The 144,179-nt window shown below is 34.5% G+C and overlaps 2 protein-coding genes across 2 annotated transcripts; one reads left to right on the top strand and one right to left on the bottom strand.

The window, feature by feature from the left end:
- Positions 1-38,492: 38,492 nt before the first annotated feature.
- On the top strand, positions 38,493-51,661 carry Mst84Dd (Male-specific RNA 84Dd). The gene is made up of 6 exons (XM_085956205.1): positions 38,493-38,694; positions 41,997-42,165; positions 43,471-43,582; positions 44,679-44,896; positions 51,132-51,318; positions 51,638-51,661. Exons 1-6 carry the CDS (start codon positions 38,493-38,495, stop codon positions 51,659-51,661), a joined length of 912 nt encoding a protein of 303 aa, XP_085812331.1.
- Positions 50,655-143,177, bottom strand: mEFG1 (mitochondrial translation elongation factor G 1). The gene is made up of 15 exons (XM_085955442.1): positions 143,028-143,177; positions 142,509-142,667; positions 139,203-139,522; positions 130,755-130,993; positions 129,609-129,985; positions 126,934-127,172; positions 125,832-125,993; positions 124,110-124,228; positions 122,213-122,345; positions 121,269-121,348; positions 119,389-119,590; positions 111,710-112,097; positions 110,010-110,131; positions 98,186-98,416; positions 50,655-51,316 (listed from the first exon to the last, which is right to left on the bottom strand). The coding sequence occupies exons 1-12, from the start codon at positions 143,094-143,096 to the stop codon at positions 111,956-111,958; spliced, it is 2,241 nt and encodes a 746-aa protein (XP_085811568.1). The 5' UTR covers positions 143,097-143,177; the 3' UTR covers positions 50,655-51,316; positions 98,186-98,416; positions 110,010-110,131; positions 111,710-111,955.
- Positions 143,178-144,179: the final 1,002 nt, after the last annotated feature.

The raw sequence follows: 144,179 nt of genomic DNA, 5'->3' as shown, positions 1-144,179 counted from the left end.
TTATCTTTCCACTTGACTACACAGACTTTGTCATCCTACCGAACCTTCTCATCCCAATGCCATCCCAATGCCAAATTATCAGCTATGTTTCGCATTAATCATTTCAAAATCATACGTATATTTAAAATGTGTACTGAAGAGAGCTAGCCGCCTACCTAGCCGGCTGGCTTTATATTTTAGTAAATGAATTTTTTTAAATCGGGTAATTTAATACTTAATTATAAATAATGAATAATTATTATTAACGTGACAAATTTTAACTTAAAAATGAGCTAATAGTCTTATACAGTAGAGAAGATTTCTACGTTACTGTTGGAGCATTATTGCTACTTCAACTTTTCACTAATAATAATTTACTGGAAGTATTTGGCAAAAGTGTTACCCTATTAAAAATAATTTGTACAATCCCGATGATTTCAGTAGGAAGTGAGCGTTGTTTCTCAACTTTAGAAAAGATTAAGTCATTTTTGAGAAATACAATGACTCAAGACAGGCTAAATGCTCTTGCGATGTTAAGTATAGAAAAACAATTGATATCGTCAACACCAGACTTTAATGTTCGTGTTATCGACGTGTTTTCAAAATCGATGGAAGATGGGGACTTCTTGCATAAATAGGTGAGTTTTTTTTGCACTCCCTCATATTCTTGTCACCGGCCGCCACTGGTACCCATCATAATTTGGATGACGGTGAATACGAATTTCGAATTCGTATTCACCGACCACAAGTCCCTTTTTTGTGCTGAATATAAATTTGTCTGCTCAGCTATTTTTTCGAAGAGAGCGAGGTTGAAGTATTCGAAAAAGGAGCTGAGTACATTGTCAGCAACATGCCCTCTCGCCAACAAATCTTCCTCCAATTCCGGACCAGCATTCGGCATACTGAAACAATAGGAAAAAAATATTATTACATAATCCATATTTCCTCATTAATTCAAGTATTTAGCAGTAAAAATACAAATAATGATGGGCAATAATATGTTTTGATTGAAGTTTACTATTCAAACCATCAACTCCTCATTCGAGACAATCGCTACATCATGTGTACAAGATGTAATGAATTCTTGTTTTTATGCCAAAGCATGTAATGAAAATGAATCTAATGTATGACTGGATGGTATATAAAACCAATAAATATATTATTAAGAAAATTGTAAACCTACCATTTTGTGAGCCAGGGAAGAACCCTGGATTGTGATGTCGAAGGTTGTAAATGTCGAATGTAAATGTCGTCGCCGACTTCGCAGTCACTGTCGTCCAATATTTCGTCGAGTTCATCAGTATTAAAAGATTTATCTATATGTAAACAAAAAAACATAACCTCATTATATTCATATACTCGTGTTAAACTTATCACTGTAGATAACGTTTTCAATTTACGATTATGTTGTATTAAAAACACGGACACGTGTTTGAAAGCACATAAAATATTTGATTATAATCAATATGGTTACATTGTACAGCATTGTGAATAATTATAATGATGATTATGAGATACATTTTCGAGACAAGTTTCAGTAATTTTGAATGAAATTAAAATTTTATTTTATTAAATTCGGTTCTACAATCATATTATGCGAATGAAAGAAATTCACTATCTATTAGATAATTTACAAAACGTACAAGATAGGCTCGATGACATTTGTCATAAACATAACCTCAAACTGACGTAAAGTATTTATAATTTTACGAAAACGATGAGTATACGCCTAAAATAATATATATTGATGATAAATGCATGATGGTGATTGAAAATACAGTATATGTAACTCTTTTAAATAATTTTTGAATGTTTGTTTGACAATCAAAACTGCATGACATAGTTTGTCATTTTGATGTACGATAATAATATTATTTATTATACACTGAAAAGTTTACTTACTTGACAAAAATGTTACTGATGAGAAGTATCTTATCTATGCTGATGAGTCGATTCCTTCCTGTTTTCAAACAATATAATAATGGCAAAAAAATAAAGAAGAATTGTTATAAACCCGATATTCGATGTCTGTTATCTATGTATTCGATCGAGAGCACGAATGCTACCATATGTTAAAATGCGAGATTTGTTTATTTTGTTGATTATTTTTATCATAAATAATGATAAAAAACAGTTGTAATTTAAGCAAATACTAATTGCAAATAATTCGCAGTTTCAAATTTTGAATATAGGCAGGTTCCTACGTATATTAAGTAAATATTGTAATTTTAATTATAAAGTTATTTTTATTCATATGGCAATATCGCGTCGAAGTTTTACCACAAACTGATCCTAGCCAAAATGAAGCAGAAAAATGTTATTTTGTCTTGTCTATGTGTGAGTTTCATTTTCAATGTCATGTTGTTGCATGTGTGTGTATTTTGTATATGTGTATTGTTTCGAAATAGTTCCACGGTGGCAGCACCGGACAGCTAAACATCGGTTGAATTTGGGCAATTATTATGGTTTCGATTTCTATCGATTCGTTAATATACAAAAATACAAGATTAAATTCAAATTACTGCCGTAAAAATTAATAAATAATATTTTTAATAGAAACGCTAAACGTTTTTCGCGATAAATTGCGTCTAAGCCGAGGTTTTTCGATTTTAATTGCGTGCTTTCTAACCTCTAAATCGATGTTTTTTAAATTTGAAAAACAAGATATAAGGATATAATAAATTCCAATTTTCGTTTAGCGTTTCCCTGGGTAATAGATTTACGTACATTTTTATCGTAATTTTGATAATAAATCTTATGTCATTCATTCTTACCACCCGATAGAAATGTACCGAATTTGACACGTATTTTTGATATATAGAACTCCATGATACTTCTTAATTTTTTATTTTATTTTTCTCATTACTTTTGAATATATATTTACCGATTAATAAACTTTTCTAGCTATTTTTCGATAACAACTTTACCTAGAGACATCACCTTGCTAATTGTTTACGCCATGCGTAAGTTCCAGAATATCGTGCGCCGACCGGGTAAAATGACATCATATTGTTCTGACTAGAGAGCAATTACAGATTTGAATTATGGTTTGTTATTAATTATTATAGACGCTGCGACTTACTGTTCACGCTCAAATTATGTTTAGTATCATATTTAGCAATCTCGTATGTAAAATGCCTGTTTAACTAAATACAATAGAATTCAATATTTTTTAAGTTTAAAATGGGTAAGAAATATAATACAATGTCGGTAAGATATTTTGATGTATGTGTACTGCAAATTAAATCAGTGAAGATAAAAATAATTTTGGTACCTAGCGCATTTCTGGAAAATTAATATTTCATTATCCTGTGTGTTGACTAAATGCGTAATGTCGAAAAAATTATTAATTCATGAATTCTAGTGATAAGCTAATAAATCTTAAAAATAACAATGCTTGATCCGCTTCTCGTGTAGTAGATACGAAATCAGAGGTTTTAAAAGTGTTGAATTAATAATATTTTTTTCCTAACAAATTTTATAAACATTTTTGTAGTCGGTAGAATAAATTATAAGAATAAAAATAGTAGACCTCTAAATAAGAACCTCATATTATTGATATGCTGAATTTGTGAAGTGACACCTTTTCTTGAACCTATCATATTTAGGTTCAAATTCAGTGCAAATATTTTTCAAAAAAAAATCTAATACTAAAAAACACGAAAGTGTAAACAAATATAATTTTATTCATTTTCATAAGCTAACATTACAAATTATAAGTTTAAAACATTCACAAGATGGCATGAAAGATTTCTGTTATTATTGCGTTTTTATTAAATTATAAAAAAATGACTCATAAAAGAAAGCAATTCAATGAATATTTGTCGAGGAACGTTTTTTTTTTTTAAATTTAGTACACAACAATTATGATTTAAGAAACAATTATTATAATAGCATGTATTTGACGGCAGTACGTTTTGGTCGCCGCGGAGGATTTCGGAACATTAGTGTATAGAAAATTAATAATTGGTTCCTTAATTAGTGTATTGGTTTAACGGTATGCAATGTATTAGAATAACTATTATAAATTGTTTTTTTTTTATAATTTTATTTTCTTTTCTATTGATAGCTATTAATTGATAATTGATATTATTGTTTGTTAACTTGATAATTATTATATTGAGGGTTTCTTATATCCATCGACCGTGTTAGTCTGATCAACGAGTTCAGGCAATACACAATTCATATAAATCTTGTCACTTGTGATGTGAAGAGTAATATTGTTTTTATTATTCAATGAAATAGGTTCTTACCTCAATATATGTTTTACTTGAGTTAAATAATTACTAATAAATGCCTAAGGTGATTCCATTCAATTCAACTCGGCATTAAATATATTAAATTCTAAAAGTTTTGTACTATTTCATTTGAGTCGTTTTATGCGATCCTGGTTTCGCCTTTCGACATCGTCAGGATGCGCACTCCTCAAATATACACTGACAACGAAAGCAGCTAATTCTCACTTAACAATAAATTAATACAATAAAGTAAGGTAAAAACTTTATCACCTACCTATTAAGTCAAAGTGCACAATGAAAAATTTAACAAACAATTAATTATGAATAGTTGAATTGTGACAGTATGAAAAAAAAAGATTTTACCACAAACCATCTGAAAAATACATACATCATAAAACATATACGTGATTTTGTGCCCCAAAACACTTATTTTATTATTATTTTGACGATTAGGAAAATTATGACACATGTTTCAGTGGCCATTACTATGACAGCATTCGAAAACGTATTTTACTTTAAATTTTCTACAAATTTACTATTTGTGACATAAACCACTTAAGATCGATAATAAATAGACCTTGAAAAATAATATTATTTTGTTTCTATTGATAATGCCAATAAACATACTCCTGGATACGTCCCTTTGAAAATAACAAAACATGGCGACCCAGGTACATAAAAACTGTATTAAGCCCAACCAAGTAGGTATTTATCAAAATAATTAAAGTCCACCTATATTTTATCTAAACTGCTCAAGTCCAAAATATTTTTTTTTATAAATGTTGCACCGAACGAATACCTTTAGGACTTCTTTGTAGCCATCGTGGTTATAAGATTCAATTATCTTACAATATCTCACATGCTGCAACCATTTGTATTACAAGATAATAAATAATATAATATAACTACATTTTTCTCAGTTTGACATTCACTGGTATTTTATGATGTTTGATTTGTCAACACAAATTATAACACCTGGTCTACGTTATGTGGTCTTGCCAATTTGATTGTTACTGCAATGCGAGTAAAGGTCATTTTTCTATGAGTTAAAATACTGTTCGCGACGGATAAAATTGGAAAAAAAAGACGTCCTCACCCTGAAATTCACAAGCCTACTAAGGTTAGAAATGAGAAATTAGAAAAACTATATGGATTAATCGATCAAATGGTCTCTTTTTGTTAATTTTGCAAAATAATTATATATCTAAATTGTCTGAAAATAGGATAAATACATGAAAACGTACGACGTGTTTTGGTAATATAGCGTCACTAATTGTACCGAATTTATAGGGTTTTATTTATTTTTTCATTGTTAATTATTATTTATAGTATTACGGAAATGTTATATTATAATAAAAAAATATTTTTATTGTGCAGTATATATTATTTTGTGAGAAAAAATCATTCAAAATTGGCTGATGTATACTCAAACTAAAATGGCTTTAAAATCTTTATTTTTCTGAAATTAAAAAAAGTACGTGAGTTAATCAATGAAATGTATTGTTTTACCCATTTCTTTCATACAATATATACCTGCAAAACTATTATTAAGTTCAAAAATTCACTGTGGCGTGACAGTCGTTTTGGCCAATTTCGAAAACAGGACCGACTATTTGTCATTTATTTTAAAAATTAAAGCGAATCAGAAAATTTTAATGACACAAAAAGTGTTATTTGAATATTATTTATTAGATTTTAAATAAATAAAGTGTTTATTATGTGTCAATTCGTGTTAAACGTCCTTGCCATTTCCACGATTCTGAGAAGACAGGAAAAAACGGGTCCAATGGCCTTAATACTATTTCACAAAGTGCAGTTTCATAATAATCATTATTCATACAGTGTACAAATTGCTAAAGATAATGTACTTACATAGAATAAGATGGCTTACGTTAAAAGTAAGAGGTATTTATCTACTATAAGAGATGCAATCGTTTCTTAAAACTAATCCAATAAAGATTTAAGTAACTCGCAACATGTTTTATTAAAAATATAAAATATACAGGTAATTTCCCTAATGTCAATAACGTTTTGTCAAATCAAAAATAACGCCGAATTGATTTAATTTTTCAATAAGGTAGGTTTCCAGTGCACCCTCAAATATTACAATCCAAAAAATCACCGGCCGCCACTGCATGTAACCCCTTCAGATATTTCGGATGTTACTGAGTGTATATTTATCACAGTTCATGAAACACTGGTGTAAACTATTGATACGAGATTATTTTCTAAATCCACAGTAGACTCTTCAAGAATAATTATTGAATCATTCATAATTTCAGTCACTAAGTTTCTAATGGACAAATGCAGACACTTCGACATTAAGTCAGCCTTAACTTAGTATTAAGAATAATAATAAACACACCGCTTGTTTTCCTCACTTTCACTAACTCACTGACATCTTTGGTATAAGGTTAAACAGTGCTCAGAGGCCACTTAAGCACCTAATTTTGACTATGTATTTGGCCGTAAAAGTTTCTAAAAAAATTCATCTGAGGGTGGAAGTAGTCCGCAGACAGTGCAATGTGTAGATAGCAGTTAAAACCTAAAAATTACAACATTTTAATAATTCAATATTTTTAATAATCAGCAAAACACTGCCGTGAGAACGGACATATGATCACCTCCCGCCGGCTGAAGAAATGCTTAAGTGCCGGGTGTCAGTTGTCCATCACAGGAATGAACGAGTAAACAGTGCATTCCTGTCATTGTGTCGTTAACGTTAAAATAACTTTTATCACAAACCCTATCGTCGTAATCTAATTTATAAACTTTGTATTATTCAAGCTGTAAATTGAATCTGTAATTTGTGTTAAGGGATAATAAATTTGGGGAATTACTTTTATACGCATCAAAACCTTCTGATTTTATTCATCACCTACCCCTCATCACACCATCCCTTGCAACACATCCAATAGAAAAAAATGGTAAAATAAAAACATTGCTTGCGTTATACCCAATTTATGCCTTAAATCAGGAAGTCTTTTGGGGTTATGAAGGCCAGAGTCTTCATCCGATTCTGCCATATAAGGACCTGAAAAATAAACAAAAATACATTATCTTTACAATAAATAAAAAATGTGATTGATAGGTGGGAAAATTTTTCTCAATCTGTAATCAAACTGAAAAAAATGTAGGTATAAGAACTATTCCCGGCCCAAATCGACAAGTAGAGTATTGGAAACAGTTAAAATGTAGGTGTCCGTCCTATCGGTTTCCCTAGGCCATGTTGAATGAAGAGGAATTGTCTTGGGTCGCACGTCAATCCTTTGTGCCCAAAGATTTTTTCACGGCACCTTAAAAATATACCAAGTAACGAGATGGGTGAGTCAGATGTTATTCACGCAGCGTTTCAAATGTTGGTATCAAACACCAACGCTACGCAGTTACCTACACAGGCAAGGTGCTAGTCTTAACTACACTGAAGTTCAAGATAATATTGAGATGCTATTAATGATACTAAGATCAGGCGATGTGGGGAGAAGTGAATCGCTATATCACACACATAATGGAACAATACCCTACATACCTATGAACAACAGATTAAAGCTGCAACTGATAGATGTCCTTGAGAATGTGGAGGACATCAAACATGCCGTAACATTGGGGAAGACAGAAATCGTTAAAAAATTTGGAGAGAGGCCTGAACAATGGATCTTCTTTCAGAGGAGAAGAGACAATATCGCAGCGGGTCGCAGTCAAAGTCTGTGTAAACTTATAAGTAGGTATCCTAAAAAAACATGCAAATATACTTTAACCGGATGAATCCCACAAGCATTTTTACGCGCTCTACAAATACATGCATGCAAGGCCGGCCATAGAGAATGAGCGTACTTTACACTCACTACAATTGCCCCGGTTGGTTGTTTTAAATAAATTAACATATTGTACACAATATACTGCCATTTCTTGTAATCATGGTGACATTCTTAACCGATATACAAGTCTTTATGATATACTTTAATATAAGTATTTCTAAATAATGACATTTCTAAGGTTTAATTATTTCAAAAACCCCCCGGTATTTAAAGGGTAAAATTTTTTTCAGTTACTAATTATGTAAAAATTTAACTGGCAAAGTGGTGAAGACAATAATTAATTATTGTACATATTTGTTTTGTAAAGGTGAATAACAATGTAATGAACAAAAAAAACTTATTGTTGGTTTATCTTGAGCGAGGTTCAGAGTAGGTGCCTAAAAATGGTAGGTAGGTATAGTACGCCCAAAATAGAATAATTTTGAATATCAGTATAGAAAGAATTTATACAAAAAAATACCAAAAGTAATATAATTTCGGTATCTCCGTACTTTAATTTGATGCGAAGTCCTATAATTTCGTAATACAAGAAAATTTGGTGAGTCGAGAAAATAGTTGGTACCTAATTAAAAAAATCCCATTCTTTTTTTTCTGAGAAACAAAAAACCTTTTATTTGGTATCTTTCCAACTGAAGACGAGTATTATTAGTTTTGAGGAAATACCGTAATTTCTTGGATCGCCAAATTTTTCTCTATTTACGAAATTAAAAGGGTATACCTAGTGCACTCAAAATAATATAATTTTGAATAGGTACTTACTGAAAAAAAAAATCTGAAAGATTTAATTTTTACATTCAAAATACTATAATTTTGGTATTTTGACATTGGAAAGCGCCGGCTAGACGCTCATGATTTACGAAAAGCCTACCAGCGCAAGCCGGTTTGTATCGGGAAGCCCGTGTGTATGGACGGGAAAACCGTAGCTCGCGCAAATCGAAAAGCGCTGTAAAAAAAAGTGTTCCGTACAGTGTTGCTAACCGTACTATAATTATAGTATTTGTACTATAATTTTGGTCCGCGTACTATGTACGATATAAAATAAGTATAGTACGCCCAAAATACTATAATTTCGAATATCGTACTATAATTTAATATAAAAGTACTATAGTTTCGCATTTTCCATTTCGCAATCGATTCGTTTTCGAAAATTTTGAAATCTGCGGCCCGCGGCGAAATTATCTTCTCCTAAAAAAATGAGGTGACCATGAAAAATAGGGAACCTACGGCCCGTGGCGAAATATTTATTCTAAAAAAAACGAGCCGACTATGAAAAATCGGGAACGTGCGGCCCGCGGCGAAATATTTTTCCAAAAAAAAACGAGCCGACCATGAAAAATCGGGAACCTGCGGCCCGCGGTGAAATATTTACACACTCTACGTTATTTTTTTCTGAGAAAAAAACTATACATTTTCAACAGATGACAACCTGTACTATATTTTATCCCCAAATACTATAATTTTGGAGGCTCTGTACTATAATTCCACTTTCAAAATATGGCAACACTGGTTCCGTATTTCTTGCGCAAACTGTACCGCGCAGGCAAGTTTAGTCGCTGCCGTCTAGCCGGCGCATATAATAATTGTATAATTTGATGTGAAGTACCTATTATAAATTCGTAATAGAGAAAAAATTGGCGAGACGACAAAAAAAGTTGTTTCAAGAGGTAAAAGAAAGAGTCAGTTGAAATTCGTTGATTTTTTTTAGCCGGAAGAAAAAAATCTTAAATAATATACCTAATTGATAATATTTTTTCAAAGACAAAAAAACTATAGGTACATTTTCAACAACGCGTAATATGGTTTTTTTTTTACCGAAATACTATAATTTCTCGGACCGCGCACTATAGATAATCCGATGTGAAAATGGCAACACTGAACGGTAGTCCCCTAACAATTTTATTAGATGACATGACATAACCTAAAATTGTATTACAATTTGAAAACAGAATTTACAAATTGTAAGGCAAACTTTTCAACAATAGCTATAAACATTAGTCTATAAATATATATTACTCCATATCGTTTTTGTGATTAAGTCTTTCGAGACCAAAACACAACCTACTTTTTTTTGGTTAAAGTAGGTTGTGTTTTGGTCTCGAAAGACTTAATCACAAAAACGATAACCACTGTAAAAAACCACTGTCTCAAAATACCTTAACCACTGTAACAATATGTAGTACTTTATCGTTACTTACTTCTCAAAAATAATGGATTCTAGGACAAATCGCCATTCGTCGCAGGCACAAATTAGGAGTCACACAAATTAGGTACCTACTTCTACCTATTTTCATCCCAATGAGTTATTTTCCGTATGGTAGGTATTGCTGATCAAAAATGAATGGGGGACAACTTTAATTATCAGCCTTAAACTAATACCCTGTAGTAAAACATCAGCCTTACACAATAAGTAAATACATAATATAGGTACAATCCATTAGGAAAAGAATATGTAAATGAACATTAAATTTGACGTTCATCACATTAAAATTTACTCACTATATATTGGAGAAGTGGGTTTAAACATGGTATATGTAGTATCCACAGTATTATAATGGACAGGCGGGAAAAATAGCGTTCACAACCACGACACTATAAACTTACTATTAATGTACTTTCACTTGTTTTCTTTCGATTACGGCACCTTGGTCAGGCAGCGTTCGGCAGAAGTTCACCGTCCGCCGGTTTCAGCCATAGACTAATATAGACTAACAGTGTGGACAGCTGGTTAATATAATTTAATGTTGCCATCTTTTTGTCACCAAAATAAAGTACGCGGTCCTAGAAATTATTATTTCGGCAAAAATTATGAATACCTATGCGTTGTTTTCGATTAAAAATGCGTAAGGCTTTTGTTTATCTTATTTTACCTCTTCCGGTCATAAAAAAATCAGGCTAATTTAAGAAATTAATATTTTTCTTGGCTTGATATTATCTATTACGAAATTAGTTATAATAAATATTATGTTTAGAGAGAACTTTAAAAAAATATAAAACACAAGCATAAAAATCATAATAATGACCATGGTATTGGCTATTGGAAAGATAATTTCATGCTAATAAGCCTCTGGTCCATTGGCATGCAAGTCTGACGATCAGTCTTTGGACTTTTTTTTCGCGTGGAGATCCCAGATCTGCGGACTTTTAAATCCGCAGATCATGCTCGTTGGATTTCCAAACATGTTTGATATTTTACTCTCCGAGTTGCCAGACTTCGTCCGTCGATCATTACGTAAAATCGATTTGACATTAATACGCAATCATTCGGACGGGGAAAAAATCTGCAATTGTTTTAAAAAAAAATATTGATTAATTTGTTAATTTACACATTAGAAAATCAGAGATTTGTCAATTACTTATTTTTTTATTTGTATTTATGAATTTCATAAATGAAACGTAAAACTTGTGTTGTTTTCAGTTATATTATTTTATGCAAGTCTATTTATATAACACAAAATTGCAGGATTATCGGATGATATTAGGTAGGTTACCACCATAGATTAATAAAGCCTGAGCATACATAACTTTTTGATAACCAACGAGTAGTCCCAAAGAGATCACTTTTCAGCTGTCAAAATCAGATCAAGATTGCTTGACATATTGATTCGCCCTTTCTCGTTTCAAATTGAATTATGAAAAATTCTCAAGTCAAATAATATATTACTTAACTATCAGTGTTAGGTATTATTTATAAATAATATACATTCATGTTATTCATCAGCTGTCAAAGTCAGACTAGTCCTTCATACAAAAACCGGTGATAATATCGATTTCCAAAAAATATGTACCATTGATCTATGCATTACATTTGCAGAAAGTGTATTAATGTTAGTGAATTATTTATTATTTAACTCATCTATCGAAATCAAACCATTCCCAAGGTGTAAAGGCAGCTAAACATATCGATTTGTATAAGCATTTAAAATACTCATATTTTTATTAGCAGTGTATCCATATATTATTATGAATAGTGTAGGAATATGTTTTCTGAAAATAGGATGGCTTGTAATACTTACCATTAGGTATACTTTATTCTTACCACGCTTCTTGTGTAAATAAGCCCTGAAAAGGAAGGAAGAATACTCCAACAAGTGAACACATCAGACGCATCAGTATGAGCACTCTATTGACAAGTCGTGTAATATATCGGCTTTCTTCGAGCTTTTTTATTCGTTCGTTGATTAGTAGCAGAGCATAGACAAATCGGACGATTATTGTCCTTGGACTTTTGGCTCGCCAATGGAGCGCCGGCATTATGATTGTGACCGGACAAAACAGAACAAGACAAAACAGAACATGACAAAACAGAACAAGGCAAAACAAAACATGACAAAACAGAACAAGGCAAAACAGAATACGACAAAACAGAACACGACAAAACCGAGCACGACAAAACAGAACATGACAAAATAGAACAGCCAGGGGAAAAATGAAACATTATTTTTTGTGGAATCTATTTATTAATTAAATTTTAAACGAAATACGTCATATACTTATATATAAATATTTGATATTTAAAAAATAAAACAAGTTTTAAGCTGATCATCAAGGTATAATAAATATACTTTCATTTTTTTACAATACCGTTATTTTGAAAATAATGTATTTTTTTATATATAGAGTATATAAAATTGTATAATGTAATCACTGCATGTTGGCCATTTGGCGTAAATACTTCAATTTATCTGTTTGATTTTGATAATCATGCACGACTATTGCCACTCGATTACTATGTGTTTCATACTTTTTCTTTATAACTTCAAGGCGACCTGTATGAGCACTAGCTAATAATAATCGGGGTGCCGGACGAAATCAAAAATCACGAAAAAAATGGTTTTTTGTCTCTCCTGCAAAAAATTGCGCAATCTTAACTCTTATTTAGAATTGCGCAAATTTTACAAGGGAAACAAAAAAAGATTTTTTTGTAGAAAAAATGGGTTTTTGTCTCTCCTGTGAAAAATTACGCAACCTTAACACTTATTTTGAATTGCGCATATTTTACAAGAGAGTCAAAAAAATCATACATTTAGTAAAAATTGCGCAATTCAAGATAAGAGTTACGATTGCGCAATTTTTTCAAGAGAGACAAAAAAGCATTTTTTTATCTTTCTTTAATTATTTTTCGGGATCTCGGCCTTCGGGATATCGACCCAAAGGCCAAACCCATCCTAAGTTTGCCGGCAACACCGAGTTAAGTTTATTTGAGGCTTTCTAGCGATTAGTAATGCAGAAATTAGGTATATAATTTATTTATTATGGCGTATTGAAAATCTCTGCTATTAAAAATCTATCAACATAATAGAGATAGTACAATTTCAATATTAAATTAATTTTTTTCCTAAAATGTCATAGTTATATTTATCGTTGTTCTGTTTTGTCACTGTTCTGATTTGTCATGTTCTGTTTTGTCGTGTTCTGTTACCTATAGAACTAGGGTATCGATATGACAATATGAAAATAATTGTAATAGGAGTAAAGGTCAAACAAAAGAACACTAAATTAAAATCGAATCTAAAATATGTAAACGTTATTAATGATATTAAAATATAGTAAAAAAAAATCAAAATCGGTTGGAACAAACAAACAACAAACTTTGTATTTTATATAATACTAATAGGTATAAAAACCTTCGCAGGTGTGCGCACAACAACTGATAAAAGTTTCATCGCAATCGGATGAATGGTATAGGAACGCATACAAATAGAAGAAGATGATGATTTTCTAATTCAGAAATCTTTGTGGGCATGCGCACGACAACTCACCAAAGTTTCGTTGCAATCGGACGAATGGTATAGGAACGCATACGAATAGAAGAAGAAGAATATGGTTGTACTAGTTCAGAAACCTTCGCGGGCGTGCGCACAACAACTGGTCAAAATTTCATCGCAATCGGATGAATGGTATAAGAACGCATACGAATAGAATATAGAATAGAAGAAAAAGAAGGAGAAAATGGTTGTATCAATTCAGAAAAAAATGCGGACGTGAGCACAACACTTGATCAAAATTTCATAGCAATCGGATGAATGGTATAGGGACCATACGAATAAAAGAAGATAGCATGAAGAAGAAGAATAAGAAGATAGTTGTACTAATTCAGAAACCTTTGCGGGTGTTACCACATCAACTGACGAAGGTTTCATCGCAATCAGATGAATAGTATAGGAACCATACGAATAAAAGAAGATATAATGAAGAAGAAGATGGTTTTTCTAATTTAAAACCTTTGCGGGTGTGCGTACAATAATTGACGAAAGTTTCGTCGCAATCGGATGAATGGTATAGGAACCATACGAATAAAAGAAAATAGAATGAAGAAGAAGAAGAAGATGATGCTTTTTCTAATTCAGAAACCTTCGCGGGTGTGCATACAACCACTTACCAAAATTTCATCGCAATCGGATGAATGGTATAGGAACGCATACGGGACAGACAGACATACATTCGTTTTTACATATAAGATATATTTTTTGTATTCTAATTCAATTAAAGTACTTCTGGAATATGTAAGAAAGGAATAAATATAATACAATTTTATATCTAAAAAAAAAAAAAACGTAGTATGGATTTGCATCCTTCTGCCTCTAAAGATATTTTGTTAATGTGGATTTGTATCTTATTCGCCTAGCCAAAATAAAACAATTTATACGTTAAAAAAAATTATAGGTATAAATAAAACAAAGCAAAATACATTTTTTTTAAATTTTATTATGTCATCATCATCATCACCAGCCTGAATCTATTCACTGCTGGATGATGGCCTCGCTAATCTCCAAGCTGATTCCACTTCTCTCGTTCTTGTGCGTGGCGTTGCCAAGTACTTCCGCAGAACTTTATCATTTCATCGATCCAGCGGCCTCTAGGTCTAACTTGCGGACGTTTTGTACCTCTTGGATACCACTAGACATGGCCCCCGGCTGGGGGGCAGATAGGGCTCTAGCCTGGAGGTCCGGGCTCAGGAGGGGCCTGGTGTGGCGAGTCGACCAGATCGAGTCGATCACAAATTCTCTCTGATAGTAAAAAAAGTCGCCCGTTGCGCTATTTTTCTTCAATAATGTTATTTAAAATAATGTGGTTGTACGATACAATTTTTAATTGTGTATCGATACTCGACAACTCCGTAATTCAAAAGGATGTAAGTATAAAAAAAAATACTACAATATAAACATTAATTTTACCGCGTACACCATTTAGAAAACGCTACTGTCGAGCGTCACACTGCCTTTATCGTTAGCGATAGGTGGGGGGCCCACCAACGATCCTTGCCTGGGGGCCCGCTTCAGGATACGGGGGCCATGTCACTGGATGATTAAATTTGTCCAACGATTGTCCTTTCTTCGAGCTATGTGTCCAGCCCATTTCCATTTGAGGTTTTTAGCAAACTCTATCACATCATAAATCCTTGTCTGTTCCCTTATCCACCCATTCCTCCTTTTGTCCTTTTACGTTATACCCAGCATGCACCTTTTCATATCACGTTGTGCTACTCTAAGTTTCTGGATCTCTCTTTTACTTAGGGTCAATGTTTCACACGCATGTGGTTACGGGAAGTACACACTGGTTGAACACTTTGGACTTTAGGCATTTTCGAAGAAATTATTCAGGCGGCCAAAAGCACTCCTGCCTAGCTTTACTCTACGAACAATTTCATAAAATATACATCCATCTATAGACACTTGTTGTGCCAGATAGATGTAGTTTTTCACCTGTTCGAGCTGAATACCATTGATGAGGATCTCTTTTTGGCCCGCAAAGCAGTTGAACATGACTTTCTTCTTTGATACATTTATTTTCGTGTGACAACACGTCAAAAATACACTCTGATCTGTTTTCCCAAACGCGCCTAAAGCAGTATAACTTCAAAAATGAGTAAATTTCACAATACCTGCATAGTGAAGGTCATGGCCCCCACATCTTAAAGCGGGCCCTCAGGCTAGGTTCTTAAGCGCCCCCCTACCTATCGCTATAGTTAAAAGCAGTGTGACGCTCTACAGTGGTGTTTTCTAAACGGTGTTTAAGTTAAATTTAAGGGTACCTATTCATTGTATTATTAGCGATTTTTGTACTTATTGTAACGCATCACCCTGAATAATTGTAGAGTTAAGTCGAGTATCGATCGATACACAATAATCAAAAATTATATCACACCGTCACGTAATTATTTAAAAAATTTAATGGTCAAGAAGTTATTTTTACTATTGGAGCAAATTTGTGATGTATGTTTATCTCAGTTATGGTCTACCCGTCATGCCGGCTCCCCTTAGATCCCGGGCCCCCAGACTAGAACCTTGTCAGGCCCCCCCTTAATGTGGGGGCCATGGTGAAGGTAATGTGGAATAATACTTCAGATGTTACATACATTCAGTAAAAAAATGATAACGACTCAATCAAAAGGATTCAATTCGGCATTGGAACAAACCTCATGAGTCTAATTCTGACAAACGACACACCGTATCCATACACCTCCTTCAACATCTTTTGAAAATGGTTCACTGCAGAACATGCACAAGGCATCCACTGATTTTTTGTGCTTGAAAAATTCCATGTGTAATGAAGAGTCGTCGGAGTCTGCGATAATGCCATCAAAACTATCGCAACTAGAATCAGATTCCGTTTCACTTTTAACCTTTGGTGGCGTTTATTTTGTGATTTTTTGATAATTGATTTCCCTTTATCCTGTCCCTGTGCTTTCCTTACTTACAGAGGATTACATGTAAATTGTACCCAAAACATTTCACCGTGGCACAGTTCACCGCGAGCTTTCTATCAGAAAGAGATGACCGTATACCATATGGTCGATATGGTATACGGTCATCTCTTTCATTCATAGCCGATTTTGGTAAAATTCGTGTATTCGAGAATGAAAACCTAACATAATCCAGTATATCGGCTATTTTCAAAATTTGTTTGCTGATGGCTACCTGTAAAGTGTAAACCGGCAAGAACCGTGTTTTATTTAGACATGAATTTCATCTCAGTAAGTACTATACGACCCAAAGAGGTTGGACGGTCTTTAATATACGACCATATATTTCCGATACAACATTTCACAATTAACAAGTGTGATGACACGATCTCATAAATGATGAAATTGTTTTATTTTATTGGCAAAACTATTTCTGATTATGTGCTGACATCTCAGATCAAATTTATAATTATTACAATTTAATGTTTCCACTTAGTAAAGAGTAGAGCGTCGTTTATCCTGTTTTCTATATAATAATCATCGTTTTGATGAGAAAAGGGTATGATTTAAAAAAAGAAGCCACTTAACAAAACAAATGCTTTGTAAATATTTATTCTGGAAGTAAAATGGAGTTTTTAGATATATCTATAGTCTATGAGTTTTTATTATTTTTTCGGTCATCCACCCTATCTTCATCCCCAATTATTCCAGATAATCTAGTTTCTACTTCTTAACTACCTAATTAATTTGTATTTTAAAGTGTAATGATGTAAAAAATCTTACAAAAAGGTCTCCTAAATCAGGAATTTAAAAAAATCTTGTTTCAACTCCTATTGGGATAACATTCTGTTGTTATAAAATAATATAATGGTTAATGTATTCGAAAATAAAATTTTGCAGATTTGGTGCAGAATTATTATGATATAAGGACCACTTTTGATAATTTTTTTGATACCACTTTAAACGGAAAAAGGAGTAAAATTTCTTAGGGAGTTATAATTTTTAAAATTGACTTGTTTTGGTACCTACCTACATCATGTGCCCCACAAGGGAAGGGGGGGGGGCTGACAGGGCTCTAGCCTGGGGGCCCGGCGAGGCGAGTCGACCAGATAAGTGAGATAAACACACATCACAATTTTGCTTTAATAGTAAATAAAGGTCGCCTGCAGCGCTGTAGCCTTCAATAATATTATTATTTTACAACGTTTTTATTAGCTCATATTCTTATTTGTCCGGAGGTTGTTTATCCAGTACAAATCTTGCAATCGATTTTTAACTAACTTCCCGACTAGCTAGACATTTGAAACTTTTAGAATATATCAGAACACGATGCCAATGCATTCTTTTAGCCATCTTTCGTAGAATTGAATTCATTTTCAGTTAATTCTGTATTGTATGAAAAGTTATTTCGAAAGAAATCCGTAATCCAATCCGCTATTATTGAATGCTAAGTGAGTGGTCCTAGCAACTAAATTATTCATATATACGTGCGTTACTATGGAAATCAAAATGACATTTCAGTATTCTATATATTTGTTTGTTTGTTTTTTTTTTATTTACTTCATATTATCAAGTATAAGCTTGAGCATATTGAGCATAATAATAATCATAAAATTTAAAAACGTTGTGCATAAAAAGTTCTTTTTATCTTGTAATTATTTAATTATGTTATTGTACGATACAATTTTTAATTGTGTATCAATACTTGACATCTCCATAATTCGAATGGATGTATTAAAATATACAATAAAACACTAAATATACAGATTAATTTTACTGCGTACACCATTTGGAAAACCTTTATCCTTAGCGATAGGTAGGGGGGGCGCCAAAGATCCTAGCGTGAGGCCCATGACTTACATACAGAAAAATTATTTCATAAATTTCATGATTTTTACGTTATAACATTGACGATTTATTATAATATATTTCTACCAAGCGAAGAGATTACATGTTACACCTGCTTTATATTTTTGTGAATTTAAGACGACTATACAGTTAAGTAACTACCTCTGTGATTAATATTATTGTTAATTGATGAATTGAATTCACGATAAATGTTGAATTTTTCAAACATTTTTCCCTTATTTCCTTTGATAATTTGAAATCTATCTGTATCAGCTATCAAGTAAAGTTTTTTTTTTGTGGTTTTACCGAGGCTTTGACTGCGACTCGCTGTCATATCGCATCTTCTCTTCTAGAAGGGGATCCGTCGATCAGGTCCTCACTCCTATTCTGTTAAATAACTTTACAATTTTGCCTAGCTCTTCCGTCTTACCCATCGCCAGGACACCCTTCAATTCATCGACATTCTCATAGATATCCGCAATTCGCAGCTGTACTCTGTGAAGTTCATATTTAGGGCATTGTAGTGCTATATGTACATTGTCCTCTAAAACATGACATTCATCGCAGAGCTGCGATTCGCTTCTTCCCATGAGGACATCAAATCTTATGCCCATTGTGTGCCCTGTTCTTAGTCTCAGTATTAACTTAAGCTCATTCCTCGTCAGAGGAGACTCTACAAACCAGGGCACCTCTCGTGATGGTAGAATAGACTTACTCCATTTCCCCTTTTCTAATGATGCCCTATCAAGTAAAGTTATAAAATGTTATTATAATATTGCGAGAGAACATACTATTACTAATTACACTTTTTGGCAAATATCAGTGTCCGAGGAATCCATCATGTTCTAACAAAAGACATCTTATACAATATACTATTTCACAATATTTGTGAAGTGACATTCTTTGTTGAACATCCATAATTTTAAAACACCTTCGAAACACACCTGTTAGAATAATATGACGCCGGACAGCATGGCCCCCACATCCTGAACCGGGCCCCCATGCTAGGATCTTTGGCGGCCCCCCTACCTATCTCTAAGGATAAAGGCAGTGTGATGCCTCTACAGTAGCATTTTTCAAATGGTCTACGCGGTAAAATTAATGTGTATATTTAGTGTTTTTAGTTGTATATTTTAATACATCCATTTGAATTAAGGAGTTGTCGAGTGTCGATACACAATTTAAAAAATTATCGTACAACCATATAATTTTAAGTAATAATATTATTGAAGGAAAATAGCGCCGCAGGCTACTTTTTTACTATTAAAGCAAAATTTTGTGTTGTGTGTTTATCTCACTTATCTGGCCAACTGGCCTCGCCGGCCCCCCAGGCTAGAGCCCTGTTAGCCCCCCCCCTTGTGGGGGCCATGCCGGACAGACTCCAAGCCGTGTCCCGTCGTATTCCGGCCAAGCTGCAAAATTGCCAATGTTAGCGACATTATTTTGTAAAACGCTTCAGTTCAGCGCAGCTATTCTATACACAAGACAGCTCTCGACGACAGTTCATCATATGTATGTATTGAGGCGGCTAATTCGTATAATAAGTTAACCACGCCAACGTCAAAGATCCGGGAAAGACCAACGCCAAAGATCCTGGGCCCGCTTCAGGATGTGGGGGCCATGGAAATCACTAAATACTTTTATTCAAATATCTATATGATGTTTTTACAATTTTATTTTTTTACAGCTTTAGTTGTTTATTTGTATATGTTCGTTTGTTTAATTTTTTATGCGTTACGTTGCTTTAAATGATATTTGAATATAATTTTCTTTAGTAGGTAAGAAGTTTTGCAAGAAGTTAGTTCCGCCACCTTTGTTTAAAAAAAAGCCTTGGATATTACCTACTCGTATGTGAACTATTTTGATAAGCAAATAAGAACAATACAAAAATAAGATAACATAAAATTAGCAGAGAGACTTTTCATAATTATTTTAGATGAATGTTGTATGTCGTTTGACGCTTGGAAATGTGTGATTATTTCATCTGTACAGTAAGCTATTTTTAACTTTCAATTTGTAACTCTTTAAAACGTAACCATTAGTTTGATAAAACCATCACGAAAATCATTACTTATTTATGATTATTAATAAAATGCCCTAAAAATATTAATATATTATTTTGACAGCCCTGTTTTCCTTTCGACGATACAGACAGCGCGGTCATTTTACGTTGCCGATAATAAATTATTGCATGAATAATAATAATCTGAGAATAATAATAATGTTTCTTAAAATAAAATCGATGGCTATAGGTTTTTGCGAAAAGTTGATGTAAAATGACGTGCTTTCAAAGCTGAGACCTCTTTTCAACTAAATTATAAATGAATATATTCTATTGAGCTCACGCCATAATATTGGATTTTAAAACTATTATTACAAAATGTAGGGCTCAGGTAAAGAAGATACTGATTTGGCATATTTACCTGCTCATCATTTTTAAGTATATTGCAGTAAGTTGTTGTTTTTCAAGTTAGCAACAATATTCTACTTGATTTGCAAACTAGGAATAAATATACTGGCTACATCGGTTAACCATTCGTATTTTCATACAAATTCAGGTATGCCACATGTTTAAAAATAGAACTAAATAAAAACAAAAAACAAAAGAAATACACACAGCTTTCAAACTAGGTAGGTATTCGAAAATTTATTGCATTACTTTTGAATATTATTTTATTAGATGTACATTATTCTACTTTGTGCGGAAATTTAACGTTGAAGAAGAGGATACCACGTCGAGTTTTGACGGTATAGGTAATTTTTTTTATAATATCATTAGTAAATAATATTATGATGCTGATATCCTCAACTGTGGGCCAGTAAAACGCACCATGTGTGTATCTTAAAAACATTGTAATATATTATATATTTTATTATCATGTCTACATTTTGGCCACAGTGATAATTATGTTTTGTTGTTTTTTGTAGGTAGGTACCTACTTACTATTAAACTCCACTAAACTATATTGCCCTATTTTTGGTATCTCTATTGTATTTTGTTGCCTTTTTCATTGTGACTTTTTTCTTGCTCCATCTGTTCCTCACACTTTACTTTGAATCGTCTATCTGTTGTCCACTTCTTGCTCCAAAATTCTATTTCTCTCCATTTCCTTATCATTAATGTAATTTTCGTCCAGTTCTTGTACTATTTTTGCCTGCTTCTCTTGTGCCATAATGTGACTCCATTTCGTGCACCTCAATGTCAAATCTTTCCATTTCCTGCTGCTTATTAGTGGCATATTTGTTCATATTTTTTTACGCCTTCTGAGTTTCACTATCTACCTCATCATTAGGATCATAGTCTGACGAGTCAGCAAATTGTAGTGATCAATATGAATCTGAGTCTGAACTACTGTCATGACAACGTCTCTTGGATTTAATATTTTTTGTAGTATGATTTGGTCTTTGTAATAGAATATTTAATAAGATTTTTCAGGTTTTTTCTTGTAGCGAAGCTAAATTGTCGTGCTTCTTGATAATTGCTTGTAATAAGAAATCTTTATATCACTGCTGGTTCATTCTCATTGACATGAGAAAGTTGAACAGTCCTGTTGATTACTATTGTGGTTTTATCTGACTTAGTAATGTTTATGTCTGAGCTTTTTACTGATTTTCCAGTAGCAACATTCATTTTTTGTTTCTATTTTTTCTCTTTAGGATTTGGTAGTGTATTTCTTTCAGGTAATCGAGTAATGCTTGATCTATATCATAGCTTATTTCTTCACTGTAGTCGGGAATTTTTTTATATACTTGCTGTTGATTATAATAGGCATATTATTTTATACCCGTTGCTCTAAGCCCACTAATGAAGTTGCTACTGTTATTTAAATTTGTACCTTCGATTAATCGTTTCAATAATAAAGGAAAATGACTTTTGTTCAAATAAGTCTGCTTGAAATTTTCAATTTTGCATTTCTGATTTTTCTTATGTGGCTTGTTAATCGACTATTCTCTCTGGGTGGGTATTTCACTCCACGGCGAAATATGCATTTTGCAACTCCCGGATCATCGCTGACGTTTGTTTCGTCGTAGTTTAAAAAGGTACGTATACCTAGTACCTACGCCCAAAATACTATAATTTTGAATATCGAAAGATACGCAAAAAGTACTAATAAATAACTACTATAAATTCATGCAAAGTACCATAATTTTGCAATAGAAGCAAATTTGGCGAAACGAGGGAAAAGGGGGGTAAAAAAACCTTCGACTTCGGTTTAAAATGAAATTTATTGAATTCGCCGACAAGCATTTTTGGTTAGAAGACGTACCTACGAAAATAAAAAGGCCTCGGAATTTTTTAAATTCTCCGTTATTTTTATTTGTGAAAAACAAAAATCCTGTACAATTTCAACAGATGATGACAAGGCGTACTATAATTTTTGCAGAAATACTATAATTCGGTGACAAAAAGAGTGCAGCACTAATATCCACACGCAGTACGAGTAGTACTGTCTAACAAGAAGATTTAGGCACAAGCCGGAAGGCGCTGTCGTCGACTAAATGGGAGGAGCTTGTTAGTTCACAGTTTTAACACCTTATGTATCTTGCCCATTTCCAAATTGGAAAATTAACTAATCCCAAACCTCAGGATTAAAAATAAATTCAATTCATGGCACTTTGTGGCTTCATTCAAAACTCATGTATTCTGTATCATTGTTTCAGACGAATACCTGATTGAAAATTAAAAAAATTGTTATACCTACGGATATGGAAACACTTCAAGTTTCATGTGAAATAAAATGTTTCTACCGACTGCAGTGTGGACATGTGTGCACTCGAAACTTTCACAAAGATGATCCCGACCACGAAAAAGTAAGAAATTCTTTTTATTCTTTTACCAAGACGTGCCAGCCAATTTTTCAATTAATAAGAACTGATCTAACGCATAATGATCAACAGGGGGCAGCACTAAACAAAACTGAAAAATAATTTTATGAATATTAATTTTCAGTTCATCTGTAAAATGCCGTGCATTCGGAACAAACAGGGTTGCATCGCCGACCATCCCTGCACCAAGAAATGTCACCAAAAATGTGACCCTTGTAAAGGCATGGTAAGATTTTTTTATCTTTCATTGATAGCATCCTAGCGTTGCAACACAAAAAATACGAAATTTGTAGCACAAAACCCATATTCTCTATAGTCTATAGCAGTACTCCGCAACCTTTTCTCACCCACGGCACACCAAAGTTCTTCCCCAGAATTCCGCGGCACACCTCACGTAAAACAATTTATACACACAACACATGGACCCCACATCCTGAACGGGGACCCAGGTTGGGATCTTTGGCACCCCCCTACCTATTGCTAAGGTTAAAGACAGTGCGATACTCGTAAAAAAGCGTTTTTCAAATGGTGTTCGAGGTAAAATTAATTGTATTGATTGTATGTTTAACGATTTTTCTTCTGGGGGTCTTGCACCAAAATTACATTCATTTGTGTTTTTTATTTGTTAAATAATTAAATATACATAACACCAGTGGCGAAGGCTCCATGGTAGACGATTATTTGAAGCTTCTAAGAAAAATAGATAGAAAGTATTTAAATTTAAATACGTAATAAAAAAAATGTGCGGGAGCCAATTGAATATATCGTCAGAATAATAATTAATACTAAAAAAAAAAAAATAGACCCAGTAACTTGGTTTCGAAGTCAAATTTGTGTCCTGTATTTATCGAGTGCTCGGCAATTGCTGACATCGTGTAGTGTTTAAGTCGGTATGCCATCTCATGTTACATTTATTTTGATTCCGTAGTAACTATTCCATCATAATGTATCCCTATTATAATTATTCTTATATCTCTTGGATAACACACTTATTTTTTAGGATTGTTACTTTTATTTTACACATTTCGGGATATTTCAATTTGCGTCGAGCATATTATATTCTTAAAGAAATTGATATTTTCACAGATATATCACATTGAAAATCGCGTTTTTTATACATTTTTGTGGTTTTCTCGACATTTAAAGTCGCGTTGTCCAACTATATTATTACGGCGCTTATAAAGTTCTACATGCTTTGTCTCTTCTCAGCGTTCGATGTGTTTATTTAAATTTAATAAAGCCACATTAGCGTACAACAATTATTATTTATAATGCGGAAAAGTTTAACACTCCATATAAAATTGCATCGATTAATCAGAATCCTCACCCTATAATGACACTATACTAGGTGCATCATTTAACAGACTACATTGGTTTCGTTTGGTTTTCAACAGTCATATTTTTACTTTTACTTAAAAAAAACTTTTTAGTCACTATTATCCAATCTTATGGACTCTTGCTATAACGTCAAACTGAGCAAAATCTATCTCAATAAAAATCCATGATGCCATCCGAACCACCTACTTCATAAAGATCCCCAAGTTTAATGGGTTTTATGATTAAGTATTTATTAGATTTATTTCATAATTCTACTAAAATCTACTAGGTACCTAGGTACGATAGACGGGGCAACTGGCACTGTTAGTATTTATAAATATCAATTTAAGCATTGTTTGTTAATTACAATATAATTATACGTACCTACCTATATATTTTACAAATAGTGATTAAAGCATGTTTATTATTAATTTAAATAACATTAATGACATTTTTTTGTTTCACTATTTGCATTTACAAAAAGGAAATATTCTTTTAACAGTCCAAAATGAGATTGACTGTTTTTGGCGATTATCTTAAAATGGTTGTATGTGAAAGTTACCTACTTTGAAATTAATAGCCTCATTTTATAAGTAGTAAGGAACTATTAAGATGCATATTTACCACAGGTGTATGTGCACAGTGCCCGAATATGCTGAAAAGCGAAACCGAAGTCAATAAAAATTATTCAAATAGTAAAAAACATAGATCAATTAGAATTGTTTATGTTAGTGCTGTAATTTTTGTTGATGACTACGGCATAATCGTAAAAATACTTTCAGACATAAATGCCCATCTCGGAATACTGACTAAATCACCAAGATCACTAATCACTCACGATGTGACTAATAATCACGTAGCGAGGCGCGAAGTGTGCAGTGTGGCCATTGCGATAGTATAGTGTGCGTCCGTTCGCTAGGATATGTCACCTAGCACGTAGCCACCAAGCAAGGCACCTGCCTATGTGGCCTTAGCCTAAAATAATATCTCGGAAATATTCTAAAAGTCACAAGCTCTTTGCCCAAAGACATGCTGACAAAAGAGGGGGGGGGGGGGGATTTTTAGTTCCCGAAATTCCCTGTAATAATGATGTATCAGCCAAAATATAGAAGTTGCATGTTGCAGAAAATATGTATGTTGATTTTTCTTTTTTGTAAAATTTTAGGTAATGAAACCTCGGTCATGTGGCCATATGGTTTCAACGACATGCATCGGGAATGTTGAATTGTCGGCTTGCGAGCACCTCGTGACCAACCCCTTCCCATCAATATGCAAGCACAATTTCCTCATACCATGCAACAAAGCCAGAATGGGTAAGGGAGCGATTAATTTACATTTTTGTCTGACGACGGAATGTTTGAAGAACATTTACTTTTCGAATGAAAGTATTTATAAAAAAAAAAACTACTCTATGAACCTTGTTGAAATGATAAGCTGCAAGTCATTCATTTGTAACTGGCCCACATTTGTGATTTTGAGATGTATTCACCGGGGCAGCACTCAGATGGAATCACCTTGACATAAAATAAGTTTTTTTAGGTATGTTAGGAAAGTGGACGACTTGTCACAGTGGTCTCGCAATACAGGTCCAGACTAAATAATTTATATCAGCACGTTTCGTTTTGTGCGACCCACAGGGCTCGAAATGGATGGAGCGCCGTTTCGGTTCAAAAAATTCCCAAAATTATCGCTCCGTCTCGTGGAAAAATATTTAACCGTCTGAGCTTGATAGACCATATAACACATTTAGTTTTATAAAATACATATAAAATTAGATAACTATATTGATATTTTCGCAAAATTATCAAGCGCTCCGGTTCGTAAAATTTTCCATTTCGAGCGCGGGCCGGACGCGAAAATATCACATTTAATGAATACACGGAAAACTGCAAAACAAAACAATATTTTTGATCCAACCTACAATATTAATTAATGAACTTTATTTACAGCCAAGAGGATGAAAAGTGCCACTGAATAATTAATACCTTGAGGCTCTCGCGGCAACGCGACGTGTGCAACACTGATCTATAGTGATCGATATCATCCATACTGTATGGTATAGATAGACTATAGATAACTAAATTATCCCCGTTAGACCGATGAATAAAAAATAAGTATATAATTTTATTGAAAGGTTTGGAATTAATGAGTAACCTACAGTAAATCTTGATTTTGTTTTCTAAAACAACTCTTAATATTAAAAGTAAATAGATGGGAAATGGTATTGAAATTTTTATTTCACACAAAAAAAAATCGAAACAAAAAACTTGACAAACAAAACGAAATGTACCTATAGTATGTAAACAGTAGCACTGAAAAAATACGTCATCAACAAGCGACCGTAACATCCCATCCTTATTGCTAAAATAAAATATCACCCTCCAATAATTGGAATAATTATTATTGTATAGTATAACATTGCAGCCTTGGGCACTGCAGATGTTTCTATAATAGAGATATTCACGTGAGTCCATTAACATTCATATTAAATTATTCATTTTAATAATTGTAATTTGTAATTCAATTTTGAATAATTAAGACGTGGGAAATAGGTATAAACATACACCGGGTATAAAGTATACCTACTAACTTGAAACCATACTTCTCAAACACAGGATTCGAACCTGGGACCCACGACGTTATAGGCCGACGCACCCGCCCGGCCATCGTGGCGACATAAATAGAGGAAAACGTGAATTCCATATCGCGATTCCGAAACGAAACAAAATATTTTAAATAAAAGCTACTTTCATTTCATTGAAATGATCGTGTGGATGTGTTTCCACGTTGATGCAATGTGAACAAAAATCAGTGCAGTTTAAGGGCGGACGTGCTCAGCGTGGGTCAAAATGGAGCTTTTTTTCTATTTTCAAAGCATGATCCTGGACATACCTTAAACGTTGTAGATAATCTATTTATATAATTTTGAAGCCTTATTATCCGTTATATTTATTTTAAACATTTGATGACTGCATAAAGTATTTTTATTACATAAAATAGTATTCTTTTAAACCTATCGCTCTAATGTTTTAGAATATAGTCATATTTCAGTACATAAATGTGCATTGGTGTTTTTTACATTTATTAATTTTTAAACGCATTTATAAAACCATCAGTATAATTTATGTTGACATTATTATAGTGAAATATTTACGATAAAAAATTATATTGATAATCTCTGTGATCCCAAATTTGACAAGAATTAGGCATTTTATTATTCAAAAAATGGGCAAGATTAACACATTTGAAGATAATTCTAAAGATACTTATTATAAGCTATGTCTGTGACCATTCAAGTGTGATAAGCATCCTACGAATAATGATTGCTTTATAATAATTATTGACCCTATTGAATTAGGTAGTATTTTTTTGAAATACGCCATTCCTGTTGGCATTACCCAGTGGTTAAGCTACAACATACGGCCGTAGCCATAAATTGACAAACTAAAACTGAAGTAGGGAGTAAGATCATGATAACGCGCGTGTTTGAACATGTACCGATTGAAGATTTTTTTGTTCGGTTAGGTACATGTTCAAACACACGCGTTAACATGTTCTATCTTAATATTAACACCACTGCACATTTATGTACTGATATATGACTATATTCTAAAACATTAGAGCGAGAGGTTTAAAAGAATACTATTTTATGTAATAAAAATATTTTATGCAGTCATCAAATGTTTAAAATAAATATAAAGGATAACAAGCCTTCAAAATTATATAAATAGATTATCTACAACGTTTAAGGTATGTCCAGGATCATGCTTTGAAAATAGAACAAACGCTCCATTTTGACCTACGCTGAGCATGTCCCCCCTTAAATACATATTCTTTTCCTAATCTTAAAACACATTATCTAAATACATAGTTTGTTAAGGCGATGTCTTTACCTACCAGAGGCACCTAGCGGAAAAATACAAAGCTTGCAATTTGAGACATTTTTTTGATAATCACAATATACAATTTCAACAAACTGTGTTAATTAATAAATATGTATCTGAAAACATTAAAAAGAAAAATATTTGTTATTTTTAGTCCTAGATAAACACTTACAATTGTAAAATATGTGAATTTGTTGAATTGGACCCCATCTTACACATACTTTATAGTCATTTTTATTATTAAAATTTAGTTTATTGAGTTCTCTAAGCTTTTAATCAGTCAAGCATCTCATTCATAGTTTTAATATATTATATGTACATTTTAAAAAACATCGATTTTAACAAAAATGTAAATGTGTATAACTTGAAATCCTTTTTATTTATATCAAATTTTATTTAGGTATGGACCTAATTGTTATAAAATATGTAATATAATGACATACCAATCTATACCTATCTATTAAATGTCTTATCATGTCATGTTTTTAAAAATATAGGTATATAAATAATATTAAAACCATGAATTAGTCAAAAATCTCTAAGGCGATGCTTAGAAAACATAATAAACTAAATTTTAATAATAACTATGACCATAAAATATATGTAATAATAATATGGGGTCCAATTCAACAAATTCACATTTTATTAAGTAAGTACATTTTTTACAATTGTAAGTTTATCTTTGACTTAAAATAAAAAAAATTTTTTTAATGTTTTCAGATACTTACATATTTACTTTTATTATTAACTCAGTTGAAATTGTAAATTATCAAAAACATGTCTCAAATTGCAAGCTTCGTATTTTTCCGCTAGGTGGCTCTGGTAGGTAAAGACATCGCCTTAATTCAGGGGTCAAATCGCAAACCAAACTGATGTACTTATAAAAATTAAACATTTTATGTGCAGTGAATACTAGGTATTATAATAATCTTAAAGAATGTATTAATTCAACTGGCGTTTTGTAGTTATTGTGAACTATATTTTTTCAGTTTATACAAATTAACAAAAGGTTTGTTTCAAAACCATTCAACATTATAATGAATTACCACCAAATTTACGATGAATTTCTTAAAAACAAATAATATGAATGTTGAAGATTCATTTCCACCTATTTTTATGTTACTTATAGAAAATGAGATAGCATCATTTTTACTGATGAAGTATTGTAAAGAAGAGTGCGGTCATGTGCTGAAGGGGTGTCGACACAAATGCAAAGGGACTTGCGGGCAATGCTTCGGTGGTCGCTTACAACACTTGCCATGTCGTGAATATTGTCGCCGAATTCTCTGGTTCGATTACGGGTACATAATAAGATTTTATCATCTTTATCTACTTTATCTTATGTTTCTTTTATTACATACCTCGTACTGATTCTGGTTTTGTTTCATTTTACAAAATCTTCCATATTGCAAACAAAAAGTTAAATATTATTAAACTAAAGCAGCGCCGAGTTTGCAAACAGTAAATATTTTATTTTGTGATTGACAGTTTTTTGTGATTATCTCAAAGTGATGAAATATTGAGGTAGCCTAACTTTGAAACTAACGGCCTCAATTGACATACTCAAAGATCATCCTCTTATACATATTCTGAACCTCTTTTATTCAACTTTTGCTATTTTTTTTAAATCTAATTTTATTTTCGTCTAAAACATTAGTACTCAGTCATGCCGTTTATTGTGAACCCAGCGCTCGAAATGGAAAAATTTACGAACCGGAGCGCTCGACAGTTTTCTGAAGATTTTTACATACTAATGTTATCTAAGTTGTTTTTGTCATAAAAATAAGTGTGTTAGATTTTCTATTATATTGCCTATCCAGTTCAGACGGTCAAATTATATATTCCACGAGGCGACGCGATAATTTTACCGATTTCACGAACAGGAATGGCGCTCCGGTGCGTTCCGGTCCATTTCGAGCCCTGTGCTGCCACTGACTATATTATTATATAGTATATGTTACTATAAATAAACATTTTCTGTACATATCCAAATAATTACCTAGCTCGTCGTAGCTAGTCGAGCATGGAGGCAGGAACACAAACCTTTTATGGTGCAGCTCGCATAGTTTTACAACTTCCATACTGATTGATATGGCTTTAACCCAACGTTTTGAACCAATCCAGAAAATGTTGTTGAATCAAACCATCCACTGTATGTTCGGTTGTATCGAGCTTCTTCAGGGCCTCCTTCATACCATTGACTCCACATGCATTCCGGTTTATAGACGGCTTACGGCGGTAAAACATCACCGTTGGCTGCTCCAGCAAACATAATTGAAATACAGCCCGTTGAATAGTTGGGTAGGTATTTCACTCCACGGCGAAATATGCATTTTGCAACTCCCGGATTATCGCTGACGTTTGTTTCGTCATAGTTTAATAATATAAAACTTGGTGGCAAATTTTCAATGGATACTTTTAAATTTTAAAAAGAAAATCTTCAACTCTATAACACTCTTTTCAGATAAAAAAAAATAATTGGATTTTAATTCATGGTACTTTGTGGCTTCATTCACAAAACTCATGTATTCTGTATAATGGTTTCAGACGAAAAACAAATGATACACCTATGGATACGGATACACTTGAAGTTTCATGTGAAACAATATGTTTGTACCGACTGCCGTGTGGGCATCTGTGCACAAGAAATTGTCACAAGGAAGATGATCCCGACCATAAAAACGTAAGAAATTCTTTTTATTCTTATACCAAGTGCCAGCCAATTTTTAAATGAATAAGAACTGAACTGACGCATAACGATCAACGGGGGGGGCACCGCTAAATAAAACTGAAAAATAATTATATGAATATTAATTTCAGTTCATTTGTCAAATGCCGTGCACTCTGAACAACAAGGATTGCATCGCCGACCATCCTTGCACCAAGAAATGTCATCAAGAATGTGACCCTTGTAATAGCGTGGTAAGATTTTTTTTTTTCATTAATAGCATCCTAGCGTTGCAACACTAAAAAAATACGAAATACCCAGCACGAAACCAATATTTTCTATATCTTTTCAATATTCTCTGCTACAAAATGAATATGTGTTATAGACTCTATAAAAGATATCTATTTTGTAGCAGACGTAGTGATAATATATCTTTTTTTTCTACAATTCGGTGCCGCTCTTGGCCACTTCACAAAATGCTTTGGTAATTTGATTTTTTTTATTTCCTGTCTTTGATTTAACAGTATTTTACTGTAATAATATTTTTTCGATATCAAGTGAACTGTAAAATAACTTGATTTTACCTACATGACGTACCTATATCATAATTCCAGATTTACTGTTTGTGATTATTAACACTTGATTTTGAATTTTAATTCTAACTGGTTTAACTAGTGTCATTTATAACAAACCGAAATTTGCATTTTGGATCGTAATAGATTTTTGGATATCCACCGTGTGTACTTCTTCCTTCTTTCCTCGACATTTCGGGCTCGTTGCAGAGGCCATTATCAAGAGATGATAATTATGTGGATGAAGTGTATGTGTATGAATTCAAACGTCGCTCTAAGGCGTAAAACCCACTTAACGGAGCGAGTGGGGCTCTCGCGCAAAATTTCACAAGTGGCGTGTAAATCATCGAAAATACAACGTAATCAAATACGCCAGCGCACACTGGATTTGACGACGCATTTTGCCCGCCTGCCCCATAAGTCACCGTTGTGTGCTTTTCAGCCGGACGAATTAACGAAAATACAACGTAGTCCATTCATTGAACACGGCGAGCAAAATCACGCTCTGGAAGCGTCGTCGATAAGACGGGCGAGAAGCCATTATTTAATAACAGAGAACTCATTGTTTAGTTATTGCGTAATTACAAGCCCCGAGAAATAATATAATATTTTTATTGCTTTGTTATGAGAGACGCTGATAATAATAATTAGTTTGTGCTTCTTGGGCCCCTTATTACATAGGTGAAGGGTAATGCGCGGGTGGGAGGGGGCCTACTCAGTAGTGAGCGCACCGAACGCTTTTTTGGTGGGCTTTATGCCTAAGAATGCCAAAAGGCATCCGATTAGCCAAGAACAAACGACGCTCGGAGTAATACGTCAATCGTTACGACCAGAGATACCGTATCGAATATTGGATTTTGCCGACAGTGCCGGAAGCCATGTCGTGTTTAACCGTAACCCATCATCCCTATTGATATTTTCAGGGTTTCTATGGATTTCGATGGCCTCCTTTACCAATCGTGCGGAATATCCTATACTCCAACCCAGTACCTCGGTTTCGAAGTCAAATTTGTGTCCTGTATCCATCGAGTGCTCGGCAATTGCTGACATTGTGTAGTGTTTAAGTCGGTATGCCATCTCATGTTCACTCACACGCTTCTTTACCGTTCGAGAAGTTTTGGAATTTTCAGGCACAACCATAGACTAATATACTTACTATAATATTACACAACTGACACAGATTTAATTTCAAAGTCAGTAACCTCCATTTTTACTTTTTTCACATTTATTTTGATTCCGTAGTAACTATTCCATCATAATGTATCCCTATTATAATTATTCTTATATCTCTTGGATAACACACTTATTTTTTAGGATTGTTACTTTTATTTTACACATTTCGGGATAAGTATTTCAATTTGTGTCGAGCATATTCTTAAAGAAATTGATATTTTCAGAGATATATCACAATGAAAATCGCGTTTTTTGTACATTTCGGTGATTTTCTCGACATTTAAATTCACGTTGTCCAACTACATTATTACGGCGCTCATAAGGTTCTATATGCTTTGTCTCTTCTCAGCGTTCGATGTGTTTATTTAAATTTAATAAGGCCACATTAGCGTCCAACAATTATTATTTATAATGCGGAAAAGTTTAACACTCCATATAAAATTGCATTGATTAATCAGAATCTTCACCCTATAATGACACTATACTAGGTGCATCATTTTAACAGACAACATTGGTTTAGTTTTGTTTTCAGCTGTCATATTTTTACTTTTACTTAAAAAAAGCTTTTTAGTCACTTGTCCAATCTTATGGGCTCTTGCTATAACATCAAACTGAGCAAAATCTATCTATAAAAATCAATGATGCCATCCGAACGACCTACTTCATAAAGATCCCCAAGTCAATGTATTTTATATTAAGTATTTATTAGATTTATTTCATAATTATACTAAAATATACTAAGTAGGTACTATCGACTAGGCAGCTGGCACTGTTAGTATCTATAAATATCAATAATTTAAGCTTTGTTTATTAATTATAATATAATTATACGTACTGTTGCGTCCTCGGATTTCATGTCATATATCTGGAGTACCTTTTGAGGGTGTACGATGGCCTGAACACGCCTTTGGCCTCGTAGTCAAATAAAGGCAAGATAAAGGCACCTAGTTACGCTCTTGGTCATCCAACAGGATGTTTTGTTTTTCAGATTAAGTCCCCCGATCCATGTCTTTGAGACTGAGGACATGGTTCGTGGAAGATCAGGTGCAAGTAAAGTACGCGAGATGATGAGTGATTTGTCTTCGCCATTTGCCATTTAACTCGTATTACTACGTGAGTTGTTAAAATATCCTGTATAAAACTATGTAGTAAAATGCCTAGTTGAAAACGTATGAAAATTGTAATACCATGTGTAAAGAATGAATGAGAAAGATAACAGGTTATACCAGAGTAATGAAAGAGTTGTTAGAAAATAATTATAACTTATAAATGCTAAAATAACATGTTATGAAAATGACGATAGTATGAGAACACTTACGATTCCTCCCGTACCGACTAATCTGTAAAATTCAAAATGTATTATAAATCTGTAAAAATAATCATAAATGCATGTACTGCCTCGCTATAATTCAACCGCGAGATAATGAATGCATAAAATGAAAAAAAATAACGTCAGTAAATTCGAATATAAAAATCATAATGTACTGGGCATACATTCTAGCTCAGCTGTGCCGAGACAATGGAAAATGACTTGACTTGACTTTGGATATTCCTAGGTTATGGGGTTCCCGCACTTTCGTAGCTGATCCCCTTCATCTCTGGGATTTCATCTCTAGTATAGGTTTAGCTGAGTTTACGTGTGCGATTTTGGTTCGGATCTTGAGGAGATCTTTGTGAGGTTTTTTTGTCCTCATGAATGCAATTGGTGTTGTTGTAAGTAGTTTTTTACGTAAAAGTAAAGTAGAAAGATTTTATGATTTAAAATAAATTAAGTGCTTTTAAGTAAAGCAGAGAAGATTTTATGATTTTAAGTAAATTAAGGGCTTTTAAGTAAAGCAAAAAGAAAAAATCTTAGTATTTCCCCCCGACATCCCCACTCGAGCCACCGCCCGGGCCACCTGGACCCTCCCTCGTGACGCTCTTCCACCCGCCAATCATCCGCCGCCGCAGACCCTCCGGTACCCAGACTTCTAATCCGGTGACTTCAGGGGAGGAGGAGTTTTGAGTTGGCTTCAGGGCGTTGTTCCAGACATCGGAAATCCTCCAGACATCGGGAATTTTCGGCCGGGCCCATTCCATGCCAGCCCGCCTGTCAGCCGGTTTCAAAGGCGATCACCACACCAGCTCCAAGCGAAGCTCCAAGTGAATTCGAAGAAGAGAGGAAACCCAGTAGAAACCTCTGAATGATATTGAATCATTCGTGACTTTACGTCGTTTGTGCGCTCATCAAAATTTGAGCCGCGGTGGGGTGAAAAACTCCGATAGTGTGTGTGAGACACTCCCGGCCAAAAACCCAAAATGACCCTTATCGCGCGCCGAGTATATCTCAGACAAAAAATACAGCTTGGCTGTGATTGGTCGATCCGTCTCACCATCACACTTTTATAAACGATATATCCTCCGATTACGAACATGTACAGCAGCACAAGGTGTGCTTCACACTATCCTGAGGTGCTAACTATAATCTAGTAATGATTTGGAGCCATTTCGACCATGGAAAAGCTAAGGCCTTAGACTATAGATACATCTAGACGCCACCCGTTGCATTGCTAAATGAAGCCGCGTGCCTTGCGTTTGGTTTGTGCGCGAGCGAACGCATTCGTCTACACGAGACCATAGACCATTTCGCTAGTGCTCGCCCAAAGAACTCGCACTAGACGCTCAGAATTAAAATATAATTTTCTATTTTTTTACGTTATATAGTATTTTTAAGCGGTCAAAATGCAACCATTAGGTAAAGATGTCCATAATTTAAGTTATTTTAAAGAAACACTAGGTCACTGATATTAAAATATATAATAAAATACAAATAAATTATCACGAACATGTATGAACTTACCTATGAAACGTAATACCATCTTCTTGCTTATCAGTACTGCTACCACATTTTAAGACAACACACAGAACCATCTTTTCTACTTAATTAACTAAAAATATTTACCATTGACTTTATGTTTAACACAAAAAATATCAATTTTAGCAACTCGAGCTCGCAAGTTATCGACGCTATGTGAAGCGTTTCGCCCCGATTTGATGGCGATAGTTTTGGAAACTAGCTCACAGATATGTAAACCTTTTATCTTACTCTAGCGCATGTCGCAGAGATTGTAAGGGTGCCGAATACTTTCTCACTCGCACTCATGCATCGTTTTTGTTCAAGCCTTGGCTAAGGCACTTCCCCCACCATGACGCCGTCGGCCTTGTAGGCGTGTTTGCGTCGCAGACTGGCATCCGTTGGGGACTTAGTCGAAATTGTGAAGCAATCTGGCCGAGGTTGACCACTGCAAGATTGTTCTACCGGAATGACAATACCGGTAGTCTGTGTATGTGGTCGGACTTCTATGTGTGCTTAGGTTTAAGTTCTAATCTTAGATTATAGAAAAAGTTCTAATATATCATAACTGCGTGAAACGAACATCCGGCGAATCCGGTTGAAGGGAAAAAGTAAGCTGTCAAACTAGCATAATTAATATCTCAGAAACAAACAGCGATTTGGAACTCGCGTTTTGATCTTCGTATCAAGAACAAGGTCTTCCGACTGTCAACATTTTTAGATTTTGTAAAAAGAAAAATCCGGAAAATTATTGTCATTTTCCGAGAAAACTCCCGGGAAAAAAAGCCGCCTTTGACAGGCCTAATGGTTTCTTACGCGCAGTCAATCGTTTTGCACTACGATTTGTTAATACAAAATGATTCTAAATATGTAAACACGGCTATTTAAATGTACGCTCTGAAACGTCGATACATCGGTTAGTATTCACTTTTTGGATACTAATCATGAAGCCATTCAATAAGGAATTCCGTCAGCTACAGTTTGACACCCAGATAAGGCCATTCGGAGAAGGTTCAGGAAAATCTATACTTTTAAAATGAAGATTAATTGATTTGAAATTGACTTTTCTCCGAATATTTCAAGTCGGACATTTGCGTTAGCACCGCTACAAGCTAATTACCATTGTAAAATGATCAGAACTATTAATTAATTAAAATTACGCTCTAAAATTGGCGGTAATTGAAATTTTAACGGCCGAATTCAAATTTTCAAAACTCCCACCATTAAGCCCCAACCTCGACCTCCCTCAGAGGATATAAAAGCTTGATTTTTTCCCTCAGAAGGGCAGTTAACAGCTGGGATTCCGATCTAGAACCTACGCTACTCTCTATGTAGATTTCGGTACGCAAAGCGAAGACGCGGGAAAGTAAACGTAGTAGCACATGTATTATTACGTCATCATCTATCTACCATACGTGAAACGTAGCCGACCCGTCGCGAGCGTAAAAAAACGAGACGTCAGCTGTTCTGAAGTTACTCAAACTGGCCGGCCATCTTGCTTTTATAATATTAGAGACGTCAGAATTAATAACTCGAACGTTTGCAATTAACTATTAAAATAATATTAATTTAAATACGAATACGGTATCGAAAATAAATCAGTGGCATTCAACCGGGCTTATAAAATATATTGGACAAAAAAGAAATTAAAAACTAAGTTTAACAATAATTATAAAATGATACAAGTACTGTAAATGTGAACATGGGAATTGCGAATAAACCAGTGTTTGTCAAACTGGGCTTTTGTCCTATACTACGAATAACCATAAAATGTTATTTGTAAATAGAGTTACGAATTATAATACAGAATAAAATAAAGTGGGTCAATACAACTTTTCCGAGTTTTATTCACTGTATGAAACTTTTCCAAAAACTAATACGAACATTAAACAAATAATATGACCAAATAATTATGATAAAACAATTAATGATACCCACATTAAAAAAAACACACCAACTGAGCTAGACCTGAAGTGTGGTGATTTATCAGTACCTACCTATATATTTTACAAATATAGATTAAAGCATGTTCAAATAACATAAACGACATTTTATTGTTTCACTATTTGCATTTACAAAAAGGAAATATTCTTTTAACAGTACAAAATGAGATTGACTGTTTTTGGCGATTATCTTAAAATTGTGGTTACCTGCTTTGAAATTAATAGCCTCATTTTATAAGCAGTAAGGAACTATTAAGATGCATATTTACCACAGGTGTATGTGCACAGTGCCCGAATATGCTGAACAGCGAAACCGAAGTCAATAAAAATTATTCAAATAGAATAGTAAAAAACTTAGATCAATTAGAATTATTTACGTATATTATGGATGCACATAATATTATTGTTAGCGAAATATGGGCCTAGTGCTGTAATTTTTGTTATATGACTATGCATAATCGGAAAAATACTTTCAGACATAAACGTCCCTCTCAGAATACTGACTTAATCACTAAAAGAATATCTTGGAAATTTTCTAAAAGTTACAAGCTCTTTGCCCAAAGACATGCCGACAAAAGAGGGGGGGGGGGCTTTGTAGTTCCCGAAATTCGCTGTAATGACGTATCAGCCAAAATATGGAAGTTGCACAGTATGTTGATCTTTCTGTTTTGTAAAATTGTAGGTAATGAAACCTCGGTCATGTGGCCATATGGTTTCAACGACATGCATCGGGAATGTTGAATTGTCGTTCTGTGAATCGATCTGCGGACGTCAACTGGAGTGCGGCCACCTGTGCGAAAGACCCTGCAGTTCCCCTTGTGATGATAAAGCTTGCGAAATCCTCGTGACCAACCCCTTCACATCACTATGCAGGCACAGTTTCCTCATACCATGCAACAAAGCCAGAATGGGTAAGGGAACGATGAATTGACATTTTTTCTGACGACAGAATGCTTGAAGAACATTTACTTTTCGAATGAAAGTATTGATAAAAATCGATGTGTGTACTTATGCACGCGCGTTAGAAGTTATACTTCTTTGGCGTAACAAAACAAAAACAAAACTTGTGATAACCTAGATTCTTCGAACACCTCTGGTGTGGTGATTTAGAATCAGGTTCACAAAATAAATAAAACTGTTTCTTTGGTTCATCGAACTATCCAAATTATTGGTAGGAAGTTGAAATGGAGTGCCGCTGGTTTAAACTTATCTTGTTGCTTCATTCCGTAATTATTAATATTATTTAATATTACTATTTTAATTATCTTGTTAAATTACACACTCAGAAAAATGGCCGCTTATTGAAGCGCCGCTGGTTTAAAATTATTTTATTGCTTCATTCAGTCATTATTAATATTACTATTTTAATTATCTTGTTAAATTACACAGTATTCACTGCACTAATCAAATCAATTAATGACTTTTCCCCTTGAAGTTGTAGATATTATTTAATTTTTCTGTAAATTCACAGAGAAAGGCAAGATCAAGCAAACACGTTTTGCCATCTAGTTGATGATACTCTGTAATTGTTTAATAGTGTTTAATTTCAGGTAACATATCTCTGAATCTTTTCAAAAACTTAGCCCGACTAAGCCGTCTTACATCTGTATGCAACAAAATTTCGCTATTTTCCGATCCACATTCTTCTAATAATGATCGAAATTGCCATCTTTGTAAAGCTTTACCACGAATTGAATTCACAATTAAAAACAACATCCATCGCTTGATTCAGGTTTAATACTTTTGAACATAACGCCTGCTGGTGTTTAATGCAATGATAACTGATAAAAGTGGGTATTGTTTCATTTTTACATAAAGTAATAAACCCAACATGATTCCTAACCATAGCAGGAGCTTCATCAGTCGTTACCGATACTAGTTTATGAATAGGAAATCGAGTACGATTAATATACGACTTAAATGCGTTAAATATATCTCCTCCTCTGGTTCGTTCCTTCAGTGGTAAAACTGTTCAAAATTCTTCTGAAGTAGACATATCTTCAAAAACAAATCGAATAAAAACGCATAGTTGTGCAATATCCGTGTAATCTACAGACTCGTCAGATTGCATATTATAATAATGTTTGCAATTATTATTGCAAAAAGTGCGATGGCATGCCTTACCACTATATGGAAGGATCGGGGAATTTCGATTGCCACAAAAATGATGCTTGTGCAAACATTAGTGTTCTCGATATTCCTATACGGAGTCGAGTCGTGGACCCTGAAGGCAAGAGAACGGAAGGCAATTGATGCCTTTGAGATGTGGTGTTGGCGCCGAATGCTTCGCATATCTTGGACGGAGCACAGGACGAACCAGTCAATCATCCAGGGACTGAAGATAAAGGAACGGCTCTCGACGATATGTCTGAGAAGAATTCTGCAGTTTTTTGGACATATTGTCAGGCGCGGACCGGACAACCTGGAGAGACTGGTAGTTTTGGGTAGCCTCCAGGGAAGGCAAAGCAGAGGAAGAGCGTCTGCGCGATGGAGCGACCAAGTGAAAGAGCTGACTGGGGGCACCATCCATTCTGCCCTGAGAGAAGCGGAAGATCGAGAAGGATGGAACGTCTTAGTCGCTCAAAGGATGGCGAAATTTAAATGTGGTCACGATCCTCAGCCATGAGTGCACGACCAAGAAGAGAGAATAATGTTTTCCTGTCGAATATCTTCCAAGTATCTTAAGTATCTAGTATCTTAAGCTCATTACTTGTGTTCTTCGCATGACTGTATTTTTTGATAATGATAAAATACGAGTATGTCATTGATTAAAGACATTATTTCAGTTTAGTTTAATAGTACTATATATTATTATGTCCGCGATCTACCAAAAATACCTTCCCGATCGACGCACTGGCCATCCCTGGTATAGACAGATAAATAACTAAATTATCCCTGTTAATCCGATGAATAAAACATTATATAATTTTATTGAAAGAATTGGAAATGAGTAACTACAGTAAATCTTGATTTTGTTTTATGAAATAACTCTCAATATTAAACGTAAATAGAGGGAAAATGGTATTGAAATTTTTTATTTCACACAAAAAAACATCGAAACAAAAAACTTGACAAACAAAACGAAATGTATGTAAACAATAACAATGAAAAAAACGTCATCAACAAGCGACATCACATCGTTATTGCGAAAATAAAAGATCACCCTCCAATTATTGTATAGTATAACATTGCAGACTTGGGCACTGCAGAGTGTCTATAATAGAGATTATATTCATATGCGTCCATTCAAATTCATATTAAATTATTCATTTTAATAATTGTAATTTATTGTAATTGAATTTTCAATAATTCAGACGTAAATTGTGCTTAAAAAGCTTTCATTTTATTGAAATGATCGTGCATATATTGTGTTTCCACGTTGATGTAATGTGAACAAAATCAGTGCAGTTTAAGTAATCACTCTAGTAGAAATATCTCAATACATAGTTTGTTAATTCAGGGGTCAAAACGCATATCAAACAGATTTATAAATAATTACAAGATAAAAATAACTTTTTATATACAACGTTTTTAAATTTTCTGTTGAATCATATAAACTTGACTTGACTAGCAAACGATCAAAGAAAAATGTACTTGATAGAAATACTGAATAAATATAGTGAAATGTCATTTTGACACTTCATATTGATTTTCATAGTAACGCACGTATATATTAATAATTTAGTTGCTAGGACTATCAGCTTAGCAATCAATAATAGTTTTACTTTTTACGGATTTCTTCTGAAATAACTTTTTATACAAAACAGAATTAACTGAAAATGAATTCAATTCTACTTAAAGATGGCTAAACGTATTTAAAAAATGCATTGGCACCGTGTTCTGATATATTCTAAAAGTTTCAAATGTCTAGCTAGTCGGGAAGTTAGTTAAAAATCGATTGCAAGATTTGTACCGGACAAACAACCACCGGACAAATAAAAATGCGACCTAAGAAAAACGATGTAAAATTAAACATTTTATGTGCAGTGAATACTAGGTATTATAATAATCTTAAAAAATGTATTAATTCAACTGGCGTTTTGAAATCATTGTCGACTACATTTTTTCAGTTTATACAAATTATACAAACGGTTTGTTTGAAAACCATTAAAAATTATATTGAATTAAGTATTATCAAATTCACGATGAATTTCTTAAAAAACAAATAATTATGAATGTTGATAGATCATTTCCACTTATTTTTATGTTACAGGAAATGAGAAAGCATCATTTTTTATGATGAAGTATTGTAAAGAAGAGTGCGGTCATGTGCTGAAGGGGTGTGGACACAAATGCAAAGGGACTTGCGGGCAATGCTTCGGTGGTCGCTTACACATGCCATGTCAAGAAAATTGTGGCCATATTCTCGTTTGCGGTCATGGGTACATAATATGTTTTATCATCTTTATCTACTTTATCTTAGGTTTCTTTTATTACATACCTCGTAAATTGGCTGCTTCTGGTTCGGGTGGATTGAGGTTACCGACTTTGAAACTAACGGCCTCAATTAACATACTCAAAGATCATCCTCTTACACATTTTCTGAACCTCCTTTCATCAACTTTTGCTATTTATTTTTTAGTCTAAGTTTATTTTCTTATAAAACATTGGTACTCACTACTCAGTCATGCCGTTTATTGTGAACCACTGACTATATTATATAGTATATGTTACTATAAAAAAACATTTTGTGTACATATCCAAATAATTATCTAGCTCTGTCTGTGAAACATTGTAAAATGCTTTTATCAGTTAATTAGAACTTTAAACCTAAAAAAGAATCTTTAAAAAATGGGGATTCAAACAGATTTGGTGTAAATTATCTACCATATGATTGATAGTATCAAAATATGTGCCCCCGGTAGAGATGTAATTATGTGTTTGCCTCCAAAGCTGTTGGTAACGGGCTTGAATCACATGTATGGAAAATTCACATAGTATTTTCGGATGTGTGTTTGAATGAATGTAACATGACAAACCGTATTAATATTGTATATAGAACGGTTGCCAAACGATTGAACTATAATTATTCGGAATATTATGTAGATCAAAGAACCAAAGTGTGCCATCATTATATCAACTTTACTGCCAAAGATAAAACAAATCCGCCATCTTGTTTCAACGAGCCAAGGATATTTTCTGTGCCTATTAGGTCTACCACACTAGAAACATTGCAAAAATGCCATCGAGTACTTGTGACACGAAAGTTCTGTAAGGCTCCTGGTATGGTCCAAGCATGGCCCCCACAAAGGGGGGGCTGACATGGCTCTAGTCTGAGGGCCTGGGCCCAGGAACGGCCCGACGTGGCGAGACGACCAAATAAGTGATATAAACACACATCACAAACTCTCTCTAATAGTAGCAATTTTTCTTTAATAATGTTATTACCTAAAATTATGTGGTTGTACGATACAATTTTTAATTGTACCTAATATCGATACTCGACAACTCCATAATTCAAATATAATAATATGTAATATTATATAATAGTAATATATTAAAATATACAAAAAAAAAACACTAAATACACACATTAATTTTACCGCGTACACCATTTGGAAAACGCTACTGTAGAGCGTCGCACTGCCTTTATCTTTAGCAATAAGTAGGGTGCCCCGCCAAAAATCTTCAGGATGTGCGGACCATGGGTCCAAGTTTTATGATTTTTATCATGATTTGGTTTTCAGCTGTGAAGAGCCTTGCCGCGAATCTTGTCCGCCATGTAAGCGCTCGTGCTCTGTAAAGTGCCAGCATTCCGAGTGCCCTCTGCCCTGCGGAGTCCCCTGCCGACCGTGTAATGTACGTAAATGAACCTAAATTTTATTCTTCTCAGGTTATGTCAGCATCTCGTATCTCCGCCGTATACTCTCCGTTGATGGTATTTAGGTCGGCTTGAAGAAAGTGCAGGCATAGTGACGAGAGGCTGAATGGTCCACCTTTTAATTTCATTTTAATTTAATGTCACACTTCCGTATAGCAACACTGTCAGTATGGAAACAATGAACAGGTGGCTTTTGTTTTAACCGGAGATATTGAAAAAAAAATCTTCTTCAGAGTTGGAACTTAAATGTATGAAATTGAAGCAAAAAAAGGACTTCTGGTCCACTGATTAAGTTAGCTATAAGTGACTCCGCACCGCAGGTTCATTTGCAGATAACTTCACACTAAAACTATATCAATATTAACTAATCTATATCATTAGCAGTCAATGATAGGGCATCATTATTTAGTTGAAAAATCCTATAAAATGTAGGTAAAACTGTTTATAACTGCACTCGAGTAATTACAATGAACATAAAAATGGCAACCAATTTATGGGTAAGAAAATCAGAATGACAACTGAGCGATGTTAATATTTTTGTAAGGCTTACCAACTTAACCATGCTTCGTGCGTTTGCTAGATAATATCTAATAATAACAGAAACAACGTAGGTATAAGGCTCCTGATAATCCAAATTCTTTGGTTTTAACCGAGTACTGTTATGAGTCCCAGACATTCCGCATCGAGTTAAAGGTTGCTTCAGCTGTTCCCATTCCCTTAGCGAGATCTTTGTGAAGTGCCATCTCCTAAGACGTGCATCCCCAGGTGGAAGGTTGTCCACGCTCTCGATGATTTACCTGTCACCAATCAAAGGGAAATCTGGATCAGAACAGGTGTCATTACACAAATACTGGTTTTTTATTTGCAAAGTTTAATTCAATATTTTCATCATATATGTCAAAGCCAGAATCATTTACAAAAGTGCCTTTTAAAATTTTACAAACTTTTCTTTTGGGTGCACACAGAATTTTCATGCGTGTCATTGATTTGATTTGTTACTTCGTGACATAGTGTTTTGTGTACAACCTGCCGCCATATATGTATTCACTAGATAATTTTATTTGTTTTATTCAGATGAAATGCGAGCGTCACTGTGAACACGGAAAATGTACTAGACTTTGCTGGGAGACTTGCGATTGGCCACCCTGTTCGGAGCCCTGTCGCCGCGTCTTGAAATGTAATCATCCATGTCGTGGCCTCTGCGGAGAATTGTGTCCTCCCATCTGCATATATTGTGACCCCAAGTCGGTGCCCGAATTGCTTTTCGGTAATGAGGACGACGTAGACGCAAGGTCAGTACATATCGGGATTTGTCATCCGTAGATTCTAGTATCCCATTCGCTGTTTTGATCTCGAGGTTTCTAGATTAATTTGTGAGTGATATTTTTTAAAAATAATTTATTTTTCAATTACTAGAGCTTATGGCGGTTAGTTTACTTTGTATAATTTTCTCAAAATTACATAATACAAACTATTTGCACACCTACACCATGAAAAGACAGAACTATTTACAAATGAATGTGAATTTTTTTCTGTGCGTTTATCTTTATTCCTGTTCCGGCATTAAGAAAAAGTGCTAAAAACCTATAGTCTCAGGATTGAAAATTTTGTCTGGAAATAAAAATGAAATTTATTTATTTTACATATTATTACTTTACAAATTCATAATTCACAACATGGGTAAACAGTACCTATCGCATTTTTTATATTACTTTATACAGCATAATCAGAAGAGTAATTAAAAAAAAATAAAAAAGTACATGGAAGTACATTGAATGAGCTAATATTTGAAATATTATATATAGACCATATTTAAAAAAATGTAAAACAACCTCCATCTAAACTCATCTCATGCAAGTGAAATATGTCAATATCTGAATTATCTTCAATATTGAATTATGTAATTGTCGATTATCGACACACAATAATCAAAAATTGCATCGCAAGACCGTATATTTTTAAATGTTCATATCTTTGAAGTAGAATAGCGACTATTATCCGACTTTAAACCCACATTACTAGCCACTGTCGATTGATTTGCATAATCTAAAATATTAAACACACAGTGACATCTGTTTGAATAATTATGAAATACCAAGCGAAAAATTATTGGTATTACAGCAATAATTGTAGTAAGAGCTTCGCTCTATATTCTATTTATGTCATTAAAAATCTGCGGCTTGTCAGATACTGCCATAGTGATATTTTGAGGCATTGAAAATGTTGAGTGACAAAGAGACGAAAGTAAAAAATCGACAGATAAAAGATGGTTTAATACACGTCTCCTCGAAACACTTTGTTGTTACTAAAGTCAGTAAAATGTAAATTTTTGTTATGGTGTCTCCTGTAAAGTAGAAAAAAATGAGATACGTTTCTTTGGTTCTTATCTTCCTTCCTTATCTTCCTATCGCAAAGAACTACTTAATTTCCCATTTGACATGAAAATAAAGATTTCATTTTCTTTTGGGCACTCAATACACTCATCGTCAAACTTTACTATTTTCCTACTGTGCAAAGAGTCTGCTGCACGACTGTAGGAAAAACTACGCCTTAGCTTAAAGCACGGGGAATGGGGATTCATATCTTCTATATCACTCATGGCGACAGGTAGTGAGATATGCAATGCGAATCAAGTGGTACGAGGCCATGTGGACTTCTTCATGGTTAATTTGATGATAACGACTTTCACATGGAATGGTTAACGCTTTCATTTCAAAATTTTAGTAAAATCATATAATTAGGTATATAACAACTGAGAGTACATGCGTTTTATATTTTCACGACTCAATTCCTATGGGCCTGTGGTGCGATCGTCCAAAATCAATCTCACGATCGCTCATTGGACATGCCTGATATAGACCCACTATCAGTGGCGAAGGGTGACTTTGGAAAGAGGTAGGCTGTGGAGAAAGCACACTTGTTAGATATATTTACGGGAAATAAGAAGGTAATCCGACATTACTACTTATGAATAGGTACCTACACAAAAATCGATGAAATTTCAAAAGCTCACTGATGGTATAAAATTAAGCAATTAAATAATTTGAATTATGTATTTTCCTAAACATTTATAAACGCAAGATACCAATTTATAATTTAACCCGTAAAACTAGACACTTTAAAATACTTCTATATTTAAAATATAGATTTATGCACAATATCAGATTTCAACTGACATAACTGACTAAATAAATTGTCTTAATCTATGAATGAACTAACTGATTAACAAAAATCACGAGATAAATTATTTTATATTTTTAACAACAATCAATATTTATATGTGATTGAATCCCATAGAAATTATTTTTTTAAATTATCTTATTAATTGTTTTGAATAAATGTGCGCTTACGTAATGTAAGCGCTTCTTAAATAACTTACCGATTTGTATGGGCCGCCGCAGACGTTTCGAAATTATGAGAAACAAACATCATATAAAAAAACTTTCGATTCACGCGAACATAATCCATACAATATGTGAAGCGAAACGAGATGTCGCCTATTTTCTTAAACTTTCGAGACATGCCATAAATGGTGCTTATTGAAATGAGCGAAAAGATCATAAAATTATTATGACAATTATACGATAGATGTCGTTGGGCATATTTAATATATTATTTAATATGGCAATATAAAATTAAAAAAATATTTTTGTTAAGAAGGTAGGCTTTAAATAATCGCCTAGTATGGAGTCTTCGCCACTGCCAACTATCAAGCATGCTTCGAACTAAGGAATTATATAGACCACTTCAAACCGTAACACCGAAAAGACACGGAAAGTCGCAAGATGGAGTCCAATGTGTAATGTGACAGGAGAACTAATTGAAACCATTTATATGCGCTTTACTGTATTTAAAACACATCTTCCAAAATATGTCATAATCAATGTTATCTAGGTGGTATTTATGTGAATTCTCTTTTTGTACGGTGTATATATTCGAGCAAGGCTCTTCTAACATAATATCACTTAACTCCTAAATCAATAAAAGAGTGATAAAGATATGTCGTATTCAGGCAGTTAGCTTTAACCATGCATTCCATTAACTTTTTTTATTCACTTGGGGATTCTAATGGGATGTATTTGGAATCAAGTAAGACGTGTTAAATGTGCTAACAATCATTATAGATAACTGCCTTATTTATGGAATTGTTTCGAGCGATGTTCGTATTATTTTGGAATAATAGAGATAACGGAAACATGTTAACTTTATTTAGAAAAGCCCTTGTAGGCACCACCGTGCAACAAAAAAGGTACAATCAACAAGTAAAAATTTTTGATAATATTATTATGTAATAATAAGTTTTTTTATATCCATATTATTAATATTCTCTTTAATACATAGGTAGCCGTTTATATTTCGGGAATTAGAAACACTGGTATTGCTAGGTGCAATTTGACTTATGTATTTTGAAGTTTGACATTTTTAACGGCAAAACTACTCAGAACGTTTTAACAAACGGATGCTTTTTATTTTTTAAATTCATTTGAAATATTTATCTCGGCCAAAAATGGAATAAACTCGTGAAAATTTTCGTGCGATTATTTTTCACAACTTTCGACGTGGATTATCGCAGGAACAGTGCATTACTGAACTTAGTGCTTTATGTGGTGATAAAGCACTACCAAAAACTAAGGTATATCTCTGGTTTAGCGAATTTTCTCGTGGCCGTCGTTCGCTCGCAGACGAGCCGCGTGAAGGTCGTCCAAAATCAGTTGTTTCTCCAGAAAACATCGATGCTGTACGTGAACTGATAATTCAAGATCGTCATGTGACATACCGTGAGATTGAAGCATCTCTGGGCATTAGTAACACCAGCGTGTATACGATCTTGCGTGAACATTTAGACGTGGAGAAGCTATGTTTGCGTTGGATCCCGCATAATTTGACAATCGCACCAGAAAGGCGCGTGTCGATTGGTGCAATGAAATGCTCAAAAAATACGATCGAGTTGCTTCAAAAAACGTTTATAAGATTGTTACAGTTGAAGAATCTTTGATATATACGTATGAGCCCGAAAGTAAACAGCAGTCGACCGTATGGGTCTTCAAAAGTTGCTCGCGCTCGAAGCACTTCGAAGCAAATGGTCGCCTGTTTTTTCGGAAAAAACAGGCCATGTCGCTACTGTGCCTTTAGAGAATCGTAGAACAGTCAATTCTGAATGGTACACAACACTTTGTTTGCCAGAAGTTTTTGGTGAAATAAGGAAAAGCAACCGTCAGACAATGCGAGCTCTCACACATCGGCTCAAACAAGCGCCTATTTGAGAACTAAAAACATCAAATTGATGGGTCATTCGCCGTACAACTCCGATTTGGCACCAAATGATTTCTTTTTATTCTCGACAGTCCAAGATAAATTGCGCGGTCAACGATTTTCTACACCAGAAGAGGCGGTTGATGGGTTCAAAAACCATGTTTTGGAGTTACCTTCTGCAAAGTGGCAAAAATGCTTTTCAGATTGGTTCACACGCATGGAAAAGTGTATAAGTTATCGTGGAAAATATTTTGAAAAACAATAAAACTGTTTTCATTTATAAAAAACTCGTTTTTGTTGGTTTTCCCGAAATATAAACGGCTAGCCTCGTAACTATATTGTGTAAAATAACGAAGAATCACTAAATTTTATTCAAAAAGCGACAGATCATCCAATAGCAGCAACATTTTTTAAAATAGATTTGTTCAAATAAAAAACTGTGGCAGCACTTATTTGCACCTTTGAAGACATTTTATAATATTATTCTTTGTCTCTAAAGAAACTGTTGTCCTTTCCTGTCAGTAGCAAAGGGTGGAGGTAGGCTGTTAAGATCCGCCATAAATAGTGCACATTAAACTTTGTTAGTCATACCAATTGTATTTGTTTTTATTGAACTAAGGCTACATTATACAGATTGTGTTAGTGTGTTTTTAAAAATCAATTAAACCCTGCCTAAATCAAACAATAGTTTTAGTATATTTTGGACGATATGGTAAAATTGTGGACACTTTTTTATTCATACTTATTAATTTTGGTTTAATTAAGAATACATATTACACACATTGTTGGCTCATTTCTTTAAATTCATTAAGCCCTGTCTAAAGCAAGCAATAATATATAAAACATATTATTCTATCTATACATTATCCAAAGTTATGTATGATAATTGCATAAGTTTAGTTATTTTATAGATATATGCGTATTTTTGACTATTATCTATTATGGCTTGGTTGCGCAGGGTTTAATTGAATTTTAAAAATTAACCAATACCATTATTTGTAATTTCAATGAAAATAAATACGTACGACTGATAAAGTTTAGTGTCCACTATTTATGGCGGATCTTAAAGCAATGATTACGGGCCCTTTTAGTTAATTTTGTAATTAACGTGTTAATTTGCATTTGAAAAGTAATTATCAAAAACACAATTTTGTGCGGCCCGTAAGCTATGGGTTAATAGCCTACCTCTACCCTTCGCCACTGTTACCTGTCAGTAATGTTGAAATTTCAAATTTACAATGGTGATAAATTTTGAACTGGGTTTTAAGCAATACTGTTCAGCGAGGAAAAAGGTAATGAATTATCCCATCGTGCCTTATTTAATTTATGGAAACCATGTGAAAACAGATAGCACACCACCGATGTGTTCGAATAACGTTTTTTATAACACGCTTTAAATAAACAATATTTTCAAGACAACGCATTTTTAGGTCCTAACAAAATTAAAATTTGTACAATTTATATTACGGAAAATTTCCAAATCGTCTAGAAAAAAGTGTGGGAGCGCCAACTCCACGCGCCCTCGACCCACTACACCACTGCCCAGGGTCCAAATGTCTCGATACCCGGAGGACAGACAAGATAATTAGGTGAAAAACAGTCTTTTTTTTTCAGAGCGTTGGAGCGGAGCTCGGAGCAGGAGCACGGAGCAGTGTAGAAATGGGGGTTTACCCGTAGCAGGAGCGGAGCCGGAGCAACAAAAATTTGTAGTGCTCCACTGCTCCGGATGTTTATTTATATTATTATTAAATTTTCATAGAAACATTCTCATTCAAGACAAATAATAAACCTTATTTCAAAATCACTTTTTATTTAAATTTCAACATTTGTATACATATAATACCGATTATATATTTTTACCCGGAGCAGAGCAGACCCTGGAGTGGAGCTGGAGCAAGTATTAGGTCTCGGAGCCGAGCAAATCAAAAAAGGGTCCGCTCCAAGCCTCTGTTTTTTGGCTTTGTTAGACTCAGCTAAAAGAATTGCTGAATCTTACGATTGAACTGATTTATTCAAGTGAGAAGCCGCGAGTGTATCTACCACAGTGGCATCCGGAACCATACATTTCCCTTCTCTACATAGTATCTTTGTTCACCTAAATTCACTTAAAATTCACATAAACTATCTGTAGCGACACACGAAGAATCAGGTCTAAGAGAATAAGGATTTTGATCTGACAATGTGTGATCTCTGGATATTATTGGGTGAGTAAAGGTATGTATTGTTTACCTCTTAAATCTGTTCCGAATTCATGTAGGTATCTTTATATTTCAGGTTTGTGAAATTGATGGACTGTCCGCACAGCGTGGAAGTGAACGGTCTGGACAAATGGCTGATGGATGTGACTGAGAACGACTCCCAAAAGATCTCAATCCGGCTGTGCCCTTATTGCAGCACGCCCATCGTCAATACGCCTCGCTATTTGGATCTAGTGAGGAAATCTCTACGCCAAATAGAATCTGTAAAAACAAAAACATTTGGCGACATTGACAAAATTACTGCAAAATTGGTTGCTGTCAAAAATGATATTCAACGCTTGGTGAAACAAAAAAATTACATGAATGGTGAATTAATTTTGCACTATTAATTTCTTATGCTAATGCGTAGAATGTAAGTGTTATGTAAAACTAACATGGCAACATCATTCCCATGTTTTCCATAATTCATTAACATTTTCAAATAGGTAAAAGTATGAAAACTGTACAATATAATAATTGAGTAATTTAAGGGCCCCCCACATGCCCAACGTAAGTCAAAATGGGGTTTTATGGTATTTCCAGAACGTAAGCGTGGACATTCCTTAAACGTTGTAGATAATCTATTTATATAATTTTGAAGCCTTATTATCCTTTATATTTATTTAAAACATTTGATGACTGCATAAAGTATTTTTATTACATAAAATAGTAGTCTTTTATACCTCTCGATCTAATGTTTTAGAATATAGTCATATTTCAGTACATCCATGTGCAGTAGTGTTAATATTTTTTAGGTTTATTAATTTTTAAACGCATTTATAAAACTGTTAGTAAAATTTATGTTAACATTATTATAGTGAAATGTTTATGATAAAAAAATATATTTATAATCTCTGTGATCCCAAATTTGACAAGAATTAGGCATTTTATTATTCAAAAAATGGGCACAATTACTTAACACATTTTAAGATAATTCTAAAGATACTGATTATAAGCTATGTCTTTGGCCTTTCAAATGTGGTAAACATCCTACGAATAATGATTGTTTTATAATAATTATTGACCTAAGAATAAGGTAGTATTTTTTTGAAATACGACATTTCTATTGGCATTTCCCAGTGGTTAAACTACAACATACGGCCGTAGCCATAAATTAACAAACGATAAATGAACTAGGGAGTCAGATCATGTTAACGCGCGTATTTGAACGTTTACCGAACCGGAAAAAAATCGTTTTTTCGTGTCTGACAAATTCACAATATGTTGGACGCAGAATAATAGAATGAACAAGTGGCTAACATCTATTTCTTGTAAAAACAAAAATCTATTAACACAACAATAATTTTACGATCTTATTAGGAACAGACATGGTAAAAAAAATATATCTGTCATTTATAATAGATATTACCTGCCATCTTTTCTTCAAATTTTCATAAGGTTTTCCTCAAGAGTTGTCAGAAAATGGACATGATTTTATAAAAGTTATGAATTATATTGTAATAGAGTGTTATGTAAATTCTAATCATTCTGGGACCATATTTTGACAATTAATTTCTCAAAAAATATGTTTTTATGAATTCATATTTTTTATATAATTTGATAATTGAATTTTTATTAATTTTATTGGTTTTCACATAGTATTAATTGAATGTGGTCCCCGAAAGTAGATTTTTTAGTTCCAAAGAGGTTGAGAAACACTGACTCTAGGCCAGCGTGTGTGCCCAAATTATTTATTATCTCTTTAACTTATATTGCAGTTCCTGAATGGAATAAGATTGTTGATAATATACAGAAAACAGTCAATGATAAGAATTTACCATATATGAAAACTGGAAAGAGCAAACTTAAAAGATTCAAACCTGAGATACGCATCAGCCTCCAGGACGTGGAGAAATATTCCACCGTGGTAAATATTCTGGGCAGGATATCGGCTTTATGTATTAAGTCGAAAGTTATATTAACATCCGTTATATTAAAATCAATGATTTGATAACATGTATTCGAAGATCAAAAACCAGCATATCTCTTCAACAATGTGAAGATTTTACCAACGAATTTCTCAGAACACAGCGCATCAGTCAAGGTGCGTCTGTAGAAATAGCATGCAAAACACGATTGAAGGCCGGAAAAAAAGCTGACATGGATGTATCATTTGCTTCTGCTCAACTGTATAATGACGAACTGGATTATATAGTTAAAGGAGAATTCGAAAAGCTGAAAGATTGTGTTGATGTTCAATTGACTGCGGTTGAAAAAAGGGTAATCGTAGCGGCTATTGGCTTAAGACAGGGACATTGGTATTCTTGTCCAAATGGACACATTTACTGCATAGGGGAATGCGGGAGAGCCATGCAAAAAGCAGTTTGTCCCGAGTGCAAAGAGGCAATAGGAGGAACACAACACAGACTTGTCAGTAACAATAGACCCGAACCAGAAATGCACAGAGCAACACATAGCGCATGGTCTGATGCGGCGCAACTCGGTAACTATGACCTACATTAAGTTATGTCAAATCATTAAAAAATTATTTCTACATACTTACTTAACACCCACTTATGGTAATATTTTCTTTCATGAATATAAATATTATAATAAAACACAAAATTTGAATGTTCGCTTTGGTGGTTAGTTTTTTTTTTTTATCAAACTACCCACTCTTGAGATGCCAAATTTTATAAATAAAATTAGAAAATTAAAAAAAAAATTAAAAATAAATAATGAATAATATTTTTTTTAATTTCTAAAGGATCTCATTTACAATGTTAGGTATATAATATTATTTGTTTGGCGAAACTTTAAATTTTCAAATGGCCATACCTCTGAACAGGGAACTCAGAAATATAGGGAACTGAAATACCCAACCGGTAAGGCTACGCAAGCAACCGATCTCGAGTAAGGTAAACTTAAACCGCGTGTTCAGAAAACGTCACTCTAAACTTGTGCGTCGGTCTGACAACTGCCTCAGTGCTCTCGGTTTTATGTTAATTTAAAATTGAAAATGGCAATATGTTCAGTAAAAGGTTGTAGTAGCGATACAAATATGAAAAATAAAACAAATAGCGCAACTACATTTCACAAGAAAGCATATTTTTGTTGTTATTTTGAATATATATGTCAATATCTTAACATGAATTAAAATTAATTTTACGCGTGGTATTTGACGACGCACAAACAATATTGGGTGTATTTGGAAAGTGCGACGCACACCATTGTATGCATATAATACGTGTGTTTTGTTTGAATAACAGGGCCGCATTTCAGACAGGGAATATTAGATAATATTTATTATAATCAATTATAACTGTTTTGTTTATAATAATGATTTATACAGTTGCGTATGCAATATGCATAGGTAAATGTGCATTTATTTAATGTCAATATTCATTTTAATCACAAAATGAAGAGATAAACACACAAATTACAAAGTTTAACGGTTTCAAATATTTTATGAATAATTAATGATATTATACTAAGAATTGACTTTTGGCATAACAGATTTCCACGGGATCAAGATCAAGATCATGTTAGGTTAGTATTGTTATAGTTATATAGTAAAATATTTACTGTAGAAAATTATATTTGAATTAGATGTCGATGGTCTGAATGTTACTTTCTATTATCAAGAAATAACGTAAACACATAAGTATTGTATACATATATAATGTTTATAAAGGGGCTGTATTATTTTTTATAATTATTATTTGTTTCTTTATTAAACACCATAACAGGCCGTGAAGCCCAATAATAGTGGTAAAACTCCCAGGCTTAAGGAATTTACATATTAGATTATGTAAATATATTTTGACTTCACCGGGATCGAACCCAGAACTCATCATCTGGGATGGAAGGCCAGTACCTTACGCACTGCCGCCGATTATGAATTAAAAAAAAACACATGGCTAGCTATATTATTTCAAATTTTAAAACTACGTCGACATACCTAATCTCCGTCGGCATTTTGACATAGCCATGATCTTTTTATCATTCCAAATAGGTACCTTGTTTTGGATATCCATCTCGACTACCATAAGCAGACACAAAACCTTGTAATTGCTGACTATCACTTTATTTTGAACTCATTAAATGTTTCAGTTATGTATTATTGCTCACCGTAGATGTATTGTGTACCTACCTATATTTAGTCGGAAGGGAAGTGATAATGCCATGTTTAGAGAGATCTTCCATTATACATGCGACAGAAAAATCAAAAAAGTTGATATTTGGTTTTTCTCCCTGTCTCGATTGAATAAATCGTGTATAATATTTTCTTATTTACGTCCGTACCGTCGTTTTTCATATTTGTATACGAAAAATGAATAGCGTGTTAATAGATCTAGAGCTTCCAACCCTGTTTTTACTGAAACCTGCTAACTGGGTAACCGCGGATATGTAAACTAACCGAAAACCGGGTTATTATTATATAATTATTAGTAGGTATATGAACTAAAGAGACAAACCGCGAAAATAACATGTGAAAGCTTTTTCAAAAACGTCGCGTCGTAACAAATAATCAACAACTCAGTCTTCACTCAAGTAATAAAATCGCCTGCCTAAATTACTTTATTACTTACTTACCCTTTAAATGGCTTACTTTTATTGTTATTGATATAGTGTGAGACAAATTCCATAGAATAAATAATAGCGCGGCGGTCTTTAAGGATTACGCGTGGCTTAGATATCCACGGCAAATCTATAGAGCTGTGGGATATCGACAACTGCTTTGGGTTTTTTGCTTAATCCCCTAAATTGAGTAGGTACACGTCTTGTCTTGCCCGTAAATAATTTTGTTTGTATACAAATATATTGTAAATAATGTAAATAAGCAAACTAACCGCTAACTGGATAGTAAGTAATTTTCCTCTGGTTAATAATAATTGGAAGCCCTACATGGGTCCCATCATTATTGTTTATTAGATTGATTTTTTCAACCCACACCATTAATAAAATGTGTGTTTGATGGATGACAGTAAGTTAGGTATAAGACAAAATGTATGCTTTCTGTTAATATATTATTATAAATGCGATTAATGTTATACCTATATAGAATTACCTGTTGTATGTAAATATTGCTGTACTTATCTTGTTATTACTTAATCTTATATATTATGTGACGTATAAGTTGAATGGGATTTTTATAATTATATTTAATATTTTTCATAATTATTCTGTACAATGTGTTATTTATGTTCATTCATTTCATATAAATATACTTTCTAAAAAACCAAATTAATATCCTTTTTTTAATTTCTAGAAAGTATATTCCTAATTGTGTGTGAAATTAATAAGTATGTATGTTAATTTAAAAACGCGTTAAAACACTAATATTAGTAATATGTAAGTATTTAAAATATGTTTCGTATTAAGTCTTTCTACTGAAAGTAGTCATCAATAATGCGGCTCTGTGCGTGCTACGAAGGTCATTTTTTTTGCGTCCACACATTTACTCACACTACTAAAATCCTGCTTCACTTTCAAACGTTTGTAGAATAGGAGATCGGAGTTCTATTTATTTTCTTTTCTGTTCCTCTGAATATTGCAGATATGAGGCTACCATTTGCAAATACCTACGGCTAGTCCCAAAAATATATTTTGCGGCAAAATGCAATAAACTGTTTTACAGACTAATTATTTGTATGATGTTTTAGTTCATTTTTTGTGTAGTATATTTAAAATAGAAAACAAAGGGAAACTTATTCATTGAAATTAATAAAGAATACGTCATGTATATTAAATTTAATGTTTGTATCAAGCCGGGTTTGAATATGAAAGTTGGATTGAGCCGTTTTGAAATTTGGATTAAATCATCTGGATTATGGAATAAACCACATTTGATCTGATTTAATATTTTGTATGTAATAAAGCCGATTTTCTTAAAATGTATTTTTCTTTACAAAATGTTATTCAAGATTAATTGTTCAACAGTATTGGAACAAGCAGTGTTTGCTAATAGTAGAGTCATAATATGGTATATTCACGACCAAAGTGATATTACATTTCACTAAACATTAACTTTATTATAAGATTAGAACGATATAACTACATGCATCAAGTTAGTGGTGCACAATCTATTTGAAACAACGGCCAATTCATCCATTTTCTAATTTTTCACGGGCCGCAGTGGGTAAAATTGTTGAAAATAATGATATATTAAATTTATAGGTACTAAACGAGACATACATTTTTTTTATTATCTGTTACATATCAGCTCGAATTAATCTACACTCTGCATTACATACTTATGTATTTGCACAATAGGACTTAGTACTTATATAGGAAATTATAATTTTATCGTATTATATCAATATGTTGTATGAATGTTTAATTTCATCTAGCAGGAACTGTCAGTATATTGGTAGTCTATGTTTTATCATGGCACCCACCATCGATCGGAATAAAAAAATCCTCAAAAGTATGTTTGGCTATACTTTTAGCATTCTCAATTTCAAATAGACAAGTCAATCGTAGAAAGTCTATCGAAGACAACGATCATCTAATTTATTTCATATTAGCTGACATCTGTGGTAGGTACTGCCAATACTGATGGTCAAATATCAACATATTCAAATATTCTTCAGTTCATTCCACTCTTTACAAATGATAAATATTTTTTTTGATACGACAGTGACAGTAAGTAATAATGATTGTGTACGGCTAGCTTTAGGATAGCAGAAAAATACTGCTGGCTCGTTAACTTATCTCCCTTTGAATGGTGGTCAGCGTACATACCCAATTTAAGATTTTTACTTACTTCTCATCTAGTAATGGATTACAATGATGTTGCGAATTACTATCATGCCAAACTCTAAAAAAAAATAGTTAAAAGAGTGCTAACTAGCTTTATTGTTTTTCAGCTAGTTTAGAGAACCAGTGATAAGCAACCTGCTCTGAAAATATATGGCCAAGTATTTACTATTTTCTTTTTGCATAGATAAATAAATTCTTCAAATTATTTTCTCCATGATAAGACAATATTTCACTATTTTTACTTATCCCGAATGTATCGAAGATGGTTTTTTTTTTCGATGATTTCGGAGAGTTATTCAACTTTCAATTAATTGTAGGATTTTTTCTTGTCACATTCACTCCTATTTGACATTTTCAGATGGTGACTTTTTTGTTATTTAATTTGGCTCTTGTGATAAGAATGATTACTCATCGCCGGTTTCAAGTATTATTTCTTTATTATACCATTTTTTCTAACTGTAATTTAAATATACTTCCCATAATTATAGCATTTTAACTTCATTCAAATTGACTGCTTTGTTATTTTGTATTAAAATTATAAATAATTAAAGGTAATAAATAGATTTTAAAATTTGAACTATTTTAAGGCTTCGTATATTTATTTCATGAAAGTGTATCCTCTGTGCATAGTCCACTCTCTTGTTTGAATTTTGAAACTATGCATCCATCCTAATAGAGTAGGGGTGCACCAAAGAAGTAGTTAGTAGCCTAAATGTATGAAATTGAAGCAAAAAAGGGACCCTTTCTCTACTGATTAAGTTAGCCACAAGTGATTTCACATTACAGTTTCATTTGAATCAAATTCTATTAGGTATGACATGTATTTACCAATTTACAGGGCCGCCCTCGTGGAGAGATCATTCATTTCATGTACACAGTAAATACTAATACATTGATCATTATTTTTAGGATAAATAATCAGATTCAAATTGAACGAGTATGAGCCGCCATTTTTTCTTCGGGGCTGCCATCAGAAAACAAAAATAATGAACTTGTCACTATACTACCTTCTACCTAGAGTCCAAATTCTTTGGAGTACACCTTTGTTAGATGGATACCCATACATACGTAATATAATAATATTATTTTATTAATATAATGATTTTCAATATATTTATGTTTTTTTAATTTCTTAAAAAGTTATGTATTCATTCAAAAAGTGCCTTTGTAATTCATTCATGTAATATGTCGTTAAAATTAAATAAAAAGATGTTTTATTTACTTACAAAATATATGACAAAAGCCACGTATCTCGTAATTGAGTCGCTTAGTTGTTCAACCTAATCTGGGCGATTTTTGAGTAAAATTAGTTTTGAATGTACCTATTTATGTGCTATATTGATAGGTCTACTAGCTTTAAGAGGTGTAATTTTTTAATTCCATCCTGTTTCGATAAAAAATCAAAATGAATATTGACTTGAGTCACCAAACCCGCTCTATAATAACTAAAAGGTTACTAAATCCGCTCTACATAGCCGACCAATCAGACGTCGCGATTTCCATAAGGTTAAATCGCTATACAAACGTTACCACTACTATCATCGACATCATCATAAATGCACAAAATAGTTTTTCATAATTTAGTCGAAACTCAAAAAAACCTCCAGATCAGGCTTAGCGACTAAGCGACTCAATTACCAACTTATGGTAATTTCACTAAAGACTGCATATTTATATCATGTAAAATTGAAAAGAACAATAATAATTTGTGAATATCAGATTTTATTTGTAAGTCAGAATGGGCAGGCTTTCAGGTCCCACTGGACCCACCCCGAGATATGGAAAAAAATACAAATTATTTAGGTAAATGGCACATTATTTGTTCTTCTTCTTCATCTTCAATGGACTTCATGACTGGAATAGTGACCAGGTTGATTTAACTTTCAAACAGCCTTCTCAACGGGTCAGCATTCTATGATACAAAACATGTGGACATTTGAAGACCCGTGGGTCTCATAAATTGGTGCAGCTATCTGAGGCATCCAATGTTTGCTTAATATTGTGATCCGGCATGTTTTAAAAGAAAAGACAGCGCGGATAACATAAATGGACATTATCAAAGAGGGAGTAGAATAGCAATATTCATTTATAATTTAGTTGAAAAGAGACCTCGGCGTCGAAAGCACGTCATTTTAAATCAATCTTATCGCAAAAAACTATAGTCATCGGAGATTTTATATTAAGAAACATTATTATTATTCTGATTATTATTATCATGCAATAATTTATTACCGTCAACATAAAATGAGCGCGCTGTCTGTAACGTTGAAAGGAAAACAGGGCTGTCAAAATAATATATTAATATTTTTTAGGCATTTTATTAATAATCATAAATAAGTAATGATTTTCGTGCTGGTTTTATTAACCTAATGGTTACGTTTTAAAGAGTTACAAATTTAGAGTTAAAATAATTACAATATAAAAAGAACTTTTTATATACAACGTTTTTAAATTTTCTGTTGAATCATATAAACTTGACTTGACTAACTTAAACGATCAAAAAAATTTGTACTTGATAGAAATACTGAATAATGAAATGTCATTCCATATTGATTTCCATAGTAAAGCACGTATATATTATTTAATAATTTAGTTGCTATGACCCCTAACAACCAATAATGGTATCGAAATAACTTTTCATACAAAACAGAATTAACTGAAAATGAATTCAGTTCTACTTAAACATGGCTAAACGTATTAAAAAATGCATTGGCATCGTGTTTCGATATATTCTAAAAGTTTAAAATATCTAGCTAGTCGGGAAGTTAGTTAAAAATCGATTGCAAGATTTTTACCGGACAAACAACCACCGGACAAACAACCATCGGACAAACAACCACCTGACAAATAAGAATACGACCTAAGAAAAACGTTGTAAAATAGCTTACTGTACATGTGAAATAATAATTATACATTTCCAAGCGTCCAACACAATGAAATTAATATGGACGAATCATCTGGGGAAAAAAATGACACTCACTTTATTGTCGGGTCTGCCGAATGGCATAATCTGTTCTAACGCCATTGCAATAAAGGTAATATTGCTATAAATTCCTGATGCTTTTTGTTGAGTCTGCCGGATGGTTCGGTTCGAACGGGTTCGCTCAAATGAACATTGACATTAGAAACACTGCTCTAACGCCATTACAATAAAGGTCATATTGCTATACATTCCCGATGCGTGATATCGCATACTGGAATTGCGTGACGTCTACCTATACATGCGAATGCGCGAATTTACTTGCTAGCTACTGTATTGAGTGCGTCGTCCATTAATAATGTCATTGGTCCAACAGCATACAGCATTCATCTAAAATAATTATGAAAAAACTAGCTGCTAATTACGTTATGTTATTATTGTATTGTTCTTATTTGCTTATCAAAATATCTCACATGTGTGAAGAAGTGTATTTCTGAGCATATCATAATATGAACTTGTATCATTAAAACTGCTATTAAGGCTATACTTCAGCTGGGGCACGGTCTAAAACGATCGTGACTACGCGACGCGGAGATTGTGCAAACGACGCGTGCAGAACAAAAGATAATTTGTCATGAAAATTCAACATGCGTCCATTTAATGTTATGTTTATTATTCTATTAGTAATAATAATAATACATTCATTGACATGTTTTATTTTTCAAGTAAATGGGTAAGTACCTAACGTTCTTATTCTAATCGTAATCTTTACACGATTTAAGAATTAATTTCCCCGACGCCATCACAAAACAAATTGACGTGTTCACAGCTCGACTTTCGCTCTCCGATTTGCAGCCAGTCCGAAATTTAGTCGCACCTATAGTTGAAAATTATTTGCCGTTTCACTGAAGTATGCTCTTAACATAGTAAATCGTTAAAATGATAATTATTTTATCATGGTTTTTCATTAAACCTGTGCAATTAGATATTAGGTTTAAACATAATCAAACATTTAAACAACTTAGATGGTAATTCTTGCTATGAAGTTAGCAACGGAAACAATTTAATATGTATAATCAAATATAAAACTGGACGGGTAGAGAATTGTGGACATCGATTTTTTCTTTTCACAAATAAGAAACTTAGTGATCACAGCAAATTCGGGTGTACATTTTCGGATATGGAGCAGCAGTACATCAGCGTCATTAGCAGCTGAATGCGATTAGTGCAGTTAAAAGTGTAAACGACGAAACATATCAAATAAGTTTAGTGATAATGTAAAATAGATGAATTTAATATAAATTATATTTAAGGGAAAGTCACGTGAATGAAGATAAATAACAAATATTATACAGCTAATTGGATAACCGAATGGTAAGCAACTGTCTATATAACATCTTTCCAACGACTTACGACAACCCTGACGTAAATGAATATGATGATATGGAGTGACAGGCTTCGAATGAAAAATAATATGTGTGTGGTGACTGCACGTTAATAATTATTTTTAGGCACTCATGATATAAATTATTTCATGCATTGGCTTTACATACAATAATGGTACTACCTACATATTGTTTCACTAGTATAAAAGTAAAGTTTCGTTACTAGTTAAGTTTGTTAAAGTGTCAGACTAAACAAACCAATCGGATAAGTAATAAATTAATTTAAGTAAGTAATTTGATAATAAACAGATATCACTATAGTCTACGTTTTTAAAAATATGCATTAGAATTGAACAATAATGTTTTTGGATAGCACATGAAATAAAAATGTAGGTAGATATGTATTTCAACATCCTTCGTATGTTTAATTCTCGGACAATTATTTCAGGTTAAAAAGTTATTAATATATTATTAAGTTTATATCGTGGCTACCACATAATTGAAAACCTCACCATTTCCATCATATTGGTTGCAATACTTCCCACCAAACAGCTGATTAAGATTAACATATTGAATTTAGTAATATTAGAATGACGTATTATTTCTTGGTCACCGCATACTCGCTTCACTTCGAGCGAGTTTATTGACGGCGACTTTTTTAATATTATTACTAGTATACCAGCTATTACGGACCACATGTAAAAAAATATATTTTCAATTCTCAAGGCCAATTCTGTAGAGCGTCCCCTTAAATAGTATAAATTATACTAGACATTTTGACCGAATTTATCGATGCTATTTGTATAAGTAAATAAAAAAAATAATATTAACTATCGAAAAACGCCAATCCCGGGATCGTTAAATTGTAATCCCGACATCACGGGATCAAAATTTTGGCTCGGGTATTGGATTCCATAGTTAGTATATGGTAGAGACATAGTAATCATAGTATAATTATTAGTCCAGCGCCCGGCAACCTATGGCACGCGAAAGGATTTTTGGTGACACGCCTCGAAAATGACGATTTATTAAAAATTTCGGTACTTTTCGGTCATTTAAAAGTTTTTTTATATTTTCTAAATTTAAAAAAGTTTCTGGACACTTTAAGTAGGTAAAGGCTTTGTAATAACTAATATAAACGATTATATATGAACTTTGCCAGAAGTATTTCATAAACAGGTCAACAAAAACACTCACCCATGTTTAAATATATTTTGCAGTCTGACATTACAGACATTGAAGTTAAACTCCCTCCACCAAACCCGCCCCGTACCACCCTCGGTCTTAATCGAGAGTATCACGGGACCCATCAATTGGTGATGTGAAGCATCTAAGAATTGGCCTGGGAGTGTCCTGGGAGAAGATGCCCAAGACTTAGATTGCTACGCTCAAAGTGAGCTCTGACTGAGTTTACTGAGTTTACTCTAATGCAAAGTGCCAGGGAGAGAAAAAGCACATGGAAATTACTAAAAAGAAAATGAACCTACTTGTTTATTAAATTAAAGAACGAAGCTAATCATACAGGCAGCAAAATTTATGTGAAGAGATCTTCACGCCCGTAGTAAGACGCCGCAAATTTTTTGAAAGCAAGATAATTGGCCTTAGTAGCAACCAGGTCGGACGGGCCGATGGGTCCAACAGCTGGTTGGACCGACCTGAGCATTTCCTCCCGTTCGGAGCACATACTCAGACACTCCCATAGGATGTGGTTGGCATTACAGACAGTTACAAAAAAGAATTTTTTGAACATTGAGTATATGATTTAGAGAAGGTGAAGCCTTTACTGAGCCGTTTTTAAAGAGGCACCTAGCGGAAAAATATGAAGCTTGCAATTTGAGATTTTTTTTTGATAATTTACAATTTCAACTGTATTAAGGGGACTTTCTACAGAATTGGCCTTGAGAATTGAAAATATGGTTTTTTAACATAATATCTGGTCTACTAGTTAATATAAAAAGGTCGTGTCAAAGTTGTTTGTGTCAATAAATTTGCTCTATGACTCGATCCGACTCATATTTCATCAGGGCTGTCGAAGACATAAATCATAAATATTTATAATTTTAAATTTTTATTTATAATATATGTTATTTAAGTTTTGTGCATCTAATGCCGGGTCCACACTGGCAACAAGTTAAGTTGCTGGCAACCTCGTTAGATTTTACGATAATTATGATGATTATCGTAAAATGTCTTAAGCAATTATGGTAAGTATCGTAAAATTTAATGAGGTTGCCAGCAACTTGCCAGTGTGGAAATGGCTTAATATCCACTGTGGTTCACGTAGTGGCATGGACCTGGGGTTAACTTATTCAGGAAGTCAACACCCATGATAGAATTTTTTCTAGTTTTGGATGCATTATATTCCAAAACTCTTCTGTAAAAATCGTTTCCGATTTTATAAATGGAAATTGCTCGGTGTACATAGTAAACAAACCTACGAATAAAAAAAGGCAAGAAGGAACATACTGAATCATCGCAGTAAAATCTGGCAATCAAATTCGCCATTTTGAAAAGCGACGATTTTGCGTAAACAAATATCACGTGGTCTGTACGTGTGCGGCAAACTTCGAATGTGTTTGTAATTTTGTGTATTTTATGTTTTTGTATCACGCATTGTCGGCCATATTTGCCGGCCTTTCTGATTGCCGTGATTTGTACACATCTTCCTTCCTGTCTTTTTTTATTCGTAGAAACAAACAGTATTTTTTATTAGTTATATGAAATTGGCCTTGTATCTGTAATAAAACAATACACAATTAAAAGATTTTGAAATAGAAAAAAAGACATTTCCAAGCTTTCAGCCGTGCTCACTCATGAATGTCATTCGTCATTTAGATAAGTATATACACATTTTGATGTTATCTTGCAAAGTGCGAATGTAATGTTTTCAAATAATTGATATGGATTAATTATACCATCGTATTATTTTCTCGAAATCATAAACATACTATAATAGTATTTGAGTATCAACATATGTTCAATTTGAATTGGGTTATAATAATAATATACCCGTATATATATCAATAGTATGTTTGGTACAAAATCCACCCAAGTTATCAGTACGTACTTGCACAGGTTTGATTAACAACTGTGATGAAATTAACATTTTTAAAATATTAATTCATAATATTATTTTGACAGCCCTGTTTTCTGATCGGCGTACATCTTGCAGGTGTTTATAAAATAATAATAATGTTCAGCGTCAGACAATATCAATAATAATAATAATGTTTCTTGAAATAAAATCTCCGATGATTAGTAATTTTTGCGAAAAGATCGATTTAAATTAACGTACTTACGACGATGCCGAGGTCCTTTTTATACTAAATTATATTTGAATGTCGAGCTCTTCAGCCTCCCCTTAATTAATAAATATGTAAGTATTTGAAAACATTAAAAAGAAAAATATTTTTTATTTTTAGTCAAAGATAAACTTACAATTGTAAAAAATGTAATAAAATGTGAATTTGTTGAATCGGACCGCACCCTATTATTACAATTATATTTTATGGTCATATTTATTATTAAAATTTAGTTTATTAAGTTTTCTAAGCATCACCTAAGAGATTTTTGACTAATTCATAGTTTTAATATTTTTTATATCTATTTTAAAAAACATCGATTTTTATAAAAAAAATATAAATGTGTACAACTAGAAATCCTTTTTATTTATATCAAATCAAGCTTAAATATTGGGACCATACATAAATACAATTATAAATAAAAAGGATTTCAAGTTTTACACATTTATATTTTTTATAAAAATCGATGTTTTTTGTGTGGTGCCTAATCTAAGACCTCTTTAAATGTAATTGTAATAAGAACCATGCTTGTCCATGCTTTAGTGTAATAAAACATAATTCTGCGCGGAATTATAAAATAAACACCTATGTTATCCATTTTTATACTTGTGCCCGTTGAGTTCTAAAAGGTATTAGTACTTAAGCTTGTTTTAACGAACGTGAAAATGTTAAATGTGACTTGATATTTGAAAGAGCAAACCGAAGTTCTTGTCAAGTTCCTTCAAGCATGACTGCTTAGCTTATCGATTTAATTAGAACTTGAGTTTAAAAAGGTTGCTTAGAAAAAAAATAAACGTAGAAAATGGGAGCTGAGCTGCAATAGCCTTGTCGGAAATCCAAGGATAATATTCTTTATTAATCGAAATCCAGAAAACATCTCTTGAATTTGTAGGGAAAACGCTTCTATAGATTTTTTTGGCGTCGGTTGCAAAAATATGTCGCATCCAGTCGTATTGCTCCGTATTGATAGTAATGATCAAATTTCTTTTGCAGCAGAGTTAAATTTTATGAGCCAGTTCCAAAATTAATGTTTGTTTTTAATCGTGGTTTGGTAGGTCATTTGAAACATTTGTAGAGATCTTTGTCTTAACTCCTTCCAACGTTTGAGTTTATTTTTGAATCCTTCTAATTTATCGGAGCTAATACAACGAATACATACAAAATTATTTGCTCTCAATTGTTGTCTCTTTTCTAACTTTCTCCCAAATCCATGGTAGGTGGTACTGCGACTGTTCTAATATTATGTGCCTGCGACGAATAATGACGATTTGTCCTAGAACAGGGGTCGGCAAACCGCGGCTCGCGAGCCACATGCGGATCTTTGGGTATTGGCGTGCGACTCTTTGCCAAATTCACATTTTTTACAAAAACTTTTGCAAAAATTCACAATTTTTATTTTTTATCATTGATTTGTACACTTATTATATTATATAATAACATTATCGCGAAACTAATTTTTCCTCCGTGATGGTTGTTGCAAAAAGGTATGATTGTTGTTGTTTTAAATCCGCCCATTGCAAAAGTCGACAAATTAAATTTTTCTCCATTTGATATTTCAACAATATATATTTACGTTAGTTTTATTCGGGAAATCTTCTTCTTCTCTTAATAAATAAACAATTATAAAATCTAATTAATTCATTTAAATAAATCATATTTATAAAAATATATGTAGGCATGGCTCTCAAATTTTTTTAAACCGTTGTGCCACTCATATTTGGCTCCTTTGGTCCAAAAGTTTTCCGACCCCTGTCTTAGAAGAACTGGACAAAGGCAAAGTATGTACCTATATATTATATAATGTATATTTATATATATATACCGTCGACTGTGCTAACTTTACCACTTTTTTTTTTTTTTACAAAAAAACAAGTAACCCGAAATAAGATCACGCCATTGAGGATAAGCGTTGGCTTTGTATTATTATGTTAAAATAGCATTTGACTTTAGCTATCCATAAAATTTGGACTGCTAAACAAACAGGTCATTACAATATAATGTATGGCATCGGTAAAGAAGACACTGATTTGGCATATTTATCTGCTCACAATTTTTATATGAAATGAACTGTATAAATATAAAATCGGCTTTTCAAGTTAGCAACAATATTCTACTTGATTTACAAACTCAGGAATAAATATCCCTACTGGCTACATCGGTTAATTGGTAAAGATGCCCGCCATTCGTATTTTCATACAAATAATGTAGGTATGCCACATGTTTAAAAATAGAACGAAATAAATACAAAAAATAAAAGAAATACACACAGCTTTCAAACTAGGGAATTTTTATTGGGAATTTTATTGCATTACTTTTCATTATTATTTTATTATACCATTATTCTACTGTGTGCGGAAATTGAACGCCGAAGAAGAGGATACCACGTCGAGTTTTGACGGTATGGGTAATTTTTTTATAATATCACTAGCTGACCCGGCGAACTTCGTACCGCCTCAGAATCAATAATCTTGTGTTAACTTTTTAGCTGAATTAAATTCAGTTTTTTATTAAGTTAAAATGAATACTCAAAACGAATAAGTTCAATAAATGTGAAAAAACCAAATCAAAATGATAAGTATTTTAATTATATTGAACTGTACACACTGTATACCCACGATGACCAGGTGGATTAAGCGCCAGTGTATAGTGTCGAGGGTCCCAGGTTCGAATCCTGGGTCTGGCAAGTTCACATATTGTTTTTCAATTTGTGCATGAGTCAGAATATTGTCCTAATACGTTGAGCAAGTGGCTGACATCCATTTCTCGTAAAAATAAAATCTGTTAATACAAACATCCACCCTGTGGAAGCCCATATGATCCTATTAGGATCGTACATGGTCAAAAGAAAAAAAAAGAATGTAATTCACGTGGCAGCAAGGCATTTTCTTTATTGAATCGAATCGAAATAATTCGCGTAGCATTGTTGCACTACTTTCTGTTAAACTATTTGCTGGATGGGTTGCACTCGGGTAGATTGCCTTCATTGAAGTACCTTATGATATAAGACATTTTTTGTTTTGTTGTCAAATGCGAAAACGAACAAAGCAGATGGTTTGCCGACACATGAACATGCTACGTACAATTGACCGTGAGAGAAACATTCATTTTATAGATTCAGGCCATAAACACTCAAGGATTGGCCTTGTAATGTGCTGATCGTCATGCCGAATGCAATACGAATTGGAAATTCAATTCGTTTAATGGCATATCGGTTGGGATCATCGAAATTCTCGGAATGAGAACTTCCTCACCTTTGAACATTTCTTTAATTATCGTCGCGTACATCAAATTGCCCATGAGTTTTCTCACCACCAAACGCGTTCCGTTACATAGTTTTGGTTGGTTCAAATTTCAAAGCATGATGACTACCGAGCCAACCTTCAGTTGTTAATTGTGCGGTGGTAAACCAGGCAGATCCAATGAGTTTAAAAATTCAGTTGGATAGTTGGTTGCTTCGTCTTCGTTTGTTACACAGTCGATAGATTTTAAGGAATGCAGTGGACCAACGATTTCATTTTGAATTGTGAAATTTAAGTGATCCACATCTTTGTTCTTTGCCGCAAGACTGCTCGTTCACTCAACCAATTGTGATTTTTGTGGTTAGCAATGATGTTCGGTGACACTTTGTTGATGAGTTCGTCCTTAGTTGAGACGAAATTGCAAAAATTCAGCGGAAACAAAATCAATCCGTTCAATTCATCAACAGGAACACGGCCATTACCGATAGTCAGCAATTTCTCGGAGAAATCTTCGGCAGATGGATCGTTTAGCAATACAACTTGCATGTTTTTCGTCAGCTAAAGTTTCTTCACATAGCACCATAGAGTCGATGATTTAAGGCAAGCATTTATTTCATCGGCAGCGGTCGATCTTGGAATGACTGGTAGTGTTTGGCGGAAATCGCCAGATAGTAGAATCACTGCGCCTCCAAAACTTATTGAATCATTGCGCAGATCTTTCATAGTTCGATTGAGTGCTTTCAATGCGCGTTTGTGCGCCATTGAGCATTCATCCCAGGTGATGATTTTACTTGCTAACAAAACTTTGGCCATTACTGTTTCGCAATGTTGCATGTCAGTTTTTCAGTCGTTGGCAGGTTTAAGGGCAATTTCAACTTTGAATGAGGCGTTCGGCATCTTTCTAGCAACGTGGCCGCTATTCCAGAAGAAGCAACTGCTACAGCATTTTCGGATCTCGCACGCCAAAATCAATGACATGAGGAATGTCTTTCCAGTTCCACCGGGCGCGTCGAGGAAAAATAAGCCACCATTTCCATCATTAATTGCCTTCATTAATGTATCGTACACTTCTTTCTGTTGGGGGTTCAACAGTGGTACATTCGTTCGAACTGATCGGTTCAATGCATCTTGATCATATTCACGTTCACGTTCCAATTTTCGATTAAAAGCGTCGTTCATTCCACGATGTGGCGTTGGCATTCCTAACTTGACTAACAAACTGCCGCACATGAGGTAACACATATTATATTCGATCAAAAGCAAAGCCTGGTTATGTATCTCCTCATTCACCTTGAGATCAGGATTCCCTGAACTGACACGAATTCGATGTAAAATGTCTTCTGACATGTCATCCTTGTACTTGTTTCACAGTTCAGGTGGATTCTATGGGAAGCATGTCGAAATAATGATAGCAAATAATGTGCGTATCTGATTTGGAGATGTAGAAACAATTGCTTCAGCGATTGTCATATCCCAATGAGTATCGTTTTCAAGTAAATTGAGCTGTTGACATGATGCACGAATTGTTGGGCACACTACACCATTGACAGTAAATTTCGACTATCGTTCTTTCTTTTGTTTGTTTGTTTCTTGTTTATTGTTTCTGTCATATTGTATCAGAGATGGCGTTGTATACGGATTTAAATTTTTTGTGATTTTATTTTATTTTCGAATGCGCGAATGGCTCATTGTTGAAAATGTCAAAATGTATGAGAAAATGAATTTTCTTCATAATTTATTTTTTCCGTGATTTATTCGATATTTTAATAGTTATTCTGCTATTCCGGGCGGAGACAAATCCAACAAAACAAAGATTATAAAAATCTGTCCAGCCGTTCTTGAGTTATAAATGGTGTAACTAACCCGACTTTGTTTTATATATATAGATTAGTAAATAATAATATTATGATGCTGATATCCTCAACTGTGAGCCAGTAAAACGCACCATGTGTGTATCTTAAAAACATTGTAATATATTATATATCTCTTTATTATGTCTACATTTTGACCACAGTAATATGTTTTGTTGTTTTTTGTAGGTTACTACCTACTTACTTACTTACTATTAAACTCCACTAAAATATATTGCCCTATTGTTGCCTTTTTCATTGTGATTTTCTTTCTGCTCCATCTGTTCCTCACACTTAACTTCAAATCGTCTATCCGTTGTCCACCTCTTGCTCCAAAATTCTATTTCTCTCCATTTCCTTATCATTGATGTAATTTTTGTCCAGTTCTTGTACCATTTTTGCTCCTTCTCTTGTGCCATAATGTGACTCCGCTTCGTGCACCTCAATGACAACTCTTTCCATTTCCTAAAGCTTATTCGTGGCATATTTGTTTATATTTTGTTTCGCCTTCTCAGTTTCACTATCTTCCTCATCATTGGGATCGTATTCTGAAGAATCAGCAAATTATAGTGAGCAGTTTGAATCTGAGCTTGAACTACTGTCATAACGACGTCTCTTAGATTTAATATTATTTGTAGTAGTATTTGGTCTTTGTATTAGAATATTTAATAAGATTTTTTAGAATTTTTTTCTTATAACCAAGCCAGATTGTCGTGCTTCTTGATCATTGCTTGAAATAGGAAATCTTTATATAACTGCTGGTTCATTCACATTGACATGAGAAAGTTGAACAGTCCTGTTGATTAGTATTGTGGTTTTATATGACTTAGTAATGTTTATGTCTGAGCTTGTTACTGATTTTCCAGTAGCAACATTCATTTTTTGTTTCTATTTTTTCTCTTTAAGATTTGGTAGTGTATTTCTTTCAGGTAATCGAGTAATGCTTGATCTATACCATAACTTATTTCTTCACTGTAGTCGGGAATTTTGTATATACTTGCTGTTGATTATAATAGGCATATTATATTATACCCGTTGCTCTAAGCCCACTTATGAAGTTGCTACTGTTATTTAAATTTGTACCTTCGATTAATCGTTTCAATAATAAAGGAAAATTACTTTTGTTTGTCTGCTTGAAATTTTAAATTTTGTATTTCTGATGTGGCTTGAACCTATCGGTTTGAACCAATCCAGAACTGTTGTTGAATCAAACCATTCACTTTTTGTTCGGTTGTATCGAGTTTCTTCAGGACCTCCTTTTTACCATTGCCTCTACATGCATTCCGATTTATAGTCAGTTTACAGCGGTCAACGATCACCGTTGGCTGCTCCAGCAAACTGAAGAGCAAAATTGAAATATAGCCCTTTTAATAATTGACTATTCTCTCTGGGTTGGTATTTCACTCCACGGCGAAACATGCATTTTGCAACTCCCGGATCATCGCTGACGTTTGCTTCGTCATAGTTTAAAAAGGTAGGTATACCTAGTACCTACGCCTAAAATACTATAATTTTGAATATCGAAAAATACGAAAAAGGACTAACATTTCGATATTTCCGTAACTACTATAAATTTCTGCAAAATACCATAATTTTGCAATAGAAGCAAATTTGGCGAAACAAAGGAAAAAAGAGGTAAAAAAACCTTTCACTTTTTTGCCGACAAGCATTTTTGGTTAAAAGACGTACCTACGTAAATAAAAAGGCCTCGGAATTTTTAAAATTTTCCGTTATTTTTATTTGTGAAAACAAAAATCCTGTACATTTTCAACAGATGATGACAAGGCGGACTATAATTTTTCCGGAAATACTGTAATTCAGTGACAAAAAGATGGCAACACTGATATCCACACGCAGTACGCGTAGTACTGTCCAACAAGAAGATTTAGGCACAAGCCGGAAGGCGCTGTCGTCGACTAAATGGGAGAAGCTTGTTAGTTCACAGTTTTAACACGTAACCAAGAAGATGTTGTTCGACATTATATAGACGTGAAGCATCAACGACAGCAGTATATATAGTAATTTAAATGATACATTCATTCTTTGAATTGAAGAGCATATTTGGGTTCAAACTGCTGTCCAGAAAAACGAAATTTCGGGTATACAACGTGATCGTAAAACCTATAGTTCTTTACGGATGCGAAACCTGGAGCATTACGGAGAAACAAGAAAAGGCTATCCAAGTATTTGAAAACAAAATTCTCCGAAGAATACTTGGACCAATTAAAGAGGACCAAAGGTGGCGCATTCGTAGGAATGCCGAACTTTACGAGTCTTTCAAGCCGAAGATCATAAATATTCTGAGGGCAAGAAGGCTGAGATGGGCCGGTCACGTTGTAAGGTGCAGAGAAAGCAGAGCTTTCTAAAGGGTCTACAAGGGAGTCCCAGTGGGTATCCGGCCTCTAGGCCGACCTCGGAAGAGATGGTCGGACGCCGTCAGCAGGGATGCAGCGAAGCTGGGTGTGACCGACTAGAAAAGAGAAGCTCTGGACAGAGACGCCTGGAGAATGGTTGTGCAGTCGGCCATGGACCTAAATGGACCTTAGCGCCAGTTTAATCATCATCATTCACAAACAGCCAGGGTTTGAGAAAATCACAATAATATTATCAGTCCTTACTAGGAATCGACCCCGGAGCCAGTGGATGAAAGGCCAGCACCCTACGCACTGGACTACGAGGGCCGCTCACTGTCTCATCTTCGAGCTATGTATCTTGCCCATTTCCAAATTGGAAAATTAACTAATCCCAAACCTAAGGATTAAAAATAAATTCAATTCATTGTACTTTGTGGCTTCATTCAAACTCATGTATTCTGTATCATTGTTTCAGACGAATAGCTGTTTGAAAATGAAAAAAATTGTTATACCTACGGATATGGAGACACTTCAAGTTTTATGTGAAATAAAATGTTTCTACCGACTGCAGTGTGGACATGTGTGCACGCGAAATTTTCACAAAGATGATCCCGACCACAAAAAAGTAAGAAATTTTTTTTATTCTTTTACCAAGACGTGCCAGCCAATTTTTCAATTAATAAGAACTGAAATGACGCATAATGATCAACAGGGGGCAGCACTAAACAAAACTGAAAAATAATTTTATGAATATTAATTTTCAGTTCATTTGTAAAATGCCATGCATTCGGAACAAACAGGGTTGCATCGCCGACCATCCTTGTACCAAGAAATGTCACCAAACATGTGACCCTTGTAAAGGCGTGGTAAGATTTTTTATCTTTCATTAATAGCATCCTAGCGTTGCAACACAAAAAATACGAAATTCGTAGCACAAAACCCATATTCTCTATAGTCTATAGCAGTACTCCGCAACCTTTTCTCACCCACGGCACACCAAAGGTCTTCCCAGATTTCCGCGGCACACCACACGTAAAACAATTTATACACAGAACACATGGACCCCACATCCTGAAGGGGGACCCAGGTCAGAATCTTTGGCGGCCCCCCTACCTATCGCTAAGGTTAAAGACAGTGCGATACTCGTAAAAAAGCGTTTTTCAAATGGTGTTCGAGGTAAAATTAATTGTATTGATTGTAGGTTTAGTGATTTTTTGTATTTATTAATACATCTACTTGAATTATTGTTAGTTGTCGGGTTAGGAATAATTAATTGTCGAGTATTGACTCAATAATGATAAATTGTATCCTACAATCGCATGATTTAAAATATTAATATTAGTGCAGTAAAATATCTTTATCTATTAAAGCAAATTTGTAATTTGTGTTTATCTCACTTATCTGGTTGACCTGCCACGCCGGTCCCAAGGCTGGAGCCCTGTCAGACCCCCCTCTTGTGGGGGTCTTGCACCAAAATTACATTAATTTGTGTTTTTTATTTGTTAAATAATTAAATATACATAACACCAGTGGCGAAGGCTCCATAGTAGGCGATTATTTGAAGCTTCTAAGAAAAATAGATAGAAAGTATTTAAATTTAAATACGTAAATAAAAAAAATGTGCGGGAACCAATTGAATATATCGTCAGAACAATAATTAATACTAAAAAAAAAATAGACCCAGTAACTTGGTTTCGAAGTCAAATTTGTGTCCTGTATCCATCGAGTGCTCGGCAATTGCTGACATCGTGTAGTGTTTAAGTCGGTATGCCATCTCATGTTCACTCCACACTTGCGGTCTAGCACCCGTCGCGAGCAGTCGCCTTTCCGTGCGCTCCGACTCCAGCTGAGATATTCAATCCACTCAAGACCTTCAAATCTACCCGCAGTACCAGCCGACCTAGCAACTACCTACTTTGCTACATATCAAGATTCCGCATAGAAAGCAGCCGACAAGAAAATTATTACCTACCTTCACCGCCGCAAGTGACCAGCCAAGATACCACCCGCTACCAATAGCGAATCATCCACAGGCCAGCCGATCATCATACCTACTTGCCACCACAGCGCAAATGTATAGCAGACGACCATCCGCCGAATTCACGATGGAGCAAATCTCTAGCGAGATCAACAAACTCGCAGCATATAAACCCACCAGACTACGCGACTTTTTGACTTTACACTTCCTGCTCTTGACGGCGTATCAGGACGAGGCCGAATCAAACATCCACGCCGCCTCGCCCCCCCTACCTACCTGGAGGACAAACAACGCCAACACCAGAACATCGCACACATGGACCAACAAGAGCGGGACGCACCACTACAGACCACCATCCCGCAACTACAGATCTCCATCACACCCGCCGATCAAAGAGGCAGACCCCGTCACTCACACAGGACAAGGAAGCGTCGGTCGTTATCAGGGGCCTCGCGATCGGCGTACACACGGAGGATATCACCAACGACCTCCTCCGCAAAGGCTTCCCGATCATCAACGTCAGGAGGATGACCCGGGGCAGGAACCACCATCTGATGCCTCTTGTCCTGGTCAGCCTCCTCGACAACGACAGAGGGAGCCTGATATACAACCTACAACACGCACTCAACCGCAGAATCAAGGTAGAACTACCGAGAAGGAACAGCCACCCACAGACCGAGTTCCCCACGCGAAATCACAGACAGGACCACACATGGACCACCCCAGTCTTCCCAGATACGCACTCACCATCCAGACCACACAAAGCCAGCGAGCACAAGGAAACACAGCACGCAGATATCCCGGCGCCACCAGCATCCTCACAGACCACCAACAACGAAACACAGACGGATGACCTTCCGCCTGACAGCCCCAAGACCACATCACTTCAACTCTCAACCACCGATGAACCACAGGAGGTGAACATCGCCGTCAGCCCGACACCGGAAATAGAAACAAATGAGACTCCGGGTTCAGAAGCTGGCAAAACATCCGACCCAGAAACTGAATCCGACTCTGACCCAGAATCTGATCCCGACTCAAACCCAGAAACTGAACCCGAATCAGAGCTCGACGAGTTCCCGGACGCAACAGCTTCAAACCCACCGGAATTGAACTATGCTGAGGAAAGGGACAAACTGGCCAAAAGCATCAGGGAATCAAAACCCGAAAACGAACGTGAACGTTCGTTCCGCTACGGAATCAAAACCCTCTTAGAACATAGAACTGAACGCTCCGAAAGTAGCCTAAGATTCGACCTCAATGCCACAGAAGCAATCAAGGAAACATTAGACTGTGAAAATTCCTACTCAGACCTAAGAATAAGCGTCCTAGTAAACGAATACCTAGAGGCACTGAACTACCGCCTAAGCAAAATAAATAAAAACCCAGATGAAACACCAAACCCTGATGAAACACCATATCAGATGACCAAGAAAGCAAGAAGAAAGAAGAACAATCGCCGATAGGCAGTCGCCGCCACGCAAGGACCGAAGCCTTCCTCTACTAACTGCCAAGAAGCGGAGCTCTGAGCTGCGATACTCAGAGCTCTTCCAGGCTCAGTTGGACGACCGGAAGCCATGGAAATTGACCAGAAGAAGAAACATGCGAAGTAATTGACGGACACCTACGTAAAGTTTACTTTACTTTTAAACCCACCCAGATCAACTCACTGAGAACACCAACCCGGCCTCGCTCGGTCGCGAAGCCACCGAGGCCGGGCCTCACCAACAAAAATCAAGCTTACACCAGAGATAGGAACTACATATAAAGGGGATCGGTCCGTAAATACCGTCCGGCGCCCCATAATTTCGAAAGCATTATCCTAAGTAAGTAAGTAAGTAAGTATGTTCACTCACACGCTTCTTTACCGTTCGAGATGTTTTGGAATTTCCAGGCACAACCATAGACTAATATACTATAATATTACACAACCGGCACAAATTAAATTTCAAAGTCAGTAACCTCCATTTTTACTTTTTTCACATTTATTTTGATTCCGTAGTAACTATTCCATCATAATGTATCCCTATTATAATTATTCTTATATCTCTTGGATAACACACTTATTAGTATTGTTACTTTTATTTTACACATTTCGGGATATTTCAATTTGCGTCGAGCATATTATATTTTTTAACTAGTTGATATTTTCAGAGATAAATCACATTGAAAATCGCCTTTTTTACACATTTCGGTGGTTTTCTCGACATTTAAATTTGCGTTGTCCAACTACATTATTACGGCGCTTATATAGTTCTATATGCTTTGTCTCTTCTCAGCGTTCGATGTGTTTATTTAAAATTAATAAGGCCACATTAGCGTCCAACAATTATTATTTATAATGCGGAAAAGTTTAACACTCCATATAAGATTGCATTGATTAATCAGAATCTTCACCCTATAATGACACTATACTAGGTGCATCATTTAACACAGTGCTCCGCAACCGGTGTGCCGCGGCACACTGGTGTGCCGCGAGACGATGCTAGGTGTGCCGCGGCGCATTGTGTAAAAAAATGCAAATAATTTTGTATATTATATAATACTTACTTGATGGCCAAATTTGCGACATGGCTGGTAATATATTTGAGTACCTGAATGAAATTAATAAAAAAATGCATGGTCAGAATGAAAATATATTAATATGCTTCACTACCATAGATATATTAAATAAATTCACTACCATTGAAAACAAGCAATGAATTTTGAGTCTGGCCCAAAACTTTGCTGCAAAATAAATTTCATCATTACTTTCATACAATCAATACGACTGGATTCGAAACCCTTTTGCAACCAATGCCGGAAATTCTACAGAAGCACTTACTCTATAATTATATTCGTGAGAAATTTTGTTGAATTGAGGAACGACGTGACGCTTAAAATGAATTTCGCCGATGTTCCATTGGGTATTTTCTGGATTTCGGTTAATAAAGAATATCTTCGGATTTCCGACGAGGCTATCGCAGTTCAGCTCCAATTTTATACGACATATACCTATGTGAGCACCGTTTTTCAACTCAAGTTGAAATTAAAAATGATAAACAGTCAGTGGCAGATCAATCAGATAAGTGAGATAAACACAAATTACAAATCTTTTCTAATGGTTAAATGGAATATTACTCGCTGGCGGTATATTACTACGCTGATACTAATATTTTTAAATATGCGATTGGGGAGTGTTTGTATTAATAAATACAAAAAATAGCTAAACATACAATGAATACCATTAATTTCACCTCGAACACCATTTGAAAAACACTACCTACTTTAGAGTATCACACTGCTTTTAACCTTAGCGATAGGTAAGGGGCCCGCTTCAGCATGTGGGGTCCATGTTTTGATGTATAAATTGTTTTACCTGTGGTGTGCCGCGCAATTCTGGGAATATCTTTGGTGTGCCATGGGTGAGAAAAGGTTGCGGAGCACTGCCCTATGTGACCAGTAGGTCTCCAGAATAGTATTTTCTGGTAGTGCGCTATGGTTTACTTTCTATAAAAAGAAGACAGCTTAGGTTAGTTAGGCTGAAACGTCTAACTAAATGTTCCTTGTTTTATTTATAATATTTCTCAAATTCACTTCACGGAATTTACCTGAATCGTACATATTATGTGGAATTTTTAAGTTATGTTAAACTATTTACAAATTTCATTTCGATTTTTATTTATAAAAATTCGTAAAATCAATAATATTGTGTTTAGTGTGTACATATTATATTAAATGAGATTGCTGTTTCTGATAGTAAAGACTTAATGAATGGGTTAGCGAGATTTTAATAATTAGAATTAGAATCTAATTAGTCAGCCAAATATAAAATTGTCGTAAAACGTATGAGATCATGGTGGAATCACTTTGTTAAAAGTGCTTAGCATTGTTTTTAGTATGGAATATGCTTTTGTTTTGACCACCCGGGCGGATTCGTTATGAAAACATCGCACAGGCACACGGCGGTAACGAAAACGAAAAAAAAAAATCACGAAAGTAGCGCGGGCGAGTGGCTTTAGCGGGCTATGTACACCACCCCTGATGGCAAGAGAAGATCTGGACGGCCGAAATTGAGATGGATCGACTGTGTGTGCCTCGAGAGATTTAAAAATGCTCCGTCAAAGCAATTGGAGAGTGTCGGCGCTGGATCGTCAGACCCACCATGGGTGTAGTGCCATAATGATGATGATGAATATTATTATTCCTATTTCATACAATATACAACATAATATTATATGATTATTGTATTTATGACCGGCAAAATATATTATAATTTAATGGGTTGAACAATAAAATTGTGTTAGGCCCACCTCCCACGGTGCAACTGAAATCTGACGGAACTGGTTGGTGATGGAACTCATAAACTGACCAATGTGATGATTCGCACACGGCGCTACTAAAACCAACTTGAAATAATAATCACATAACCTCAAACTGTCAAACTGGACCATCAGCTGTTTTGTACGAAAACCGACAACACGCACGCTGCTGCGTTTACTCGAATACAATTAGGTTAATTCAATTTTTCTTATCTTGTACTTTTGACGTCTTGGGTTGTTATGCTTTTTATAGCATGACACTAATTGCTACACAGTGCTAACAATTTTGGTAAGAAAATATGATTTTTCACCGAATCTACTGAAACTGGTACCACTGTTTTACGGTGACTGGAAACTTGAGAGACCGCGTGACTAGCATGTCGCGTCTCTTCGCGACTGTTTTGAAACTGAGAGATTCCAGTCTCGCCGTCAGCAAGCCGCCATTGAAATACATTAGCACGATACTGGTTGGAATTTTAGTTTCAGTTCCGTCAGATTTCAGTTGCTCCGTGGGAGGAGGGGCTTGCTTATTGTGAATAGTATCAAGTAACAGGAAACCGAATAAGAACGGAGGCATTATTCAAAAATTTCAATCAGGTTTACAAAGGGTTTTCTGTCCACTGAATAGTTTTTTGTTATTATATAATATTTCATGATTATTAAACTTAAATAATACCACATTCTGAGGTGCATCAAGATCGTTATATACACAAGATAAGTTATCTTCTTATTTTTAAATCATATCTAATATATTGCATTTTCCAAAATATACTGATATTAAATTTTATCGAATCCATTGATTTTTTTGCCAAATTCAACTGAAATTTTAAATTGTCCCCGGCAACACTGCTGAATGGAAACAAAACAAGTGAACAACGATCGTAATCAATCGTAATTTTATAGGCATTTTTACCTGCACAGAATTGTTGTATGAAATGTATTGTATAATTATTATAAAATCGGTAGAATTGTTGTTGCTTTTACAAGTTAGCAACAATATTATTCTACATGATTTGCAAACATAGGAATAAATTTTGATATACTGGCTACATCGGTTAATAGATAAAGATGCCCGCCATTCGTATTTTCATACAAATAATGTAGCCACATGTTTAAAAATAGAACTAAATAAAAATAAAAACAAAAGAAATACACAGCTTTTAAACCGTTGGAAATTGTGTTGCATACTTTTCATTATTATTTTATTACAAAATTATTCAACTTTGTGCGGAAATTTAACGCCGAAAAACAGAGTACCACGTCAAGTTTTAACGGTATGGGTAATTTTTTTATAATATCATTAGTAAATAATATTATGATGCTGATATCCTCAACTGTGGGCTAGTAATACTCACCATTGTGTATATCTTAAAAACTTGGTTGTAATATCTAGATCTCTTGTCGTCTATATTATGTTGTTTTGACTTTCCAGCTTACCTATAGGTACTTCTCTGGCTCCACCTCCTACTCCAAAATTCTATTTCTCGCTATTTCCTGATCATTGATGTAATTTTCGTTCTTTCAGTTCTCGTGCCACTTTTTTCCTTGTTCTCTTGTGCCATCTGTGACTTCGCTTCGTGCTCCTCAACGTCAACACTGTTTCCATTTCCTGCTGCTTATTAGTGGCATATTTTGTTACGCCTTCTCAGTTTCACTATCTACCTCATCATTGGGATTGTAGTCTTTATAATCAGCACATCGTAGTGAGCGGTTTGAATCCGAGTCTGAACTACTGTCATAGCGACGTCTCTTAGATTCAATATTTTTTTAGCAGAGGAAAGCGTTGTACCTTGGGACATTTTTAATTTTTTTATTATTGTTGAGCCATCTTTTGTTCGAGTAAGAAAACCTTTTAATTTATTAATTAACCCTGCATAGGCATAGGCCACGATTAGTGGATGATTCGCTTTAATAGTTTGCACGAAAAGAAGTCACTAAAAATGGCCCTACACCCGAGAGTCATCAGAAACAAGGGTATTATGTTATAAGTTTTAAACGGCTTATAGATATAGCCAATATGGATGCCAATCATACGCTGCTAAATATGTCGTAATATTCAATAAATATTTCAAAGCTTGCTCACAGGAGATTTGGGGTCGGATCATATTGTTTTAATAGTGAAGTGCTTGTCTAAAATTTCAAGGTTGTGTTTTATTGAGAGTATACATTCCATTTTGAAAATGGCGTTCGGCTGCAGCTTTAGCGACACCTTGCTTAAATATATTTTACATCTACCATACGCACGCGATGGATCGAAAAGTCGCATAGACTGTTTTGGTGCATCAAGGCTGCTTTTTTGGGAACATGCTGCATTTATGTTAGGGCCTAGTGGAAGTTACGTGTCTGCCGGTGGACGCCGGGGTATTTATAGATGTGGTGGGTGTGTGTATTAAAGAATTGACAAACATCCGTAAGGAGTCTGAAAAAGACAATAAAACAACGATAAGAAGACGCACCGGAGCGTCGTTCCGGTTCATAAAATCCCCAAAAGTATCGCTCCGTCTCGTGGAAAAATTAATATTACCGTCTGAGCTAGATAGGCCATATAACAAAAAAATGTAAAATAAACACACTTTGTAAAATTCGAGAATTAGGTAAGTACCTATGTTAATATTTTCGTAAAGTTATCGAGCGCTCCGGTTCGTAAAATTTTCCATTTCGAGCGCTGGCAGTGAGACAATCTGTTACAATAGCTACGTGACAGCTTAAAACTATTAATTCAATTATTTTTTATTCAAGACTTTTTACAGCCACACAACAATTTTTAGAATATGTATCTACCTACTAACATTTGTAATGAAATATATATAAGGGTTATTAACACCAAAAATATCTCTTAAAAATCAATTCAAATACACATATTTTATTTGCTGGACGATGCCTCTAATGCCAGCGCTCCATTGGCGAGCCAAAAGTCCGAAGACAATAAATCGTCCGATTTGTCTATGCTCTGCTACTGATCAACGAACGAATAAAAAAGTCGAGCTGTCAAAAGTGAAAAGTTATGATTCTCGTAATGTCTTCCGATAATCCTATAATTTTGTGTTATTTATATGTAGACTTGCATAAAATAATATAGCAGTGAAAACAACACAAGTTTTACGATTTATTTTATGAATTTCATAAATACAAATAAAAAAATTAATTGTAAATCTCTCATTTTATAATGTCTAAATTAACAAATTAATCAATGAAAATGTTTAAAACAATTACAGATTTTTTTCCGGTCCGAATGATTGCGTATTAATGACAAATAGAATTCGCATAGTGATCGACTGACGAAGTCTGGCAAAAATATCAAACATGTTTGAAATCCAGCGAGCCTGGTCTGCGGATTAAAAAGTCTGCAGATCTGGGGTGCTCCACGCGAAAAAAAAGTCCGAAGACTGTAAATCGTCTGACTTGCGTGCCAATGGAGCGCTGGCATAACTACTAAGCTATCGATCCAATTATCTTTCAGATATTTCTTTTGGTAATTTCTATCAATAAACATAGCTTCCGTCACGACGTATATTAGTCTATGGTCACGACAGTCAGTCAATGCAACTTGACCATAGATAAGATACTTAAACTTGACTGAACTTGACGTGACGGCCGGTTGATGAGCACACCCGCACGCAGTATGCGTAGTAGGTACCTAAATATACGTGAAGTGTCAATGACAGTAGTGTATTTAGTAATAGAGATGAAACAATCGCCAACACACAGGCTTTGGGAAAATCACATAATAATATTATGACCTCACCAGGTCGACCTTGGAGCTCCCGGATGAAAGGCCAGCACCTTACGCATTGGACTACGAGAGCCACTCACTTGTCTAATTTTCGAGCTATGTGTCTTGCCCATTTCCAAATTGTAAAATATCTTCTTTGGCCATATCCGCCCCTTAGTTGGAGCATATGGACACCACGCGATGCGTCCAAAAATCCCTGTCGCTCGCCAGTCTTCTTGCATCGTTCCATGTCAGACCAGTATCCCGTAGCTCCGCCGTATACACTCTATAGATAGTATTTAGCGGCCTTCCAAGACGCCGGAATCCGGTCGGCTTGAAGAACAGGCAAGCCAGGTTGAAGTCCTCTTCTGGCATTCGCAGCATGTGGCCGAGCCAGATCAATCGTCGCCTCTTCACTCTCAGCGTGATGAGAGGTGGCATTTGGTTTTGACTGAGTACGATCGTGAGTCCCAGACACTCCGCATTGAGTTAAATGTTGCTCCAGCGATTACCATTCGGATAGCGAGCTCTCTCTGCAAAACGCCATCTCCCGTGATGTGTATCCCCAGGTATTTGAAGCAGTCGACGCTCTCGATGTTTTGCCCGTCGCTAATCAGAGGGAAGTCTCAATCATACTATTCCCAAAACTCAAAAAATAAATTGGATTTCAATTCATGGTACTTTGTGGCTTCATTCAAAACTCATGTAGGTATTCTGTATCATTGTTTCAGACTAAATAAATTGTTATAACTATGGATATGGATTCACTTAAAGTTTTATGTGAGAAAAAATGTGTTTACCGACTGCAGTGTGGACATGTGTGCACTCGAAATTTTCACAAAGATGATCCCGGCCATGAAAACGTAAGAAATCTTTTTATTCTTTTACCAAGTGCCAGGCAATTTTAAAATTGATAAAAACTGAACTAACGCATAACGATCAACAAACGGCACCACTAAACAAAACTGTCTAAAAATAGAAAATAATTTCATGAATATTAATTTTCAGTTCATCTGTAACATGCCGTGCACTCGGAACAAAAAGTATTGCATCGCCGACCATCGTTGCACCAAGAAATGTCACCAAGAATGTGACCCTTGCATGGTAAGAATTTTTATTGGTAAATATGCTGCAGGTGACCGCATGAGCTATATATATATTTTTTCTTACGAAAACAGTTTATCTCATTATATTAAATACCTTTTTGGGATCTCGCAAATACTTTTCGATCCAATAATAATTATTGTTAATTGAAAATTTGATATGTTCATACATTTCGATGCATTATTATCGCACAATAAGATTATGTTAGGTTTTCAAAAACATATCTTATAATCAGTATCTTTAGAATTATCTTCAAATGTGTTAATCGTGCCCATTTTTTTAATAACAAAATGCCTAATTCTTATCAAGTTTGGGATCACAGCGATTATAAATATATTTTTTGTATCTTGTATATTTCACTATATAATATTAACATAAATTTTACTAATAGTTTTATAAATGCGTTTAAAAATTAATAAATCTAAAAAATCTTAACACCACTGGACATCGATGTACTGAAATATGACTATATTCTAAATCATTAGATCGAGAGGTTTAAAAGAATACTATTTTATGTAATAAAAATACTTTATGCAGTCACCAAATGTTTAAAATAAATATAAAGGATAATAAGGCTTCATAATTATATAAATGTATCATCTACAACGTTTAAGGAATGTCCAGGGTTATGCTCTGAAAAGACCATAAAATCTACATTTTGACCTACGTTGGGCATGTGGGCCCTTAATATGACACTTATAACCTTCAATATTTCTATTCTATATGCTTTGCCCTTCTCAGCGTTCAATGTGTTTATTTAAATTTAATAAAGCCACATTGGCGTTCAACGATTGTCATAGCGCGAAAAAGTTTAACATTCCATTGCATTTTCACCAGTTTTTAGCCAATTGTCAAATTTAATGGCTTTTTCTATACTGAAGAAAAAAAACGTATCCTCATTAATAACGTCAAACTGAGCAAAATCTATCTCAATAAAAAAACCATGATGCCATCCGAACTTCTACTTCTTCGATGGCGCTACAGCTCAAGTCTAGCCCTGGCCTCCTCCATCGCCATCCTCCAGCTGGAACGGTCCTCCGCACGTCTTTTCCAGTTCATGATTTTTAGCAGCTGGTTGGCATCTTTTGTAATGTTGTCACCCCATAGTGTGCGTGGCTTTCTCACTGGCGTTTCCCCCCTGGGTTTCCTTCGAGGATCTTCTTCGGTATTCGTGACTCTGGCATGCGCTGGACATGGCCTGCCTAGTTTAGCCTCTGAAGTTTTATGAAGGTGGAGAGTTTTGAATCTTGGTATAAGCGGTATAGTTCCGCGTTGTACCTAATTCTCTACTCCCCACCATCATTCATGGGTCCGTATATCGGCATCAGGATCTTTCTCTCAAAGCAGTCCACCATTTCAGCTGCTTCCATATTTAGTGTCCATGACTCGCACCCGTATGCAACGACTGTGCATATGACGGTTTTATAGAGCCGGGTCTTAGTTTTTCTGTGGACATTTCTGGATTTGAATATGGGCAACAATGAGAAGTACGATTTATTTATAAAGACTCTCAAATCAATGGATTTTATGATTATTAAATTTATTTCATAATGTTACGAGTATTAAAATCTACTGCTAGGTATTATTTGGTACGCCAAGCGAGCTGCAAAGACTAACGAGGCAGCTGGCACTGTTAGTTAGTATTTATAGATATTAAATTTAGCTTCGTAATAATTATAATATAGGTGTATATTTTACAACTAATGTTTAAAACAAGTTTTATTATTAATTTAAATGACATTTTGTTTCACTATTCGCATTTACAAAAAGAAAATATTCTTTTAACAGTCCTAAATGTGATGCAGTTTTTGGCGATTATCCCAAAATGATAGGATAATATGAAGATTACCTACTTTGAAATTGATAGTCTCATCTATAAGCCGTAAGGAACTAGGTATAAAGTTGCATATTTACCACGTCATGTGAATGTGCACAGCGCCTGAATATGCTGAAAAGCGGAACTCAGGTCACTAAAAATGATTCAAATGAAATAGTAAAAAACTTAAATCAATTAGAATTGTTTATATGGCACATATATGGCCTATTGCTGTAATTTTTGTTAAATGACCATCTGCAAAAATATTCATTCGCCTGTAAGATCTACAGCAGAATCAGGAAAATACGTTCTGACATAAATGTCCCTCTCGGAAGACTGACTAAAATAATATTTCAGAAATAATCTAGAAATCACAAGCTCTTTGCCCAAAGACATGCAGATAAAAGAGGGGGGAGGGATTTTTAGTTCCCGAATTTCCCCGTAATGACATATCAGCCAAAATATAGAAGTTGCATAGTATGTTGATCTTTCTGTTTTGTAAAATTTTAGGTAATGAAACCTCGATCATGTGGCCATATGGTTTCAACAACATGCATCGGGAATGTTGAATTGTCGTTCTGTGAATCGATCTGCGGACGACAACTGAAGTGCGGCCACCTGTGCGAAAGGCTCTGCAGTTCCCCTTGTGATGATAAAGCTTGCGAAATCCTCGTGACCAACCCCTTCCCATCACTATGCAGGCACAAGTTCCTCATACCATGCAACAAAGCCGAAATGGGTAAGGGAACGATGGATTGACATTTTCTGCGCACTATAAATTTGTATCAAATCAAACCCACCTTCTTTTGTAGGGGTCGTAGATTTTGGGTATTTTTTGACACCTCTCTTTACCCACCATCAAATTTTGTAAAAAATCTCTCTCATCCCCTGTCTAAATTATTATGTCACATTTGCAGTATTTCTCTTAGATTTCAGTGATTTAATGTCATTTTTCAACAATTTCCATTATCCCCTTCTTCACAAATCATCACATTTTACTATATGATTCCCTCCCCCAACACTCGAAATGGAAAATTTTACGAACCGGAGCGCTCGATAATTTTACAAAAATATTAACATAGTTATCTAATTATGTGTGTTTTTTATAAAAATAAGTGTTAGATTTTCGTGTTATATGGCCTATCTAGGCGACAAATACTTTTTCCATGAGGCAGAGCGAAAAATTTTGGGGATTTTATGAACCAGAACGGCGCTCTGTTCCATTTCGAGCCCTGCCCTCCCCCATTAAGGCATTACATCATAGTATGGACGATTCCTTAGGACTTTTGTGTAAGAATATTTACTTTTCGAATGAAAGTATTGATAAAAAAACTACCCCATGAACCTTGTTCAAATGATAAGCTGCAAGTCATTCATTTTATAACTAGCCCATATTGTTGATTTTGAGATGTATTCACCAGGGCCGCAATCAGATGAAATCACCTTCACCTAAAAGAAGCTTGTTTTATAAAATTGAACAGTCATTAGGTGTTTAGATGAATAATCGTGATAAACTATAAGCGTGCTGATTTCCAGACAGCATCTCAGTGTCACTCAGGGATGTTAACTTATTCAACTGTATTTTGTCTCGACTAATACAATATTTTATACTTTGACTCATGTCAATGGATAGATTGCCATGGTAGAATGTGGACGACTTGTCACAGTTGGCTCGCAATACAGATCCAGACTAAATATTTTATATCAGCACCTTTCGTTATGTGGGACGGAAAAATATCATATTCAATAAATTCACGGAAACTGTAAAATAATACATATTATTATGTACTAGGTACAATATTTTTGATTATATCTACCGTAATTAATGAACTTCATTTACAGCTAGGGATTGCAATACCGAATGAATATACCAATGCCGGTATTTCTTATTGAATACCGGTATAAATACCGCTATTCACCAAAACATACAGAAAAAAAAAGAAGTAGGTACCTATCGATAAATATATCAATTTAAAACACTATTTTATAGCAACCTAAAGTACATAGGTACCTACATTATGTTGACCTACGTAAATATGTATAAATAGATCATAATATTTTAAAACTGTTAATTTTTACAAATCCTATAAGTCCTGGTACAGAAAAATCTCTATGAAGTTTAACGTTTGTTGGATGTACTAGTTATAATTATAGTAACAAATAGAATAGAATAGAATTAATAATTGGAAATATTTGCAACAAATGTTTCCTTTTTCGAAATATTATGTTAATTCATCGCAACAATTCTATACTTAAGTATATTTGAGGGATTTTGTTTCAATATTATTTAACTTTTGTTTGGTTTCAGTTCACATATTATTTGAGTTTTGGCAGCATAAAACTTTTACAATAAATTTAATAATATACAGTATAGTAGTTAGTAATGAAAAAATAACATAAATTCATTTTTGAAAAACGTGTAGGTACGTGTATGCCTTCTTAATACCGAAAATGCCGGTATTTTTGATTTTTGAAAATGGTATTTTGGCATCGATAAATAATTGGATAGGTACCGGTATCTCAATCCCTATTTACAGCCAAGAGGATGAAAATTGGAAATAAGTGCCACCCAATAATACCTTGAGGGCCCTCGCGGTAACCCGTAGGAAGCACTGATCTATAGTGATCTATATCTATCAGTGATCATCCATATTGTTTGTGTAGATCAGGGTTTCCAAAACTTTTCTGTAATGGAACACTTCGCAAATCAGGAAATTTTAACGAAGCATTTAGCTTATTTTTTAGGTTGGATAATTAATTCCTACTAGTAAAATAAAAAAAAAAGTTATTAAGACACATTATTTATATAGTAATTATTTTTAAATATAGAACTATAGTACTCGTATAATATAAACATAAAAATATGAATAAATAAAGCACTTAATGACTTTGATGATTATGAGTCCTTGAATTGCATGTCTTTATCGGGCACAATATTGGTAAGTTGCATTCTAATATCTGGTGTAGCGTCTAGCCTATTCCTGCACTTTTACTTCGTTGCAGCATAATAAGAAAGCATAATAAATGTTGCAATGTATTAAACCTTCCCAAATTGTCACGGAACACCTATTCAGGCTCTGCGGAACACTGGTATTAAATTATCCCCGTTAGACCAATAAATAAAAAAATATATACTTATTAATTTTATTGAAATGTTTGGAAATGAGTAACTACAGTAAATCCTGATTTTATGTTTTCTGAAACAACTGTCAATAGGTATTAAACATAAATAGAGGGAAGAGTCTACTGAATTTTTTATTTCACACAAAAAAAAAAATCTTGACAAACAAAACGTAATGTACCTGTGTAAACAATAAAAAAAATAAGTCATCAACAAGCGACCGTAACATCCCATCCTTAATTTGATAAATAAAAGATCACCCTCCAATTTATTGTGTAGTATAACATTGGCCTTGGGCACTACAGATATGTCTATAATAGATGTGCCTATAATATTCACATGCGTACATTCACATTCATATTAAATTATACATTTTAATAATTGTAATTGAATTTGAATAATTCAGACGAAAATTGTGGAAAATATAAACATACACCGTGTATAAAATATACTAAAATGAAACCATACTCCGACTCGAATACAAAATAATATGTCTATTTGCCAGACCCTGGATTCGAACCTGGGACCCACGACGTTATAGGGCGACGTATCCGCTCGGCCATCGTGGCGACATAAAAAGAGGGAAAACGTGAATTCCAGGCACACAATAATATTATCGTGATTCCAAAACGAAACAAAATATTTAAAATAAAAGCTACATACTTTCATTACATCGAAATGATCGTGTAGATCTTATTGTGTTTCCACGTTGATGCAAAGTGAACAAAATCAGTCCAGTTTAAAGCAATCACTCTTGTAGAAATATCTCAATACATATTTTGTTAATTCAGGGCTCTAAAAATTAAACATTTTATATGCAGTGAATACTGGATATTATCTATATATATAAAACAAAGTCGGGTTAGTTACACCATTTATAACTCAAGAACGGCTGGACCGATTTTAATGATCTTTGATTTGTTGGATTTGTCTCCTCCCCGAATAGCAGAATAACTATTATAACATTGGATAAATCACGGAAAAAATAAATTATGAAGAAAATTCATTTTCTCATACATTTTGACATTTTGAACAATGAACTCGCGCATTCGAAAATAAAAGAAAATCACAAAAAATTTAAATCCGTATACAACGCCATTTCTGATACATGACAGAAACAATAAACAAGAAACAAACAAACAAAAGAAAGAATGATAGTCGAAATTTACTGTCAATGGTGTAGTGTGCCCAACATTTTGTGCTTCATGTCTTCAATTTGCCTGAAAACGATAGTCATTGGGATATGACAATCGCTGAAGCAATTGTTTTTACATCTCCAAATCAGATGCGCACATGATTTGCTATCATTATTTCGACATGCTTCCGATCAAATCCACCTGAACTGTGGAACAAGGATGACATGTCAGAAGACATTTTACATCGAATTCGTGTCAGTTCAGGGAATCCCGATCTCAAGGTGAATGAGGAGATACATAACCAGGCTTTGTTTTTAAAGATCAAATACATGTGTTACCTCATGTGCGGCAGTTTGTTAGTCAAGTTAGGAATGCCAACGCCACATCGTGGAATGAACGACGCTTTCAATCGAGAATTGGAACGTGAATATGATCGAGATGCATTGAACCAATCAGTTCGAACGAATGTACCACTGTTGAAGCCCCAACAGAAAGAAGTGTACGATACATTAATGATGAAAATGGTGGCTTATTTTTCCTCGACTAGAAGGATGCCGAATGCCTCATTCAAAGTTGAAATTGCCCTTAAACCTGCAAACGACTGAAAAACCGACATGCAACATTGCAATACACTCAGCAATGGCTAAAGTTTTGTTAGCAAGTAAAATCATCACCTGGAATGAATGCACAATGGCGCACAAACGCGCATTGAAAGCACTCAAACGAACTATGAAAGATCTGCGTAATGACTCAAGAAGTTTTGAAAGCGTAATGATTCTACTATCTGGCGATTTCCGCCAAATACTACCAGTCATTCCAAGATTGGCCGCTGCCGATGAAATAAATGCTTGCCTCAAATCATCGACTCTGTGGCGCTATGTGAAGAAACTTCAGCTGACGACAAACATGCGAGTTGCATTGCTAAACGATCCATCTGCCGAAAATATCTCCAAGCAATTGCTGACTATCGGTAACGGCCGATGAATCGAACGGATTGATTTCGTTTCCGCTGAATTTTTGCAATTTCGTCTCAACTAAGGATGAACTCATCAACAAAGTGTTACCGAACATCATTGCTAACCATAAAAATCACAATTGGTTGAGTGAATGAGCAGTCTTGCGGCAAAGAACAAAGATGTGGATCACTTAAACTTCACAATTCAAAATCAAATCGTTGGTCCACTGCATTCCTTGAAATCTATCGACTGTGTAACAAACGAAGACGAAGCAACCAACTATCCAACTGAATTTTTAAACTCATTTGATCTGCCTGGCTTGCCACCACACAATTTACAACTGAAGATTGACTTGGTAGTTATCATGCTTCGAAATCTGAACCAACCAAAACTATGTAATCTATTTCATTTTGATTTGATTTTTGCACATTTATTGAACTAAATTCATTTTGAGTATTTTAATTCAGCTAATAAGTTAACACAAGATTATTGATTCTGAGGCGGTACGAAGTTCGCCGGGTCAGCTAGTAATAATCATAAAAATGTATTGATTCAACTGGCGTTTACGTGATAGAATTCCATGATGTATAATGGTTTTGATTGTTATTGTTAAGTACATTTTTTCGATTTATACAAATTAAATAAAACATTTGTTTCAAAATCATTAAAAATTGTAATGAATTACCACCAAATTCGTGATGAATATCTAAAAAACAAATAATTTTGAATGTTGAAAAATCATATCCACTTATTTCTATGTTATAGATAATGAGAAAGCATCATTTTTTATGATGAAGTATTGCAAAGAAGAGTGCAGTCATGTGCTGAAGGGGTGTGGACACAAATGCAAAGGGACTTGCGGGCAATGCTTCGGTGGTCGCTTACACATGCCATGTCAAGAAAATTGTGGCCACATTCTCGTGTGCGGTCACGGGTACTTACTATGTTTTATCATCTTTACCTTCTCTAATAAATAGATTATCTGATAATAGATACAATTTTATAGATAATAATAGATAATAGATTATTTTTTATGTTTTTTTAAATACCCCGGAAATGGCTGCTTTTGGTTTTGTTCTATTTTACATAAAATTCCAATTTTTTTAATTGCATACAAACAGTTATATTAAACTAAAGCAGCGCCGTGTTTGCCTTCTAAGCTGTTGGTAACGGGTTGGAATCACACGTATGGAAAATTCACATACTATTTTCCGACGTGTGTTTGAATGAATGTAACAAGACAAACCGTATTAATATTGTACATAGAACAGTTGCCAAATACGCTGAACTATAATTATTCAGAATATTATGTAGATCAAAGAACCAAAGTGTTATCATTTACATCAACTGCCAAAGATAAGGATGGTGCTTATGAAAATTCCGCCATCATGTTACAATAAGCCAAGAATATTTTCTGTGCCTACCACTGTGTTCTACCCAATGACATTATTTATGTCATTGGTTGTACCACACTAAAAATATTGCAGAAGTTCCATCAAGTACTTGTGACACAAAAGCTCTGTAAGACTCATAGTATGGTCCAAGCTTTCTGATTTTTATCATGATTCGGTTTTCAGCTGTGAAGAGCCTTGCCGCGAATCTTGTCCGCCATGTAAGCGCCCATGCTCTGTAAAGTGCCAACATTCCGAGTGCCCTCTGCCCTGCGGAGTCCCCTGCCAACCGTGTAAGGTACATACAGGAACCCAAAGTTTCTTCTTCTCCTCAGGTTGTCAGCATCTTGTATCTCCACCGTATACACCCTGTCGATGATGTTTAGGTCGGCTTGAAGGACAGGTCTGGTTAGGACTCTCTTGAGGCAACCACACCATGTTGCCAAGCCACGTCCAATTTCACTTTCTCAACTTCAATATGACGAGAGGCTGAATGGTCCATCCTTTAATCTCCTCATTACTCATAAAGTTATACTACTGCACACACATTTGTTCTCGAAGCTTAGTAAACAGTTGTTTTGAGCATTTATAAGGTTTCATCATCACTTCCAAAGCAGCTACGTCAGAATGGAAACATCAAACAGGCGGCTTCGGTTTTAACCATTAATGTTGATAATAACTTTCTTCTATCTATAGAGATGGAGCTTGAACGTATGAAATTGAAGCAAAAAAGGACTTATGGTCCACTGATTATGTTAGCTATAAATGACTCCGAAACTGACTGAAAATACTGGGATACTGGTTTCGAAATAGGTCTAACTAATCAAAGGGAAATCTGGACCAGGACAGGTGGTACCCATTACACAAATTTGTTGATTGAAGCTGGTTTTCTATTAGCAAATTTGAATCAAATTTCACTATTTTCGACATCTGTCAAAAGCAAAAAGCATTTACAAAAATGCCTTTTAACGTTTTACATAGGTAGTACTATTTTTTTGGGTGCCAACAGAATTTTCATGCGTGCCATGGATTTGCTATCACTTTACTCGACTATAACATTAAGGGTAAGCTCTACAGAATTGCCCTTGAGAATTGAAAATATGATTTTTTTATATGTGGTCCGGAATTGTTGGTCTACTAGCAATATACAAAGGTCGCCGACAATGCTTGTGTCAAATGTAAATGGTCTCTAAATTAAATTTAAATCATAAACACGGTCGACGTGAAGACAGAATGGGGTGACCAAAAAATAATATCTTCTAATATAGGTAGGTACGTAAATGTTACTAAATTCAATTTGTTAATCAACTGTTTGGGAGAAAGTATTGAAACCAATATGATGGTGACATTTTCAATTATGTGGTTACCACAATATAAACTTAATAATATATTAATAACTTTTTAACCTGAAATTGTCCGAGAATTAAACATACGAAGGATGTTGAAATGCATATCTACCTACATTTTTATTTCATGTGCTATCCAAAAAACATAATTAATGAATAGTATTTATTTTTAATGTGTAAGACCTACATAATTATTTTTTTTAAAAAATAGGTAAGTATTGTTTAATTCTAATGCATATTTAAAAAAACGTACAATATTTCTAGTGATGTACCCGAGTTTAGAGACACTTTTACAAACTAGTAACGCAATTACTTTTATAATATAATATGTACTAGTGAAACAATAGGTACGAGTAGGTACCATTATTGTATTTTGTTGGTTGAGTAAAGCCAATGCACGAAATAATTATTTATAACGCCTAAAAATAAATATTATCGTATAGGCACCCCATATACTGTTATTATTTTTCACATTGTTTCCATTCCGCCGCCTGGCGAGAGCGTTTAAGGCACCTAATAAATCATTGCAAAGAATTGCTCTAGCGACAATAATATTATTATTGTATTTTTAAAATAAAATCTTCGATGACCAGGGATTTTGCTCTAAATTTGATTTAAAATGACGTGGTACTCGCTCTGTGGATTCTCCAAGACTGAAGTATGAATCACACTGCCTCCTGTTATACCCACTCTTAACCTTGGCTGCTGTTACTTTGTGAAGTAGTGTTTTGTGTACAACCTGCCGCCATATGAATTCATAGGTAAAGATGATTTTATTTGTTTTATTCAGTTCAAATGCAAGCGTCGCTGTTACCACGGAAAGTGTACTAGACTTTGTTGGGAGACTTGCGATTGGCCACCCTGTTCGGAGCCCTGTCGCCGCCTCTTAGAATGTAAGCATCCATGCCGTGGCCTCTGCGGGGAATCGTGTCCTCCCATCTGCATGTATTGCGACCCTAAGTCAGTGCCCGAATGTCTTTTCGGCCATGAAGACGATGCAGACGCAAGGTCAGTACATGTCGGGATTTGTCATCTCTGGATTCTAGTATCCCATTCGCTGTTTTGATCTCGAGATTTCTAGATTAATTTGTGAGTGATATTTGTTAAAAATAATTTATTTTTAATTACTAGAGCTGATGGCGGTTAGTTTACTATGTATTTATATCCAAAACAGATAGAACTATTTACTAATGAATGTGATTTTTTTTCTGTGTGTTTACTTTATTCCTGTCCCAGCATTAAGAAAAATTGCTAAATTCCTATAGTCCCAGGATTGAAAATTTTGTCTGGAAATAAAATTTAAATTTATTTATTTTACATATTATTACTTTACAAATTCATAATTGGTAATGGCATGGGTAAACAGTACCTATCGAAATTTTTTATATTATTTTATACAGCATAATCAGAAGAGTGATTAAAAAATCATAAAAAAGTACATGGAAGTACATCGAATGAGCTAAGTAGACCATGGTTTCCCAAACTATGGGTCGCGACCCACCAGTGGGTGCTCAATATTGAGTGGGCCCTCGCCACTGTATACACGAATTAAAAAAAATAGTGATAAAGTTGATATTTCATTCAGCTATTGGTAACACTTATGAAAAATATTTTTTTATTTCAAATAGAACAAAATAAGACAGCATTAAATAGTTCCACGACTCGCCACTAGGGAATCTGAGCATTACCAATATTTATGCCCTCTTTTCTCTAAGACAGCTAAGAGGTGGGTCCCAAGATTGGAAATTTTTGTTAGATGGGTCGGAGCCCAGTCAACTTTGGGAACCACTGAAGTAGACCATATTTAAAAAAAATCGTAAGTTGACATCCATCTAAACTCACCTCACGCAAGTGAAATATGTCAATATGTCCAAAGCGAGCGAGGCGGGTCCCCCTACCGATCGCTAATATTAAAGGCAGTGTAACGCTCTACAGTTACAGTAGCGTTTTCAAAGAGTGTTCGAGGTAAAAGGGTATTCAGTGTATTTTTAGCGATTTTTTTTTTTACATTCACTTGAATTATGTAATTGTCGAGTATCGACACATAATAATCAAAAATTGCATCGCATGACCATATATCTTTTAATGTTAATATTGTTGAAATAAAATAGCGACTATTAGAGCAAATTTGTGATGTGTGTTCATCTCAGTTATCTGCTCGACCTGCCATGCCGCCCCCCCCATGAGCCTGGGTCGCCAGGCTAGAGTCCTGTCAGCCTACCCCCCCTTGTGAGGCCCATGGGTATTGGACATAAAGTGACATATTAACCGGTTCTATGCCTTCAGCGAGTTATCTCACTCAATGAGACTGTGATCGACAGGCCGCACATACAAATTTCAGGAGTTATCTCGTCCGAATTTAAACCCAAATTACTAGTCACTGTCGATTGATTTGCATAAACTAAAAAATTAAACACACAGTGACATCTGTCTGAATAATTATGAAATACTAGCCACAAATTATCGGTATTACAGCGATTGTAGTAAGAGCTTCGCTCTACATTCAAAGTGTGTCGTTAAAAATCTGCTGCCTGTCAGATACTGCCATAGTAATATTGTGAAACATAGAAAAGGTTAAGTGACAAAGAGACGAAAGTAAAAAATCAACATATAAAAGATGGTTTAATATGCGTCTCCTTAAAACATTTTCTTGCTAATAAAGTCGCGATCACACATTGGACATGCCTGATATAGATCCACTCTCAAGCCGGTTCGAACTAAGGAATTATATAGACCAGTTAAAACCGTAGCTTCCAAAAAGATACGGGAAGACGCAAGATGAAGCCCAATGTGTAATGTGACAACCGGTCTATTCTATACACAAGCCTGCTTTCGATCCACTATGGCAGCTAAATAGGGTAGGAAAGTATCGAATTATTAACACTTATTGCAACAATTACAATAAGTTAACCGTCTGAACTGTCAAAACTGTTTAAAATTTATTACAGAGAAGAGAGGTGCTGTTAAAACATAGCACTTATTGTAACAATTATAACTAAATTATTGTAATTGTTACAATAAGTGTTAATAATTCGATACTTTCCTACTCTATTTAGCTGCCGTAGCGGACCGAAAGCAGCCTTGTCTATAGAATAGACCCGCAGGATAACTAATTAAAACTATCTAAATGCGCTTTACTATGTTCAAGACACAGCTTCCACAATATGTCATAATCAAAGTTATCTAGATGTGGTATCAATGTGAATTCTCTTTTTGCACGGTGATATATTGTAGCAGGGCTCTTCTAACATATCACTTAACTTCTAAATCAATAAAAAAGTGATAAATATATGCCATATTCAGGCAGTTCATTATCCATTAACTTTTTTTATCCAATTGGGGATTCTAATGGGATATATTTGGAATCAAGTAAGACGTGTTAACTGTGCTAACAATTATTGTTATTGTGGATAACCGCCTTCCTTGTGCAATTGGAGTAATAAAAATAATAAAAACGTGTTACCGTGTTAACTTTATTTAGAATCGTCTTTAGATTTCTATGCTTATTCGCTGTATCAGATACCTACTCAGTTTAACAGCACCTGTTTTATCAGTCAGGCGACGATTGATGTCTTCAAAACAGAAGGTCCCCAGGGTCAGTGGTGTAATGCTAAATAAATAAGTCTGGGAGCGCTGATTAACTATAATATTTTAATACCCCCTACCCGCAGTGATTTATTTTCAGCACCAACAAGTTTCCAACATAACTCAAAATATATATTATATTATTTTTATGATTTTTTTTTAATTTAATTATTATTTGGTGTAAATTTTAATCTATAAAAGCCTACTCACTAAATTTATCCAAGGAAAGAAGCTTCTTTCTGTCAGTAATGTTAAAAGAAATTTTAAATTTACAATGGTCATAAATTTTGAACTGTATTTTTAAATTTATGGAAACCACGTGAAAACAGATAATATCACATCGTTGATGTGTTCGTATTAATTTTTTTTAACACGTTTTAAATAAACAATATTTTCAAGAGAATACATTTTTGGGTCCTAAAAAAATTTAAATTTTGTAAAATTATGCAAAATTTCCAAATCGTCTAGAAAAAAGTGTGGGACCGCCATTCCCACGCGCATCTGACCCACCACATCATTGCCCAGGGTCAAAATGTCTCGAAACCCAAAGGACAGACAATATAATTAGGTGACAAACAGTAATTTTTTGTCTTTGTTAGACTCGGCTAAAAGAGTTGCTGAATTTGACGATTGAACTGATTTATTTAAGTGGATGCTGCGAGTGTATCTACCACAGTGGCATCCGAAACCATACATTTCCCTTCTCTCCATGGTATCTTCGTTCATTTAAATTTACTTAAAATTCACATAAACATATCTATCTGTAGCGACCGATCACGTTATTTCAAAACTGTCCAAAAAGAGAATCAGGTCTAAGAGAATAAGGATTTTGATCTGGCAATGAGTGATCTCTGGATATTATTGGGTGAGTAAAAATATGTATTGTTTACCTCTTAAATCTGTTCCGAATTCATGTAGGTATACTTTATATTTCAGGTTTGTGAAGTTGGTGGACTGTCCGCACAGCGTGGAAGTGAACGGTCTGGACACTTGGGTGCTGGATCAGACTGAGAACGAATCCCAAAAGATCTCCATCCGACCGTGCCCTTATTGCAATACACCCATCGTCAATACGCCTCGCTATTTGGATCTAGTGAGGAAATCTCTACGCCAAATAGAATCTGTGAAAACAAAAACATTTGGCGACATTGATACAATTACTCAAAAATTGGTTGCTGTCAAAAATGATGTTCAACATTTGGTGAATCAAAAAAAAAACGTGGAGGGTGAATTAATTTTGCACTATTAATTCCTTATATACCAATGCAAAACTAAGAGCCGAGCTACACCGGGCGAATCTGGTCTCGAGACCAGTCGCCGAGACCAGACCGATGCATGCAGTTATATGGAGCATGCCACACCTGGTCGCCCAGTAGTCGCGCAAGCAATAAAGTCGGGCGACCAGTAAAATCTCGTTCGTGCGCTCGGTCTGGTCTCCTGGTCTCTCTGGTCGGGCGATCGGTAGCGATGTATGAAAACATATAACTATATATTGAGCGCTGCCACACTGGGCGACCAGTCGCCGGCGCCAACCGGTCGCCGACGCCGCGGATAGAACGTATTTTTGCATACTTGCGTGTACATTCATTATTATTATTATTATTGGCTGCCTCTCTGGTCGCCGGCAAGTCGCCCGAGTAAATCGCCCGAAGAGACCAGTTGCGCGACTGGTCTCGCGACCAGAGTTGCCCGGTGTGGCTCGACACTAATAACATGCAAACATCATTTCCATTTTTTCCATAATTCATTAAAATATTTTCAAATTGATATAAATGGTAAAAGTGTGAAAAATGTACAATATAATAATTGAGTAATTACAATTATATTATATACCACTGCAGAGCTATTCTTAACAGTCAACACGGTAACATGTTTCTGTTATTTTCTTTGCTCCAAATTAACATTGAAGTAATTCCATAAACAAGGCGGTATCTACAATAAATTGTTAATACAGTGATAATTTTTGTAACACGGCGAAAATTTAAGTTGGTACACATGTCGTGTGAAATGCGTCTCTTTTTTGCGGAGCTCGGTCAACTTTGTGTGTGCTCGTGTATGCGTATCTATGGTTTTTCTACCTGTGCATTTATTCTATACACATGGCTACTATTGGCGGCTATCGAGGATAGTTTATCATATTTATGTATTGAGGTATTATAATTGATACAATAAGTTAGCCATCTAAACTGTCTATCTCGCTCTAAAAATTAACACAGCCAAGAAAGGTGCTGTTAAAACAGCACTTTTTGACAGTTCAGATGGTTAGCTTATTGTAACGATTAACTGCCTAGTAATATGATAAACTACCCTCAATAGGCGCCGATAGCAGTCTTGTGTGATATTTTGTGTAACAATAGCTTCTTCATGTCTAAATGTTCATGCAAGATCGTATACACGCTGGTGTTACTAATGCCCAGGGATGCCTTAATCTCACGGTATGTCACATGACGCTCTTGCATCATCAGTTCACGCACAGCATCGATGTTTTCTCGAGAAACAACCGATTTTGGACGACCTTCACGCAGCTCGTCTGTGAGCGAACGACGGCCATGATAAAATTCGCTAAACTAGCGATATACCATAGTTTTTGATGGTGCTTCATCGCCATATAAAGCACTTAGTTCAGCGATGGACTATTCCCACGATAATATACGTCGAAAGTTGTGAAAAATAATCGCACGAAAATTTTCACGAGTTAATTCCATTTTTTGGCTAGATAAATATTTCAAATGTATTTTAAAAAAACAAGAAGCCTCCGTTTGTTAAACCGTTCTGAGTACTTTTTCCGTTAAAAATGTCTATCTTCAAAATACAGAACTCAAACTGCACCTAGCAATACCAGTGTTGCCAATTCCTGAAATATAAACGGCTACCTATGTTATCGTAGTAGATTTTTGGGTTTTCACCGTGTGTCCTTCTTCCTTCTTTCCTCGACATTTCGGGCTCGTTGCAGAGGCCATTATCAAGAGATGATATGTTTTATGATGAAATGTAGTGTAGGTATATGAATGTAAACGTTGCTATAAGAATGTCAAAAGGAATCCGATTAGCTAAGAGCAAACGTTGCTCAGAGTAAATGTGTCAATCGTTACGACCAGAGATACCGGCTCGAATATTGGATTTTGCTGATAGTGCCGGAAGCCAGTGGCGCACCCAGGGGGGGCCAAGGGACCCTGGCACCCCCCAAAAATGAAAATTATCAGAATGATTTTAAACATTGAAATTGAAAGCCAATAAACTATACCTTTGGGCTTACACAAATAAAAACACGGCAAAAAATGATTTGTAATAATTCTCCAGCACCCTTTTTAGAAAAATTTCTTAGATTTTAATTTCGAACACAAAAATTTCGAAACACTAATGTCAGGTTTTTTTAGAAACCCAATCCCTAATGGAACTGTCAAAAAATTCTCGGTGTCCACCCGAATTCCGGAGTGGTGTAGGTCATGGCTGGGGAGGGCTGACAGGTCTGACGGTCTTGGGGCCCGGGCTGTGGGGGGCCCGGCGTCTCGGGTTGACCAGATAAGTGAGATAAACACACATCATAAATTAGCTTTAATAGTAAAAAGTCGCCTGCGGCGCTATTATACTTCATGGCCATGAAGATTTTCAATTACTTATATAATTGTGCAATATATTTTTTGATTGTTATGTGTCAATACTCGACAGCTCCATTATTAAAGTAGATGTATTAAAAATCGCCAATAATTCACTGTATAAGTAAGTACCCTTAATTTGAACTAAAACACAATTTGAAAAACGTTAATGTATTGTTTCACACTGCCTTTAATCTTAGCGGTAGATAGGGGGCCCCCCAAATATCCTAGCCTATGTGGGGACCATGGTGTAGGTACACCGAGTGCAATAGACAAAAGACCGATAAACGAGAAATTAGGCTGTGAAGAAGAAAAAGAGCCTATAGGACTAATTTACATTCTCCTCCTTGGGCCCCCCCAATATTAAATCCTGGATGCGCCACTGCCGGAAGCCATGACGTTTTTAACCGTAATCCATCATCCCTATTAATATTTTCAGGGTTTCTATGGATTTCAATGGCCTCCTTTACCAATTGTGCGAAATATCCTTTATTCCGACCCAATATCTTGGTTTCAAAGTCAAATTTGTGTCCTGTATTCATCGAGTGCTCGGCAATCGCTGACATCGTGTATATTTAAATCGGTATGCCCTCTCGTGTTTACTCACCGCTTCTTTACTGTTCTAGAAGTTTGGCCTATATACTTTTTTGGGCATCCGCGACAGCTTAACTGGTATACACCTGCCGAGTCCAAAAGCTGCCAGTCCTTTACTGATCTTAACATATTTCGGACCTTTGTCGATATTGAGAATATTGTTTCGATTTCATGTTTCCGAAGTATCCTGGAAATGGTATCGGTGGTGTTTTTGGTATAAGGTAGATGGGCCCGGCCTTTGAAACGTATCTCTTCCTCCTGACTAATCGGGTTAAGGTTGATTTTGCTTTTGGTGGCTTTTTCATCTTGTTAGAATATCCGTTTGCTTGAAGAGCCTTTCATACTTGAGATATCTCGGATTTTGTCAGAAGTTGGAATTCTCAGAGTTGTCAGAAATTGGAATTGATTTTGTAAAAGTTATGATTTATATTTTAATATTAAGAGTGTTATGCAAATTCTAATCATCCTGGAAGCAAATTTTGACAATTAATTTGTCGAAAAATATATTTTTATGAATTCATATTTTTGTAATAATTTGAATATTGAATTTTTATTATTTTCATTGGTTTTCACATAATTTTAATTGAATGTGGTCCCCGAATTATTTACCTATTATCTCTTTAACTTATATTGCAGTTCCTGAATGGAAAATGATTGTTGATAATATAAAGAAAGCGGTCAATGATAAGAAGAATTTATCATTTAAGAAAACTGGAAGGAGAAAACTTAAAAGATTCAAACGTGAGATACGTATCAGCCTCCAGGATGTGGAGAAATATTCCACCGTGGTGAATATTCTGGGCAGGATATCGGCTATATGTATTAAGTCAAAAGATATATTTACATCCAGTGTGTTTATGTTGCAAATCAATGATTTGATAACATGTATTCAAAGATCGAAAACAAGCATATCTCTTCAACAATGCGAAGATTTTACCAACGAATTTCTCAGAACGGAGCGCATCGTCCAAGGTGTGTCAGTAGAAATAGCATGCAAAACACGATTGAAAGCCGGAAAAAAGGTTGACATGGAGGTATCATTTGCTACAATTAACGATATATTGTTTTCTGCTCAAGTGTACAATAACGATCTGGATTCTATAGTTGAAGAAGAGTTCAAAAAGTTGAAAGATTGTGTTGATTTTCAATTGACTGCGGTTGAAAAAAGGGTAATCGTAGCGGCTATTGGCTTAAGACAGGGACATTGGTATTCTTGTCCAAATGGACACATTTACTGCATAGGGGAATGCGGGAGAGCCATGCAAAAAGCAGTTTGTCCCGAGTGCAAAGAGGCAATAGGAGGAACACAACACATACTTCTCAGTAACAATAGACCCGAACCAGAAATGCACAGAGCAACACATAGCGCATGGTGATGCGGTGCAACTTCTTAACTATGACCTACGTTAAGTAACATTCTTATAGTAATATTTCTTTTCATGAATATAAATATTATAATAAAACACCAAATTTGAATGTTCGCTTTGGTGGTTATTTTTTTTTTCAAACTAACCCACTCTCGAGATGTCAAATTTTATAAATAAATATTGTGGTAAGTAATTTTAATAGAAATATTATTCATATCAAAATATGAATAATATTTTTTTTTAATTTCCAAAGGATCTGATTTACAATGTTATAATATTATATGTGTTTGGTAAAACTTTAAATTTTCAAATGACCATACCTCTGAATTTTGCAGATATGAGGATATTGTTTTGCAGAATAATTTGTGTGATGTTTTAGTTCGTTTGTAGTGCAGTATATTTAAAATAGAAAACAAAGGGAAACTTATTCATTTCAATATTAATAAACAATCCATTTACATTAAATTTCATGTTTGTATCAAGCCGGGTTTGAATATGAAGGTTGAATCGAGCTGTTTTGTAATTTGGATTGATTCATTTAGATTATGAAATAAGGCACATTTGAAAGTTTCGCAATATTTTGTATGTAATAAAGCCGGTTTCCTTAAAATGTCCTTTTCTTTACAAAATGTTTCTCATGGTTAATTTTTCAACAACATTAGAAGAAGTAGTGTTTGCGAATAGTAGAGTCATAATAATATGGTCTATTCACGACCAAAGTGATATTATATTTGAAAGTTTCGCATTATTTTAATTTAATATTTCATATGTAATGAAGCCGGTTTCCTTAAAATGTCCTTTTCTTTACAAAATGTTTCTCATGGTTAATTTTTCAACAACATTAGAAGAAGTAGTGTTTGCGAATAGTAGAGTCATAATAATATGGTCTATTCACGACCAAAGTGATATTATATTTGAAAGTTTCGCATTATTTTAATTTAATATTTCATATGTAATGAAGCCGGTTTCCTTAAAATGTATTTTTCTTTACAAAATGTTACTCATGGTTAATTTTTCAACAACATTAGAAGAAGCAGTGTTTGCGAATAGTAGAGTCATAATAATATGGTCTATTCACGACCAAAGTGATATTATATTTGAAAGTTTCGCATTATTTTAATTTAATATTTCATATGTAATAAAGCCGGTTTCCATAAAATGTCTTTTTCTTTACAAAATGTTAGTCAAGGTTAATTTTTCAACAACATTAGAAGAAGCAGTGTTTGCGAATAGTAGAGTCATAATAATATGGTCTATTCACAACCAAAGTGATATTATATTTGAAAGTTTTGCATTATTTTAATTTAATATTTCATATGTAATAAAGCCGGTTTCCTTAAAATGTCTTTTTCTTTACAAAATGTTAATCATGGTTAATTTTTCAACAACATTAGAAGAAGCAGTGTTTGCGAATAGTAGAGTCATAATAATATGGTCTATTCACGACCAATGTGATATTATATTTGAAAGTTTCGCATTATTTTAATTTAATATTTCATATGTAATAAAGCCGGTTTCCTTAAAATGTATTTTTCTTTACAAAATGATAATCAAGGTTAATTTTTCAACAATATTAGAACAAGCAGTGTTTGTTAATAGTAGTCATATGGCAGGGATGGCGAACCTATGGCACGCGAGATGATTTTGTGTGGCAAGCGAATGTTTCATTCTTAAGAGAAAAGAAATTACTATTTTATATTATATATTTCGAAAATGTTTTTGTTAAGTTTTATAAATAAATATATCTACCTACTTATATAACATTAGAAAATAAAGACGGCATAGGCGTGCGTATTTTCTTTAGTTTTTCCTAATATGTTTACCAATCAATACGCAAACGGAAACAACGATATTCATGCATAAATGACAGATCGCATTGTATAAAAAATTGCAGGAAAATCCTTTTCAAGAATAATCATTACGTTTAATGTAAATATACAATTGCATAAGTCGATCCTTAGTATCAGGGAATTAAAAATAAAAATATTCAATCAACAAACCTTATGAAATTAATTATCGGCAGTCATTCAAATATAATAACTGCTTGTTATTTTGCCTCAAACATAATCTCTAAAAATGGAAAACCGCTCAGTGATGGAGAATATAATATGAAAAAAGGGTGGTTTAAGGTGAAGTCTTTACTGAGCCGTTTTTAAAGAGGTACCTAGCGGAAAAATACGAAGCTTGCAATTTGAGATTTTTTTTTGATAATTTACAATTTCAACTGTATTAATTATTAATAAATATGTATTTGAAAACGTTCTAAGCTTCAATATTGGGACCATACATAAATAAAATTTGATATAAATAAAAAGGATTTCAATTTATACACATTTATATTTTTTTATAAAAATCGATGTTTTTTAAAATATATATAAAAAATATTAAAACTATGAATTTGTCAAAAATCTCTTAGGTGATGTTTAGAAAACTTAATAAACTAAATTTTAATAACAAATATGATCATAAAATATATGTAATAATAGGGTGCGGTCCGATTCAACAAATTCACATTTTATTACATTTTTTAAAGTTGTAAGTTTATCTTTGACTTAAAATAAAAAATATTTTTCTTTTTAATGTTTTCAGATACATATTTATTAATTAATACAGTTGAAATTGTAAATTATCAAAAAAAATCTCAAATTGCAAGTTTCGTATTTTTCCGCTAGGTGCCTCTTTAAAAACGGCTCAGTAAAGACTTCACCTTAAATGCTTCCACGATCTCTTTGACTAATTTGAAAACAAGGAATAAAAATCAAAGAGTAAAAGATATGCGCCATAGGCTAGAAACGATGAAAGATGGAATATCAAGAACTCAATTGTAATTTACTTTTTTAATAGAAATCATAAAAACATTTTTTTTAGAAAACTTTTTTTTTCGCCATGAAAAACAGTCGAAAAATATCATTTGGGAAATTTTGGCATGCGTACGTAAAAAGTTCGCCATCCTGTCATATGGTATATTCACGACCAAAGTGATATTACATTTTATTAAACGTAAACATTAATAATTGTAAGATTAGAACGATATAAGTATATCCTTTAAGACCTATTTGAAAGAAGGGCCAATTTATCCTTTTATAATTTTTCACATACCCAATTTCACATTTTTACGTCCTTCTCCTTGACATCACAGATATTATAGTAATATATTGCAATGATGTTTGGAATTACTATCATGCCAAACATACCAAAAAAAAAATAGTTAAAAGAGTGCTAACTAGCATTATTCTTTTTCAGCTATCCTGCTCCGAAAAAATATGTGCCTAGGTAAGTATTCACAATTTTTTTTGCATAGATAATAAATTCTTCAAATTATTTGCTCCATGATACAAAAATATTTTATTACTTTCTGCGAATGTATCGAAGATGGTATTTTTTTTTCGAAGATTTTCAAGATCTATTCAACCTTGAATTAATTGTAGGATTTCTTTTTATCACATTCACCCCTTTCGACATTTTCAGGGGGTGACTTTTTAGTTATTTTAACAATGTTTTTAAAATTAGTGACAACAATGGTTACTTATCACTGGTTTATTATATTAAAAATTTCTACCTCTAATTTAAAAATATTATTTTAATTTCATTTCAAAGTGACTGAACTGCCTCTGTCGAAGCATTTGTATAAAAATTATAAAGTTTTAATTAATCTGTATTAGGTAATAGATTTTAAGATTTGAACTAAAAGTATTTTAAGTAAGTAAAAGTGTCGTGTATTTATTCTCATGAAGGTGTATCCTCTGTGCATATTCAAATCTCTTGTTTGAATTTTGAAACTGTGCATCCTGCCTAGTAGAGTAGGGGTGCACCAAAGAAGTATTTAGGAGCCTAAATATATGAAATTGAAGCAAAAAAGGAACCCTTTGTCTACATACTGTTTTAGTTAGCCACGAGTGATTTCGCATTACAGTTTTATTTGAAGAGAACTTCAAATTTCTACTAGATATGGACATTTATTTACCAATTTACAGGGCTGCCTTCGTGGAAAGATCTTTAATTTTATGTACACGGCCTATACTAATACATTGATAATTATTTTTAGGATGAAAAATCACGTTCAAACTAAACGTTAACTAACGTTTTGTTGAAGGATTACAATTAAATAAAAAGATGTTTTATTTACTTACAAAATATAAGACATAAGCCACCTATCTCGTGATTGAGTCGCTTAGTCGCCAAACCCGCTCTGGATGATTTTTTTAATAAAACTAGCTTTGAATGTACGGATGTGCTATATCGATAAGTCTACCAGCCTATTGAGGTGCAAGTTTTAAATTCCACCGTTTCGTCAAAAAAACAAAATAAATATTCAAATGCCAAACCCGCTCTAGGGATAAATAACAGGTTACTAAATCGCTCTACATAGCCAAGCAATCAGACGTCGCGATTCAAAGCAAGATTTTTAGCATACGTTTAAATCGCTATACAAACATCACCACTACATCATCGTAAATGCACAAAACAGTTTTTCGTGATTTAATCGAAACTCAAAAAAAAACCTCAAGATCCGGGCTTAGGGACTAAGCGACTCAATTACCAACTACACTTAAGGTAATTTCGCCAAAGACCATAGATATTTATATCATGTAAAATAGAAAAGAACAATAAATTGCATTGGCGAAGGGTGACTTTTGGAAAGGGGTAAGCTGTGGAGATCAGAGAAAAAGAGCACACTTGTCAGGTAACTAACGGGAAATAAGATAATACTTACAATATTACTACTGATGAATAGGTGCACACTAATGACAACGACACACTGGTCATATGTTTCACCGCTGAATTTGTCGAATTATTTAAATCACTTATGCCAGTAGAATTCCACTTTTCTTTAGCTAACAATACGCATGGCCAACAAAAAAGTTTGTTTAATGTATAACTGCCAGTTAAAAACGAATATTTATCATATAAATTGTTGTGAAAATGTCTAATATAAGTTTTTTTGCTGTATTCAAATCTAAATGAACCCTTGGAAGGTCAAGCTTTGATAATTTTTGATTTTTGAAGAAACGTCAAACTCGGGAATGATCGCACAACAATTTTCCACTTCAATCGGAATACTAGACAATTTAATAAATAAAGCACTGACGAATGATTTCGGTACAATATGAGATAATTTATCCACATTCAAAACACAGTAATACATTGAATTTTGTAGTATAAAATAAAACTTTATCACTGTCTTTGAAATGTCAATATGAACTGTGAACAGCATGTTATGTTTGTCTATGACTGAATTAACCTAAATAATAATCACGAAACACAATATTTATTTTTAATAACAATTTATAAATTTATGTGATCGAACACAACAGTTATTTTTTTTTTGAATCACTTTATTATTGATTATTTGCTTAAAAAAATAGTCATCGCCAATAAACAAACCAACATAGAGTGTAAGCTTGTCCTGTAGCGCTTATAAGTTTGGACCAAATATGCAGACATGTATGAAGTTGGCGACGGAATCGCGTTAGAAATAACGGCGACGATTATGTTTGACAATAATTCTAAAAATAGCACTCACGTCTTGACCTTCCGTCATTTATTTTTGATTCGAAACTTGACTAAATTAAACGCTCTACTTCTAAATCCTGATGATAGATGACACTCAATATTTTTATTATATTACCTAGTCCTAGACAATATAGATATTTATTTATTTAAATTAAATACTTGAAAATAGAAGGTAAGCTTTAAATAATCGCTTAGTATGGAGCCTTCGCCACTGATAAATTGCGAATATCAAATTTTTTGGTCTAAGTGGATTAAGTCAGGAGAATCAAAAAAATACAAATTATTTAGGTAAATGGCACATTATTTGTTATTCTTTTTCATCAGGACTAATTCATGACTTGAATCGTGACCCGGGTGATTTGACTGTCAAACAGCCTTTTCAACAGGTCGGCATTATATGACACCATGCCTGTGGATATTTGAAGACCCGTGGGTCTCATAAAGTGGTGCAACTATCTGAGGCATCAAATGTTTGCTTTAATATTCTGATCCGGCATGTCTTAAAAGACAAGACAGCGTGGATGACACAAATTCATTCGATAGCCACTTGTGGATGCAACAGCTAAAAAACCATTTTCCTGTCTGATTCAGGATGTCAATTATTGTTAATCGTAATTTTTCAGAGTGGCCAACCATCAAAATGTTAGCGAATCTGCCTTAGGAGAATTGTTTATTATATTATAAAGAAATGTTAAAAGTTGGAAACATTAACTATTAATTGAATAAATGAAAAAAATGTACAACAGGTAAATTTTGGTGGTTTTGTGTGAATGTGAATTGTCAACTTCTTTCTAGCTGGACAGCACAATTTATGATGCTGGAATTATTTCCGCAAACCATAATCATGCACTTGCTATAGAAATTCCACTAATCACTTTGATATCACAATTTGTTATTTGTACCAACTAAAGTATTTACCAAAAATAGCCTTAGGTAGTTGGTGGGTTGCCAAAAGACATTTCTCTTTTTCCTCGACAGCCTTTTCCCAGTTAATAAAAAGTAAATTAAAGTATGGAAGTGATAATGAAACAATACCATTTTGAAAGTTTTTTTTTATATTAAATATACTTAACATTGGAGCAATTTTACTAGTTTGGTAAATATAATAAATAACAATAGGTACGTACATTATGAACATTACAGAAAAAAAACAATTATTCCTTCATAATTATTACGTATGCCAGTGATGACAACCACCTATTGGATAGAGATAAACAGTTAGTATACAATAAGAATAACTAGACACACTTGGACAGTGAGTAACTGTGTTATATTCAGCAGACAGTTATGCCAAGTAATGTGCGGCAACAAAAAAAAAAATAGAAAAAATGTCTTTCTATAAAAAAAATATTAATATTGATGATTACCTACCCGACCAATAATTTCATATTCGATTCTTGAGCTGTGATTATTGATAGATTTAATATAATATATATATATAATTTAATACATGCACCATTTATCGGCCCCACAATGGCAGAGCGGCTTGAGCGTCAGCAGCCTATAACGTCATGAGTCCTAGGATCGAATCATGGGTCTGGAAAATACATATTGTTTTTCAATTTGTGTTTGAGTCCGAGTATGGACCTAATAGGTTGGCCAAGTGGCTAACATAAATTTCTTGTAAAAACAAATGTGTTAACCTTTTTACTGCCGGTAGGTGTATGTATGGCGGTACCTTGCATGTGCCATATGCCAGGAATCATCATAATGAGTGGAATCATGCGTGTGAAGTGCACACAGGCCTGGATAAACTATGTAGAATCTTTTTGCAACACGAAACAAAATGAATTTTACTTTCCAGTGTATCGCTAAATTACTTTTATTTTACGTACAGTCGAACTTGGTTAATACGAGGAAGATGGGACCAGCTGAATTTGATCATTATAAGCGTTACTCGTTAGGTATATCAGAGAATAGGTATTTTTAAATGCGCGGTCACATAACACAAAAAGTCGCAATTCAAACAAAAATACACAATTAGAATTTTTCCGCGAAAAGTATGGCAAAAGTTGTTTATTGTAATGAACGCTTTTAGGTACCTACTTACTTCACAAACCTTGGATTTTTTTTTCAACCATATGCGTACATGCTGTTTCAATCTTGTCGGCGAAAACACCAATTAGGTAGGTACTTAGACACTTAACTAGTGTCATAAACATAATCCGAACCCGGCGGCATCCTGTCCGGTCGGATTTTATTGCTTAGGGTCGAAATGTTTTTAAGCGCCACACATTAACAGTTTTAAGAAAATTTTTGAGGATATTTTAGCTCAGTATAACCGATAAGGAGCTCGTTATAAAAGTGAATAAATGTATGGAGAAAATTATAAACTAAAATGTCAACAAATGTTTCCTCGTTACATCCGAGATCTCGCCATATCCGTGATTGTAATAACCGAGCTCGACTGTGTGTTTATTTTGTTTATCGTGTCCAAAACAAATCTCCCGTGGGTTACCTGTATTGTTAATACACCGCTTTAAAAACAACAAAAGATCGTCGCCAGTATTAGCGGAATTTGAAAGAATAGCTCAATTGCATACTTGTAACGCATGATTAGTAACTGTATGAGTGATTAGAGTGATGAATGCGGATTGAAGACCAATTCGGTATATTTTTTCTAATATGTATCTTTCTTAAGTTGTTCCTAATTATATACAGTCGAATTCGGTTACATATTACGATCACGGAAATAGCGAGATCTCGGATGTAATGAGGAAACATTCGTTGACATTTTAGTTTATGATGTTCTACAAACATTTATTCACTTTTATATCGAGCTACTTATCAGATATACCGAGCAAAAATTTTGTTAAAACTGTTAATGTGTCGATCGTTTAAAAACATTTTCAACCTTAAGCAATAAAATCTGACTGGGCAGGAAGCCGCCGGGATCGGATTACGTTTATGAGTGTAGTTAAGTGTCTGTACTTAATTGGTGTTTTCGCCGACAACATTGAAAAAGCATCCACGCATATGGTTGAAATTGTATTTAAAAAATCCAAGCTTTGTCAAGTCAGTAGGTACCTACCTAGTAGGTAATTTATGAATACCATATTTGTTTCGGGGATTTTTACGATGTTTTTCAGATTTTTTATGTTCTATGCTTAAATAGAACGTGGCGCGAAAAATTATATATAACGATAGAACGAGTAATGCTTATAACGAGCAAATTCAGTCGGTCCCATCTTCCACGTAATAAACAAGTTCGGCTGTATTTATATTCTTTTCATTTAGACATCATTAAACAAGATAAATGGACAAAGATAAATTTTATCTCTATCCAACAGGTAGATCACCACTTAAAAAATCACTGAATAGAGGCCAATTCACAATTATGTGCCATTGTATGTATAAATGGTCCGTTAACGAGCAGTCAAGATACGTGTTGATAATCTCCGCCTTTTCACTCACACCACACTATCACATTGCAACAGTTATATGCGTATCATTCATTTTCCAGCAATTTATACTAAATACTAATCTATATACTGTATATTTTATTTTGTCCCGTACAGTTTATTTAGTCAGTTCTGTTATTGTCGCACTGTTTTAGCGTGGGCAGATCACATTCAAAATTATGAAAACACTAATTCTTCTTTTTTTTCTTGTCAACGAAGATTCCCTGGGACTCTTGGTATATTCTGATCAGCTTTTCCTGTAATTCTGGAAGGCAGGGGGCGTATCTGCAGTACTCCATACTGAAGTCTCCTTTGCCCTGGGTGTTGGATCTGCAAAATAATACATGGATATTACGTACTTATGTGTATTACAAGGTGGAATGCCCATCCAAGCATGTACGAAAAAATAACAAAATTCTTGATAGTTATTACTAACTTTATGCTGGCATCTATAATTAAATTTAGGAACATGCATGATGTAAAATATCAAAAAGATGACTAATATCGCCCTATAAAGTTGGTCCCCAAACCCTTCATTGTTTTTTTACCACTGCCGTGAAAAATTTCTAGCATTCAGTGGCGTTTTTCTTTGACACAGATGACGCATTTGATTCATCAAAAGATTTAAACGGCGGTCGTGAATCAGTACAAAACAATTACATATACAATTATTAAATATACCAAAATTTAAAAAAGATTCCTAATTCCTAGACAAAACCGCCCGCAAAAGATAAAAAAAATATATAAAAGAAGTGCTTTTTTGGTTTTTCGAATTGCATATGGATAGAAAATTACATACTTAAGCTGATAGTCAGTGTAATTTGAGATTTAATCCCTTGCATCTGTTAGTAGATTAATAACTTATAATCATCAGCTTTTAACACTTAGTACTAAGTAACTTAATCCAATTAAACAAAAGACTGCAAGGGTCAATGCCTTTGTATGGTCATCATCAGGGGCGCGACAACCCGGTGTGGGTCCTGGCTTCCTCCAACAGCTCCCTCCACCTGTCCCTATCCAGTGTGGCCGCTTTCCAATTTGGTACCCCCAGAATACGGCAGTCACTGGCAGCTCCATCTAACCAGCGAATCTTTGGCCTCCCTCTTCTTCTACGTCCTATTGGATTGCTGGACATCACTCTCTTTGCCGGTTCATTGTCATTCATACGGTGCACATGACCTAGCCATCGCAGTCTCCCAATCTTAATTGATTGAACTGCGCTGCAATCTTCGTACAGTCCGTAAAGCTCAGCATTATATCTTCTCCTCCAATTGGTGCCATCCCTGATCGGTCCATATATACGGCGGAGAATTTTTCTTTCAAAGATGTTCAGGGCTCGTTCATTTCGCAGAGTTAATGTCCAGGTTTCCGATGCGTAGGTGAGCACTGGCTTTACAAGTGTTTTGTAAAGAGTGCTTTTAGTTCGACGAGATAGTAAGCGGGACTTAAAATGTCTTAACAGACCAAAGTAGCATTTATTCGCAGACATGATTCTCTTGTTGATTTCTTCTGTAATATCATTATGTCGAGTTACAAGAGACCCAAGGTATATGAAACTGTCGACCGTATCAAACTTGTATGCACCAATATCTAACTTTGGCATGGACGGCATGTATTTAGTTTTTGCCTCGTTTATTTGTAAACCCATTCTTTTGGCAGAGGGTTCTAGTGCTGTGAATGCCTTTTTCAGCGCCAATTCTGATATGGCAATGATGTCGATATCATCGGCATACGCCAGCAGCTGCACAGGCTTAGTAAATATTGTGCCGCTGCCACGGGCATCAATCTTTGCATCCCGTATCGCCTTTTCTAGCGCAATATTGAAAAGAAGGCATGCCAGAGCGTCACCTTGCCTTAGGCCATTCAGTGATACAAATGGCTCGGATATTTCCGCTTGAAGCTTGTATGGTAGTATTTCTAATTCAGAATATTTAAGGTTAGCACATAATATTGAGATTTAATTTTAAATAATTAAAAAAAATTTTATATCTTTATTAATATTTTTTTTTGTGTATCTAAAATATAATATTACCCTTGTAAAAATAAAAATAGTCTCATTTCTAAATTGTTTTGGCGGCAATTTTGCGGCGGTTTTGGTTTGGGCGGTTTTGTCGGGATCCCATTTGTTTTCATTGAACTAAAATTACAAATTGCAGATAGTGTTGGTTAGTTTCTATAATTCAACTACAAAAGCTACAAACCCATATCATTGTGCAATTTTAACAACATTAGCATATGTTTGATAATACTGTATAAGTGTCTTGACTGTACAAACGACAAATGCTTGAATTTCTGTATACTTGCGCGCATACGCCTGAACACATGTTTGAACAAGCGCACAAGTGCAGTGCACCTCCGTGTTAAGATTAAAAGACGATATCCAAAATATAATAATATAATAATGTATACGAGTTAGCCAGTTTAAAAGTTCACGCGCATTCCTTGCAAAAAATACTACCAACTTCAGCGCACGCGTTCCGAGACCGCATTTTTAAGCTTGGTGTGCATATCGAGATAAAACTACCTGAAACTTATTTGTGACGTCATACCAATACGAATTTCACAATGAAATCGTTCGTGACGCATTCAAATATGGGATATTTTAACCGTGAAATGTGTTTGTCCCTCCCGCTCAAGATCGTCGAATCACTGCTTCGGCTGTTGCGTACGAACATTACCGAATACGAATATCTTCTTGAAATGTTCTTTGAAATGACTCACTGGTCAGTTCGCGTACTTTTTTTTGTACTATAAAGTTCGTTAACTATTTACAGCATTGACTAGTGAGTGAATAATGTCGTTTTCGGTTGAATATATTAAAGACAATCGTCGCGATTTTTCAAAACGACTGGAAATTAAGGCTGCGGGACCAAGTTTAAATTTAATTCAAAAGTGTACAGTTAAAGGCAAAGTGATTAATCGAAAATTTAACGTGGAAATGTATACAAAAGTGCCATGGTTATGCAGTTCTTCATATCTAAATACTGTTTTATGTTTTCCGTGCCTTTTATTTACAGGTGAATCAAGCTGGTCCGAGTCTGGGGTGAAAGATTTAGTTCACTTAACACTTTCAGCCCCGGCAGGTTTTTATAAAGTTTACCCCTATTCCCGGACAAATTTGAGTGAAATTGGTTTTTTCTAGTAAATGATATAATCTTGGTTTATTGGCTTATTTGTGGGAATATTTAAATAAAACTTTCAGGAACAATCAAAAACAGTTTAATAATTACGAATAGTGTGATATTTCTGCCAGCAGATGCCTTTGTGAAGAGGAACATCACACTCTTTACACAAGTACCGAGTCTCGCCCCTTTTTTTAATCTTTGGCACATACCTTGCATAGCCTTGTTGGATATGCTTTTTCCGCGTCACTAGAATCGCCTGTAAGGTATGTCTGGACATGTCTCCAGATAATCTTACAGGCGAATCTAGCGTCACATGACGCCTCAGAGCCGGAGAAGACGAGACATCGGTACCAATAGACATTAAAGAAATTGAATACTCTACTAAAAAATCTTTAAATTCTAACTTACGACTAGGGTTACATTTTTTAATAATCAATGAACTGATTGAACGTCAACATTCACTTTTACACTTGGGTCAGCAGTAAACCAGGTCCAGGTGCTGGAGTGTAGTCTTCTGTTGACCACGGTTCAGTAACACTGGCACTAAACCTCGCATGTCCTCCTCGGCTGCCTCTGGGACGACCGCTTCTACTTCCTCTTCCACGCCGTCGACCCGCTCGACCTCTGGTTTCTGTCCGAAATGGGCCAGGGAGTAGGTCCTCGGACGTGTCGACTCCTGACACCATACTGGTTTCATCTAGCACCTCTGCAATGCGGTCAATGAAACCGTTGAAGTCGTCCTCAAAGTTGCTCGAGTGGCCGGCGGTGAAATGGGTGATGTCTGCGACATCGGTGGTGGCATCCAGTAGAACATCTGAATTAGAGTCATAAAATAACTCGAATGCATAATCCTGCTCAGAGTCGTCTGTTCCAAAGGCCTCTATTTCAATGAGTGACAATAGGCTGGAATCAAAACAAAATTCCACATTAGTAAACAGAATTTAATTCTTGGGAAACATGTGGCTTTATCAAAATGTTCGATTATCTTATATAAATTATATTTTGCGTATAAATTATTACCTTGTGACGTATATAATGTGGCAAATCGGTTGGTTTGCATTAGTTGTAAACAACAAAAAAATCGCCATTAGTAAACGAATTTTGAATGTTGGGAAAACACGTGGAATTAACTAAATACTCGTTCAAACACATATAATTATATAGAATATTTATAATAATTCAATATTCTAGGCTTATAAAGTAATATATCGGCACATTATCAAGTATTTGGCAAATAATGCGAACATTCAAACTTTGCATTCGGAAATTTTGACAGTAAAGTATCGTGTACGAATAAACACATAAAATTAATTTAAATTGCTAGAAACCATCAATAAACATATAAAATATCATAGATAAATTATTTATCTTACCTTATTCAATCTTTTTTTTGCTTATTTATGTCATTTTTGTCCTCTGGAGGCAAATCGGTTGGTTTGGAACACCTATGAACAACAACGAAATCGCCATTAGTCAACAAATTTTGAATGTTGGAAAAATACGTGAAATCAACTAAATACTCGTTAAACACATATAATTATATAGATTATTCATAATAATTCAATATTCTAAGCTTATAAAGTAATATATCGGCACATTATCAAGGGATTGGTAAATAATGAGAACATTCAAATTTTCAGAGAAATTTTGACAGTAAAGTTACGTGAATGAAGAAACATGTAAAATTAATTTATATTGCCAGAAACCATAAATATTTATATAAAATATCATAGATAAATTATTTCTCTTACCTTATTGAATCCCTTTATTGCTTATTACTGTAATTTTCGTCTTCAAAATCAGTACATAATTCGGTAAAGTCACACGAGAGAATGATCAAAAATGGCGTCTCATAATAATAAAATTGTGATTTTTATTTAATAATATCACTGAAGGTAAAACAGATATCGATATTTTATCTATACCAGTCGGTACTGAATTTTATAATCTAACAGGATATGTCAAATGTTTTCGTTGAAAATACATAGATGTCACAGTAAACATATTTATTTAAAAACGCGCAACAAAACGAGGATCCTCGCGCGCGGTACTCAGCGTAATTATTGATATAACGAGGATTCTCGTTTGCGGTACCGAGCGTGTTAATATACATAAAGTATATAGATAAAGTGAAAAAACACAGTAGTTCTGAAAAACATATTTTGAATGAAATGCAACTTGCAGTGTTGGGAGCAGTAGATATTCGATCTCAGTTAGACGCCGGGTATCGTCTGCCAGTGAAAAAATTTAATGAACGCGTCAACAATAATTGATATATTTTATCCAGGTTGATTGACTGTGTGAAATTCTGCGGGGCATTTGAATTAGCTTTGAGGGGACACGATGAATCCGTAGATTCAAATAATCCAGGGGTGTATCGAGGGCTTATTGATTTCGTCTCGGAAATTGATATTGCAATGAAACAACATTTAGAAATGAAATAAAACATGAAATATCAATAATATAAAGATGAAACCACGGATGTAGCCACAACTCAACAATTAGTTTTGGTAGTTAGGTACGAATTACGCGGACAAATACATGAACGTTTCTGGAAATTTATGACGCCGAAAGATCATACAGCGGTAGGTATTGCATCTGAAATTTTCAAAGAACTCGAACTTCTCGAGATTAAACAAACCCAATTAATCGGGCAGAGTTATGATGTGCAGCCGTTATGAGCGGGCAACTAGGTGGTGTACAGGCTTTGATAAAAGCTTCGTATCCATACGCACACTTCATACATTGTTACGCCCATCAATTAAATTTAATAATGGAAAGAAGTGTTTCCGCTAACACAATGGTCCGGAATTTTTTTGCTAATTTATGAGCATTTCCAGTTTTTTTTTCGAGATCTGCAAAAAGAACTGATATTTTGAAAGAAATAGTTAATTGAAAAATACCATCAGCACCGACAACGAGGTGGAATTTTAATATAAGAATGGTAACTGTTGTGCACACTTATCGCGAACAGTTAAATGAGTGTATGGAGCACATTTTAGAATCAGTAAATTTAGACGCTGATACTATAAACCAAGCTGAAATGCTGTTACGATATTTAAACGACGATAATTTTAATTATTGGTTAGATTTTTTTGCCAAAATTATGCCCCACTGCGATATACTTTTTAAGCAACTTCAATCGAGATCAAAAGAAGTATTAGAGATTAATAAAGATATTGAACATTTTACACTTGCTATTCAAAATATTCGGGAAAATAATACGTTACAAATTGAGCCCACGAAAAAACGCCGACCGAATGATTTACCACATTCTGTGATATGTCATGAAGTATGCGATACTATAGTGAACCAAGCTAAAGATCGTTTTGAATACCATGGTCATTTAGTAATATCTAAATTGTTTTTTAGTGAAAAATTTCGGGATAACCATAAAAAATTTCCAATTTTTAGATTTTAATACGGCAATGGCAACATACGATTTTATTGACAAATTGAAACTTAAAAATCAACTAATTGTTTTATACAGTCGAGAAGATTTTTACGTCACCGATGGAGCGTTATCCATACTACATCTATTCACAAATAATAATTTACTCGGAGTATTTAGTGAAAGCGTTAAGCTATTGCAAATAATTTGTACAATACCGATGACTTCAGTAGAAAGTGAGCGTTGCTTCTCAACTTTAAAAAGGATTAAGTCATTTATGAGAAATACCAATGCTCTTGCGATGTTAAAGTATCGAAAAAAAAATGATATCGTCAATGTCGGACTTTAATATTCGTGTAATTGACGTATTTTCAAAATCCAAAAATCGGAGGATGGACTTCTTGCATAAATAGGTCTTTGATGTGTCTTGAAATAAGTCTTTTTATGCACTCCCTAATATTCTTGTCACCAGCCGCCACTGATGTCATGTAAGTATAATGTTGCTCGATCTACAATAATGTATAACGGAGTTCAATTAATGAACCTAATTAAAATGTAAATTTTGAAACGTCATTGGAATCACTCTATGAAATAAGATCTACTGTCCGACAACAGAAGACTTTTCAGTGACGTACCTGTCATGGCGGTAACGCATGCTAGAGGCATGATTAAATAATGTATCGGCTTTCCTTTTAGATGTGACTCTTCTTCGCAATAAACCAACAGTTTACTAATAATAATTCTAACAACACTCGTGATCGTTTTAGACATATTTGTATTAAATCAAATTACGTAAATTGGTCCATACACTACGGGAGCGTAAAATGAAATGATAAAAATGGGGGGCGTTCCTCATTTGAAAATGGAAGTACAATTAGCTACATTGGAGGATTGTTAGTTCACAGTTTTAACACGTGGACAAGAAGTTCTTGTTTGATAATAAAGATGGCCATTTGAATGTTTACAAATGGTACAATGTCCATTCAGATACTGCACTATTTAATTGTCACGGTGTGTAATAATATGTGAGATATGATAGAGTGTAAACGAAATCTATTGTCCCATCTCCGAATGGAGCAACCGTAGGTGATTGATGTAATGTTACCTAAGTTCTCCGGCATAGCCAAACATGTCATTGAGAGGCACTTCAGCGTAGATATTGCACCAGCCTTCGTAACCGTCGTGGCCGGTGATGATGCCTCGCCTCCTGTTGATCTGCCCCATCAGAGAGCCCTGGAACTCTTCAGGGGCTGTCACCTCCACCGTCATGATGGGTTCCAAGAGCTGCCAGACGCCGTCGTTGAAAACTGTAACGAATAGTGTTGAGGGTTAATAATGATAAACCACCTCATGTGACTTTTGAGTCGGTAATAAATCAGTCTTGGGAAAGTTGTTCGAAATATCTGGAACTTGCCACACTCTATACTGTTACCAGTAGCTCCCATACGCTGTGATGCATAGATTGATGATAAGTCTAGTTTTAAGTAAGCATTTGTTTCATGTACCTACTTAGAATTACTCTTATTTAATGCACTTCATGATTCTAGTTTATGAGTTAATTTAAAAGATAATTTCCTTGTTCCTAATAAGGTTTTGTTTTTATAATCTGAATAATAATGTTTTGCCCGAGGGCTTAGAAAGTCATCAATTCATGCCAACCACACAATATTAAATTTAATAATCCGTTATAAAGTCAAATTAATTAAGTTAAGAGCGTACTTCAGTGAAACGGCAAATAATTTTTAACAGTAGGTGCGACGAAATTCCTCACTAGTCGCCAATCGGAGACTGATAGTCGAGGTGTCCGCACGTCGATTTGTTTTGTCATGGCGTCGGATGAAAATATTCTTAAATCGTGGAAAGATGACTAAAAAACTTTACATATGTACATCAAAAAGAAAACATGTCAATGAATATACTATTATTATTAGTAATATAACAATAAACATAACATTAAATGGATGCATGTTGGATTTTTATGACAAATTATATTTCATTCGGCACGCGTCATTTGCACAATCCGCGCATTGCGTAGCCACGATCTTTTTAGACCATGCTTCAACTGAAGTATAGCCTTAATACGGTTTCCAAATATTAAGTAATAGACTATTATTTCTGAATAGTGCTGGAGTGAGGGAAAGGGAGGATCCCATCTCATTCTGTGAGTTAAATACAGCAGAGACAAATTGCTTATTGTTTAACCTACCTGTAGAATTTAATATAATTTATATCATCATGTTGTATAAGCATTAACTTTGTGATTCGATTATCGCTCATTTGCAGGTTGGCTCACGTGTACTACGTCCTATTTTTCACCCTCGGACCAATGTTTGAAGCCGTTATGCTGTAACTCTACCCTTTAACGCTGACTGTAATCTCTTCATCTGCAATAAACACTTGCTTTCCACAATGCTCCATTACCTTCCCATCAGCCAGTGGCGAAGACTCGATACTAGGCGATTATTTAAAGCCTACCTTCTTAAGAAAAATATTTTTTAATTTTATATTGACATATTAAATAATAATCACATAATAATATCTTCAATATGTCCAACGACATCTATCGTATAATTGTCATAATAATTTTACGATCTTTTCCCCTATTTCAATAAGCACCATTTATGGCATGGAAGTTAGGAACTGCTCTGTGCTCTTATATTTTCATAGGATATATCGTCACTGTTCTGGCAGAAGACACTAATTCGAAAAAATTACATATTGAGTTAGTTATACCAAAATGTTCCTTATTTAAAACTTTACCGTCTGGAAACCTCCTTAATAAATAAACAGTTTTTATTTTAAAGTCATCCTTTTTACGATTACTTAATAAACTCACATGATAGACCATTTCAAATATATTAACAACTTCAAAGTCAAATTAGTCAAAACTAGTATTCTCCAGTTAGTGTGTTCTGCCAGATCAGAGACGATATTATAGGAATAACAAATGATTAATTAAAGATCGCACAATCAAAAATTAGTTACCTTCTTTAACTGCACCCTGCGCCGCCAGGAAGAAAGCATATTCACTCGAGTCCACAATGTGGTGGGCACCGTCTTGCAACCTATAATGATTTCATTTATTAATAATATTGTCTACTGAGAGATTTAAATTTAACCAATACTGTTAGATTAAACGAGTGTTTCCAAATTAATTTACATTACGTTGCATTACATTACACAAAATAATCAAATTTGCGTTAATATGTGATGTATGTGTGAACATTAATCCCAGTAAATGTATGAAATTGTCACGTGAAACTTCACATGAACGAGCATTATTGAAGTGGTACGCACAACATTCTAGTGGGGTTACTATAATTAGTCTTATTTTTCGCCTGTCACATGACACAGGAGATTCGATTTTACACCGTTTTAAAAATAATATCTTGTAAATATCGCCCTCCACTATCCATACACTGATTCAGTCGAATTCGGCTGTTTCAGTTCACTTTTTCAAGCATACCGACCGGTATATTGGCAATTTTAGCTCAGATGTTGTTCTATAGGTCTTCCAAGGTCCGTGGATAATCATTATAAAACCAAGGATTTGAGATAATCCCATAGGAAATAACCACAGGGGGCTAAATCAAACGAGCGCACAGGCCAGTTTATGTCCCCAATCACACAAACACAAACCTTCAAAACAGCCGCTCTCATTAACCCCTTCCTCTCCACTTTGTGACCGCAACTAACTTCACTATGGCGTTGTAAAAAAAAAGGAAGTTCCTACGCCCCACCCTATATAACGAACTTTCGGCTTCATTGGACACCCCTTCATCCGCGTTAGTCCGTTACATCGAGGTTCTGTGTACTACCTAAAATTATTACGATAAAATATTATGTTGTACGAAATATGAAAGGGTTCCGCGACTAAAATTAATTGGTAAATGCCTCTGGCATAGTGAATAATTTTGATGGGTAGGTACCTAAAACAGATGCCCGAGAGCCTGTGACCAGTCAGCAATCCTTTCTCGCACATGGCCATGAAACCTTTCTCCACGCCAGGCACCATCGATTTCGGAACGTTTGTGCCCATTGTTTCGTCAACAAACTCCACCACTGAAACATGAAATAATTATTACACCTTATAATACATTGTACGTCTTCACCAATTCTCCCGGTATATAATATATCAGCTAACTACAAACTATTATTTTTAGCAATTGCTACATGGATTTATGAAACTGGCGCATTTCAATAGTGTGCCGTCTATTTCACTGTGGATTTTCGATGCCAACTTTGAATACAATCCGGCAGTGGTGAAGGGTGAAGGTAGGCTGTTATGATCTGACATAAATAGTGCATACTAAGCTTTGACAAACGTATTTGTTTTCATTGAACTAAGCTACAATGTGTAGATAGTGTTTGTTAGTATTTAAAATTCAATTAAACCCTGCCTACCCAAGCCATAGTAAATAATAGTCAAAAAATAATCATTTATCTTTAAAATATCTATTTTTAAAAATACAATTTTTTTTCGGTTAGGTACATGTTCAAACACGCGCGTTACCATGATCTTACTCCCTACTTATCGTTTGTCAATTTATGGCTACGGCCGTATGTTGTAGCTTAACCACTGGGAAATGCCAATAGAAATGGCGTATTTCAAAAAAATACTACATACCTTATACTAAGGTCAATAATTATTATAAAACAATCATTATTCATAGGATTTTTATCACGTTTGAATGGTCAAAGACATAGCTTATAATCAGTATATTTAGAATTATCTTCAAAAGTGTTAATCATGCTCATTTTTTGAATAATAAAATGCCTAATTCTTGTCAAATTTGACAATCACAGAGATTATAAAATATATTTTTTTATCGTAAATATTTCAGTATATAATAATGTTAACATTAATTTTACTAATGGTTTTGTAAATGCGTTTAAAAATTAATAAATCTAAAAAATCTTAACACCACTGCACATGGATGTACTGAAATATGACTATATTCTAAAACATTAGATCGAGAGGTTTAAAAGAATACTATTTTATGTAATAAAAATACTTTATGCAGCATCAAATGTTTAAAATAAATATAAAGAATAATAAGGCTTCAAAATTATATAAATAGATTATCTATAACGTTTAAGGAATGTTAAGGCTAATGCTTTGAAAATACCATAAAATCTCCATTTTCACCTACGTTGGGCATGTGGGCGTTTAATGAATTTCGATAAAACTGACCTAACTAACCAACCATCTGTAATATGTATTTTTAATTCAACGAAAACAAATAAGTATGACTGATAAAGTGTGCCCATTGCATACCTAAACTATAATGGCTTGGTTTAGACAGGGTTCAATTGAATTTTAGAAAACTAACCAGCACCATCTGCAAAATTTATTCTTAGTTCAATGAAAACAAATAAGTATGACTGAGAAAGTTTAGTGTGCACTATTTATGTCGAATCCTAACAGCCTACCTCCACCCCTCGCCACTGCAACCCGGTATCCAGTTCGCCATAAATGAAAATTTTCAATTACAATTTTCGTTTTTTATTAAAGTAAGCTATTTCAAGACCGTAGAAGTAAATCTATCTAGCGAAATAAATACATAATAATAAAAATAGATATTGAAACTACGGTGCTGTTGTGCGAATGAAAGAATATTTACGAAATACATCTTCTCTCAGTCATAACTTTGGCAGTTACAAATGTTCAGTTAGAGTTTTTCTCTTTCAGTCTGTTTGCTGATCGTTCTGTAGATGGGTTTATAGAATGAAGCAGCTGCTCTCATAAATAAATATCTCAAATATCACAGAATTAATACAAAACTTTGTTTTTAAAATCACCTTTTTTCGGTAAAATTGACTTACCAGTGTTTCGCTCTATGGGGAGAGCTTCCAAGACTCCGGTGACGCGCGCATACTGTCCCGAGCCCCCAGACTGTTTCTTGTGTAGATAATCAAATTTGCATTCTCTCATTAACGTCTCTCTGAAAGTCAAAATAGCATAAAATGGATTCAATATCAGTGGTGTGCAGTGACTTTTGAGATCAGGGATGCCCTTCGTAATAAATGTTTTTATCAAAACAGCCATTTACTAGTTATGTATCTATTAAAATCACCCATGGTGGCCGCGCGGCTTGAGCGTTGGACTATCACGCTGTGGGTCTCAGGTTCGAATCCTGGGTCTGGCAAGTACACATATTGTTTTTCAATTTGTGTGTGAGTCAGGGTATGGACCTAATAGGTTGAGCAAGTGGCTGACATCCATTTCTCGTAAAAAACAAAAAATCTGTTAATACAAACCTCTACTCTGTGGAGGCCCATATAATCCTATTAGGATCGGACATGGTAAAAAAAAAAAAGAAAAAAAAAATATACATTGCTTGAACTAGCTATCGAAATATGCAAAATTGATATAGAAGTATATATTAAAAAAATACATATAATATAATTATTTAACTAGACATAGGATCACAAAATTATTTTGATTGTGTATAGAATTTAGTAAATTTTTTCTATAGATTCAATCAATCGACGCCCGCGATTGCTTTCCTTGTGGCTTACACGTCGGGTTATAATAACGTGGGTCCCAGGTTCTGAGTTCTGAGTCTGGCAAATACACATATTGTTTTTCAATTTCTGTTTGGAGACAGAGTATGGACCTAATAGGTTGAGCAAGTGGCTAACATCCAATTCTCGTAAAAACAAAAATCTGTTAATACAAATGTCCACTCTGTGAAGCCCATTATGATCGTATTAGGATCGGACATGATCAAAAGAAAAAAACAAGAAATGTCCTATGGCAATATTTGTTCAGAGGATGGACCTAATAGGTTCTCATAAAAACAAAAATCTGTTAATACAAACCTCCACTCTGTGGAGACTCATACGATCTTCTTAGGATCAGACATGAGATTCTTTCACTCATACTAGCCGTTCGCTAGCATGCTCTGTATAATCATTTGTGTGGAGATCAGGTAGTATGGATATTTAAAAATTTATTTGGCATATGTGCAGCTTTCCTTTTGCCCATATGGAACGGTATAGTTATTTTTACTTCTGATACAATACAGCTCTGACAGTTTATACAATTAGTACAATATTAATTGTTGTTTTAAAATAGTAATTGCAATGGGTTTCATAAAAACATGTTGTTGGTATTTCCTGAATATTTTTTCTAATGCCCCTGCCCCTTACTAGGTTTTGTATATTCTCAATTGATTGACTGTGTTGACTGAAGAGCATTTTTCAAACCACTAAATCGCATCTAGCCACATGGACCTTTCGTGACAGACTTTCATCAGTCTCACTACCTAGCTTGATGGCCACGTTTTCAGCAGTGAAGACGATGGATATGAAAAACGGTGGTATTTGGTCAGGTTGGAAATCCAACTAAAAAGAGCTCCCTCAGATGGAAAGACGAAATTGCCATGGATTTTACAGGCCCTATAAGTCTCCGAACGTAAAGATGTGTAGCTGAATTGTGAAAAGAGCTATCCGACAACTGATTTTTGTTTATTTTATTATAGTTTGCAATAATTCGAGTTTCCGTACAATAAAAAAAATTGGAAGTTGTTTTAATTAAAATACCTGAAGGCTACTTTCGGCTTGCCCAAGATAACAGGGCAGTTGTACTCGCGTTCCATTCTCTGTGCATATATCTCCAAATGAAGCTCACCCATGCCGGAGACGATGGTCTCCTTGTTGTCAGGATCATAGTGAAACTGGAATGTAGGATCCTCTTTCGTAAATCTGTAATAAACAAAAACTGGCTGTCAATATGTATTTTGGTTTTAGCAATGACATCTGTCAAATGTTCATCTGCAGCTCATATGTCTAATCCTATACATTTTATATTCAAGACAATTTGAAACTTTAAGAGAGTTACACATTTGACAAAAGATTATTTCGGTTGTATAATATATTTTTCACTTTATCAAAATCATAATAACTTTTGAACTTTTGCAATCAATGTCTCCACTGAATCTCAGGGGTATAGTAATACGACTCCGTTACAAACATGTCAGTTCGTGAGTTGACACATCAGTCCTCGGTGACGGATGTGATCATGAGGAGGAACTTTAGATGGCGCTAAAGTGTGAGACACTTCGCCATGGATGACCTTCCTTCACCTTGCTGCGTTGCTACAAAGGCGATCTACCCGATGCAGGTTTCACATGACAGGAGGCGCAGGTCGTGACAATGGATATGAGGGAAATGGCAAGGTGATGATGTGAAGTAAGTAAGACCCTACAAAAATACCGTTATAATTTCATCACAGAATAACTCTTGCACTTTCGGGACACAATTTTTAAAACATTCAGTAATAATTAAATTTGACAATAAAACCATATTAAAATGAGTCAAAGTGAAATATTTCTACAGTATTGTATTTTTTGGACAAAAAATTATCTCTGAGTGGCACTGTAGATATCTTGTTTTGGTAAAGTGGCTGTTGGTTGAAAAATGGTGTGTACCACTGAGTCCCTTATGACCTTTTGGCTAAGTAAACACGATATGACCCCTTACACATGGACATTCATAAGTGGAAGAGAAGCGCTGCGCTGTTATACCAGCATGTAAAATGTGTGTGCAGTGCAAAAGACAAATTAAAGAAGAACAATAAGAGATGTACCATAAGCGATGAACATATTTATTGAATCTTATGTTTTGTAAGGAAGAGGACAAGAACCTGGCGACAGCTTTGGAGAAACTGTCTCTGTCCTTCGAGTTGGCAGGCATAATGGACATGGAGACGACGGGGTCGGGCACATGTATGGACTCCATGGACACCTGAATGTTGACATCCGTCACAAACGTGTCTCCGCTGGCGCAATCCACGCCAAACAATGCAAAAATGTCGCCTGACATCACCTCGTTGACGTCTTCCATGGTGTTTGAGTGCAGTCTTACCAGCCTAGACACCTTCACCTGCAATTCAAGACGTTGATGGAGAATTGTTAAGAATTAACTATTATAAATTTACAAGTATATCATCTGCAAAACTAATATAATTTATTACCTCAAATTTTAGGTAAGTATATAAATATTTGTAGTTTGACCCCCATTTCTGTCGTTTACACCCAATGACATTATTAATGGACAATGCACTCAATAGAGTAGCTAGAAAGTAAATTCGCGCATAGCGACATTCGCACATGTATAGGTAGACGTCACGCAGTTTCCATTATGCGATATCACACATCGGGAATTTATAGCAATATGACCTTTATTATAATGGCGTTAGAACAGTGTTTCTAGTATCAATGTTCATTTGAGCGAACCCGTTCAAACTGAACCATTCGGCAGACCCGACAAAAAGTATCGGGAATTTATAGCAATATCACCTTTATTGTAATGGCGTTAGAACAGATTATGCCATTTGGCAGACCCGACAAAAAAGGGAGTGTCATTTTTTTCCAAATGCTTCGTCCATATTAATGTAATTGTTTACACCACATACAGAACTATAAAATCGCAACCAGATCATATGGTTGAGTTGAGAATGAGATGAGATAATTTTTTATTCATTTATATTTAATGTATGTAATTAATTAACTTTAAAATGGATTATTTTATTATTGTCTGCAAGATTGATGAGTTTCTATGCCATCGGTGATATCCTAACATTGGTAATTTATTGATATGTATTAAAATTAATACATAACCTGTTTGAATGTGAGTAATCACTTGAAATGGTCAGTTATTTATAATTGATAGAATTTCTGTACAGGATTCATTTGATTGAAAGATATTGTAATAATATGTATAATATTGTAATAAATAGTATTTCCAAATATGTACCAATATATCCCCTATTCAATATTTGCTATAATGATTTGGTTTTACAAAAGTATTGTATAAAATGATTTGAGTTATCCCATCTCAACCCGTCATGTATATGCAGCCACAATTTGTGCACGGCCGCTTACCATGAAGCTATAAACGTGTCAGAATGAAAAGATTTTGGTGTCCCGGAACGAAGCTGCACGGGACTGATGTAGCAACCATGCACCTTGCTTGTCTTACAAACTACAATTCGTCACCTCAATACTACAAATAGATAACTCTGATTGGGTCATTGTTGGGAAAATGAAACTTAAACTTTACTTAATTAACATAAATCTAAGCTATAATTATTATTTAAAATAAAAATAGAAAATTGTGCTTGTCTAATTAGGATCAATTAAATAATGTTCAATTGTAAGAAAAAATATTGTAGATACCTATATTATTTTATTTTAATGCATTTATGGTTTTAAGGCTATATAATATTTTCAAACACAAAATTAATATAGTTCCAATTAGGGAATCCAATCCCGAGCCAAAATTCTGATCCCGGGGTTTCGGGATTACGATTTGACAATTCCGGGATCCCGGGACTGGTCCCGGGATTGGATTTTTTCCATAGTTAATATAATTGTTTTATATTTACAAATAACATTGATAAAATCGGTCAAAAATAAATCTAGTACAATTTATACTATTTAAGACATTTTTATTATTAATATTATGTACGTTCAATCTTGAAAATACATAAATTTAATGGAGTAATTAATATTTAAATATAAATAATAATGTGAATTTAATGAGATTGCTGTTTCTGATAGTAAAGACTTAATGTGCAAAGCAAATCGTGGTGTATGGCCTTTCCACTAAATAAATCTAATTAGTCAGCCAAATGTGAAACTGCCGTAAAACGTATGAGATAATGGTGGAATTACTTTGTTAAAAGTGCGAAGCATTGTTTTTTCCAATCTTTCTCATTTTTATTAATTTATGTGAAAAAATAAAATGAATCAGCAACTTACATATGGGTATAAATCAAACTTCATTCAAACTCAGTTTATTTCTAATTTAGTTATTTGTTATTAAAAGTATTTTTTCTATTATATTTTCGTTTTTATTTTATTTTCCATAAAGATTGATAAAAAAATCAATCCCGAAATCTTCGGGATTATGTTTACCAATCCCGGGATTCATAGGTATCGAAAATAGCTCGGGATCCCGGGATTCGAATCCCTAGTTCCAATGAACTTATGACTTACCTATTGAATCATTTTGTAGAGAAGGAAATGTAGAATCATATTCAATAGCTATCTCTTCTAATCAAGTTATCTAGTTGTAGTATTGAGGTGACGAATTATTAAAGTGAGATTATGCTTATCAATTTAAATCTGTATAGTTTATTCTTCTTCTTTCATATCAGCTCTTGAGTCAGAGAATACGGAGACCAGATGGCGCGGCACCTTTATGAATCACTCGCCAGTCTTCTCACATCCTCCCAAGTCATGCCAGCATCCTATAGTTCCGCCGTATACACCCTGTGGATGAATGAATTTAAAAAAAATCATAGAAATGCGTTACCTTTTTTCTATTTCTGACGTTGTAGATATTGTCTCCCTTCTTCATGACGCCCTGGTAGCAGCGCATGTAAGTGAGCTGCCCGAACTTGCCCAACTCCAGCTTGAAGGCCAGAGCCAGAAATGGATTTGAGTCGTCTCTGACAGAGCTGAGAGTGATTTCCACGTCTTCACCTTTCTTGACGCTCTGTATGGCGACGTTCTTCACCTCACCCGGATGAGGGAGGTATTCTAAAACCGAATCGAGTAACGGTTGAATTCCTTTATTTTTGAGAGCTGTTCCCACCAGTACCGGAGTGAACATTCGCTTCAAACAGGATCTGCGTATGGCTCCTTTCAAATCTTCTACTGTCAGAGCTTTTTCTTCTAGAAATAGTTCGCCTGCAACAAAGTAGAGAATTTCGTAACCAACACTCACTACTAGCAAGACAACATTTGTCTATTTCTCTTGTGTTTTTTGAATAAAAGTGATTTTAGTTCCAAATCCATGTCCATAATATGTAGGTCGTAATCAAACTATCTTGTATAATGAATCGCAGTGGTGAGGAGTGACTTTTGGAGGGTAGTTAAGCTATGGGGGTCATAGTACTGATAGTGCATAGATAGGTATTCAGTAACTAGGTAGGTCAGTCATACTAACGGGACTTTAAAAGACAATAATAATAATATATTTCTATTAATGAATAGGTACCAGTGCCGAAGGGTGGAGATAGGCTGTTAAGATCAGCCATAAATAGTGCATAATAAACTTTGCCAGTCATACATATTTGTTTTCATTGAAATAAAACTACAATTTACAGACGGTGTTGGTTAGTTTTAAAAATTCAATTATACCCTGAGAAACTAAGTCAAAATAAATAATAGTCGTAGCGGCCGAAAGCAGTCTTATGTATAGAATAGATGCCCTGGAAGAGGTTTTTAAACAGATTTTTGTTTTATGAGAAATGGATGTTAGCCATCCTATTCAACCTACATATTAGGTCCATGCTCTGTATCCAAACAGACATTGGCAAACAATATGTAAATTTGTCAAACCCGGTATTCGAACCCGAGACATGCGATATTATAATACAACACATTACCGCTCAGCCATTGCGTGCGACAATAACGATGACTAAACCCGTGGCAAATAACTAAAATTCCAACTTACCAAAGATCTCGTCAACATTCGACAACTGCTCGATCAGTTCCTGCCTCCTTTCAGAGGCTTCCGTCCTCATGTTCTGAGGGATTTCGTCACGCCGGATTTTTTCGCCATAGTCTCCCTCGAAATACAAGGCTTCGTTTCTGACGAGGTCCACCAGACCCTTACATTCTTTTTCTAATCCGATCGGCAGTTGAATGAACGCCGCATTGTGTTTTAACTTTGACCGCATTTGGGACAGTACACTGGAATGAAAAACAAACACTCGTTAAGCAATTGGCCTGTAAATTTATTATTTATCCAACAAAAATGATAGACTTAAGACATGTCTAATACATGAACAATGAAAGCGACAGGGTCATGTTACTAGTGTGTTATGTTCAAAATGAACATAACTAACATTCATACTCTGGCAACCCCGACGAATATTTATGGTCACGTCATGGAGCGTACGCCATTGCACAGATGTCGCTGATAGAATTTCCGGCCGCAACGGACGTCGCGAGGTGTGAAAGAAGCAACAAGGCTTTTTGATTCTGTCTGTCATCCAGTATAGTCGTGCTCTGCTTTGGTTTTACCCAACATTTATAATGGACGTTACTTAAAGAGCACGATTGCAGCCGCAGTGCTTCAAGCCTCTGTTCGTTCCAAGTTTGGTATTTTAAAACTATTATTATTTGATTCACTTATCTTCCAATGTTTCTTTTAAAACTTAGCTGCTTGCCTTTATTATAGTATTTCCTTAATAACCTTTTAATGTAATATTCTTGTTTTTGCTATAATATAGTTTCGGTCAAGTACATAAATTGCTCTTTCATTTATTATTCCCCCTTTATTCCTCACTGCTATATAATTATAATCTTTTACGGTATCAAGACCGTGTGGCGTCCAGGACTTTAATAAGTACATCTTTAATCATAGATTGCACGTGCCTTCAGCCGTGCAATTCCTTTTTGTATTCTAATTTAATTTTTACAGTTGTCAGTTGCGAGGTTACGGAAGTAATTATTGTTCAGCTTGAAAAGGATGCATGTAACCCATGGCCCTCGCTTATGTCTCATGCTCTCTTTAACTTTCTACTTTATATTCCATCCTACCTGTCGACTTTTCTCTTTTATTTTGTAGTTGTGACGATAAGGATCACAACTACAAAATATTAATATATCAAGTGACTGTATTAGAAATCTACGTATGCCAAGTTTTGTCGAGTTCATGCAGGAAAGATGTAAGATTTAAATCATAAATGTATCGAAGATGTAAATAATGTGTTAAAAATACAGTCGAACTTGGTTATTAAGACCACGGAAATAGCGAGATATCCGATGTAATGAAGAAACGTTCGTTGACATTTTAATTTATTATTTTCTCCATACATTTATTCACTTTTATAACGAGCTACTTCTCGAGTATACCGAGCAAAACTGTTAATGTGTTGATCGTTTTAAAAACAACATTTTCGACCCTAAACAATAAAATCCGACCGGGCAGCCAGACCGATGCCGCCGGGATCGGATTACGTTTATGACACTAGTTAAGTGTCTAAGTACTTAATTAGTGGTTTCGCCGACAACATTGAAAAAGTATCCACGCATATGGTTGAAATTGCATGTAAAAAATCCAAGCTTTGTGAAGTCAGTAGGTACCTACCAGCGCCGGCAGCACAACACTTCATTACAATAAACAACTTCTTTTGCAATTTATAAATGCAATGCTTGTTTCGGGGATTTTTATGATGGTTTTCAGATTTTTTATGTTCTGTGCTTAAATAGAACATGGCGCGAAAAATGTTATATAACGATATAATGAGTAATGCTTATAATGAGCAAATTCAGTCGGTCCCATCTTCCTCGTAATAACCAAGTTCGACTGTATTTATATTTTTCTCATTATAAAATTTCTATTTTATAATATATTTAAATAGTAGGTTCCGGTATAAGTCGTGTCGAAATGGTCATGTAGGTATTGTCACCAGATGAAGAAATCGGATGCCACCACTGTGTGGTTTGTGTTTTATACAGTTTCAAAATCAGTACAAATGATGTTTGCCAACAACTTGTTGTCGAAGGGTAGCTACCTAATGATGTGCCTTCTGTTTTTATAATAATGACCTTTCCTTGTGTCTCCAGGGAGTCAAAGCTTTAGTGTGTTTAGTGTAAAAGTTAGACTGATTTTCTTTTTATGGTATTCGGATAAACCTCGCATCGCCCTGGGAGCACTATCTATCACAACATTTTTGTAGTCCACTATTTAGTTTGATAATTTTCTGTAACTTTTAATATGTTTTTTTAATATTGTTTATATAAACCATAGCGGCACTGCCAAATCTTCTTCTTCTTCTTCCACCCTGTCACAACCCAACATTGGGGCACAGGGCAAGCACAAGTAGGTCGCTTTTGTTACACTGCCGCACGGTGAAGGAGGGCCAGCTAGGGCGACGGAACCCTTGAGGCTGTGCCACAAGGGTACGAAGTGTCGCACTCTTTGGCGGCATCCGGAACACGTGTCCCAGCCACGTAAAGCGTCTCTTCGTGATAACCTCAATCACCGAAGGCTGCTGTGTCTGCTCACGAACTCGGGTGTTTTTAACGCGGTCGTACCAATGTACTCCTAAGATTCGGCGGAGACACCGATTCTCAAAGCTCAAAAGCCGAAACTCTTGAAGTTTAGTAAGATGCCATGTCTCACAGTCATACAGGAGCACAGGTAGCATGTACGCGTTAGACAAACGACATTTGGTCTTCACAGAATACAGCCTTGACCTCCATGCGACTCCAAGTTGGTTGAATGCAGACCCCGCCATACCCAAACGTTTCGAGTTCGCGGCGAGCCTTTTCACGGTTACCTCCAACCTTTCGATCGTCAAGTCAAACACGACTGCTTCATCTGCATACTCCAAATCGCGCAGTCTTTCTTCGCTGCCAAATACCATGGTAATAATAACCCATATCTCCAAAAAAATGTTTCTAACTTGTGTGTACCATTTTGGCATAGAGCTAGCGTTACTCCGCTCTCCACAGGAGTACCAAAGGGAAGAAGTTTCAGTATATAAATTCAATAAAAAAATAACATCCAAAGGCTGTTTAAGAGAATTTAAAATTGTGTTGAAATACTTCCGGTTTTTGACCAATGTGAAGTTTATTATAAATGAATCCTCAATTCGAATCGAGTTCAGCTAATTTAAAATATAGTTTATGACTCCTTTTACAGTTTTACTTTGACACAGACTACTTCAAGTAGAGAAGGTTTTTTACGAGTGTCATTGTTTCCCACCCTTTCTTTGTTATCCATGATGACAAATCCAGTAGAAACATGAAATATAAACAAATGTAGCATGTTTATTATTTCTTCTGTTTTTTTACTTGCAAGAGATTGTATATTATTATAAAATAATAAGTGAAAAAAAAATGTTTCAAAAATATCACAGATTATTCATGAAATTTTCTAATCGCAATAATTATGTTATGTACTTATTATTTCCTCTCTCAAGCTATGTAATCAATTTGTGGTAAGCATTTTTGAACACTAATACATAACAACACATTTATTTTTTATTTAGATAAAAATACTGATTACATGTTACAAGTTCTGAATTAAATTCAATTCAGCAATGATTTTAGTTAGTTACTTAAAGTCTTCCAATTTGATTTTAATTTCTATCATTTTTACATCACTACCTATCATATTATTATCCTATTTAACGTTAAAACTACACGGATTGCACAACTTAGTGAATTGGACATATGTAACAACAACAATTTATGTGAATATTTTTAATTAACTATTTCATTTGTAACCATTCTAATTGTTGAACATAATATGTACATAATTTTGAAAAACACTTGAGAAAATATATTATAACCAATAGTAAAAAAAATTTGAAAAAAGTAAGACACCCGGCAGGAATCGAACCTGCATCTCTTGGGTTTACGCCCTGTCCGCGCATTGCGTGTTGTTTCTAAAGTCTTGTTTAATCTTAGTACATTTAATTCCAGGTTTCACATTTTTATTTCCAGCAATTTATATCTAAAATATTAAAAATTCAATTAAAAGCACAGCAATCATTGAAATGAATTGCAGACGCACGCGTGTTTATATTTATAGACACGTTTGCCTGAGGCCAAGGTCATGCAATGCGATTGGTTGGCTATCTTTTATTTTATTGTTTGGCATTGTGCATTTCTGCTCGAATGTTACAATCATTGTTGCTGACATTTGTTGTTTACATAATTTTCACATTTGTTATTGTTTTTTTTAGTTTATACCCATTCAAATAATATCTTAGCACAGAAAAACATTGTCAGTTCAAGCGAAAAGGAACATTCTCGAAAACGTGAAAGAACACGTTGGTGTAATATGCACCAAAACCAATTAATTTTATGTATATTTCTAATGGATTTAAGTGTTGTACACTGTCAGTGTTTATTTGCCTTTTGGTGAGTGTACACAGTGCCTGAAGATGCCTAAAGGTGAAACCCGGGTCACAAAAAAACAACTCACATGGAATAGTACGAAACTTAAATCCATTAGAATTTAAATTCAAATTTCATCGAGTACTTTCGGTCGATAGTATTAATATTAGGATGTATAATTAGTTACGTTTTCCATGTAGTTATGTTTTTTGTCAGTTCCTTCATAACCATAAAATCGGGGTTTCACTGCAGATAAAAAAACCTATTGCAGTAGTCATGCGGTAGGATCCTGCACTAAACCACTCACATGAAACCATAGAGAAATTATGAAAGTCTATGAAAGAAGTGCCTCATTGCGAATCTTCAATTCAATAACTGAAAGAGGAAGTTCCCTTTTGTCATAACATTCCTCACGGGACTTCATTATTAATTAAACTATTTTTTTTATTCAATAAATAATATAAAAATAAGAGTGACATTCAAAAATTATTAACGTGTCAAAATACATTAAAACTAAAATCTGTTATGTACGTACATATTAATATGTATCTTAATTCAAAATCACAAAAGACGGTCATCAATATTAATGAAATATGACAACACCTCCGATGCTGCGTAGTTATTACGTAATTAATTTTGGCATGATAGATATGACGCAGGTGGATTAATTATTAATAAAACATATCGACCCTTAATCGGCAGAACAACGTAAGCGACAATTCATAAATTTTAGAGAAGGTTTTTTTTAAATTATTTCCGTAATTAGTTCCAAAAATGAATTCTGTTAATGTGGTTAATAATAATAATTGGTTACTGCCTATACGGATATTATAAAACAATTGCATTAGTGCTTTTAGTTTTCGAGATAGTGGCGGTAACGCTGTTTTGCTTATGTCTATGATGCGATATTTTTTCCAGGCATGTCGCTTACGCTATTTGGCGTAGTCGTTTTTATTTATAAATTTCATGCTAATTATCATGACAGGGCATTACTAATTAAGTATTAAAATAAATAACATAAGTACCCATTTATTTTACGAAAGGGGGCATTGAATTATGGGCAAATAAATTAAAAATACTTTGACTTTATAAATTAATATTTTTGCTTGTAGATACTTAATCACATATAGGTAAAATAAAAATAAATGATTGGTATTTTTAAGGTTTCGCTTATATTATTAATATTATCAGGTATTGTTATTTTTCAAAATGAAATAGGTACGTATCTACTCGTACATAATTAAATATGGGGACCTACTAATTATGATAAAATAAAATTGTAATCAACTATTCAGTTTTACAAAAAAATTATTGTCCCACATTTTTTAAGCAGTAATCGCTGTATTATCCTCATTCACATCTTCCTGATCGGATTCCGGTAAAGTATCTTCCACTGATAATCCATGTGGCAATTTCATAAACTCATCCGTCATCTCTGAGGGATATTACATTTAACACAGAGACTTTTAAGATCGTTATACTCGATCTCCGATATTGGTGATTTAGCACTATACAGCAAGGGTGGCTGCGCTTAAAGCATCACAGCACTTGATCGGGATCTGATGACATTTTCTAGGTCTAACAGTTTAGTCCTACTGTCACCAGAGTAGGTACAATATTTGGTAAGTTTTTTAAATTATGCCTTTCGTAATTCACCAAATTTAATTTTGAACTTTGAAGGAATGCAAGTAGCAGCGAAAGATTTCCAGTCATGGAATTCTGCATATAACATGATGACCTAGCGTTGGAAATGATGGTGGGTCATTCTGATAGTGCCCAAACTACTCTGAATATAAATGACTCAATTGTCGCACGAATGGAATCGACCGGCATCGTAGTACGACCAGTGGGTCTATTCTATACTTATCGACTGCTAAAGTGATAGATATTATCAAACTTAGGGTAGGTTTATATAAAAGTGTTAGTACTTATTGCAACAATTACAATCAACGTATTGTAATTGTTACAATAAGTGCTAATTCTATAATACAAACCTACCCTAAGTTTGATAATATTTATCACTTTATCACTTGAATACGTGTATTAATTAAGGCGCTAAGTACCAAAAACATAAAAACTGACTTTTTTATAGAAAAATGTTATATATACCAACGCCAATAACTTCAACTATAGTCTAAGTGCCTCAAGCAAGTCAAAAAAATACAGCAAAATAATTAAACCTGTCGACGTTGTAAGTCCGTTGGCGTGTTTTATTTATAATGGTGTAAGTAGCACTGCAGTGGTCAACGGCATTCAATATAAAATAGATGACGATGGTGTGTTGGCACTTGCGAGTTCTTAATACCTAAAATTATAGAAACTGTCGTGATTGCTTCACACTGTAAAACTACATTTTTCAAAAGGTCTGCTTCATGAAATTTTACTGCAATGACTCAGTATTTTGTAACTACAGGCAATACTACTTTTTGGTACTTAGAGCCTTATTTAATACACGTATTCACTTTAGCGGTCGATAAATACAGAATAGACCCACTGGTAATTAATATCATGTCCGATCCTAATAGGATCATATGGGCCTCCAAGGAGTGGAGGTTTGTATTAACAGAAATTAATAGAAAATGTATTTCTGTCAATTCAATGAAAGTTGAATTTTTCATAAAAATAAGATAGCATACCCAGTATTGCCCGGTTCTTATTCTGACCAATCACAGTATAATAATTCCTTGATTTTTTCTCGCTTTGTCAGTCCTGTCCAAAGATTTGTGCATGATTGCGGAGATCTCATTACTGCCACGTTTACCATCAGTTTCACCCCATAAAAAGCAGTATCCATTATTTGTTCCACTTTCGTAGATACTTTCATTATAGTATGCGTATTTCGACTAGGGAGTGTTTAGCACCTTCTCGAGGTCAAAACTTGCGCACAAAACGTCATTGTGATTTTTACTTTTGGCCAGATCATTAAACAACATCTCCTTGCATTTATCCTTTACGGTAAGGGGACATTTGTAAGTATCCGTTTCAATTAGCCGAAGTCTCTCGTCACCAGACATATTTGTTACTTTCTCGCAAAAAGAACACTATTATCTTTTTTGGTAGATGAAAACCCAAGTTGAACTTACTGTCTATTAAATACGTTTCTGAAAACATTCCGAATCACGGCATTAGTGGATTCATTCAAAGAATCCAAATTTTCAGTATAAATTTTATATACATTTTTAACATTTCAAAAATCGATAGGAAGATACTATTCTTCGTAGAATATTCCGATAGTAGTCAGATGGAACGGCGGGTAATTATTGTTTAATAAACTCTATTACCAGGTTTATTTTATCTCAGCCAGTTTTACTGGATGGCGCGAGCTTTGCTCCCAAATCGGTTTTCGCACAACTCACTACCAGACGGACCACCGAATAAACCGTACCGTAGCTTACACTATCAAATAACGTCGGTTACGTTGTTTTGCTCTACTTAATAATGCGATATAAGTTAAAACGCTAAAAGGCACAGACCCTAAAAAAATGTCATGCGATTGAGATCGGGCTCTAATATTTTTGTCACTTACGCGCTAGGTGATATTGAACAGTTCTCAATTTAAAACGCAATTTACCAAAAAGTGTCGCTTACGTTGTTCTGCCGATTAAGGGTCGATATTGGCCGGAATCCGGTGAAGCCAAGTTCCGTTTACCACCAATTTTTCTCTAATAAATGTATGTTTCCGAGGTTTTCTGAATTCTAAAATTCATTATGTTTCAATATGAATGTTTTTTATTAATTACAATTTTTGGATCCAAAAAATCCTGGTACCATGATAATTAAATTTATTTTCAATTATAATACAATGAATAATTAATTATGAATGTATGTATAAATAACAACATGGTATACTACGGCATTGGGGTCATTGTCATCCATTGATAGGAATACTGTCCGCTGCCATCCGTTTGGAGGCAGAAGTGGCACGCGAAGTTGCTAGTGATGGCCTTAAATGATTTTTGCATAGGGGCCCAATATTTCTAGCTACGTCACTGTTCACCGGCCATAAATGTCTTTTGATTGATGAATCTTTACAGCATAGACTTACCGGTAAGGATCGGCTCCCAGTCTATCCAATTTATTAATGAACGCCAAACAAGGAACGTTGTACCGCCTCATCTGTCTGTTGACTGTCAATGTTTGACTCTGAACACCGCCCACGGAGCACAGAACTAATATAGCTCCGTCCAAAACTCTGAGGGCTCTTTCCACTTCAACGGTGAAGTCCACATGTCCTGGTGTGTCGATGATATTGATGTTGTGATCTTTCCACAACGTGTAGGTGGCCGCTGACTGAATTGTTATTCCTCTCTGTCTTTCCAGCTCCATGGAATCCATCGTGGCGCCCACATTATCCTTACCTTTCACCTGTAAAAAACAATGATAAAATATTAGCCTAAACATATGAAAGTGAAGCAATAGAAACTATATAGAGCGGTGAACTTACTCACTGTATAAAAAAACACCACTTATGACAAACTGAAACTTGCTTCAGTGATTTTGAGAGGGAAGCTATAGAAGGTTCCATCTGGCAGAAGAAGGGTTTCTTTAACATGTTTGAATACCGTAATAATATAATGTCCATCGACAGTATTGTATGGTAATGGTAGACGAGCTATATATTTTAGTCCAGGCACTTGAATATTTTCGGTAGAATCAGACTGTGTCAGTAACTTCAACTACTTGTCGCATTTGCACGATACAGCCGCACTATAATGTATCTTATCATATCACTTTAATAACTTACTTATTCAATAATGAATATACACAAGATTTAAGAATGTTAGATTCTTCTTATTAGTAATAGTCCACATTAGAGGTGAGTTGGAAATACTGTCACCAGTTTGTGTACTCAAGTTTCGGATGAAACTACCCATACTCAGTATGTGTGGCCCAATAAACTTATTCCAAAAAACTTGTGATATCACCGCGAGTCGCTGTTCTGTGCACTCGCCAGTCGGTACACTTTCAACACTATTGACATTAAATACGCGTGAACGAGATAGCACTTGAATATAGGTATATTTTAATTTATTAATTTATTGCGTTCGAATGTATGAATAAAAGGTCATAAATTTTGTGACCAAACAGTGGTGAGATGACACACTGGCTTAGGCTTGTTATATTATGACCGCTCAAAACATGTTTAAAATTTTAAAAAATCACTGTTATTCATTTTTGTTAACAAGAATATTGTAACATAACAGAAAAACAGCTCATAAATTTAAAATGTGTTTAAAATTTTATAATAAATATAAGTATTTTGGAGCAAGTTTCGATACCAAGTATTTTTGTATACTCATAGTAAGTCTTCAAAATCGACCAGTTTTCGCATCTCTAGTTCACATGAATCATAGACGAATTGATATTTTAGAGGATACAAATACTCACCCAGACAGTGAAAGATGTAAGTTCGAATCCCACTCAGTCCAATGTTTTTTTCTCGGATTTTTTTTATTTTTTTTATTTTAATTTTTTGCCATAAAATAATAATTGAAAAAGGAGGCAACACAAACAAAGACCCCTCCAAACCAACCTGCCCCACACCACACTCAGTCTTAATCAAATATATCATGAGACCCTATATTTGAATGTGAAGCAGTAGCAGTTTTTTAGGCCTGAGAATGTCTCAGGAACAGATACCTAAGTCTCAACGTGCACTCAAGTGTTCTTTGACTGAGTTTAGAGACTTTCTAATAAAAATTGTCCATTGGAGAGAGGAGTATGGTGAACTAACAAAAAATAAATGATTATAATTAAAAAATATAGGTATAGCACACAAAATGAGGTCTTCACGTCCACAATACACTGCAATTGTTTTAAACACAACAAAATTCGCCTTTGTTGCCAGGTTGGACAGCCTGATGGGCACAACAGAAGGTTAGATCGACTTGAGTATCTCTTCCATTTTGGAGCACATTCTCTGACATTCCCAGAGGATAGATGTGGTTTAAATCCTGTAGTTCTCCACCACAAGGGCATGTTGGTCAAGTGAAAAGTCCAAGCTCAAAGAGCTTGGCAGTGAATCTACTGTGGCCAAAAAAAAAATTGACTAGTATAATAGTGGTCAGACATCAAACTCCAAATCTCCATTTGCCACTGTACATTAGAAAATAACAAAATATGTGTGCCTGCCCTTGGTGGAGGCATCACATTTTTGCTGCCAGGTCTTCATGCGGCATCAAGTGTCATTTGACGAATCGTCCGCTTCCTCAGAGATACTTTTACAACATCAAGGTTTAGAGGCGGGGCAAGGTGAAAGTCACGAACAACGGCCTTGTCACCTTTGAGGAGCATCGTGGAAGCAAAGAGGCAACGAGTAGAAATATACTAGGAAACTCTTTCGAATCACCAGTGAAGTCTGCAGCAGGCAACCACCAACTCCTGAAGTTTTGGAAGAATTATTTTTGTCTGTGCTGAACTGCCCACCCCCTTTGGACCCCTTTAACATACCTATAGAAGCCTTACTCCTTACTCCATTTCTCTTCATCATCCTCTTTGACTTTATATTATGAAAATCAATACCATCTGAACTAAAGTATACTGCCCTGCTAAGTAAAAAGACAGTGTTTTTGGTTTTAGTGAAATGAGAACTCAAGTTTTAAACTACATTTTCTCTTATATTATGTAAAATTATTGGATTATTTTGACATAATCTCTAAATAGACAATGTATATTTTTATTTATATAAATAAGTTATATAAAAGTTGGGTTCTCATTTCACTAAAACTAAAAACACTGTCTTTTTCACTTAGCAGGGCCGTCTAATAGCTGTCACCCCCCACAGTGAAGCTATGCAACCTGGAATACACTGATAATGCTGTCTTATTTGACAAGTCAATCGAGGACATTCAAGAGATAACCGACATGCTACATTACAATTCGTCTTCCAACACAAAGAAATTAAACATTTTGTGCAATAGCATTTATCCCGATCCAGATTTCCCCTTGATTAGAGACGGTCAAAATATCAAGAGTGTCTAGAGCTTTAAATACTTGGGGATGCAAATCACAGGCAATGGCACTTTGCAAAGAAAGTTTGCTGCCCAAATGGGAACGACTGGGTTTGGGACTCACAACTATACTCGCCGCCGTGTCACGTATGCAACATTTGCATGAGTCATGGCGCCTTACGATTAGAGCAACCATATACTGAGCTTTGAGAACAGATGTTTGCAGCGGATACTGTGAATGTGGTGATCACTACCAATTGACTGTAAAGATTTACAGATACATATGCATTGATTACTTCATCACCACAATAGTGAATTCACCTCGCCAACATTAAGTATATTCTTTCGTTTCTTTAGAAGTGGTGTGATATTTTCAAGATCACCTTGAGTGCAAAACTCACCTCGTGCATAGATTCTATTCGGCCAGTGTAGAAAAGTATCCGTTCTGTCAATGTAGTCTTTCCGGAGTCTATGTGGGCCGATATTCCAATATTTCGGATCATTTCTAACGGTTTGTGTTCGGCATATTTTATATATGATGACATCCATCGTGTTTGTTTCTGAAATAAGAATGGTAAAAAAGGCACATTCTGAAATATATTATAGTTTTTAAAAAGTACATATATATTTATTAATATAATTTAATTACTTGTTTTAAAGAATTAAATTAAATTTGACAGTTCAAATTTGCCAGTATAACCCTATAGGAAATAGTCCAAAATGAGAAAAGAACAACGGCTATACATGTTAATACAAATATTAGAGAATATATAAGTCGTTCTATAACAGAATGTCTCAATATAATATCAATTAAATTTACTAAAAATTAAAAATAGCCGGCGATGTCTCCACGATTAGTTACAGAATGGTAAACGATTAAAGCTATGTAATACGTTGAATTAACAAATGACAGAACTTACTTCAGTATATTTTTTATTAAGAAATAGTGAAAATCTTTTCATGGGATTAAAAATGTGGGCAATAGTCATCTTAGAAAAAAGATTATTCAATATTCTATCAAATGAAAAGTCAGAAGGCCATTATTTTGAGGTTAACACTTCATTAAGTGTGGCGAGACTGAAAAGAGTGCACACTCTAAATAAATAATTGTACCACTGCCATCAAATTGTATTCGATTATTTTTTAATCTAATTTATTTGTATGCCATAATCAATAAAGTAAGTTATGTATTTCAGAACTTGTTTTATATTTGGTTTCTTTTAGTTTACTATAATAGTGTAGTAATCACAGATTAAAAGCACTAAAAATATTACAATTATTCAAATACCTACCTCCGTAAAAAAAAATCTACAAGCACACCATTGTATCTAGAATTTCATTTAAAAATAAACCTGATACAAAGAGATTGAAGGCACCGTCCAATCTCTTTGACCTGATAATATCACGAAGAAAATAATTTTTTCAAAAAAGTCTCCTTGAAGAAAATAATAGTATTCTATTGGCACACCTACTTCAACAGTGCTTACAGCTTACAGAATTTTACCATTAATTTCGTATTTTTAAAGTAGGTACCTATGATTTTATGTATTATCAATTTGGCGAAAATCTAAAAAAAATAGAGGTACCTACCTAGTGTATTTGGGCTCAGCTCAGAAATAAAAAGACATATTATTATTTATAGTTGATGCAAATATCGGTGTTGTTCATTTCAACGTATTTATGCCGCGGTGTCAGCGACGAATGCTGAAGGTGTTCTACAGCGTAATGTAAAACCAAACCTAAAAGCGTAAGACTAGTCGCACATACAAAATCGTATCCACTGCAACATGGTCATACATTAAACCGGTTGGAAACGTTGCAAATCTATTCGCGCACACACGCGAGTGTCTTTCACGCATCTACGCCTAAATGAATGACTGACCGCGAAAACCCAATGCAACATTTTAGTATTCTATCTACGGTCCATGTCGAGTGAAGTTGGGTCGCCTAGAGTCATAACTCACATAGGTACTCCAAAAATCGAGTTTTGAGATAATCGCAAAAAAAACATTGGGGCACTGTTTTTTGTAATTAGAAGAAAAGTATTGAACTCCCTTGAATATTAATGACAC

The sequence above is a fragment of the Rhyacophila brunnea genome, unplaced genomic scaffold (genome assembly GCF_057557595.1).
Source record: "Rhyacophila brunnea isolate RB1 unplaced genomic scaffold, BYU_Rbru_1.0 scaffold_5, whole genome shotgun sequence".
NCBI classification, from domain to species: Eukaryota; Metazoa; Arthropoda; class Insecta; order Trichoptera; family Rhyacophilidae; genus Rhyacophila; species Rhyacophila brunnea.
This window is presented reverse-complemented; position numbering and strand designations above follow the sequence as displayed.

What these genes read in the sequence shown, in the direction of transcription:
- Mst84Dd (XM_085956205.1), top strand. Translation starts at nt 38,493, where the DNA reads ATGGTTTCAACGACATGCATCGGGAATGTTGAATTGTCGTTCTGTGAA. An exon ending in TCCCCTGCCGACCGTGTAAT is followed by an intron (nt 43,583 to 44,678) that starts GTACGTAAATGA and finishes TGTTTTATTCAG; the next exon opens with ATGAAATGCGAGCGTCACTG. An exon ending in CTCTACGCCAAATAGAATCT is followed by an intron (nt 51,319 to 51,637) that starts GTAAAAACAAAA and finishes TGGTATTTCCAG; the next exon opens with AACGTAAGCGTGGACATTCC.
- mEFG1 (XM_085955442.1), bottom strand. Translation starts at nt 143,096, where the DNA reads ATGACTATTGCCCACATTTTTAATCCCATGAAAAGATTTTCACTATTT. An exon ending in GAATGTTGACGAGATCTTTG is followed by an intron (nt 129,986 to 130,754) that starts GTAAGTTGGAAT and finishes ACTTTGTTGCAG; the next exon opens with GCGAACTATTTCTAGAAGAA. An exon ending in TTCTCCAAAGCTGTCGCCAG is followed by an intron (nt 125,994 to 126,933) that starts GTTCTTGTCCTC and finishes TGTTTATTACAG; the next exon opens with ATTTACGAAAGAGGATCCTA.